The sequence below is a fragment of a genome, unplaced genomic scaffold (genome assembly GCF_019419815.1).
Source record: "Pyrus x bretschneideri cultivar Hongxiangsu unplaced genomic scaffold, Pyrus_bretschneideri_v1 Contig22, whole genome shotgun sequence".
Lineage (NCBI taxonomy): Eukaryota > Viridiplantae > Streptophyta > Magnoliopsida > Rosales > Rosaceae > Pyrus > Pyrus x bretschneideri.
Genome location: NW_025999524.1, coordinates 4190774 through 4329273, shown reverse-complemented (window position 1 = coordinate 4329273; position 138500 = coordinate 4190774). Strand labels below are relative to the sequence as shown.

Sequence of the window (138500 nt, the reverse complement as noted above, 5' to 3'; positions counted from 1 at the left end):
TCATGGATCGATATCAAATTGGCTAAAACTTAAAATAAGAAGTATTATAATTTTGTATGAAACGTCTTACAAATGATGTGATCATGTCTCTTGCAAACCATAACAAACTTTAAAAGCTCAATCACTAGATTATTTCTTTTGTTAAGAGTCTACATGATAAAAATCCAAATTAAGGGACGAGCGAGTCAATGAAACAATGATGCCAATGTAATAATGCCAACGGAACAATGTTACATTGTTGTAAACCTACCACGCATCAAAATGTGTTTTAACTCGTTCTTGCATCGTATGATTCGTTTGAGACACCTTATTCGTTAAACAAGTGACTGTCACGACTATGCAAAACTGTCATCGGATTAATTATGCATGGCTGTTTTAGTCAATCCATAAGAATCCAATTAAAAATAAATAACATAGTTGACTAGGTAACTCATTTAATGGAACATGTGAAACCCTCAGACTCATGCGAGCTACTGCACGCGCATCAGCGGCAGATCGTGCGAGTACGGGAGACCGTCTGATTTACTAGACAAGAATCACTCCTTTGGTACGGATCTCGGAGCGCGCCCAAATAACTCTACCCACGTCCCCACGTTTGCGCTCCTCCTTCATCCGGGAATGATACTCTGCGGCAGCACACAAATACCATTCCATGAACCCCCATCGCACTCCCTCTATCCCTATATCCCCGGGTATGATATCTATCAGGCGATATAAAACGACATGAAATCCTAGCGTTACACGGCTTTATACGTTACACACTGTCACACTGCCCGCTTGCAGTGAAAGGTCAAGGGGCATCCGTCATTTTATCGGTAAATTGCATTGAAACTCCTCTACTTCCCAATAATTACACCAACGTCCCGCCAACCCTCATTAAACTTATTTTACTAATTACTACTAGTACCCAAGAGATTTCACTTGTCTCCCTCACTCACTCTCTCTGCTCTCACTTGCAGAGAAACAATGGCAGCCATGGCCGCCGTGGCCACTCTTCTCCTCACGAGCTTCTTCTTCGCTGCTCTCCACGTCTCTTCAAATCCAGATACCGAACCTCTCTTATCATTCAAAGCCACGTCGGACGCATCCAACAAGCTCACCACCTGGAACTCCACCTCCGGTGACCCGTGCACCTGGACCGGCGTCTCATGCACAAACAACCGAGTCTCCCGACTCGTCCTCGAGAACCTCGACCTCCGCGGCTCGTTCGAGCCACTCACCGCGCTAACTCAGCTACGAGTTCTGAGCCTCAAGGGTAACCGCCTCTCCGGCCCCATTCCGGACCTTTCCAACTTCACCGCCCTCAAACTCTTATTCCTCTCCTACAACGAACTCTCCGGCGACTTTCCCTCCTCCGCAACCTCTCTCTTCCGTCTCTACCGTCTCGATCTGTCCTTCAACAACTTATCCGGCGAGATTCCCGCAACGGTCAACCATTTGACCCATCTTCTCACTCTCCGGCTCGAGGCGAACCGTTTCTCCGGTTCACTGTCGGGTCTGAGCCTGCCGAATCTGCAGGACCTCAATGTGTCTGCGAACCGTCTGACCGGCGAAATACCCAAGTCCTTTTCGATTTTCCCCGTAACCGCTTTTGCTGAAAATCCGGGTCTATGCGGGTCACCGGTGCAGAGCTGCAAGGGTACATCAAACGACCCGACCCGGCCTGGATCTGACGGAGCCATTGCGTCTCCTGTAGTGCCCGCTGCTAACCCAACCGTCGTAGCGTCGTCGCCGAGTTCGTTGCCCGCGAAATCAGCGCCGAACAAATCGGGAAATTCTCACCGTGTTGGTGGCGCGAAAATGAGTCCGGAGGCTCTAATCGCCATCATAGTCGGCGACGCTTTGGTTCTCGTGCTGGTTTCGCTGCTCCTGTACTGCTACTTCTGGCGGAATTTCAGCACCAAAATGCGGCAGGGCAAGGGCGGCTCGAAGCTTCTAGAAACTGAGAAGATCGTGTACTCGTCGAGCCCCTACTCCTCCGCCCAACCCGGGTACGAGCGGGGTCGGATGGTGTTCTTCGAAGGAGTGAAGCGTTTCGAGCTCGAGGACTTGCTCAGGGCCTCGGCCGAGATGCTGGGGAAAGGCGGGTTCGGGACGGCGTACAAGGCGGTTCTGGACGATGGCAATGTGGTGGCGGTTAAGAGGCTCAAGGATGCTCAGATTGGCGGGAAGACTCAGTTCGAGCAGCACATGGCGGTGCTGGGGCGGCTCAGCCATCCCAACATTGTGAGCTTGAGGGCTTATTACTTCGCTAGGGAGGAGAAATTGTTGGTATACGATTACATGCCCAATGGCAGCCTGTTCTGGGTTCTCCACGGTAAATTTTCTCACTTTTCCTGCTTAATTTCTGTTTGGTTGCCAAGAATTGAAAAAAAAAAAAAAATTCTAAGACTTTTTAGTGTAAATATATAATTTTTCATTAAAATTCCTTACAATTTTCTGCGTTTTTTATTTTCAATTTTTCACTATTTCGGATTTTCAATCATCCCACGGATGAGTGGGGTTGCGTACCGTGTACGTCAAACGGGGTCAAATGGTAGGGGCTTTTTTGTAATTTTGGGTCTGTTCTGTCTTTCCCTTTACTTTTGTCTTTGTTTCTTGCTCCTTTTCCTTCTTTTCTGCCTGAATATGACCAAAAAGCGCCCAACTACGCAGCATTTCACGCCTTTACATGTTTGTCCTAATTGTAATTATCGTGAACTTATGAGGGCTAATTTGAACAGGAAACCGTGGACCCGGTCGGACTCCGCTGGACTGGACAACGAGGCTGAAAATCGCAGCCGGCGCGGCTCGAGGCTTGGCTTTCATTCACAGCTCGTGCAGTCCGCTTAAGCTCACCCACGGTAACATCAAGTCCACCAACATCCTCTTAGACAAGACCGGTAACGCCCGCGTCTCCGACTTCGGACTCTCCGTCTTCGTGCCTCCTCCGCCCGCCACGTCGACCGCTCCTCGATCCTGCGGCTACCGCGCTCCCGAGACGTTGGACGGCCGGAAGTTGACGCAGAAATCAGACGTGTACGCTTTCGGTGTTCTCCTGCTGGAGCTGCTCACAGGGAAGTGTCCCTCCGTAGTGGATAATGGCGGGTCCGGGGGAGGATACGGTGGGCTTGTGGACCTGCCCAGGTGGGTCCAGTCTGTGGTCAGGGAAGAATGGACGGCGGAGGTGTTTGATTTGGAGCTGATGAGGTACAAGGATATTGAGGAGGAGATGGTGGGGCTTTTGCAGATTGCGATGGCTTGCACTGCGGCTTCGCCTGATCAACGTCCTAAGATGAGCCAGGTGGTGAAAATGATAGACGAGATTCGGGGCGTGGCTGGTTCGCCGAGTCACGAGGCGGGCTTTGAATCCATGTCCGAGTCGCCGTCGTTGTCGGAGGACACTTACGGAGCAAGTCAGTGACCGCACCGCCAACCATTTTTAACGGTCTTGTGTTGTAAATCTACGGATTTTGTTTTCTTGGCTTCGGTTCTCTTGCCTGCTTATTTAATCTCTCATTTTCGCTTGTGCTAGTTTATTTACATGGATATCAACGATTTTATTGAACTTAAATGGGATTTCGTTTAGTTAAATCGATTTAGGATTAATATTAACAAAAAGGAAATGTAACATTCTGAATCTATGTGCTGAAGTACATGATAATCTGCGATGCAAGTCTCAGCCGGTTATCCAAAGTATTAGGCATGAACTTTCTGGCGAACAAGACAAACATCCGTGCTCCTCCCGTTGTATTCACATTTCCGGCCATAACCACTCCTCGGGCCACTCATAAGAGCCGCCATCACATTTGGGCTCTTGTACTCCATCGGATGTGGGCCGCTCTTGCATTTAATAAACCAAGTACATAGGCATGACTAGCTAGTTACTTCTCCGTTCTTTAGTCGGCACATGGTACCAAAGTGACATTCGTTTAGGTCAACACGTACCGAGCATCTTGCTCGGGCCTGGGGTATGAGGAAACCAACGCCCAAGCGCTCGGTCTGATAACTTTTATGTCCCTTCGTAGACTTATGCTCTTGCTGATGACCAACACGTGGCTTAGGGCTGATATTTGACAAGGCTTGCCCCTGAGACTTCATGCTATAAAGTTGCCAGTTTTGCCAACTTGTCTTAAACGGTCAGAAAGTACTTCGTAAGAAGATGCTCGGCCTACTTGGTGATAGTCAAACCAGACCATCGCGTGGTGGCTTATGTTGTAATTTGCTAATTGATCTTGTACCATGAAAGTAACGATTTAATTTCTAGACTGCAAACAAAAAAGAAATAATATTGTGGTCCTATATGTTGTAATTTGCTAATTTGAAGTTTGTTCTTTACTTTTCTTTTTCTCTGAAGCAGTAAGAGTACAATAGCCATGAATATCTATGTGTTGAAGTGTATGATCTCCCCTGCAAACTTGAGAAGGTTATCCAAAGCAGTTGGCGGGAATTTCCTGGCGAATAAGAAACAAACATCCGTACTCCTCCCATTGTATTCGCATTTCCGACCAAAACCATTCCTCAGGTCACTCAAAAGCTCCGCCGTCACATTTTCGCTCTTGTACTCCGTCGGGTGTGGGCCACCCCTTTCCCAGTCAACCCAGGTCAACGTCCTATTTGCGTTCTTTGCTCCAAATTTCATGTGTACAAACGTTGGCAAATAATGTTCATCTGCAAAACAGTAGTCTTTGCATTTCATGAACACTGGGAAGTATTTTCGGTCTGATACGAATTCAAGGGCGAGGTCTCGATCAGCTTGGAACCACTGCGACCCTTTTCGCCATTGATCGATTGTGATTCCCGGGTAGTCACTGAGTTCATACCGGCCGCGTCCCACTCCACTGGGATCGTCATAGACCTCGACGAAAGTTTGGGTGGAGTTCATGAGGTAGGAGTAGACAGTGGAGAAGTTGTAGAGGGGAATGCATGCTTCTGAGAGCAGAACAAAACGCTGGTTTGAGATGTCGAGAAGAGCATTCGCCAGGAGGCGGCGCTCTGCCTCGATCAAGCTCACCTTCCCCCATTCTACTTCCTGCAAATGGTACATGTTGTAGAACAGAAAATAGTAAGAAGAATTGGCTCCACCCATGTTTTGACATCTTATTATATGATTCATAGATTTCTGATTGTATGACGTTTAACTAAATTAATGATCTGACATGTAACCAATTGCACGGTTTTAGTCTTAGTGCGGCTAGTGTGGCTTATACGTAATCCAAAATGGGATCCCACATCTGTCTCACAAACAATTTAACGAGCATAGATGGTAATACAATTTTAAAAATTTGTGTGAAATATTGAAAGTTGGCGACTCCTTATGAAATTTAACATCAAACGCAGAGGGTGTAAAGGTAGGTAGTCAAAAATTAATTTACTTCTATGGTTTTATAGCCTGTGTGGTGAAACTTGAGTTACAATTTCAGTTCTGAAAAAAAAAAAATCAAAGAAATATAGCATTTACTTAGTGCAGACAATAGGGGAATAAAAACTGACCTGACTCGGAATTCTCCGGCCACGAAAAACTGGAGTTTCGGTGTACGATGAGTGATTGTAGGACGGACTTGAGTGCACATAAATTGAGTACAAACCTTGATGCCCTGCAAAGAACTTCTCCCAGAATGGTGCCAAAACAACAGGCCCCCTTGTCAAGAACATGAAAGCAACTTTTGGAACTAGATGGAATGGATATTCTGGAATCCGCGGAGTCATGGAAGCTCTCCACAGCAGTTCCGAATTGTTCATGTCGTGAAACGCCTTCGGCGGCTTCAGATAGTCCTTCAACCCTGTGCGGGGAGGACTTGACGAAGCGGATGCGTTGGTCGCAACAATGGATATTGTTGGGGAAGTTGCATGTGGCATTAGGGTTTTTGAAATATTGGATGGAGGAGGAGGTGACATGGGTGAGAAGGGGAACTGTGCGAATTGTAGACTGCCAAATGAAAAGTCCTTGAGATTGCTATGTACAACTCCGAGGGTTAATCCGAAAACGAAGAGCAGGATATGTGAGAGGAGATAGTGGTGGTGGCGTTGGAGATTGAAGGATTTTGGAAAAAAGCTTGGAGAGTTTGGATCTTGAGCCTTCATGTTTACAAAGAGATTAATTATAAACTAGTTATAATTAACCTCTGTTAATCATAAAAAATAAGACGATTAGCTGACAAAAGTTGGGATTAAGAAATCAAAGCAATCTGAAACATAAACATATCACATGCTATGAAGATTTGGCCTTGAAATTATCTGCTTTGAGGACTTTGTTGTTCACCATGGCAATTGGCAGGGAACTTTTCTGCAATGAAATAGTAAATACAATATCTTATGTTACTTTTGTATATAAGGTAAATAATGTAATGCTTTTTCTTGTTATATCAATTTTAAGGATTTGTTTTTACTATTTGAGATTAATGCACTAGAAAATAGGGAAAATAAAAGAAACGGAGATTTATTACCTTGGCTAAAATAGTTTGTATAAAATAAAATAAAAAATGGATTTCAAAAGATTTTATTAGCTTAGTCATTCCAATTCCAATATTGTTCAATGCCTAATTGTGGCCAAATTTTTTGGTTACATTCTTGTTTGATTTTATTTTTGAACATAACAGGAAAGTTTTTTTTGCTTTTTCTTCATTTGGAAGATAAATACGATTGCTTGAGCTTCAAATAAAAATGACTTAAGGGCATAAGATGATTTAAGTCCATATATTCCATTATTCCGATGACATGTTTTGATTAGGATAGATGTGATTATCCCCATCAGCCTATTTTTCTTAATTGCATGATGAACGCAAAAAGTTCACATCAGCAATAACAGTATAAAAAGACGAGTCTTAGTATTTTCTAACCGAAATACCAATTTCTATATAGCATGACGTGGATTGATATCAACAACTTAAAAAAATTGGGACTCTCCACCTACTATCTGTCACCTCATTTTTTTGTATAATATTTTATAGGGGTGTGCTATCCACACACCCCTTTTTACTTATCACATATCCCTTGTTAATTTATGTTCATTGATCTTTTTCAATTCATCCGATCTGATGGTTGAAAACTAAAAAAGTGTGAGAGAAGTAAAAAAATGTGTGTGGATATCACACCCCTATTTTATAATGTTGGCTGGGACTCTCCACCTACTTTGTGTCACCTCGTTTTTTTATATAATATTTTATAATGTTAACTCGGTAATTAACGTGAAACTGTGAGGTGACGGAGAGTCATGAAAAATCCCACTTTTAGAAATGATTCACGACTATAAACTCAAGACCTTCTGTTCAATTTCAGTCCACAATTCCATCAAATATGCGCAAGACGCCGAAGCCTTTGAAATTGGGGTTCTTGGAGCAGTTTAACCCACCAACAACACTTTGCTTTCAAAATAAACAAAAATAAAAGTAGCTTACCAGAAATGTAAGAATGAAGTGATTTGGATTATAAACAGAAACAGGACCATTTTTATTTTCTACTCTACACTAAATCAATCTAATAATGAATATAAATTTGACAACAACTATGATCTTAGTCATCATAGATGAAAATAGTTTCAAATATTCGTATGTCAAATCATTCTATCTGTTGAATCCCATGAGCTTCGGCGCAAACTTCAATAGTCTCTCCAGCGTTTCAGGCCCAAACTTTCTAGCAAACAAGTAACAAACGTTGGATACTCTTCCATTGTATATACAAGAAGTCCCATTCCTCAAACTATTCAAAACATCAACCGTCACATCTGTTCTAGTAAACTTGGCAGGGTGTGGGCCGCCCCTCGACCAGTCAACCCAGGTCAAACTCCTATTCGAATTCTTCTTCCCAAATTTCATGTTCACAAATGTTGGTAAGTAATGCTCGTCTGCGTAGCATGATCCCTTGCAGTAACTTTGGAACACCGGGAAGTATTTTCTATCCGAGACAACTTCAATGGCAAGGCTTCTGTCCATTTCAAACCATTGCGACCCTTTTCGCCATTGATTCAACCAGACTTGTGGATACATATTAAAACTGTACCTGCCACGCCCGACCGAGCTTGGATCATCATAGACTTGCACAAAAGTTTCGTTGGAGCGGATGACGTAATTGTAGACAGCGGAGAAGTTGTGGAGGGGAATGCATGACTCTGAGAGCAGAACGAACCGTTCGTTTGAGATGTCGAGAAGAGCATTCGCCAACAGGCGGCGCTCGGCCTCAATCATGTTCACATTTCCCCATTCTACTTCCTGCATTACATTTAGAATGTATAAAAATTAGTAAGAAGAACAATCTCGCCATTAAATGAACAATCTGCCGGAAAAGGAAAATCATCGAGCGCTGTTACGTGCGCTTAGCAATGCCGTTTTGTTAATCTACTAGGCTGAATTAATGTGCCTAATTAAACAAATGGTCCATGTCATGCTCTTTGGATTAAGACATTTCGAAATCAAGTACGAATTAACCCATTACGGAAAGGTTTTCTACACATTAGGATGGTAATTGATCAAATCGGGTGATTAATTAAGAGAACTACGATGATTTGAAGGCATGAGCTCCTAGACCAAATATGTGCATTCAAGTAGGTGGATTGTCTAAAACAGAGCAGGCGCTCTGTCAAGCATTTAATCTTATTTTGCCAACAAGGTTTGTAGTTTAAACATTTTAGTCAATCAACTTCACACAATCATGTCATTGTTTAATGGAATCTTAATCTTTCATTCAAAACTAATGTTCCCTCCAAATCTCACCTTTGCGTCATCTAATTATTTAGAGAATTGTTATTAGCACTCCAAAATTGTAATCAGATCACGGGATGCAGGATAGCTAACAAATAAATTTATGCAGGAAAAGTAACTGACCTGGCTAGGAATTCTTCTGCCATGAAAAACTGGAGTTTCCGGGTGCGATCCATTGTAAGATGGATTCGAGTGCACGTAAATCGAGTACAATCCTTGATGTCCCTTGAAGAACTTCTCCCACAACGGGGCCAAAAGAACAGGACCCTTTACCAAGAACAAGAAAGCAACCTTGGGAACACGGGGAAACGGATACTCGGAAATCCGAGGACTCATCGAAGCTCTCCACAGCAACTCCACATCGTCCATGTCGTGGAAAACCTCCGGCGGCTTTAGATACTCCTTCAATCCTATACGAGGAGGACGAAAACTCTCGTTCGGTTGGACTGCTTTTACGTTCGGCATTAGGTTGTGCGGATTGGATGCAGATGTTGAGGTCGAGAAGGAGAATTGTGCTAATTGCAGACTGAAGGAAAAGTCTTTCATGTAGAAGCTGAGCACCATTCCGAGGGTCAGACCGCCGCCGAAGAGGAGGAAGTAGAAGAGGAGATTGAGAAGGTTGAGCTGGAAATTGAAGAGCTTTGAGAAGAAGTTTAAAGGGTTTTGATTTAGTACCTTCATTCTAACAAACAAAAATATTTACAAGAAAATATGATCAATGCTACTGTTATGGCTTCAGAGAGTTGATCGAGAAGAAAAAGTCCAACCAAACTTATGGGAAGAAATCTGACCAATACCAAGTTAGATTGTAGGCTTCGAAATCCAGGAAAACTCCGGGACTTTGAAATATATATATATATATATATATATATAACACTATCTTTTCTGGGATATTAACCGAAGAATCTGAATCGAAGTCTGAAACCAAAAGCAAATCACTTTGAACAAATCCAGAAAGAAGAAGGTTTTCGTGCCAGGAATTGAAGTACAAAGCAGACGGGATGAAGAAGGGAGAAGTTAGAGAGAGAGAGAGAGGAGAGATCGGACTCCGTCTGGGTTAAATTTATGGGTTGGGGAAGGCTGGTAACCTATAAGGTCATATGAACTCATGACTTTGAAGCTTCTAGACCATGGCGACGAAGTAGGGGGTGCAGCTCTCCCATCTCAATCCGTCTAACAAATTTGGAATTTGAGTTTCAAGTAAACTCTCATTTTTTTATTATTGGAATTTATTTATTATTTTTGTTGGACAGAAACCTTTTATTTTATTAATCGTAATTAAGGTAAAAAAAGTACAATAATACTAGAAAAATCTATTTTTTTAGACTAAATTTTGTAAAATTAACATGGCTGTTGAAAATTATAGTATTTTCAACAACCATGTTAAGTTTAAATACTAATATTACAGTCTAGTAATATTTCTCTTCACTTATAAGTTTTAGGTTCGATTCTTGTCAAAAGTAAAGTTGAAGATCATTATTATAACAAGTTTATTGTAAAGTTTAACAAGTTTAGTAATATTCTCCATTGTTAAATATTATTGTTTGTTGAAAATTAAAATTTATTTAATTATTAATTAATGAATTTCGTTTACCTGGACCCAATTTATTTTAGTATTATAACTAGAATATTTAAGAAACCTAATCAGAATTGGTCAACAAGAAAAACCCAAAAGGAAAGTGAAAGACGGGAAGAGAGAAAAACAGTTATTTTGTGTAAATTAAATATATTATATATAATTTAAAACAAATTATATATAAGGGAGCCGTCGTTTTACTGACGGTAACAGTAAAGAATTATGAAACGATGGAGGCGTTATTTTTGGGATTAATTGGACTTTGAATTACAATATTAAAAGCCGCCAATTAATAATTTTAATAAAAAGTATTAAGTAACAATAATAATAGTCCGCGTGAGAAACGCATCCTCTAGTTTCTCGACACGTTTTCGGTCGACCATTTAAACGCCCCCAGACTTTTGGCAACCATAAAGCTCCAGATGGCATGGCCGGCGGTGTTTTTCCATTCCCATGCTATCTTTGACAATTTCAATCTCTCGAATTATTATTCTCTTTTCAGGAAAGAATTACCCGAAAATTCTATTATGCTAGAGTTAGGGTTTAAAATATCAATATAAGCCAAAATATTGATGGATATATCTCTGTATCTTGATATGAATTGTTTTCGACATGGAAATTTGTAATGCGATGTATATACTAACTTATACAAATTTAGTCAAATTACTAATTAGTAAACAAAAATCTCACAAAAAAGTTCAAAATCTACTTTGGATTCCTACAAAATTTCTATAGTGAATTAGAAATTTTGTCAATATTCATTAATTTCCTTATATCTCGCTGATGCAGGGTAAAGTTTTCATTTTACCCCTTTTCATATGGATCCTTGATTTTTCCGATATTTCAATGGAAATATCAACCATTTGTGGATGTGTTGAACACTGACTACAATATAGAACACTTATTAGATGAATCAGGATTCAAATATATCTGATAACTAAAGATCTCATGACTAAATTTTTTTATGTATGCTATATATCGGTGCACACTAAAAAGTCCAAAAAAATACTAATATATATATTAGAAAACATTATAAAAAGTTTCTCAGTTATTGTTGCACTGATTTTCGACGGTGAATTATATTCATTATCCAGAATGGAATTGCTAAGGAGATTCGCTCAAAAGAGGGACACTCTGAACTCTCCACCATTCATGTTTTTGGCATAATTTCCATGTCAATATTATAAAATATTGAGAAAATTAGAATCCCCTATGGTTTTTCTATATCATTTAGATTAAATATCTGTGCCTTTTTAAATTTGATTAAAATGCTTTGACCAATAGCCACCTCAAACTAAATGACATGTCATTATTATATATTTTTTTAAATTAAAATGCTTTTTGAATTTATCCTTTTATCTGCGTAATGCACTTTTCCTTATTTAGTGGAGATATTAGTAATTAAACTATATTTTCTCTTCTTCTAGATATATTTTTTCGATCATAGTTTTTTTTTTTTGGTTATGCAAGCATTTAATATTATTTGTTTTTCCAAATGTTTTTTTTTTCAAATAGTTGGTGATCAATATAAAAGCTCTGTGTAATTTTTTCAAATTTTTTTTTTGTTGTTTTTTTAAGTATAGTTGTTGACAAATTATTAGTAGGTACAATACATTACGTATATATTATCTGGAGGTACGTTTGAATTTACAAAAATCATTAATTGGTACATTTATTTGCAATTTTGGTCCGTTTGATTTGATATATATTGGTAATATCGGTACATTATTTTTATTTTGGTACGTTTTATTTTGTACATATTGTGTATTGGTACGTTTATATTATTCTCAATCCTATTTTCTCTTAACGTACTAAAAGAAAAACTTATTTTAGTACGTTTGATTTTGTGGGATTTAAAAATATTTTAAACTATTTTGGAAAGAAAATATCTTAAATCGTAGATAATTATTGCTAAATTGTAGCATTATTGTGAAAATAAATTGAATCTAACCATTTTCCTTTTTTTTTTTTACAATTATCTCTAACAGAGGAGAGTGTAATCAAAATGCTAGATTATAGGAAATTTGTTACAATACAATGTGCATATAGCACCAAAATTATGACAAAAAAAAGTTTAATCAAATCACTAAAAAGCAGGGATGTTTGATCTATAAAATTCAAAACCGATGCGCCTATATCAAAAGATCTCATCCCTAAAATATTATTAAAAAAATATAAAATGATAAAAAATCCATAAAGAATCATACTTTAAAAGAATCTCCTTTCACTTTCTCTATCCAGAACTCAATTTTGTATATGATGTGAGTACTTTGTTTTGTTTGGTTTTAACCAAATTATAAGGGATTTAGATGCGGATCCCATCAATTTTTCTACCCTATCTTTTGCTCCTTTTGAGATAGATAACAAGTGATGAGAGTGAGAAAACTGTGGATGATCCGTGCAACTAAATGAGCATCTGACAACAAGGCGCTTTGTCCCTGTTTTATTTTCTACACCAAAAAGAAGGGAATCCGGTTTCTTTACCATTCCAGTTTTCATACACTCTCATTTTTTCGTATAAAAAATGATAAAAGTGTAGGAACCGGGGGCAGAGAAGCCGAATCCAAAAGAAGGTGCGAGGGTGTCGGGCTAGTAAAGCATTGGTCTCAACATTCCACAATGGACTGCTTACATGTCTCGCCATCGTCAAATCATCGTTCGTATTTTCTTTTTGGTCGCAATTATTGTCGAGGAAATGACAGAGAGCCTTTTCTTCGTTTCATGTTTTTTTCATAATATTTTATAACATTGAAAAGAAAATTATACCAAGAAAATATAATGTGGTGAAGAATTTCATTTTTAAGAAAATCTTCTTAATATTTCTCTTATCGTTTGTATACATGACTTTGTAAACCAGATAGTATACATACATTTTTTTTTTCAATTTATTTGAGTAGGAATTAAGACATTTTTAATTAAGTGAAGACAAAATGTTACATGACTAAACCTGTCATGTGGATTGACTTATGAATCAATAAGAAAAAAAGCGAAGTGACTTGTTAATAAGAAAAATAAACAAGAAAAACAGAAAACAAATTTAGGACTAGTTTGAAATTGCTTTTAAAGTGACTAAAAACATTTTTTATTTAAATATTTTTAGAACCAATCTTTAGTAAAAATGTAAGTAAATCCTATAAAAACACTTGAAGTGCTTCTTGCAAGAAGCAACTGGTTCTTGCATGAAGCGCTTGAAGTGCTTTTGAAATAATTTTTTTTCTTCTAAAAACGGTCTCAATCATTTTAAAAATACTTTCAAACCAACCGTTACAAAAGCCTTCCCTATAATGGAATGGATGGAACGAGAATACTAACGTGCATATATTTTCTTCATGGCAAAGAAAATTAATTTACCCAACAACTTGGTCGTGGTGGTGTACTCCAATTTCAGTTGGAAGGTAAAATTTGGTGTCCGTGGTCCTAAAGCAAAAACAAACAAAAGTAGAAGGACGAAGTCCTTGTCCATTCAGGTGGCTTATTAATCCATGGATGACAACTGTTTGCCAAACAACCAAGCTGTTGAATGCAAGGGCAAGAGGAATGTGGGGAAGGCGGAGGCTCTTCTGCCAGTCTACGCACCTGTCTTTACTCCAATTGGCAATTTTTTTTGCGAAAGTAATCAACGAAGGTGCACAACAACAATATCCAATAGAAATTTATCTTTGTTTGTTGAGACGACATTGTTTGACTGTTTTATTTACATGTACAATTTAACTTTACTAGATAAGCAAATATACTTGTATAATCACAAAAAATGATATACGTACATATCATACTATGATTTATCTACAAAAAAAAAAAAAAGACTTATAACTTGTAGAAAGCCACCTATTTCTGCTAAGGAAAAAAAGAATAATGGTTTTTAATTATGGTCTCAATCATTTTTATATGACAAGGGGATGAAGCTAAAAGGTTAGCAAATATATTTAGAGAGAGAGAATCACCATAGGTGGTCCAGTGGTTAGGGACAAATTTCATGTTTGTATTTTATACGGCACTCTTGGGTTTGATTCTTGTTGTTGGTGAATCACACAATAGTGGACAAGAGAGGGTAAAATCCCAATGTGAGTCTTTCTAACTCCTAAAATGATGGACTACTGTGCTGAAGCCAGCTTGTCACTTTTTTAAGGAATGAAAAAAAAATACATTTAGGGAGAGAGGAGTGTAAGAAATTTCTGCCGTCACATGCATTACACATGTTCTATGATATATTTTTAGTACTATATTATTGAGTCAAATCGTCCAGGAGAAACACGGAATTACAATTTCAATGTCTGCAAGCAAAGATTATCATACTTGTTTAGCTTGCAAGTTTCCTTGACATCCATACACCAACCAACATACTTCATACAAATGATTATATATATATATATTATATTCTAGTTAGTGTTCTTTTATTTTAATTTTAAAATGCAATTTTCTAAACTATTTTAACTTATGAGTTTAAAAAGAAATTCAAACTCAAGTGCAGAGTGATAAATATGCTGCTTTGGCCAACTGTCAACTGGTCTAACACACCTCTGCAATCTTAGTTGTTAAATCCAAACAGACGTGGAGCGATTCTGAGCAATAGGTCCAGTGTACTTGGATGAAACTTTCTTGCAAAGAGGTGGCAAATGGAACTCACGCCACCATTGTAAGTACAATTAAATCCATCTCTTAACCAATTGAGAAACTTTTCTGTCACATCTTTCCTCACAAACGTTGCAGGGTGCGAGCCACCTCTTGACCAATCAACCCAAGTAATGCTCCTATTGGAGTTCATGCCAGCACCAACTTTAGTCACAAGAGTTGCCATGTAGTGCTCGTCCGTGTAGCAAGGAGGCAGGCAAAGGTCCTTAAATTTAGGGTAGTATGTCACGTCCGAAACTACCTTCACCGCAAGCTTCCGGTGAACTTCAAACCACTGCGAGCCCTTCCGCAAGTCTGACAATGTCACGGTTGGAAACATTTGCGGGTTGTAACGCCCGCGACCAATGTGTCTTGGATCATCGAATGAGCTAACGAAAGTTTGGTTGGAGTTGATGAGGTACTTGTAGATTGTAGTGAAGCTGAAGAGGGGCATGCATGATTCAGAGAGCAAAACGAACCTCTCGTTTGAGAAATCGAGTAAGGCATTGGCTAATAGGCGCCTCTCTGCATCAACCATTGTTGCCTTTCCCCACTCAACTATCTGCAGAGTACAGTTTCATGAAGAAATTAATGAATTGCATGCCAAATCCCACTAATTACTGTTTAATTTCCATCGTTAATGTGTCAAAATTTTAAAGAGACGGGCCAAAAATCTACTGCTAATCAAACCGAAAATGTCCCCAAATTACATATTATAACGAATCATTATATATTGTTTTTCATTTGGTCAATTTTCCGACGTAAAAGTTGATGCATTCTTCAACATAAAGTTCTGACCTTGCTTGGTATCCTGCGCTTGTAAAACACCGAGGACTCCGGTGGCTCGATCTTAAAGTCTGGTCTTGAATGGAGATAAACAGAGTAGAAGCCTTGATGTCCTCTGAAAAATCTTTCCCAAAGTGGCGCCTATGGCAATCGTCCCTTTGTTAGGAACATAAACGCCACCTTTTGTGTTCGGTTGTATGGGTGCTTCATGACTTGTGGCACCATCGAAGCTCGCCAGAAGAGCTCCTCGTCACTCATGGAATGCCATAGATCCTTGGGAGCTAAGTAATCTTTCAATGTCGACCCTCCTGGACTTGAAATACTAATGGGCAGTAAGCCAGAAGACAAAGAAAAGTTGCACTGGCAATGATGTGTGTAGGAAGGCCGAGGTGAGAGTGGGGTGAATGTGTTGAGCTGAGGGACGATCTGATCTGAGCTTAGGAATTTCTTCGTGTGATCGTTAACAAAGATTCCGAAAAAGATAATGAATAAAATCATGGACATAGAGAGGATGATAGTGATTTTGACATGAAAATGGCCTGCGGAAAGCTCTTTGACAACTACTGTGAGCCTCCCTTGCTTCATAACTCTATGTTTTTTGGGTCTGATTCTGAGCGTGTGAAAAGTGAAAACTCAAAACAAGAAGCTAGATATATATGTAGGAGAGAGACTTGCGCTCCTAGTCCGCCAATTTAGCATCCTGAACAAATAACGCGATTCCATGTGTATTCATTTGGAATGTCACGGTAGTCGGTATAGGTAAATTTCTTGCGTTAAATAGGTCATCCATGTGAAATGTGTGTAAAGGGGAGTGTGCTGAGTGATACCGAGTGAGAAAAGGTCGGTGCCTGAGAAATGGGTAGGCCTAAAAGGCTAAAACGTTTGATTGGAGAGGGGAAGAGCACATGAGAAACACCATCACAGCCCTTAAAAACGTTGTGACGGAGTACGGGGACATCAGTAGAGAGCACAGGGCAGAGTTCATCAATATCATGTGTCAAAGGTTTCAGAAATATAGGTATTTTATACGTACATCAAAAGCGACGTATACACCGACGAATTGAAAGAATAGTGTTTCAGTTTCGTCCTTTAGGATAACTGGGGAGCGTTTTTACTTTTTTTTTTTTGCTTTGAACGCAAGATTGAGTTAAGAATCGTTTTCAAGGGAATTGGCAATTGACCAAAGCACCTGAAAAGGAGCCTCAAGGAAACACTTGCATGGGACGAACTTATACGCCCTGTGTTCATCTCAATCATCGAGTGGCCATGATGAGAGAGACAGAGAGGGGTATAAGCCCGTCCTACCAACCAAGGTTTTTCTCTGGGGTCAATCTGACTTCGATGAACGAATGTCACTGGTATCAAACAATGAAAGCGTTGTACAATTTTGACATTAACAAACAAGTACAGCGCGTTCCTGGGGACTTATCCTAGAAATAGATTTTAAAACAGTCTTATCTGGGACTAAGCCTGTTTTTAAACATGTACAACACAACAGCAAAGCTAGCCACCGCCCCGGCAACAAGAACCTGAGATTTCCTTGGCCTCGAACAATTTAACCTGACAACACTACTTAAATATGCCCCAATCCATCGAGAGAAGAAGTGCAGCCTACAAGTTTTTTGAAACCTCTGAATCGAGAATTCCTGCACGAAGTAATGCAGCAAGCTTTTATATGCCCCATGTGCGTTAATAATCAACACCGGAAATACTGTTTAACTCTTCGGTGCTAAAACTGATAAGGGTGCAACGATCAAATAACAAAAAAGATCATCTTTCTGTAAGTAACATATGAGACCTGAAAAACGGATATGACATAATTCAATTCATAAACATTTTAAGATTCTTTGTCTGGGCTCTGTATATATCAAGGATTCAATTAAGCTGCAAATAATCAAATATCATTTCGGGCCAAACATGCAAGTTTAGTTATCTAACCTAAAGGTAGTTTGTAATAGGGCCAAAGAGAGAGCAGCTTCCTCACTTGGGCTCATAATTTACCCACCTTGGCAGAGAATTCAGCCAAACTGCTATGGAAAGTTTCTAAAGAGAATCCCTGCACACCTTAAAGGGAATTGTTTGAATTTGAATTTAACATGAATATACTTCAAGAACAATGCGTCTGAGGTTCACCCAAATCAACAACCAACGTGCATGCCAAAGTTGCATTGATGTTGGACCAAGTTAAAGATTACGTCATGAAATCAGGAAAATGTTACCTTTGGTAACTTATCTTGCTGGGCAAGATGATCCACATGAAGCCTCACATTAGATGCAGCAGGAATCCAAAATCCTACGATCAACCTCCTGAATATACAGTGGCAACTATGTCGAACAATGTTTCTGCTCCATTTTCTATCGCTTTCAAGACAGAACTTTCTCTAGCTCTGCGGTTCCTGAAAGGTAATACTCCTCTGTCTGAATACATCTAATATAGTGACATAATAATACCATTCTGAATTCTAGTTTTTTGGCCAAGAACAGTGATGATGATTTTACCAACATACAAAACGGGGGGAAAGGGAGAGAGAGTTTCATACTTGAGATATCCACAAAGCAAGTGCTTTGGCCACAGGTTAACTCTCCCATGCATGGGGACCAAGGCATGTGGGGAAAGCTCCATGAATTTGTAAGTTGATTCAAAGTAATCCTGCATTCGAAATTAAAAAAAAAAAAAAAAATGTTTATATGTATTTAATTATGACAACGGGAATAAGCTAAACCACCATAACATGTGGCATATACCATCAACCTCTGCTTCTAGAGAAAATTAACTTAAGTAATATACCATAGATAGAAACTTACAGTCATATTTCCCCCAGCAGTAACATCCAGTATAGCACTACCTTGACTGAAACAAACCAAAGTTTTTTTTCAGCAAAGCAGTCACAACAGGTAAAAATGTCTGACTTATAATAAAACCTAATTTCGAGAACCAAAACTGATTACAAAAAAAAAAAAAAAAAAAAAAAGAATGGAAACTTTGAAGGAAAAGATGATAATTCTAATCCCTCAGATTCACAGGCAAGCTAGAAACATAAACCAACTGAGAAATGCAAACAAGAAGGCACATATATTTTCTATTGCTGGTGTAAGTGTATAGCACAAAGTTTGCGACATGTTTTCACAAGCAAGGGGCTGATCAAATCATAGGTTAGGGGTCTCATAAGTTCATAACAAAGCAGAATTCTCTTCTATCTTACCCCACGCAATGATCACCGACAATCAATGTGTGAGTACTGGCATGAAGCAGTGCCATATGCCCATCTGTATGCCCCTGAATTAAAGTCAATAAAATATTATTTTCAAACTGCATAGTAGATTAACATCAGAGTTGTATCAAATAGAAGGACTAAATCAGTAAAACTCTATATCATTGGTCATAAATATGAAACCAAAACCTTCAGTATGCTTTTTTTCCCTAAAGAAAGCATAAAGCATTGGTGCTAATGTTACTGCAAGGATATCAGGATTACCAAACAGTTAATAACTCATTAGAATAATGGAAAAATAATAGGCTTAAAAATATCTGAGAACAAGTGGCTTTTACTGGTTAAACTCAGAGATTGAACTTCTGAGAGAGAAAAAAAGGGATGTAGTGAGGTTCATCACACTATTGCAGTGCCTTTCATCAATGATTTTGTTTTGAATAAGAAAGTCAAGTGAGAAGTACCGGAGAAAAAAGGGCAATCAATCGCTGACCACCAATGCAAATCTCTTCAGTTCCAGAAATTGCAGTGAACCCAAGAGACCAGTCATCTGTCATCATATAATACTATAAAATTAGGAAGTAAATTTTATAAGAAGACCTTAAGAAGAGCAGAACAAACAACCCAAAATAATAAAATAGTAAACTAGAAGGTAATAGCAACTCATATCCCTAATTTCATAAGAAGGATCCATCTTCCATCTTACTAAATGATTATCAGTCATTCTACGTTTTTAATTTAAAAACTTTACTGATGTACAATCCAAAATTGTAAAAGAGGACAGACACTAGGATATCAAGCGTTTTGAAATAAAGGTCTTTCCTCTTCATCTAAAGTTAGTTTCAAAATGACCTCATCTAGAAATCACAGTAAACTGCGGTACAATCACAAAATTGAGCTAAGATCCTTATTTCTAGACTTCTTAGTCACTGGAAAGACAAGATGCTAAGATAACAACCTTTTCCAATGCGTCGCATGGTATTTACATGTGCTAATAAAGTAGCATCAGGATTGCAACACTGAATAACTGAAAGACCTGGAAACATCAATAAGATCAAAAGTCTACATGTCAATTTAATTTAACCAAACGCAAAAGTTAAATAAACATGATATTATATTTTTTCTAGTTTTACAAAAGCTTACCATCCACATGATCCTGATGGTGATGCGTAACAAAGACAACTAACTTTCTTGGCAATGAAGTTACAATTTGTGCAAGCTGAATGTATAAAGTATAAAATATGTTACCAAGACCTACAAAAAATAGCTAAAACTAAACCATACTACAGAGGCAGCAGAGCAAACCAACATGTCATACCTCTTCATGGAATTCAGACCGGCACCCAGGATCCACTATCAATGCATCTCCACAAGCAATAAAATCATTCTTCCCAGATTCATTTGAAGCATTTTTGGGTGCAAAAACAACCAGGTTTGTTGTATAAAAAGGTTTTGCTGTCCTGCTTCCCATAGGTACAAGCACAACACCAGGAGGGTACTCCTGCAATCACAACAATCTTTACTCCGCGGGAACACAATAATACAATGCGTGTAATGGAAATAAAGAAGGGGTTTAATAAGACCGAAAACACTACGGCAAACCTGGTAAGGTAAGGTGGACGGAATGTTCATCTTTCTTGATTGCTCAGATTCATTTAGAAGACCTGCAACTATCAATGGCCCCACACGAACACTGCTTGGTTTCACTTCAACAAGCCAGCTTAGACAACTCGGGACAGACATCCATTTACACGATTCTGCATATGTACATTTAACATAAGCTGCATATATCGCACCAAAATATCATATCCATTATCATTTTATAATTCATACAAAATACATTTACTTAGTAAATTAAACAAAGTTCGAAAAGGGAAAACAAAGAACTGCTAAAGTGACAGTGATATGAGCAAACCTTGTAAATTTTGCTCCGGTGCTACCAATTTTCCCCTAATGAACACCGAGTTAATGGGCGGACCGGGTCCAAACTGACCTTCCTCCACGTACTTGGACAACCTCCAATCTCCACCGTCAGCTGCCTTAAACCCTACTTGTTCCAGAACCTACTAAATCAATACTCATCAGTACATAAACCCTAAACCCAAAATTTACAATTCGACGATTGAAACCACTAGATACCTGGTTGAGAGCAGAATCGAAATCGAATTTTTCCAAATCGATCTTCCCCGACAACGATTCTGCGCCTGCCACTGCAATCGAGGGCTTCGATTGTCCTTCTAGAAGGTTCAATTGGGAGGAGGGCAAGTCCCAGAGATCGGAATCGACGTACGAGTCGTACTCTTCGTCGTCGAACTTCGGCGGTCGCGTCTGTTTCACGAGGAGGAATTCGGCGTCGTTTTGAGGATTCTCGAGAATCACAGCGAGCTTCCGGTGCGCTGCCATTGCTAAGATTTGGAAGAATGAGACGGAAAGGTTGATGAAGAGAAGAGTGCGAGGGTTAGGGTTTTCAATTCGCAGAGTGGTTGTACCAAACGGCGGCACAACTGTAACGGAAATTGAATGCGGGAACAGTGACGTTGATGTGACCGTTCATGGCGGTTTTAGTCGTTGAAGTAGGGATGGGATTGTCTGCCCTCATCTCCTTCTTATCCTTTCCTATTTGAAGGTAAATCATATTAATTTTTATATTAATTTTTTTATAAAAATAATAAGATAAAAAGTTATATGAATATAAAATATTGACGTGATTTAACCGTGATTACTTAAGGAAGAGAAGATAAGAAGAGGATGATGAGTGAAGGGCAGACCAACCCCATCTGTTGAAGTAGCCGCACGTTGGTGTTTTTTTTTTTTGTTTCAACTGAATTTAGCTAAGCCCACTTTTAGATTGGGCTGCTTCTCGGTGCTTGACACGCCCCACTTCGCATGGGGCTTTCATAAACAGGCCTCCTCACTCCTCACTGTCCTCACCCATTTGAGATTGTTTATATAATCAACTAGCAATTATACGCATGCAATGTATGTGCTTATTAAAATTTTGAAAAGAAAATTCACCAAGAAAGAAAATATAAAATGATTGCTAAAACTTTTTGGCGACAACTTTCAAATAATTTTTTTGTCGCTAAAGAGGTTATTCATATTTTTAACGACTTTTTTTGGATAACTATTACATCACTAAAAGTTTATTTTAATTAGAAGAAAAACATGGAAGAGAAAATAGTGGCCACTTATATGGTTACCTAATGCGATGCTTTGAAAAAAAAAATAACATTATTTTGTGTCCATAACTTTTATTTTTCTTTGGTTGTGTTGACAGAGTTAATTTGGTCTTTTCACCATTTTTGAGTGACAAATAGCGTTTTGTTAATAGGTAGTTTAGATAAGAACTAATGCTTATAAGCATTTTTATTGCCAGTGTAACTAAATTTTATACTATTTAAGTTTACGGTGGTTTTCTAAATAGGTCGTTAAATTTTAATTTTCTCACAACACGATGTAATGTTTTGAAATCATATCAATTTATCTCTTATGACTATTTAACCTTCTTATCATATGTTAAATTGATGACACAACATAAGAGTTATTTGCAAGTTGAAGTGGAAGTCACACATGCGCCACATGGACCAAAAGTAGTCCTCATGAAGATTTGGCTTGTCCTTAATCTATGCGTCATATATATCCCCAAAACGACAATCAATTGCATAGTTTGGTCATAATAGTGCAAGAATGGGACTGAGTTAATAGAATTTGCAGAAATGTCAGATGTGTTCATATTTTGATGGCGTACGTGGTCTGTATCCAAATCCAAGGAGTGGGTTAATAGATAAACACTCATGATTTGTGTTGATGGTGGGAAAGGAAAGGTGGTCAAAGATTACGAACCAAACAATTTAATCAAAAGTTAACCTAACCATATATAGTGCGACCAAATATATCTGAAACCAATAAGCTTTTTCCATGCATACTGCACTACATATATATATCATTGAGTATGAGTGGTGCAGGAGCTAGCAGGGGGTTTCCAGGGGAGATGGGAGAGCACTTTGCACACGACAGACACACGAAAGTCGAAAGACACAGATGATAAGGTTCAAAGCTTCTCCCACTAACCCTAAAATTGACTCATGACTGTGTATTTAATTTACTAAAAAGGCAGGTGTACGTGGATGCCATTGGAGGGTAATGCAGATATGCAGATGGTGGACCCAGTACTACTGAAGAAAGATATCAACACTCTCTGAGGTTTCCTAGCCACTGTTGGGTAATCTGCATATAAATACGCTCACTTATAATTTACATGGCCACCTGGACGTTAATTAAGAAAGATACATGCTTAATTTTGGTTAGAAAAATTTTAAAACAAAAAAAATGAGAAAGGAAGGTGCTTTTATCTTAAAAAGAAGAAGATATAGTTTAGTAGTAATGGTGGGTTATCCACAAAGTGATTTGAATTTACAAATGAAGAGTGTGTGCCAAACATAAGCACTACACGCTCTTCCCAAATTATTTAATCCTCCACTCATCCACTTGTGCGTGGGAGTGGCATCAACCGTGTTCAGATTTGTCCTTAATTAATTATATGTTTAATCTGATTTGTATGCTTAATCTCAATTGTATGCGTACTTACGAGTTCGATATGAATTGAATTTGACATGAAGATCTTTGGATATACTATGGATATATGTATAGCTGAATAGCTGCATGATCAACGTAGAATATACTTTGAAATTTTTTGCAGTATCAGAAATGTATATACACACATGTACTCTTATTGACCTACGTACTTACGTTATTTGGGTTGTTCTATTGCGCCGAAATTCCTTTACTTATTAGTTACTGGGTGTTGTTGATCGTTGATCATCCTAGTACGAAGTATAAAATCGTCATGAATTTTACCTATACATAACAGTTGAAAGAGAACAAAGAAAAAACTAGCTAGTAAACTGATGGCTAATTATGTACGTAATTAAAAGAAGTCTAAGCATTTCTTTGCCCCAGATTGGTTGAATTTCTGAATGGAAATAGATTATCTCCTAAGCATATGCTCAAGATCCTATTGACCCACACACAAGGATCGTTGGATGAAAATTCAACGGCTACAATTATTATAACTTTAAAAGAATCCTCATATTTGTATCCGTTGAATTTTCATTCAACAGTCCTTGTACGTGGGAGTAGGATCTGAGCAGATGCTCAGGAGAGAATCCATTTCCTTTCTGAATAATCCAATTTACTGACCAATTGATATGGGCCAATGAAATCAGCACAGCTGTCCCTTTAATTCTTCATTAAACTTTGCTATATTAAGAACCAAACATACCAGTCAGCCTTTATCTTGTTTGCCAGACATATGCTATCGTGCTATCCGACCACGTCATCTCCCTCACCAAAATACTACCAGCTTTCCATCCCACTACCTATCCCAAGCTATCATCCTCTCCCACCACCCCCCCAAGCCTATCCCACCCATATTCAGCCCACCCAACCCTCCTTCAATCTGAAATTTTTTCCAAATTTGGTTTAATTTTCCGTTTGAAATCCCACCCATATACCAGCCTTCCATCCCATTATCCCAAGCCACCATCCTCTCCCACCCCTGCAGCGAGATTGCCCCGACGAAAGCTGGGAGGATTTCAAATTGGGGTTTCTCGGTTAAGGACTCGATGTCGGCTTAGCGAGTGAGCTTGAAGCTTGCATATGATGCCGGAGCCGACGAGGCCACGGGATTGGGTTGATGGAGGTTGGAGGAGGATAGGACTTGTCCAGACCTGCCATGGCAGGGGTAATGGGAGGAAGAGGGTTGTTTGCTTCTTAACATAACAAAAGTTTAATAAAGAATTAAAGGGACAGCTGTGTTGATTTTATTGGCCAATGTCATTTGGTTAGTAAATTAGATAACCCTCAGTGAGTAACCAAATATTATTCTTCTTAAATTTGCCTTCACCAACTACTTATAGTTTATTCATGCTAAAAGTCCTGATAAAAACATTATGAAATAGGCAAAGGGGAATTAATTATTTTATTTATAAGGGAAAATTAATTTGTTATATGCATTGGCTGATAAATGTATTTTATGTGGAACTAGTGAAGGCTCCTAATCAATTATCGAAGGTTGAAAAGGGGTATGACTGATAACCACTGATTCAAAGCCACAAGTACATCTTTGACATTTAGAGGCTCATGATGGTAAATGGTTGTAAGAAGGGAAATAATTTGTTATATGCTTAAGCTTAATATTGATAGTTGTAAGAAGGGAAATAATAACTTTATTTGAGCAGGTGGTGTTTTAAGAGATCATGATGGTAAATGGATTTATGTATTACCAATTTGGGCACATGTAAGATTCTTATTGATGAGCTGTGGGGACTTAATTTGTTTGGGCTTACAATTGGCACGAAGATTACGGATTCGTAAACTATTAGTAGAATCAGACTTTGCACTCACAGTTCATTTGGTGTTGCAAGCTGCTGGCGACAATCATCATTTAGGTCCTCTTGTTTTGGGCATGGCATGTCGAGAGTTGCTTTCAAGATCTTGGCAATGCGATGTTCGACATATCTATGGAGAAAAGAATTTTGTGGTGAACAGTTTAGCAAACTATAATCTTGATTTAGATTTAGGCAATTTTTTACTTTGACAATCCTCCTTGTTCAGGTTAGTTTTGTTCATGATGAATCGACTTGAAATGTCCCGATCTAGATTTATTACTGATTAATTTTGTTTGGACTCTTACTTTTAACCCCATTTTGTCAAAAAAAAAAAAAAATTGTGAGTCTCACTCATCCATGTCAAATACAAGGTTTGAAACAATAATAAGATTAAGATAATTACTAATATTCCACGGACCATGCATGACTAGCTGTAATACAATGTCCCTGTCCTCAACAACCATGCAACCACAGATCATCCTGCGCTGCGTGATATTATAATATATGACCTTGGAATAAATACCTTCGTATAAACTATAAACTATAAAATAGTTGTCTGTACAGATAGAGAGACTTGATTAGACTACGTTATTTATGCATATACCGAGACATTTCTAACTAACAATTATTATTACAATCTCACACGTCGGCATATCCCGGTGCAAAGAGTCAGAACTCAGAGTGAATACGGCGGTACATCAAATTGCTACGTGCAAATTAATAGCCCGTAGTACCAAATATGCTGTCAACTTACAAGTCATAAGATTCTGCATTATCTAGTCACTGACCAGTTATTGCATGCCAACGACAGGTCCTCCTGCATATGCTTCCTTCTTACTTTAGCTCTCTTTGTCGATCTACGAAGTGTTACGAGTAGGCATACCAATATTACCATATCAAGCCCCTAAAATTAACTAATTTCATGTAATAATGATGAGCAACTTATATAGAACGAGTTTATCGTTATGATGAATTCTTAATTTGAGAAATAATGTTATGATAATAAAAAATTACTCATGACACTTTGTTATTGAACTAAAATGCTCTGATAAACCGTGAACTCAATTCATGTAAATCCTTATCACATTAATCTCACCACGAGTAATATGCTAGCCTATCACGTTAAAGTTTCCAAAAGGGGGAAAAAAAAGAAAGAAATAGAATGGTTTGTTTTCTTATTTTCTACAACTTTAGTTACTGTTCATACGTGAACATGCACGTCGTAGTCGGTCGGTGGCATAATGCATCGTAGCCACCAGTTCTGTTCCGGTAGTAGGTTAATTTGGAATCTCCAAAGCCATGGGAGAAGAATATCTGAACGTACACGGAACTTGTAACAACACGGGCTTGTCACGTGCCACCCAAACATACATTGGCACGTCCTCCATTTCCGCCTTAAATATCTTAATTTCAATTAATACTGAATTTTTTTGTAATAAAATCTCACAGATATTGAATTATGTAAATAATCTCTACTAATTAATAAAATATTCATTGTCAACCAAAATTTCATGAAATTACCAGTTTAACCTTATAATATTTAAAATAGAACATAATAAGAAATATGAGGTAGAAATGTAATTTCACATAACCAAATTTTGCTGTTTTTTTCTTCAAAGTCTCATCTACATGTAATCCTAACATATCTCTAATATAAAAAAATATATAAAAACTTCTCACTCCACGTTCTCTATCACTCCTTCCTCCCTCGTTTTATTTCAAAAACAAAAACAAAAAATTTTCTCACACATTTGATGTGTGCCCATATGCTAGTAATTAATAAGTTAAAGATAATACCAATATTATTAAAAATGAACCTTTAACCTGTCTCTCATAAGATCCACCTTGGCTCCCTGATTTTATCCATCACTGAGTGGATGCTTACGTGGTCAAAACGACAAACCATGTACACGTGATGGTGCTACCTGTCTGATATTATCCATCACTGAGTGGATGCTTACGTGGTCAAAACGACAGTCCATGTACACAGTCCAAAACCACCGTGGTGGTGGCTTACTCACGCGTGGAGGGCACGTGTAATATATAATTATTTCTCCTCCCGACAACTATGGTACTCGTCATCATTCTCCTCAAACTTGTATATTTACGACAACAACCCTAAAATATAACCTGAGTCTCATTGATGTCCCCTACCTATAAAACACGGTGGCCAGTTCGCGACGTGGACAACTATAAAATGTCCCTCCCTTATCTATTTGCAAAGCGTTGAACGTTCTCGTGCTGTCGCCCGTTCCGTCCTGCTCGCACAATCAGAACCACCATAAACGAGCGCGCGTGTATGTCTGCATTTTGGCGAGCCGACCGGATTCCCCAAATCCAGCAGCACAGGAAACCCTAGGGTTTATGGAAATCTGAATCCGCAATCACGTTCCCAAATTTACGACGTGTCGGTTTCTATAAATGGCGGCACCATTTCCTGCTGGTGGAGGTGGAGTTGTGGCGGTAATGGCTGGACCCTTAGCCCCGCTCGATCCTTCTCCGTCCAAGACTTGCCTGAAGAGCTCGGCGCACAAGTCGCCGATCCTCATCTTCTTGCTGTTTCACAAGGCTATTCGCTCCGAGCTCGATGGCCTCCACCGAGCCGCCATGGCCTTCGCCAGCTCCGCCGCTGGAATTCAGCCCTTGCTGGAGCGCTACCACTTCCTCCGCGCTATTTATAAGCACCATTGCAATGCCGAGGACGAGGTGTGTTTGTGGTTTGACTCTGGCCTGTGAGACTGTATGCTTGTAGTATTCCAGTTGTTTCAGATTTCAATTTTGTAGAGAATTTGGTGATTAGTGTTAGTATTATTGGTTTAATTACTCATCATCTATGCGTTATGTAACTATTTAATTACATTTTATGCTAGTGATGGTTATACTTGCTCAATTTTGAGGTTGTAGATTATGCGCAAACTGTTTAGGTAGTAAAAATTGATGGATTTGGGCTTTTCAGGTCATATTTCCAGCTCTCGATATACGGGTGAAGAATGTGGCTCGAACGTATTCTCTTGAACACGAGGGAGAGAGCGTTCTTTTCGATCAATTGTTTGAGCTGCTAAACTCCGATAAACAAAATGAGGAGAGCTACCGGAGAGAGTTGGCTTCTTGTACTGGAGCCATCCAAACATCAATCAGCCAGCATATGTCCAAGGAAGAGGAACAGGTATTTGTTTCATCCCCTCGTTAACTTTACATGATTTTCGCCATTGTTCAACAAATGCTGAGTTTTATTGGATTTGGCAGGTCTTCCCTTTGCTTATTGAGAAGTTTTCATTTGAGGAGCAAGCTTCCTTGGTGTGGCAGTTTCTGTGTAGTATTCCTGTTAACATGATGGCAGAATTTCTTCCATGGCTCTCTTCCTCCATATCATCCGACGAACATCAGGATATGCGCAAGTACTTGAGCAAAGTAATACCAGAAGAGAAGCTTCTGCAGCAGGTGAGGGTTGCTTTTCACGGCATATCATTTCAAGTTGTTTATTAGAGAAAGAAATATATGTTTTGCTGACCTTAATTTTTATGATGCGAAGGTTGTATTTGCCTGGATGGAAGGGGAAAATGTTTCTCAGGGCAAAGGTAATTCCAAGGGGCAATTTCAAGATTCTGTAAATAAGGGGAAGTGCGTGTGCGAATCTTCCAGCACTTGTAAAAGGAAACGTGCGGACGTACAATCTGATAATTCCAGCACCATTGTTTTGAATCCGATAGATGAAATACTTTTTTGGCACAATGCTATAAAAAGAGAGTTAAGTGACATAGCTGAGGCCGTTAGGAGGATACAACTTTCTAAAGATTTTTCTGATTTGTCTGCATTCAACAAGAGGTTGCAGTTCATTGCAGAAGTTTGTATTTTCCATAGGTATGGTTTTTGGCCTTGTCTGTTCCTTTGATATTCTTCTTGTTGCGAAATGACATACTCCTAATGCATTGAATTCTTTGCTTCGACATCTTATATTATGACCAAGGACAGCTAGTAGTGGGTCATCAGTCAGTCTGCATAATGGATTAGCTTGAACTGCGTTTTGCCACCTTTTGTGCATATTTTAATCAAATTGTCTTAATTACTAAAATGTTCAGTTCCATGAGTTATGCAAGGTTATGATTTTTGAGACGATAACTTTGTTGTTGTGTATAGTTTAGTATCTTGTAATCTTAAGTTTCAATAGATCATATGTTCTGTGCCATCATGGGTTATATGCAGTTTATTTATTTTTGGGTTCATAACTGTGAACGAACACTAGACATCAGTGCTGTATAAAGACTTGTATGAATCAAATGCTGTATTTACTTGGTATCTTATGATTGCCTACGTATTATGAGATGAGTTTCTCTTGACTTCACTGCAGCATTGCTGAGGACAAAGTTATATTCCCTTCTCTAGATGCAGAACTCAATTTTGCTCACGAGCACGCAGAAGAAGAAATTCAATTTGACAAGCTTAGGTGCCTCATGGAAAGCATCCAGAGGGCAGGAGCTAACTCATCCACTTCTGAATTTTATATGAAGTTATGCTCTCATGCTGATCAGATAATAGATGGCATACTGAAGCACTTCCAGAATGAGGAACTTCAGGTGCGTGCTGTTTCCACTTCCAATATGACAATGAGCTGACCTGCCTAAGAGAGGGAGAGAATAGCTAACCTATTTTTCACATTCCTAAGATCATAGTCAAATAAGTAGAGAGCAAGTTATAGGAAAGTAACTTTCCTATTTGTTTTGTGAATTCGTTTAAAGGAAAGTTGTGGGCACCATGGAAATCAGTTCTCCCACCTGACATAATTTTTTTTCTGCAATTTTTATAGGTTTTGTGAGAGAGGAAGGGAAACATTCTAAAATTATCTCTGATAAGTTGATAATAAGTTCCCTGCATCTTTCTTGTTGTCCAGACTAGAGTATTTGAAAGCTTCAAGGATTTTATCCTGAAAACCAAACATACAAGAAAAGTAATTTTCTTTTCCGTTCTTATATCTGGAAAGCTAGATGCTACAGGTATTTTGTTAGACAAATGCATGAATATGATAATTTAGTTTCCAATTCTAGACATCGGTTTTACATTTGTTGAAACAGTTTATTTGAGAGTGTTGTGACTGTGAGCAGTGTCTAGGGTGCCTTAACAATGTTGTTATTCTGATTCAGCGTTTATTCTGTTCAAGCATCTTTTTTGCTGCTCAAATGTCATCTTATGAGTATAATGCATTTTAGGTCCTTCCACTTGCTCGTAAGCATTTTAGCCCCAAAAGACAGCGGGTTCTTATGTATCAAAGCTTATGCATGATGCCCTTGAAGTTGATTGAGTGTGTCTTGCCATGGTTGGTAGGATCACTTACTGAAAAGGAAGCAAGTTCCTTTCTTCAAAATCTTCGAATAGCAGGTTCCTCCTGAGTTATCAAATTATTACTATTGTTATTTTTATTCCAGCAAATGTTGTGTTCTCCATGCTATTTGCATAATCTTGCATACCTGTTCTAACTACCAAAGTTATCGTAATGCAGCTCCAGCATCAGATTCAGCACTGGTTACTCTTTTTTCTGGCTGGGCATGCAAAGGTCGTTCTGCAAACATTTGTTTGTCTTCAAGTGCAATCAGTTGTCCTCCAAGGACATTGAGTGAAACCGAAGAAGACATTAGCTATAAATCACTATGTGTGTGCACCTCTATGTATTCTGCTAGGGAAAGGCCTTTGTGCAATCAAATAGATGGAGCAGATGACAATCTAAGGCCAGTCAAGAGCGTAAACTCAGTATCAGAAACTTTTGCTTGCCAGCCTATAGAAAGTATAAATACCCTTCAAAGTTCTTGCAGTAACAAGACATGCTGTGTCCCGGGGTTGGGAGTAAATGACTGTAGCTTAGGAGTGGGTTCTCTTACTCCGGCAAAATCTCTGCGTGCCTTATCTTTTAATCCTTCTACTCTTCCGCTTAACTCCAGTCTTTTTAACTGGGAAACAGATACCAGCTCTACTGACGCTAGTAGTACAGCACGACCTATTGATAACATATTTAAGTTCCATAAAGCTATACGTAAGGACTTGGAGTATTTGGATGTTGAATCTGGAAAGCTTAATGGTTGTAATGATGCTTTTATTAGGCATTTTACCGGTAGGTTTCGTTTGTTATGGGGTCTATATAGAGCTCATAGTAATGCAGAGGACGATATTGTATTTCCAGCATTAGAAGCCAAAGAGACTCTTCATAATGTTAGCCATGCTTACACTCTAGATCACAAGCAGGAAGAGAAACTGTTTGAGGATATTTCTTCTGTTCTTTCTGAGCTTTCACAACTTAATGAATTAATGAGTACTAGAAATGTGTCTAATGATTCAACTCGAAGTAGCTTGGATTCTTTCGAGAGTGATGATACGCTGAGAAAGTACAATGGACTAGCCACGAAACTTCAGGGCATGTGCAAATCCATAAGAGTGACATTGGATCACCATGTTTTCCGTGAAGAACTTGAACTGTGGCCATTGTTTGATAAACATTTTTCTGTGGAAGAACAAGATAAAATTGTTGGTAGAATAATTGGTACTACAGGAGCAGAGGTTCTTCAATCAATGTTGCCGTGGGTAACTGATGCTCTTACTCAGCAAGAGCAAAATAAATTGATGGAAACATGGAAGCAAGCAACCAAAAATACTATGTTCAGTGAGTGGCTTAATGAATGGTGGGATGGAACTCCAGCTGCATCTTCCCATACAGAAACACCAGAAAGTTGCACATCTTTAGGTCTGTATGATACTTTTCTTGCTGCTGTCTAGTTATAAATTGTCCAGAATCTACTTTTATGGTTATTTGAAAGAAATTGCTGAGGTATGATTTTGATAAATGCGTAGTCATTACTTCTTGAAATCTATAAGATTCAATTGTGTAGTAGATATTACATTTATGTAAAAACTTTCTCATGCTCTTCAAATCTACTGTTTCAGGTGCAGAGGCCTCTGAAAGCTTCGAACATACTGATGACACATTTAAACCTGGATGGAAAGATATATTTAGGATGAATCAGAATGAGCTTGAATCAGAAGTAAGAAAAGTTTCTCGGGATTCAACTCTTGATCCAAGAAGAAAAGCATATCTGCTTCAAAATCTAATGACCAGGTACGTTCATGTTTTAATTATTTCACGAACACTTATGTTCAGCCTTGTAAATCCATGCTGCATTTCACTTGTCCTGATCAAGTAATGGGTCATGATAGTCGATGGATAGCTTCTCAGCAGAAGTCCCCTCAAGCATCTGCAGTCGAAGGTTCAAATGGTGAAGATTTGGTTGGATGTTCACCGTCATTTCGTGATTCAGAGAAACAAGTGTTTGGATGTGAGCATTATAAAAGAAATTGCAAACTCCGTGCTGCTTGCTGTGGCAAGTTATTTACATGTAGGTTCTGCCATGATAACGTGAGCGACCATTCAATGGATCGGTAACTATATACTCTTCATTTCTTTATCTTCTATTGGAAATTTTGTTAGTGAATGGACATTTCTCATTCGTGTTTATTTTGACTAATTTGCAGGAAGGCTACATCTGAAATGATGTGCATGCGCTGCTTGAAAATTCAGCCTGTTGGACCAGTCTGCACAACACCTTCCTGTAATGGATTCTCGATGGCACAGTACTATTGTAGTGTTTGCAAGTTTTTTGATGATGAAAGGTGCATACTTCGGTCAGAACTTTTCCTCCAAATGAAACTAGGTTATGTTAACTTGGATTCTCAAGATTCATCATTTTTAGATGGGTAGTGCTATTCACACACCCCATTTTACCTCTCACACACCCTTGTTAAATTTTTGTCCATTGATCTTCTTCAATTCATTCTATCCGACGGCCAGAAATTGACAAGGGTGTGTGAGAGGTAAAAATGGGTGTGTAGATAGCACCACCCTTTCATACATAAACTGATGGAATGCTAACTTTGCTGGTGGGGAAGTCTGGGTTGGAGTCAAACATAGACGTATACTATACACCTTTATCATTTAGTGCTCTAGGTGTTGCTTCTTATTTATGAATCTAGAATTTTGATTGCAAATTTGGGTTTCTCACCTCATCTTTTTCGGTTATATCAGGACTGTTTATCATTGTCCTTCCTGCAATTTATGTCGTGTTGGGAAGGGACTTGGCATCGACTTCTTTCATTGCATGACGTGCAATTGTTGCCTGGGGATGAAGTTACTGGATCACAAATGCAGGGAAAAAGGTCTTGAAATAAACTGTCCCATCTGCTGCGACTTTTTGTTTACCTCAAGTGCAACTGTGAGAGCTCTTCCTTGTGGCCATTACATGCATTCAGCTTGCTTCCAGGTTTTTTTTTTTCCTTCTCTTGTTCCTCTTGAGCTTCTTTCCTTCGGTTCCTACTCCCGTTTTACTCCAAATTTATCTCTAGTTAAAGGACCAATGTTCGAGGAAAGATCAATATGTAATTGTGTTCCCTAATCCATCATGTCAGGCATACACTTGCAGTCACTACATCTGCCCAATCTGTAGCAAATCTATGGGAGATATGGCGGTAATGATATAACTTTTTGTTTGAATGACGGGAACTCCCCTTTGCAAGCCCGTAATCTATAAAGATTTTGACTGCCTTGCAGGTTTATTTTGGCATGCTTGATGCACTACTGGCTTCCGAGGAACTCCCAGAAGAATACAGGGATCGCTGTCAGGTAACTTATCCGACGCTTTTCTCCCGTTTGTTGTGTTGTCCCCTTATCATCTTCATTGTCCCAAGGAAAGCGATTGATTTTTGGTATCCTGCTCCAGGACATACTGTGCAACGACTGTGATAAGAAGGGGACCGCGCCGTTCCACTGGCTGTACCATAAGTGCAGGACTTGTGGATCCTATAACACCAAGATTATCAGGGTAGACTCCAACTCCCACTGCTTAACATCACACAACTGATGGATGGCTTATGGACTTGCTGTTTTCCAACGAGTGTGTAAATACATTTTCCTGGAGAATAACTTACATGAAACGGGACGTCAAAGCAGTTGCATGCCATTACAACCCACACAGTGGCTTTGTAAATTATGTGCACCACTATAGCTATTTCAATTTAATTTTGGCCATCGTTAATGTTCACATAAAAAGGGAAAATGGAAAGCATTTAGACTGGATGGACCTTGCAAATGAGTTAAACTACACCTCTACAGTTTGCTTAGCGTGGGCGGCCGGCCGAACCGATTAAATAGTGTGACGCTTCTATCCTTCTCCAATATTTAAGTTGCCATTGTGAAAAAACCCTTTAATTCTTAAGAAAACTTTTTCTTAATGAAAAGTTCAAAAAAAATTTAGTTTTAATGAAAAATGACAAATAAAGGTATGGTAAATAATACAAAAAAATGTGAAGATGTGATTTTTCGTTAAAAATAAACCGTAACAGTAGTATTTCGTTAAAGTTAACAAAACACCTTGCCTAATACAAAATCTGGAAGAACAAAATAATAGGGGCAATTAAAAGGAATAATCATTTTTTATATTTATTTAATATGTGATTGTAATATTGTTTGCTATGCATCTATTAAAGATGGTGTCTCCTACTAACCCGAGAACTTAGGCATGCTTAAATATGATCTCTGCATGAGGTGATAATAAATTTCTCATTTGATTATTCATACAACCAATTACTTTATATGGTTGAGTCTAGTTGCTCTCTATTTTTTTGTATATCTTTGAAATTGAATAAATAATTGTTTTAGATATTAAATAGACAAAAATACCCTAAAAAAAAAGTAGAAAAAAAAAATGATCAGGTGATGTTTGTGTAAATTACTAAAACCAAAAAAAACACAAAAAAAAGAGTAGAAGGGGAAATTTGCGAAGGGAAGACAAGGCAAGTGTGCTGGCTTTGGGTCTTCTCCGGCTCCCTCAAGCTCTCCCTCTCTCTCACACGCGAAAATGGTACAAAACCCTAATTTATCTTTTTCTTTCTCTCTTTCTTTCAGCTATTAGGCCTCGTTTGGATTAGATCAATTTTTTGTTCCAATCCCTTGACCTGTTCGCCATACAAATTCTCATCCCTTCTTCATTTCCCGAGATCAGAAAAAGAGAGAGCGATCCAATACGACCAAAAGTTGCAATTTTACTATTGTTTTTCAATTCGATTCTTCCATGATTAGACCAACTCGGCTGCTTCGAAGGAGATTGCTCTAATTTCCAGATTGTAAGGTATAATTTTCTTCAGAGAGAGAAGAGAGGAGGGAGAGAGAGAGATGGAGACGAATTCGAAATTGGAAGGGACGTCGGCGCCGGCGATACGGCGGGACCCCTATGAGGTGCTGTGCATTTCGAGGGATTCGACTGATCAGGAGATTAAAACCGCTTACAGAAAGCTTGCTCTCAAGTAAGTTCAATTCCCTTTATTTGTTTAATTCAAATGTTCGGTTTTATTCATGTTATTGTAGGTTTAGTGTTTGATTTCAGCTGAGTGAGGAATTAGGATATTGTTACTACGATCAAGGTTATAGGCTCAAGCTTTCGAACATGTGCCAAAAATGTGGTTTAGTGTGTGGAATTTGAATTGTTTGTGGTGGTTGTGTATTGCGTTTTGTTGAAGGCGATTGATTTGATTTTGTAAGTCTTTATTCTAGTCTTGTTAAGCCATTTTGCTTGGAGTTGATCTTCACCATTCGAGCTGTGTTAATAATTTGTTTATCATAGAGAAATGATTGTGCCATAGAAAGTGGGAATTGAGCTGCCTTACTGTGTTTTGAATCCTTCTGCGGGATCTGTCAGTATCTACTGGTTAAAATTGGAACTAGAATTATTTAGAAACATATACGTTATGCAGAAAGAATCAGATGTCCGTGCTGTGATATGCAGAAAGAATCAGATGTCCATGCTGTGTTTGCTGTGTGGTGCCCCATGCATGCATGTGTCTATGTCAATGCCTCAAAGACGATGAACAATCTTGAATGCCAAGTGAATTTTAGCATCAGCAGATGTAATTATTGCTTGATGCCCAAAAGCTCCTTCCCTCACTCTCCCTCACTAATCAATCTTACATTTTTTTTCCCTTGATAGATGTAAAACGACCCCAATTCATGAATGTAACCATGATTCTACGCAATGTTTTCTTGTTTTTCCTGTTTCACATAGTTTTATTGCATTTGATCATTATAATGTGATGAAAGTACACGTGACCGTTCATTCAGCGTGATGTTAATAACTAGAGTGCTATTCTGAGACATATTTCAAGTACAATCTTGTTTTGAACCAAATTATGAAAAGGTATCATCCAGACAAGAATACCAACAATCCTGAAGCTTCAGAACATTTCAAGGAGGTTGCATTTTCGTATAGCATCTTGTCGGATCCAGAGAAGAGGAGGCAGTACGACAGTGCAGGGTTTGAGGTGCTTTTTGAATTTAGCTCACTATTCTATTCCATCCCATCCCTCTCCCCAAACCCACAATAAACATATATACTGCTGAGTAGATTCTTGATTTCATTTGTTTGGGTCTATTGTGTAATTTTAAGGAATGCATCAGTCAATACTTCTATTCAGATTTGACTTTTGTAAATTACATTCATTTCTCTACATGGAGTTTGAAATTTAATTGTTTATGTTGTTTCAGGCTCTTGATGCTGATGCCATGGACATGGAAATTGACTTGTCAAACCTGGGACTGTCAATACAATGTTTGCTGCTTTATTCAGGTAATATATTGTTAGATATTTGTGTGGGTTTTGGATCATTGTCTTTTGATAATCATTTTATTCGTTATAGCAAGTTGGGTGTCCCTATCAAGACGACAATTTCCGCCAATGTACTTGAAGAAGCTCTTAATGGTACAGTTACAGTCAGACCTCTCCCAATTGGAGCTTCAGTTAGTGGAAAGGTGCTGTTTTGTTCGTATCACTATGAAACAGTAGTGGATTTGGTGCATCTTTTACATGTTTTGTGATTTGCTGCAGGTGGAAAAACAGTGTGCTCACTTTTTTGGTGTAACAATCAGTGAGGAACAAGCCGAATCAGGGATTGTAGTTAGAGTTACCTCAACTGCACAAAGCAAATTTAAGGTGCATACACACACACACACACACACATATATCCAATCGATATACTGATACATATATCCTTTTCTGCATCCTGTTGATGACGATGTACCATGAAGCATCTATTCAATGTAACTGCTTTGTTGATAATACTAGGACCCTTACTTATATTTCAATCAAACCGTTGTGATGTGCAGTTACTTTATTTCGAGCAAGATGTCCATGGTGGTTATGGTTTAGCCTTACAGGTACTTCATATTATTCTCCGATGCTTCACCTCATTTCTTTTTTATAATCATGTTTGAAATCCATTGGAGTAAATTGCCTGAAATCATTTGAGATTTAAACATAAATGGTTGGCTTCTACTTGTCTGCTTTAGCGTGCCGACAATACACATGCACACACAACTTGAACGGATCTAGTGGTCACCGAACCTCTTTTGAACCTGTTATGAAAAGTAATTTTAACCGGTCATGATCTTGTCATGAAGATCTCCCCATGTTTGACTGAAGTGACGTATGTTCAAGTAAGCCCTTTTAAGAAAACTTACTAGAAAAGGGAAACTTTAGGGTGTTTCTAAGATAGATAATGTCTATATAGGTGTTGCGCTGCATTATTCTACAATGCATTTTATCCAGACCAGTCCACTGATTAACGTCTTATTTATAAGCTATTTTAAGTTTTTATTTGTGTTCTAATTTGCTTTGTAGCAAGTCACAATTCAATGTTGCAGCATTGTTCCTTTTCTTTTCATGACTGGATTAGGTATCAATTACTATGTGTTTGTTTTGTCAATACCAGCTATGTTCTAATTTGTGGGACTTGCACGTGGATATAGGAAATATGATTGTTATTGCTTCTATGTACAGGAAGATAGTGAGAAGACAGGCAAAATAACGTCTGCAGGGATGTATTTTCTGCATTTTCAAGTATACAGAATGGATTCGACTTTGAATGCGGTAGGACACTGATTTTTCTTTTCTTAAAGTTTGTTTCCTGCTGTTTCTGGATGGGCCTGAGAAGTGGCGATTTAATAGATTTCTATTTATGGCTCAAAATGATGTATGGTTTTAATGGTGTAGTTGGCTATGGCAAAGGACCCTGAAGCTGCTTTCTTTAAGAGGTTGGAAGGTCTTCAACCTTGTGAGGTTTCAGAACTAAAAGCTGGCACTCATATATTCGCTGTTTATGGTCTGAACTTTGATTTGGTCCCTTGTTCTTTTGCTTTTTGGGGTTAACTCTGTCATAAATCGTTGGTCATCCTGTTGTTTAACCTCCACTGATATTTCTTCAGGAGACAATTTTTTTAAGACTGCTACCTATACAATTGAGGCACTTTGTGTAAGGTCATACGAGGATACGACGGAGAAGCTTAAAGAGATTGAGGCTCAGATTTTAAGAAAGAGAAATGAACTTCGTCAATTTGAGACAGAGTACAGGAAGGTATTGGTCTGGATTTTCTTTGCTGTGGCTTGTAATAGGAATTGATCATGTTTAATGTTTATATTTACAAGTTTTCTGTAATGTTATGTAGGCATTGCAACGCTTTCAAGAAGTGACCAACAGATACACCCAAGAAAAGCAATCTGTAAGTTTTGTGCATAGTTCTCATCATTTGTAAATTATAACACACTGCTAAGCATGGATGCATTCATAAACATACTCGTTACTGCATGAAATTCTTAGTACGTGTGAACAACTTTTTTGCTTCTTTTCTTTACCGAGTCTAGATTCTAGGCCAGGTTTTGGGTTTCAGTTAAAAGAAAAAACCATCAATGAAGTTTGATGGTAGTGTCTAAGCAGCCTCTCAGACATCAATTTGAGCAAAGCATTACTTTCGGAAAAATGTGTAGCAGCCTTCCTCTCATCACCACAATCCATCGAATACTTTCAGACTCCGTAATCTGATGTGGGTGGCTAGTAAAGTTCACTCTCCCAGCCAGTCTGGTTTTCCCAATCCTCGCCAGCTGGTCTGGTTTTAATGGAATTTGAGGGACTTAGTCTCTAAGTTTAAAGTTCACCCCTCTATGTTTTAATCAATGGAAGACTTTGTTGCTATCACTATCCCTTTCTTTCTTCCGTATTTGTTTTCTGATTGGATCTTATAATTCTACTTAAATCAGGTAGATGAGCTGCTGAAACAGAGAGACCATATCCATTCTTCCTTCACTATCACCAGGACAAACAGTATCATCGTGGGTGGTGGTAGTGGTACGGCTAACGGCAGCTCTAGCAAAAATCCTGGCGAGGATTCAAAGGCGGAGAGCCCAGTGGAAGATGGAGGCTCTGACGGGAAGGATAAGTCGGGTAAAAAGAAATGGTTCAATCTTAACCTCAAAGGATCAGATAAAAAACTTGGTTGAGAATCCGTCTGTCTGGAATATTTTTTATTATTTGAGATGTTTCAATATCCATTCGTGTCAAATGCTCGCGCAGTTCTGTTGCGTAGGGGCTCGTCTTGTATCGCCTTTTCTTTGAAATTTTTCTCTTATAGGTTGCCCAATTGTTGTTCTTGGTGTTATCATATGTTGTAGTTTTGCTTCTGTAAAACGTGCCAGTTAGAAAATGCATCTGTATAAATTATTAAATTTCATAATCCTCAAGTCTCTCATGAATTATCCATGTTTATGCACCATTTCATTTCAAACACGTTCAAGTTATGATTCCTCAAATTTTCAGTTTTGCGCCTCATACGGTATTATTCAGTGTCACTCTCACACCATCACGTGATATTAGTACCAATTCACTTATTTTATACACGTTATCTATTTATTAATATTTTATCTTAAGTCATCACATATTAACTCTCAGTTTAATCATAACATATTTTGTGTACGAACAAATACAATCATAAAATTAGATTTTCCAACATAAATTTCCGTTGATTCAGTTGGTAAGGGTGTGTTCATGGTTAACCTCTAATCCAAGTTCAATCCATGCTATCAATAGTTTTCTTTGGTATGCAGTTTGTATATTCTTACGTAAATTCATATCGGTGACGGCTGGCAATTAAGTATCACACGTAAGCCCTTTCAACCTGAGATTGTTGGTATGTCGTAGTACTGATGGTAAGAGTAATCAATCTCTCCTTAAACTTTATAGTATCAATGTAAAGTTAGACTTTCGTCAACATAACCATATGATGATGGCCGAAAGTTTTTCCAATGCATATATTACAAGCCCATTGAGATTTGGATCACAGCGTTGACGATGTAGTGGTCCGAATGGGCTATATGAGTTGTGACTTGTGAGTAGGAATTTGGTCCCACTTTTAGAATACCCACGATGGAGGAGAAAAAATTAATAAAAATTGCATTTCATAAGTTGTTTTCTATAAAAAAATGTAAACAGCAGAGATTATTTATGCTCATGCATGGCCCATGAGAGGGTATTTAGTTACGTTATTTGTAAGACATTTCTTACGTAAGTACAAAATTATCTGTAAATTTTATTTTAGTTTTATTCGACCTCACGTTGGTCTATCAAGTGTAAAAATCCACCTAATCAAGCATCCTACAGAAATTTCTCTTAATAACACTTCATAGTATACAATTGCTTCAATCAATCAACAAATTGATTGGTTTAAACAACCACTGGCTGCACTAGTGGAGCCACGCTGGGGTCATTGAGCTCACATGACCCCAATAACCCAATGTTTTCCCTCTTGTTTTTTTGTCTTGATCCCTACCAGTTTAGGAAAGAAATGGTTTGTAGGTTAGCTTTTTGTTTCTCAACAATCTCCTCTCTGCTGCTGCTGCTTCAATTTTCTTCTTTCTTTCCTCTATCTTCTTCTTAATTCAGATTTCATCTGTCCCTTACAATGTGCGTAACTCAAATTCTTATTAATTGACAAAAAAAAACTCGTGTTCTTATTTCCACTTCTGTCCTTGACTGCATATTTTCTGGATGTATTGACTTCTTGATTCGTGGTTTATTGCCATGTGTGGTGCTTGATGTTTTCTTTTACTTTTTGTTAGCGCTTTACATATAAACAAAAGATACGATATTACTACGTGGACAAACTATAAACAAAAATATGCTTAATTTTACACTTACTTATCATGACCCCATTGTTATGTAATCCTGACTCCGCCACTGACTGGCTGAGCCAGTTAAAGCTTAGGAAGGTCCAACAAATGTAATTTGCTCATAGATGAGGGTCCAACACTTAATTTTATACTTTCATTCTTTGCCTCTTAATCAAATAAAAGATATTTAATTTCAAGTCTTCATACTCATATCTAATTACTTTTATTCAAATTCACACCAAGGTGTGTAAGCATAATTGTTTTTTATCATTGTTGTAAAGCATCATCTGCCATAATGTAATTAACTAAATCATAACGATATCAAGGTTGGAAAGTTTGGAATATTTTGTATGCTAAATAAGTTGATACTTATGGTCATTCCTTAAGTAATTTTCATGTATAAGCTTAATTTATCCTAATTTTATAGTAATTTAAAACTGATCATTTTTAACAAAATTTATGACTTCGCCATCGTAAACAACCATGGAAAACGTTAACCTTTCCTTAAAATAAGGGACCACTAAGAATAGTAAACAGAGTCTTAGGTTATCTGCGCGTGGACTATTTTGGATTGGCCAAAAACCAGTCACCTCAGGGAAACCTAATTAGCAAGCCAAGGATTCTTTCCAACTCAATAATTAATCAAGCCAAAAGTTTGTCTTGACCGATGTTTTCAAGTCTACGGTTCAGAACTTTAGACAGATGCATCCACTTGGATCTTGTTTTTAATGAAAGCCATGAGAGTCGGACAAATTCCTGCAGAATTCATGGGATAGTTTATGCGAGTGTTCTTGGTTTAATTTAATTAAGCGGATCATGTATAGAATGTAGATTAGTAAATGCTTAAACCCATTTTCTAAGACCAAGCCCCACATGTGTATAAAAACTATGGGATCCTTTTATGTACATAAATATGTATATAAATACATATATATCTTGTGCTAGATTCGATCCCCATGTTCAGGAACAGTAGGTTCTGAATAGTTGCCACCTTGTTTTATAACTTCATGTGGTGGTTTTTTTTTCTTTTTTCTTTTTTGGTAAACAACTTCATGTGGTGGTTTTCACCCAGGTTTGGAGAACACACTTGTTTAGGGGTGTTTCAACCACATTGTTCGGAGAGCACTTCTTACAAAAATATAAAATTTTTATGTGTTTTCATTTCACTCGATCTCGCGTACACTTTCGTACTAAATGTGAGAACCGTCTACTACTAAGTATCTCAAATTAGTTCACAATAAAAAAAAAAAAAAAAAGATTGAGGAAAATACAGTGGTCACTGAGTCAACATGGATAGACTTGGTAGAACCCTAAGGTCATCTACAGTCAAGGGCTATAGGTCACATTTAGCCCTAAAATTGACAAAATCAGTCTCCAACCAAAGGACTAAAGATAATCGAGTTAGAAGAATCAGTTTAAGTTTGTCTCTAAAAAGTAGTAAAATATGAAGGAGAATAGAATATAACCTTGCATGGTTGGAGATAGAAAAATTTGACCCTAAAATCATGTTTAAAGTATTAATTTTGAGAAAGCTAAAATATAACTAAGGACTACGTTTAGCCGTCCTGGAGATGGCCTAATGGCATTGAACTTGTGGCACAGGGCAGGGAGCAGTGATTCAGCAGAATTTAATGGAGAATTTTCAAATGTGATTTTTGTCATGTCGTGTGCAGGTGTCTCCCAGCTACATATGTTGTTTGGGTTATATGTTGTTTGGGTGTGTTTTTCGTGTAGCCGTCTAGGTGTCTCTATTTCTCACATTTTTTAACAAACATACCACATCGATTTTGTCTCATTGATTGACTAAAGTCCTTCTCCAAATCAATTCAGGGACTTCAAATAATGGATTTTTAAAACCAAAAAGTTTGATGGACTTCATGTAGCGATGCTCTTAATTATTTGTATATATAAAACATTCTAGACTGAAATAACCTAGGGTTTAGCTCTAATTAAGTTGGATTAATTAATAATGGTATGTATTAGTTGAATAATAGAGAGAGAGAAAGAGTGCCACTTCAAAATTCACATGACTTAAAGCTAACTCCACCCAACCTTCACCATTATTTTATTAAGAAAAAGAAGTAGGTAGTGTCACTTGGAAGAGGCTCATTGAGTAACCCATATTGTTTGGAATTTCCCTTGAAAATTCCCTAGACATATCCATAAAAGGGATTTCCAACTTGAAAACTAAGTCACACACATTGGGGTTATCTTTTTATCCTTTTTGGATCCTTCCAAAAGTAATGGTTGCAGAAAAGAAACAAAAATAAAGGTGATTAGAAAGTTAATGGGGTTTTAACATGATATGGGATCATGTCTTAAATACTAATCTCTCTTGTTTAATTAATACAATCGATGTTGTCTTGTCATTGGTTTAAGCACAACTAGGTGGGCCATGCTCGAGATTTAGGCAATCTTAAAACGATAATATTGGCATCATTTCAATCAACAACAAAACAAAAAAGCATGATTAAGGCCCTAAAATATGTTTTATATTTAGATGGTGGAAACCATTACAACATCAGGAACAAGAAACCCATTGTTAAGTAGACAGTTGTTAATTAATCAACATTAGTGATTGGACAATCCTCTCACCACCCCGACTACTAATTAACTTAAACACGTCTTATTTGACAGACCTTGTAGGTCCAATGTCACAAAACTTGGAAATTGAGGTGGTCCCAACGTGCCCTAATGTGCGCGGGCCCTGCCAGAGTTTGATCAACCAAGTAGAAGCTGCTGCTTCACATGCCTAACCCTCCATCAGTGGAGAAACCCTTGTGCCTATGTCACCCGTCCTACAACATGCATTACATTACATTATATTTTAGCTTCCAGTTAAGCCATTGCTCGATCTCCCCTCTTGTGCGGCATGTTTGATCGGTGTTTCGACTTGTATGTCCAAATGCTTTTTTTTTTTTTTTTCTTTTTCAATGAACATAAAAACTCCAAACCATGCATTGAAAGAGAAAAGTGCAGAACGTTAGAAAATGGGCTTTTTTTATATATATAAATTGTAACTTTTATTCAATTACTAGCGGTATGGTAATATTCATTTCTATAACAAAATGAAAGTTTCGGATTCAATTTTCATAAAGAGAGTCTAGCGATATGAAATGAACTCTTCAACTTTATGGTACAGACATGCATGTAAATGAGAAGGTCGCCTTGGGACGTACAAGGTGAGCCCCATTTCTTGAGAACCCCAGCTAGTTGGCCTGGTTTTGCTAACCCTCCCCTCAAGTGTGACTTGAGACTCAAAGTGACTGATAGATGAGTGAGAACGACCCAAAGGGATCATTGGATCCAATTAATAAAGCAAAAAAGGTGTTAGGTTTAATTAGTAGAAATGCATCATTTCAAACTAATTAATGCAGAGATATTCCCCATCCCAAGTCCTAAATCAATGTGCAGTAGTAATTTAGAACAATAATTCACAACCCTCAGGTGAGAGGATTTTAGAGATTCATAAATCGTGTTCGTTCATTGTACATTGTAAGGTCAGTTTTCATCAAGTGTTATTTATCTTCAATTTTAAATGAAAAAATTTAAAATAATTTATAACTGTAAAATGTATAATGAACGAATATGATTTATGAATTCCAAAAATCCAAATAGGATTCTCACTCTCCCTCCTCCTTATCAATATACTCGAAACTCTTCTATGTTTCATGTTCGAGACTTCAGCATTATGGACCCACATAAAACTATACAGGAATGGCCCATCACAAGTCTCAACTATCATCTCCTACCTGCTTTGTACAAATTGGCGTGCTCCTTTGATGAAGGAATCATCTCTCCTCTTAACAAACGAAATGAGTCGCTTGTGGGATCATTATTCAAATTAATCAATAACTCTATTCTTTTTCCCACTCTTTAGTTAGTAGAAAATTAAATAATTGAAAAACGTTATTCGATTAATGAAAACGCTATCTAGTTATTAATTGTAATCAAACAAATAGAAAGAACGTTATAATAGTCGTGATGATAATTAAATTGTTTGAAATTTTTTTTACATGAATAATTCGTAAAAAACGATAATCAGTTAAGGTAGTTCAGTTCATTTGATGTGATTGAAGCCCTCCCTATAAACAAAATGAAGTCTAGATATTTGGGTAGAGGGTGAACAAGTTAAATACCCATGAGATCAAACATGCATGATGGAGTGATTGACTTTCGTTTACCTAAACATAGCATATCTAGGTCATATTTAAGCTTTGTAATGGCGCCTGTTGTTTTGTGGTATATAATATTAGTAATCATGATTGATTATCCAGACCACAAAACAAAAACAAAAAACACATGATTAATTGTGAAATCTAACGGTCGAAAAAGAATGCAAGCTCTCACTCGAAAGGTGGTCCAGATGATGATGGGGTATATGGGATCGAGGGGATTTTTCTTGTATGGGAAAATTTGACTAAGGAAATAGGAAAGAGGAGAAAGAGGAGACAAGGTGGGTCAGGTTTGGAGTTGTGATGAAGACTTATTAGGGTTAGGGTTTATAATTAAGCAACTTTATGCTCTCGAAGTGGGAGATTACGAAAGCCAACTTCTTGTCTGTCTTTATAATTTTCTCTCGTAGTTAGTAACTTAGTAAGATTCGCAGAGATCTCTCGCAAAGAAAAAGTAAATCACATTCATTGATTATTCATTTGATTAATTATACTTATACGGACTTCAACGTCAATCACGCAAACATCCTAAACTACTATTGATCATCAACACGTAATGGTGGGGTCCGTGGGGCCCAAATATAAGTTGCAAACACACCCCGAACCCAACTCTCCAACCCTAGCTTGAGTTATAAGAGCTTCCCATGTTGACTTTATTCACGATACTGCCATCATTACCGTCACTAGGGTTTAGATATGGAAGATAAGTAGACGGTGACACGTGGGCCATGCGAAGTGGAGTAGAGGCAAACCGACGGTAGGAGATCTCAGTTTGAATCCATCTCTTGACGTGGGACCCATCACGAGTGCCAAAAACCATGAAAGATTTGGATTTTGCATATTTGCATGCATAAAGTTTTGACTTTGGAGGGAAAGGAAAGGGTCATTGGTGGGTGCTGTCGGCTCCTGAGATTGAGCACCCCGGAGCCATCAAACGGGACCATGAGGCGATGGTAAATTTGGAAACTCAAGTTTCATTGTTGAGAGAGAGAGAGAGAGAGAGAGAGAGAGAGAAAGAGTGGATGTTACAAGTTTTGGGATTTTAAATTTTCTAAGCTTCTAGCAGTTGAAGGAGCAGTTGGAGTCAGGGGAAAGGAAGGAGATTCTCTCTCCTCTTTTTTTCTTTCCTTTTCCTTCTTTTCTTATTTAAACGGTTATGGTTAAGTCATGTCAATATCTTATGTTAATTTTTTTATAATAAAAAAACATAAAATAAGAGAATATGAGAGAATAAAATAAAAAAAAAAGAGGAAAGAGAATCCTAATTCCCAAAATAGAGAAATGGACTTCATGTTGCTTCATCGAGTTTCGTCCCCCACACAGTACGAGATTCCAAAGTACCCAAGTTTTTAAAATGTGAAAAACTTAGTTTGCACGTACTCAAAAACCTAATCAGAAAAGTAGTATTACAGTTTTTTTAGCTTCAAAGACTATTATGCAATGAAGATGTCATAAGACTGTATCTCGAGTTCATCATGCATTATAACGTATTAAAATTAAAATCTACAATAATGTGCAATCAATTTGAGATATTATTATAGTAAAATTCATGTTATAGTTAGGTAAAATTCACTTACCCTATAGCAAGGAGTATATAAGACTATAAATAACAGTGTGCAATTGATTTGATAAATATATAGGACTATAAGAGCTCGTTTGAAGGGTTTTTAAAATGACTGAAAGCACTAATGATGAAAATATTTTTTAAATAAATTGTTAATAAAAATACAAGTTAATCCTGAAAAAACACTTAAAGTGTTTCATGGAAGAAGCCTCAGTTATGTGTTTTTTGCATGAAACACTTTAAATGTTTTTAGAACTCCAAACATTTCCGCTAAAAGCGCGTTTAGTCATTTAAAAACACTTTCAAACGAACACTAAATAAGAAGAGTGTACTTGTCATGGAGTGTAAGACGTGTTGCCCAACAAAGATTTTTTAGTATAAGGCATGAGAGGTTCTCCAATCCGAGAGATTTTTCAGTGTGACGTGGTATACGGAGTAGTACATCATGTGTCATTATACAAATAGTGAGATATGTATGTTAAAAAGTTAATAACTTAAAAAATAAAATTTTCTACCACTACTATTAAAACATGTGATGTACACTTGTGTTTCTATAACAATTAAAAATTTCTCCTCCAATCTCCGGGCAAAGTTTCTTAATTTTGATGAAACATTATTTTCTTTAGATAGGGATTGGTCATCTTCCCCAAAGTTCCCATCATCACTGACTGAAAGGAAAACTAGTCGTACTGGCCCATGCACTAAGTTAAATTACATGCATCCAGACTTTTCTAACCCTATTTTTTTTCCCATGTGGCTGATAATCCTCTAAGTGAGCGGCTCATATGAAATATGATGGTCCTGGTCCAATTCATAGAAAATGAAATTACAAGTTAATCACATAGCTTGTTTGGCTTAAAATATAATAACCACAAATAATAATAAGAAATTAAGATGGTCGTTGATTAAGCACTTCCTGGTTGAAACGGTAGTGGACAAACTCAATCATGTAGATTTACTTTAAATTAATTTGTATATAAATACATATACACCAAACGCCGTACCATGCTAGCCATCACATGCATCATTGTCTCCTCAAGTCACAAATGACAGAACTCAAACATTCGTCTTTAGCAATTTGTAACCAGTAATGTTGTTTAGAAATACAAAATAAATCGTGTTACTACCAGATTCTTTAATGCATATAAATTCGTATATAACTAACTCTGTGAAAATATGTTTCGACGACGTGATCAGTAATGTACATCTAAATAGCGGTATTGAATTATAATTTTGAATTTGAAATCCCATCATGTCAAGCAAAGGGCATTCTTGCACCTTGACATGTATTGAAAGAAAGAAACAGAAGTGAAAGAATTGAAAAGAAGTAGATTAAGTGGCAAGACAAGTGCAATCCTTGGGCCCTAGAGTGTCCTTGGGTCGTGTTCCTATCATTAAATCTTTACATCTTTACATCTTTACATTACATAACTCTCACTTTCTTCCCCTTGGGATGTCCGCAACCTGCAACCGTCTCTCTCCCACCGTCTACCACCTATATACACACATACATATATTATACATATACGATTCCAATCAACTAAATTACATCATTAAAGGGTTAAAATCCTTAGAGGAGGGTGGTCGGCTCAGTCACATCTACGCTTTGAAGTTCTGAGGTTGATTTTCGAAAAATAAAATGTGAAAATTAATTCTGAAAATCGAATAATTAAGATTATTTTAAAAATTGAACCATGGTGAGTTGGACTACAAAAATCAAACACCTCTAAAAATTGGTACCAACACTTTAAAATAATTGTTTTTAATTATTTTTTTTATGGAATTGAAGACCCTCTTTTTGTTATCCTGTGTATAAATACCCCAACACATGCAACAACTCCCCTGCATCCTCCATTTCCCTTTCCTTCTCTCTCTCTCTCTCTCTCTCTCTCTCTCTCTCATCACTTCATTTCTCTATCTTAAAAGCAAGCATGGCCGAGGCTGCAGAGCTTCACTATGAACCCAAACCAACCAACAACACAACTACACGCTTAAAACTCTTCGGTTTCAATGTCCAAGAAGACGACGTGGAATCATCAGCCGTACTCGACTCCACCAAGACCGCCACAACCCCTTCCGGCTCACCTGAATCCGCCCCCTTCTCCACCTCCGGCGACCGTAAATATGAGTGCCAGTACTGCTGCCGTGAATTCGCCAACTCCCAAGCCCTCGGTGGCCACCAGAACGCCCACAAGAAAGAGCGCCAGCAGCTCAAGCGAGCTCAGCTCCAAGCCAGCAGAAACGCCACCGTCTCCTACGCCCGAAATCCCATCATCACCGCCTTCGCTCCGCCGCCTCACCTCCTCTCTCCGGCCGGATCCGTGATGGTTCCGGCGGCGTCTCCGGCAAACCCGTCGTGGGTTTACGTCCAGCGCGCGACCACCCCGTTCCATGTATCGCACGGGTGCGTGTTTCCCGCGGGGAGCAATCACGGGAGGGCTGCAGGGAGTTATTCCTACGGTGGCGGTGTAGGGGATTCCGCATTGACTTCAATGGGGCCGGCTCATCATCAGGTACTACAACAGGGCCGGGCCCACGGGAGAGCGGATGGGCCGTCGTTGAGTAGGTTCACGAAAGGGGATGTTGGGCCCAGTTTCGACGATGCATTGGGCTTGGACTTGCATCTCAGCCTTTAACTCAGAAAAATAAATGGTTTTTGTAATATGAACTCAACTGGGAAAAAATGTGCATTTTGCTAGTGGAGATCTTTGTACATTTCAAATTTTATTTATTTGTTTATTTTAAGAACGTAATTTAACGGGCATATACAATGCTCACTAAGCCTCATTTCTACTATTTTTCCTCTTTTTTTTTCTCTTTCTTTTGCCACTAGGTTCACGATAAGTAGGTAGAATACAATACAAGTTCGTATTTGGATCATTCGGTTTCGTCTAGTTCTTGGTCTACTGGGATTTCTCTTTCAGAAAGCGGAAATCCCACTTAAGAGTTGGAATGATGAAAGTGGGACGTTGAGACTTTCTGCATCTTGAGTCGTCGACATAGAGTTTAATGCTATAAAGGAAAACTTTTTGAAAGGATCCAAAGGAAATGAAAAAGGAATGTGAAAGTACATGTAAATGGGGAAGTACTTGCAAAATCCAAATGATAATGCTCACTTTAGAAATTTATCTGATTCCTGAGAATCTGGACATCTGTGATAATCTGGACTTTTGAAGCAACAAATTAAGTTGAGAAAATCTTCACATTCTAAGGCTACTTTAGAACGTTCATTTTGTTAATTAATTAATTGATATATAAAGTGAAAGATGTGTATGCCATTGCCAACCATCTGGTGTTGACTACTCAAGTAGTCATGGTAGAGATTAAAGTATAGTGAGTTTCATTAAAATAGATTTTGACACTAATTATATTCAAATTTTACCATTTAATTAATAAGAATTTATCTCACACGCTTGTCTAATAAATTTTTTTGGAGCTTTGGTTCTTAAACTAGAACCGTGACTTGGTTCCTGAACTTGTTAGGCGACCTCTGTTAGAACTTCCATCCAAAATAAAAGATTTAAGGGACAAAAAATCAGTGGAAGTTGTAACGGAGTTAGCCAAAATGATCATTGTTCCATATTATAACAAGTTCAAGGGACCAATACTCACAAATGTTTAGCTCAAGGACCAAAACTCTAATTGAGCTAAAATTTAAAGACCATTGCTCCAATTATCTCTTCTCCACTATATATGGTCCCTCCTCTCTTTTTTATCTCATACATGAAAGCATGGGTTGACAATTATATGCTTCTGCATAGATAAACGAAAGATGTTCTTCAGGGCTGCAGTATATGATTCCAATTAAAAGACACCAAAAACATTAAACATTATTACTTTATATTATTATGTACTTAAGAATTCGCTGACAACATGATCAACTTAATTAGGCAGATAATTGCATCAGCTAACTGAGTAAATATTCTTAGTTTTTAGTATATTTTACCTAATGACTACACAATTTAATTAACTCAAATTATTAATTAAATATATCATTTCAGGAGTTTCTAATCACAAAAGACTCCCAACTAACCCATTGATGGTTTGTTGGTGCCTTCTTTTCACCTCTCTTCCTCTTGACTAGTAGGTGGTGGTGATGGAAATGTGGGACCAATCACATGCAGACCAATCTCCCACAACTGATAGAAAAGTAGTGGTTTGATTGGATAAGCTGAAATAACACTAGGGTTTAAGTTAAACACTACAATCTTTCAGTGTTCCCTGTAATTATTAAGCGATTAGTTTATTAATCAAGCTAGCAGCTAAGGTCTAATGGAGGTTAATTAATTGGTTGCTGATATCCAACCAGAAAAAAGCAGCACAGATAGAGTGATCAGTGTTGCTGTTGTATTAAGAAACATAAAAAAATAAAAATAGAGTTATAGAGAGAAGTGGTTCGATTTAAATTTAATTACAAGCTGAGCAAGTTGGGAGAGTTTCTTGTGGGTAAAACAAACTAAAGCTTACGTGTTAGCACGAAAACAAGATAATGCATGCCAAGCAAGCATCTTATATATACGCATCATTGGTTTTTTCTAGGGTTTCTTCCCACAAATCTTAAGTTGCTCGGTCAAAAGGTAGGTGGCACTACCAAAAATGGTACCCTTTCGTGGTGTTAATTCAAGTCTTGAACTAACACAACGTCGGTGCTTTTTGCACCCAATAATATGAACTATGGGCACCCAAGAAGTCAGCTTGCCGACATCTTAATTAAATTTGAAAGGAAATATGGCATTCCTACATTTCTGTTAATTACAATTTGGTATGGGTGCAATTTTTTTTTTTAATATTTTTATCGAGTTATGTTTAAATATATTTAAATATATCATTAAACTGTGATTTACATGAATGAAGAATGACTCATTTTTAAAAATGAGTCATGTAGTGTTCATTTCATATTAGCTAGGGTGGGAACTAGCTAGAGTTAGACTTCTACAAGGAAACAAGAGAAATTATAAGTTATACATGAAGTACTAGAGTAGAGATGGAGGATTAGATGCTTTTAGGGTTTTCCTTTATATTGTTTGTTTGTTTTTGGCATGAAATATTTGATGATTTGAGGAGTAAAGAAAGGAGCTAAGATAGGGTGTGCAAGCAAGCATTTATAATCATAGATAATTTGAAAAACTTCTGCACTTGAAAAAGTTCATTCTTCTTTAGAGCTTTTTGACAATAAGAGAACATTAACCAAAAGAGTAGTTGGTGAGGCATATAGCAAAGAAAATCAAACTCACTCCCGCAGCTTTGCCTTTAGCAATATATTAATCTCCAGATTGGACCCCAACTTTAGCTTCATTAGTGGCATGAAACTTGATTTAGACGTCCACTTCACCTTACAAATCTCTCTCTCTCTCTCTCTCTCTCTCGATCAATCCCTGGCCAGTCTAGAGAGACACTCCACTTAAACTTGATCATCTGAGTATAATTTATTTTAAACCCTAATTAAACCAAGTGATTATTAAAGTTTATTAAGTATCGTATAAGTACCTAGTCACCATGATCCAATCAAGTGATGGCATAGTTAAATAATGCACGCCTCTAAATGTGACAAATCAAGCATGCTAATTAGCTTCCCCGAAAGTAATTAAGGCCGGGACCATGGAAATAGGGTTCTCGATGACACACATTGTTATGCCTTGGTTGGTTCCATCTAATTGGAGAGAAAAGTACAAGATAATTAAGCAGCCTTTTTCTTGTACGAGTACAGTTCAACCACAGGTCATGAACTCATGAGTGACCTCCAAATGCAACGATATATACATGGCTTGCGTTGGAAAATGACCTTAAACATGAATCAATCATGTATCATTTATGCGTGGGTCTTGCACTGATTCCATTAAGTTAATAAGATTTTACAAATGAAGTGGAGGGTTTTGGAATTCAATTGGTAACATATGTTAGTTGCCCCATGTTAGGTTCTCTAATTATGCACTGTACTATGATACATACATACATACATATATATATATATATATATATAGTACTGATTAATATAGAAATAGTTGGAAGCTAATGAAACCAGATGGAATTCTGGTAGTTTAATTTAAATATATCTTGAGAGAGTTGAACAGATGCATGCATGCCTGTTGTTTTGTGATAGGTTATCCAAACCTTTTCTTGTACAGACAAAAAAGGGCATGCATGTTAAATTTCATCCGTGGTAATTAATAATCAAATAATTTTTCGGTGTACTGTACTTAGTACACTGTTACGCGATGTCACTTTTACGCTCAAATTATAACACATAAATTTCTTTTTATTAATATACTCTAGAAGTGAGACATTCTATAATCACTATTGTCCAATCCTTATTAAAACACATAAAATGATACATCAATATAAACTGTTTTCTCGATACTCATAAACATTTCTTGTGAATAATCTATTATTCGATTATAAATATTTCAATATATATACTTGTCCATGTACGGATGTTCCGACGACAAACCAATTTTGATTAAATAAGCTTAATGGCTAGCTAGAGAAAGTTGTGCCGACCTTTATTAACATATATGAACAAGTGCAGTACTGTCCAAAAGAGCAGATTTGATTTGATATATGCAAGTATCCGTGTCAAGTTGTCAACTGGGTTACACATGAGATGTGAACTGTATGAATTACAAGACTTCCTAAATCCAAATGTACACAGAGATGATATATGAGCTTTGTAGGGCGCCATACATTTGAAATGATCTCCTTGTCGGGAGCTAACAGTAAATATAAATTCAAGGGAGCATATAATATCTGCCAATCTCTGTGCTGATTTGATAGTAAAGATTATAAGGTAGAAATTAAAGAACAAAAAAAGTGTTTCATCCTTTCCATATCGTATGGTAGCTTATTAGCTTTAGCTTTCATTTCATGCCTTTGTATAGAGGTAAGAGGTTCAATCTGAACATGAAAAAGGACGAACAGATTTCCAATATACAATACTTTTAAGTCCTGTGTTTGCCTTTATACAATCATGCATGTGCACTATTGTGTATGCTTCACAACTAGCTTCAATACAACCATGTTTAAAGTACTTCAAAATTGCCACAACATTGCTCTGGTCCCTACTTAGGGTTTCACATCTAGTAATCTACCTCACAAGAAAAACTTGTGTACATATTGCTCAGATTATGTCACTTGTGTACGGATATTTCTCCAATTGTGTCATTTGTATGACACTTCTCACTAACATGAAATCTCTATATTTTGATCTCATCTGATCATCCCACGCGATCATAATCAGTATAAAAGTTTATCTACTCAAACAATCGTACTGAATATCTTCTATTAGCGCTAGCCCACTAACCCTAAAAACAATCAATGAGGAACTACATAAAGGATAAATTTCAGCATATACTAACTTCTCTCGGTATTAAAACAACTATGGTTGGAATCATAATATCCTGCAACTTGCATCGATTATGAGTTTTTCATGTCGTATAGCTTTTTTAGAAGATGTTAATTTTCTTCAGGATTACTCATTCCATCGTAGACTTTTGATACGGAATATTTAGCCTGCAGACTTGACCTCAAGCAATGCAATTTACAAATATATAGTAGCATTCAAAACAATTGAAGTATAAATGATGATAGTGAATTGAGCCAAACTTTTCAACGTAAGGTTTATACTTTCAATCTTTGGGGCCCCATAAATCAAGAGGATTGTCCCAATGTAACCCAAGTACTCTCTTCCGGATCCTAGAAACAGGTCTCAAAGATCTTTTTTTCCTCTTGGAATATACAAGAGCGAAACAATCAACCTATTGATATTAGAAGAAATTTTTAGTTCAAGTTGTTTGTTGTTGACTGAATTGGATTAACGAAGCTTGAGCTCATGAGGGATCGAAGCTGGAGGTTGTTCCAATAACATTTATTTATTGGATAATGTTAGGGAAACTAAATTTGTAGATAAAATATTGTAAACTAAATGACAGAGAAGTTGATGATTGAATTATTACTTAAGCATTGATAAACGTGCTCATTCCTATTGGTAACACATCATTTAGTTTGCAAATTTTGTCTACAAATTTCTCCTTAGTATTACCTTCATTTATTTTGTTCAGAGCTCGACCTTACTTCATTGAACTGCTCAAATTCCGTGTCACATGGGGAAAAAATCGGTGTTTATTGTTGAGACCAAACAATGTCACTGGGTGTAGCATATATTAGAAAGCTAGGTTACAAACACTTAAATTAAAACTGTAATCAAGAAGCATATATGGGGAAACAACCTGTTGGGTTTGGACGTACGTAATTAGTTTTAAGCAGTTTTACACCTCATGATTCGTAAGCTTTAAGTGAGATTCATAAATAGATGGTGAGTACCATATTATTATGGTATCTGATTTATCCTAAACTCACGCCACTTAGTGTAAATGTTTCATTGTCTTAAAAAAATGTAAACCCTAATACACATAAAAGGTGCGTGGGAATGGGAACCACCATCAACACATATATAGTGTCCTCTTGTGAAAAGATATATTACATGGACCAGGTTCATTAGCACTGTGGCATTCGTGTTAAGTAACGCAATGTTAGTCTTTCTTCACAAGCATGGCATAGTGTTATAGAACCGAAACGTCATAGTGATTACTCATATGAAAGTTGATGTCCTTGTGAAAACAGCTTGACATGAATGAGCATGATATATTATTAGTAATTGGTAGCAGGACAGACCGAAAATAATTCAGCCAAGAACCACAACTATCGGTCGTACTCGTACTAGCACAATACAACAGTTGATGATGAACTTTGTCTGGCAATGTTACTATCACAGCGAGCTACCTAGGCCTCTGTAAATTGTAATATGTATCTATGAAGCTGCATGCATGGCTTTCAGAACAAGGACAACATCTCCATTATTAAAATTGCGGCTTTTGAAACAAATGATGGGAATTCAAGTCCCCAAAGAAAAAAAAAAAGGGAAGGGCATTGCTTTTGGCTCCTAGCCTGCGACTGCGAGGAAGGAAGTAGGAACTACTACTTTAACAGTGGAAACGAACGATTTGTGTTTCTTGTTTGCACGTTCGTACTCCTCTATCTGAAAGCTGGCCACTTTGACTTTGAATGTGTATATGATGTGTATGTGGTCCTTCCACTTCCACTCCTTAATCGTCCATTCACAATTGCTTTGTAGAATTCAAAACTATTACAATATTTAGGAGATGAGAGAAGGAGTTTCGAACACATGACGCATGGGGACAATCACAACATCCACGTCAAAGGGCATCCAAGCCATACTTTATGTCAAAGGGTCTAAGCCTGTCTCAATCTCAACTGATAGTAACAATTAGTGTCACAATCTTGGGCATTTTTTTTCTCAAGTGGCTCCTCTTATTTCTCGAATAGCACTTTGTAAAGCTTCCTTTTGTACTTCCGACGATATTAGTGTTTAGCTTGTAAATTATAATCTTTACTCTTGTGATTATGGGTACAAAAGATTTGAAGCCTGTGATTTGATCAACTTAATTAACATCACTCACATAACTTGATTTTTGAGACATCAATTCAGTGTTATGGATTCTTCTCCTTCACTTTTATATTCTAACTTCGATGCTATAAGTATTGATTATACAAAATGTAATATGCATCATGAAACGAAGAGAAATAGTTAGGACTACTCAGTGTACGGGAATGAATGGTCAGAATTGAATTGAGGAAATACTATTTTTGCTTACTCGCCTATCTAATTGATATAAAGTCAAACCATCCAATAGTTATGTTTCTTTGTTTCTCATGGAAGGTAGTTGGGATCAACCGGCCCACACCACAAGGAGGGCTCTCAAAGGCTTGACAACCAAACTCCAATCTTGGACCAAGCCCAAGATACACCTATGTTAAGTTCGCACCTTCCACCATTAATCTAAAGCCTACATACTCTCGAGGAAAGTAAAGTACATTGAGGATCCTAATGCACTTTATGCCATTCGTGGATCTACTAAAGTTCAAAGGCCCAGAAGACCAGGCTCCATTGCCACCTAGTAAATTAGTATTAATCAACAAGCCCTCTAACCCGGCCTAGTAAATTAGTATTAGTCACATTTCTCATGAGAAGAATTTTGTGGCTGACAAACTGTCTAACTCGAGTTTATCGCGGACGCTGCTCAGACTTCTTATTGTAGTTTCTTTTTGTTAAGCGTTTAGCCCAGTTGTCAACCCAAAAAAAAAAAAAGAAAAAAAAAAAAAAGCGAAATACCATTTCGGACTTGTGTACTGGAACAACTAGTCTACGAAACAGAATAACGAAAAAAAAAGGTTTCGCAGAATCAATCGTGTAGACCTTGTCTAGCGCAAGGGAAATTTATGAACAAAATGCACCAAATAAATACAAAATAAACCATATGCTTCCGTAAATTGTATAATGCAGCAGAACCTGTATCATATGGTGTTAACTGGCAAGACTAAAGACAGTATTTCCTGCTTCCTTGATGTTTAAAGGACAGCAGGACCCAAAAAATATCAAAAAGGAAAAAGAAATAGGTTACAAAAACAAACTTCAAGACTCCGGGGGCCTTGGCCCCTCTGATCCCCAAAGTATTACAATATTAATCATGTATGAATCAAAACTAATAAGCGATTTCCCGACCTGAAAAGATTAACCACTCACGCTAACAGGTCAAGGCCGGTAGATGGTTGTACACCATTCATGCAGACGCAGGCTGTTCCTTTGCTTTGACGGGTAATGCCTTGTGTTCTTCTTCACTTGGCAGCTGTTTTTGTTCTTCCTTTTGTTCAACCGGCAATACCTTATGTTCCTCCTCAGTCGGCAGCTCTTTTTGCTCTTCCTCGATGGGCTCTTCTCGTACACAAGGTCTCCAGATTGTCTCCTTGCCCACATCCATTAGTGCAATGCCTTTTCTAGTCAAATCAGCTCTGATCTGATCGCTCATTGCAAAATCTTTGTTTTCCCTTGCTTGTTTTCTCTCTTCAATCTTCTTCAGTACATCGCTTTCCATCATCCCTGCTCTCTCCAATGCTTTCACTTTCAATTGCTGCAAAACCTGTACAATGCAGTATCCCTTTGTAGTTGATAACTTCAATCCATGATTTCAAATTTCAAGGAAACAAAAAAGAGGACATATCACCTCCGAGTATGTATGGGGCGATTTTAAACCCAAAACGTCCAGAACATCATCAGTAACTGCTTTCTTTACATCCGTTAGTGACTGGACCATTGATAACTGTTTTTGCTTTTGCTGCTTCTTCTATAAAAGTAAACACACTTTTGTTATCACAACACAGCCATATACACATATAAAGGTGGGAGAGAGCACAGAAAAAGAAAAGGCGAGGCATGGTGGAACTGAATCTAAATGTTTACCTTGAGTCCATTCAAAGAACTGTTTATAAACTTCAACGCATCTTGGAAAGCACCAGTCAATATCTGTGCAGTGTTCAAGTCATCGCACATTTTGGACTCAAACTCATTGTTTAGCTTACTGATGCATTCTTGGGCAGTCGGAGTAATTTTAACTGTTCTGCCATTTTGATCTGCGCCTTCCTTCAGACCCTCTTCTCGAAATGGAGCTAAAGCATCTTCACAATCTTGCAAGGTCTACCATGACAAAACATCAAGCTATAAGATTCCAGATACAGAAACATAAAATCCATTTGTACTGTGATCCAAAATGCATGTTTAACTTGTCTTATTAACTTCTGTTTCCGTAAATTTGAGACACAGGCAAGTACCTTAAAATAGTCACAATGCAACTTATGTCGGGAAAACAAAGCAAAGAACACTACATAAAAAGGGTAAACCCATGGCAACCCAAACTCTATAAAATTCTGTTCAATCTTGATCAGTATTTTACTTGTATTGTGCTAAATTAACCGAAAGTCCAGAATTCTGGAACCAGCTACATCACAAAGATTAATATTTAATGCCAACAGCCATCATTCCAGAAGACATTGGCCAAACAGAAATTTGCAGGGGTAATCCAACAAGATAATAATTACCATTTAACCCAACCAGGAAAAATTGCCAACAGAAAGTTTAGCGCAACGTCCACTAAAATTACACATCAGGATACAGTAAAAGATATCAGTGGAAAACAATATTCCAGAAAAGGAAAGGTCTCAGAACAGTTAGGAGCTAAGCAGGTGCATGCATGCCCATTGACTAGCTAAGGACTGAGAGACAAACTTCCAAATGAAAATTATTCAGATCCAGATAAAACACATACCTGATATATGTAATAAATAGCATCTGATGAACTTTCCAGCTGGGCAATTGTGTAGTTGAGAGGAGACCTATAGTGAGCGCTTATCAAGAAGTGTCTCAAAGCCAATGGATGGTACTTTTCTGTAATCTAATAGAGAATGAAATTATATATTAAATGGTAGTATAAACTGAAAATATATAGAAGCTCCAAGAAGCATTAAAAGGAAAAGTTACCGCAATTTACCTCCCTAATAGTGAAAAAGTTGTTCAGGGATTTTGACATTTTCTCGTTGTTATTGGTAACATGTCCATTATGCATCCAGTAACTCACACTGCTCTCTTGGCATGCAGCACAGCTCTGGGCAATCTCATTCTCATGATGTGGAAAAATCAAGTCAATGCCTCCACCATGAATATCAAACTTGAATGTCAGATAATGTGCACTCATTGCACTGCATTCAATGTGCCATCCAGGTCTACCAAGTCCCCAAGGGCTTTCCCAACTTGGCTCACCAGGCTTTGCAGACTGCAGATTTATTTTGAAGTTTCATTAATTTAAAAATACAAACAAAAAACTGCAAAAACGAGGTAAATGGTTGAGGATCCCAGACCTTCCACAATGCAAAGTCTGCAGGATTACGCTTTCTTGAATCAACAGCAACTCGTTCACCAGCCCGATTGTGTTCCAATTTTTGTCCAGATAACTGGCCATAATTTGGAAATTTATCAACAGCAAAGAATACATCTCCGCCAACTTGGTATGCGTATTCTTTGTTAATAATCTGCATGATATAACAATCATTAGAGAGAAACTGCGGGCCCGTAAAAATAAAATAAACAAAAAACCATCACAGAAACATAATATATAAGCATTAGAGCAAGCAGAAAACCTGTGTTATCAAATCCTTGATATGTTCTATGTGGTCAGAAACATATGGCTGATGGGTGGGAAGAAGGCACTGGAGATCACCCATGTCCTTGAGATATTCTTTGCAAAAACGACTACTTAAACTAAATGGGTCTTCACCATTCTTATTTGCTCGTATTATTATCTGAAACGTCCAAACATTAGCAATCTCTACATGGCATTAAGTACACAACGAAAATGAAAAGAACAAGAAGAATCAGAAGATTCAAAATAGAAAATTATAAAGAGTCAGAAGATCCAAAATTCTTTCAAGCATATAAAACACCCATCTGTCTCAGATATTCAAATGCCAAACAACATTAAAGCATTAGCCAGCTGCCAGATAACTGATTTCGGACATAAGAAAAAAGACCTCGATATGAGGCCAGTGATTTAGTCATAAAAAGGTAAGCAGATTTATAGCACTAAACAAGCCAAATGAAAAGTTTTAGCTAGAAAGAGATAACAAGTATAAGATAACCGAAACATTAATGTTCTGTTTGGATGAGGGATTTCCAAATACCAAGGGATTAGTCCTAAATTAGTTAGAAATACACTAAAGGAAACATTAGGTAGAGTGATCGAAAATGCACCACAGGAGCATCACAAAGTCACTAAACAGAAAATGACTCCTTTCAAGTAGTGATTTACAAGTCCCACTACGTACATTGCATCTAGTCATTTACAAATCACCCTAAGTTCATTGCAGCTAGTCATTCCTGACTAACGTAGCCTAATTCTCTTGGTACTCGGTAATCCCTGTCCAATCACAACATAAATATTGGTGTCTACTCCTAAAAAGCAGGAATGTACAAGGGTATTGCTAAAACTACAAACAAACCAAAGCAGAGTGCACGCGAATGAAGGGAAAGGAAGAAATGCAATACAAAATCATCTCATGATATGGCTCAAAATTCTCACCTTGTCATCAACATCAGTGAAATTACGGACGTAGGTAACCTCGTAACCCAAATGCTTTAAGTATCTGCAGAATTCCAATTCAATTTCACACATGATTTGTTGCCACAAACTAATCCTCGGTTATGATTTATGCCAAACAGATTTTGCAGCGTTTGACAGTGATTAAACCAACTAGCTTTATTAAATAATTCTAACAGAAAACAGGAAAATCAAAAGCACATGCACAAAATCAAACACATCAAATTCTACACTAATCAAAAGCACAATTAATTGCATAATTAATAACTTAAACATGGCGAACCTGAAGAGGACATCGAAATTGACGGCGGCGCGACCGTGGCCGAGATGGCTGAGGTCGTAGGCGGTGATTCCACAGACGTACATCCTGACCTTGCCGGGTTCTATCGGCCTGAAGATCTCCTTCTGGCGGGTCAGCGAGTTGTAAACCATGAACTCCTTGCCGGCGGCCATTCTCGGATTTCTCAACCCTTTGCCGGCCGCTCAATGCTCTATGTAAATGTCTGCAATCGAATTGGGTAAAAACCCTAACCCTATATCAAGTTCCCCTTTTTTACCCAAATCGATTCGCAGTGCGTAAACTTAAAGCACAAGGTTTTGCTTTTATTCTCCTTTTTTCCTCCTTTCTTACAAAAAGGTCAAAAGGTTACTGTAAAACAGTAGCCGGAAAACACTGTTATTTTTACCCTCATTAAATGAGGCAGGTCAAATTGTCTCCGGTCCGGTTTTTTTCTAGGGCCCGAGAGTACCCAATTCCCTTAGTGGTGGGGACGTACGCAATTTTATGTAGCAAATTTAGGGTCTGTTTGGTATCTTATTTGAAATTTTTATCATTTTTCAAAATATTTCTTAACAACATTTCTTGAATTTTTTTTTTTTTAAGACTCAAAAACTTAATTGGTTTGCGATTTAAGACGAAGAAATCTAAAAAGAAGGGGTCGAGAGGGAGAAAAAGGAGAGAGGATAAAAAAAGTAAGAGATGATTGAAGGAAAGAGAAAAAAGAGAGAGGATTGGACGAGATAGAGAGAAAGAACCGAGAGAATGAAGAGAGCAAATTGAACGAGGGACGAAAAAGGTAAAAAAAAAAAGGAGAGAAGAGGAAAAGAAAGAGATAGATTTGGAGTGAGAGCGGAGGAGGGAGAGAAAAGAAATGAGTGAGTGTAAGTGTAAAAACTCTAAATATTCACTTTTTATATTTTTAGAGAATAGATTATATTTTTGAGTTAAACTTAAGTTCAATTTTTTAAAATAGTCCTATCAAACAAGTTTTTAAGGCCTAAAACTTGAAAATTGTTTTGAGTTAAAAAAGTTAAATTCAAGTAGAATATCAAACAGAACCTTACATTTTTATTATTTTTATTTAAAACCGTATCTAATATTATTTTGTAAATAAAAAAAGAAGAAGATCAGTTTACGAATTTGTAAATATTTTTGGTTTTTTAATAACGAATATGTGTGTTTTATATTCATTGTTAAAAATGGTTGATCATAAAATAATTATCAATTTACAGAATATGTTAATTGGGCGTAAATCTCTGACCAGGACTTGTGTGGTCCATAAGAAAAATATAACGCTTTCCAATATGATCAAGGCCCATATGATGTGACCAAAACCCAAATTGGAACAAGGCCTGGCCCATGATATTCACAGGGTAAAATGGTAATATGCCGAGGTGATCAATAAACGCGACACAAATGACGTCGGAAATTTGGATTGTACAAGCAACCTATTCATTGATCCTGACATTAAGAATGCCGGAGACAAAGCTCTTTCTTTTCCAGATTATGATGATACTGTCAAGGAAATACCATTCACTTGTATGGAACTTTGGGACCTTCAAACAAGGCCCAATATAACATGCATAAAGTTTTGATTCCGATAACTCCGAAATGTTCTGTCCAAAAAAGTTACTGTATCGGAATCGGAACTTTATGGTAGCATGTGAAACCTCTAAGTTGGTCTATTGTCACGGTCATGTTTCTATATATTAAACAGACAGATGGCAGACACTAACTACCATGTTTAGGGATTTGTTAAGATTAATCAATATCTTAAGAAAATGTGCACTAATGATGATGGCGGATTTTTCAAACTTTTTGTATGTTTAGGGATTTGTCATGTATATATGAATGCTTCTATTAAACAGCCCAGCTTCATTGAAGTTCTTCTATCTTCCCTGTAGGCAAAGACACGGTACTATGTGGTCCATTTACTTCACTTCCTGCCAGCTTAATTCTGCTATGGACCACCATTCTAATTATCAAAAGGCGACAACGCATTGGTACAACATAGGTGCAGATACATCGACTAGAACATATCAAAATCAATTTATGGTAGAATTTCGCTTGTATAAAATAAATGATATTAAATATGAGATTTAATAATTTGAAAGTTTAATCAACAAAACAACGTTCCTATGCCCCAAAAATACTAATTGCCACACATGTCACGAAAAAAAAGGAGTAATATCATTCAAAAATCAACAAATATGCAAAAATTTGGACTAAAAATTTGATTAACTTAAAACGATTCCTGCCTCTGCATTCTCATTTCTTCGTAGAACCTCTCAATAAACATCTGCGCCCGCAAATCAATGGAAGCTTCTTCTTCGTGATCTCCCCAATCCAACGGCTCATATAAAGCCATTGCATTGTCATCTCCGGCAGTCTGCAGAGCTTCCAACGTGAAATCTCCTTCAACTCTCAAGCTATTGCCCCAGCATTTGCAGAGAAAGTACATCGAGTACACGTCTCGAAGGCTTCCGTTCTTCATGAGCTGCCTCCTTCTGTGGTAATGAATGAGGGGAGTGTTGGAGGGAGAGAACTGGTATTCTCTTACAAACCCAGAGTTGTAATTCTTCAGAAGCTTCATCTTCTTTGAATATTGTAACTTCCTAATAAATGAGTTTTCAAATGATAGTTTTCTCACTTTGGCAAGGATGATAAAGATGTTCAGGAGTTTCGAGAGCTTCTGAAAAACGGGCATTCGCCTTCTCGACATTTTTTTGTGGAAACTTCAACAAATGAGTGAGACTTACATGAAACGAGTACACTAATGAAGTCGGAAATGAATCACTCTCTCTTTTAGTTGCAGAAAGTTTGAGTTGGGGTTTGTGGAGGAGGGAGAGAGCATTTAAGGATGCAAAAAAGTGGAAGGAAGTGAAAGGAATATAATTGGTGGTTGGAAGCCAAGCTGTAAAAAGCGGGTATGATGGTCGGTTGCTTCTTCTTGTTTGTTTTAGGGTTTAATATAAAGGAATAAGCAAACTAGCCGTTGGACTTTGGGACCCCGAGTGGGTTTCCTTCCAAGTTTAATTGGAGCTTTTAAAACCGATCGATCTCACGTTTAAAAGGCTACTTTTTGATGGTTTCATATGTATTTTGATGTTTACCATGTGACTGGAGGGCAGATGAGGAGCTTTTCGAATTATGTGATGTCGCGGCTTCGAGTTTTAGGGCAGTTCAAAAAAGGGTTTATTTTATTTTATTTTATTTTATATGTAAAATATCTTGTCTTGAGAGAATGTTTACTTATTTAGATTCGAGAAAGTGAAAGAGATAGAAGATTTGAGGACGGAATCAGGTTCATTAGTTGATATGATTCATGATTTTTCAAGTATTAGATTAACAATTATAACTTGAAATTACAAGTTAGTAAACACAAAAGAAGTTAGGAACTGAAATTTTTTAATACAAAAAAAGTATTGAAGAATTCTAATATTTATTATCGGTAAGTAATATTTAACAAAAGTCGAGTTTAAAAGTGGAATTTTGTATACGTAGTGAGAATCCCAATTCACAAATTATATAAAACCTCCATAAAGTTTAAAAATCTTTTTTTATCTAATGAAGGAAGAGGTTCCAAGTTATTGCCATGCAATTGATAAAAAAATATAACTACATGGATAATGCTTGTGTTTTTCCGTGGGAGAACATACTTGTCCTCCTGCTTATGACTAATGTATTTTTAACATATGAACATCACAATAGAAATTGTACATTCTCTTATCAACATCTAAATATCATATATGCACAAAATCATTTAATTTGAAGATCATTTAGCCATTCATACATGTCAAACCAATCAACGACTTTGATAACAAATAAAATCTTCATGATGAACCGTCTATTTGTTTAAAACATATGAATGACTAAAAAATCTCCAAATTGAATAATTTTTTGCATTATGAACTTTAGATGATGACAAAGAAAATCGACAATCCGATTATAATATTTGTATGACGAAGATATGCTAATCATCATATTCGACACTCAGATTTTGGAGGCCCTATGTGAAACATAAATGGAAGCCTTCGATTTATGGCCCTATTCGATGGCCCCGCCTATACTCTCCTAGGATTGGCCGTATTAATCATAAGTTGAAGGATAAAGTAGGTTTCATTACGAAGAAATACAAGCATTATCCTTATTATATATCGTCACTTATGAATCCATGTATGATAAATTGATGGTAAAAATTGAACTTCATAAATTCTATAGCACTTCTTGAAAATTGTTATTGTTATACTCATGTTTACAATAACACAAAGTTAGTTTACCTTGTTTTGAATTCAAGCATGCAAATATACATACCGTTTGGAGTTGGGCATGCAGATGTCAAGGGTTTCTTTCTCCTTACACATTCCTTAATTTTCTGTCACTTTCAATTTATTTGCAGTTTAAAAATGCTTTAACGGTTTTGGTGGGGTATATTGGTCCGACCCGACTTGATTTGTAATGAGGAAGGTAGATTGATGTTAGCAATCAAAACAAGGATCATACTTCTTCAGAGAAAGTCTTTATTTTCTAGTTTTGTTCATTCTCTTAAACTCATGCATACATTGTATTTGAAAAACTTATTTGATTTAAAAACCGTTTAATTATTCATATAAATAAATAAAAATTGGCAATTATGAGAATGCTACTTATTACCATAATCGTCGGTTTGTTTGGCATGTATAAATAGTTAAATGATCTCTAAATCAAATGAATATATGTAAAATTATCTTTACATGATGATGAAAAAATGAACAATACCAATTATGAAGTTTGTACATGAATTAATGACCTATTAGAAAAGAAGTGAGGAAAATATTATCCTTAAAATAATGAGATAGACAATTTTACAATCCACACGAATTGTATTAATTTTTTAATACATACTGTTTGTACCGTATTTCATTAATATCGAAATTATCGAGTACCGGTCAACTTTATATCTTTAAGGACCTATTGAAGGATTTGTGTTGAAGCACTCGTGCCGAAGCACAAGAGTTTCCAGGCCAATCACGACACGACACGTGTCAACATCAAAATAAAGTTCATAGAGTCCCACATTGACTTAGGATGAAAGCCGGATTCTCTCCTCAACTATAAAAGAAGATCATTCTCCTATAATTAATCCTTAATGATATTATTCCCTTTAACCCTTTATTAGAACTTATTAATGATGATTATGCTTGAACATTTTGTACTGTGTAAACTCTACATGATTAATGAGAACTCATTTACCTTTGTGGACCCAATTTAGGGTGAACTACATATATCTTGTGTTTGTTACCCTATCTATATCTCTTTACATATTATCCTCGCTAGGTGACATGAGCAACCTCGCGAAGGTTACAACCTTGACACTTTACATTGTTCCAAATTCAACTTGATTGTGTGCATCAACACATACGATATTATCAACAGGATGGGTGGAGGAGTTAGCTAAACTTCACGTCATAATAATTTAGTTCAAATTTCCCTTTGACAAAAATCGAATCTTCAACGTCTTACTTGCAACTGGCTTGTCATAGTAGCCGTTGGCCTATGCACATCTAAGGTATAATTCTTCTACATGGATATCTTTTTTATTTTTTATTCCTCAAATATTTATTAATTTCATACAATTTTCTCTACGATTTACATCAACATTTCCTTTTATTTTTGGATTCAAGGTTTCTACCCACATTTTCAATTTTAGATGAATATCTAATTAGTAAAAATTAAATAATTTTTTTTTGTTAAGAATAATTAGAAAGAAATAAAAAAATTTAACTGACATGGTTCAATCATATCCGACAACGTAGAGCAATAAAGTAATTCAAATTAATTTCGTTGAGAATAATTAGAAAGAAAGAACAAAATTTGACCAGAGCGGTCCGGCCGTATCCAACAATATATAGTAATACAGTAAATAATTCACCATAACTAGTTTTTCTTATCCACAGGTTGGTTTTTGTTATTTCACTCATTTCTATAAACACTTAAAACTATGAGATTCGATAATTATTGTCAAGCTTAAAATTGCGAGATTCGATTATTATTGTCAAGGTTCGAACACTACACAATTACATTTACACATGTTTGAATTGTTGTGATGAAAAATATGTCACGCTTTACAAGAATGAATTTTGCCACCAAAAGGAAAAATATTAAATGAAAATAATCTTCATTTTTGAGAATTAAAAGAAAATAATTTTAAATCAACGGCTGGGAGAAGAGATCAAGGAGGTAAACTTCAAATCGGAGGGTGCATAAGGGCAAAGCCTCACTCAAAAACGACGCATCACCCGGGAAACCTCAGCGGTGCGGAAAATGCACCAAGGGCGCACGTTAGCAGTGGCCCAAAGAGGAAAAGGAAAAAGAAAAAAAAAAAATCCATAGTATATATAATCCGAACGTTAAAACGTTCTCTCTCGGAGTCTCTCAATTCGCTCTCGCCGCGCACTCGTAAACTTACGTTTCCCGGCGATTTGCGAGAGAAAAACAAAACAATAACAACAACAATCCCAATAGAAAAACTCTCCGTTTTTCCCAGAAAATTCCGAGATTTTCCGAGAAAATCAGAGGAGGCGCGAGAAACAGAGAGAGAGAGAGAGCTGTGATCTGAGAGTGGCTCTCTTTGGTCTGAGTTTCCGATAAATGGTGTATATAGGCGGGTCGGAGGAGGAGGAGAGAGTGGAGGCGAAGTCCATGGCGATGGGTTCCGAGAGGACGAAGCCTCTGCACAATTTCAACTTGCCGTGGGATTTGAAGTGGGGGAACCAGAGGCACCTGCGGTGCCAGAAGGAGAGCTCCGACGCCGGCGGGAGTGGCGGGGAAGGGTCTGGGGTTAATCGGCGATCGTCGGTTCAGAGGATTGAGAGCTCGCCGGCGGTGATGACTCGGCGGAGGGATTTGGAGTTCGAGAAGCGCAAGTTTCGGCCCTCGAGGCCGAGGATCGAGAACGACGACGCGGAGGAAGGGATCGATGCGTTTAGGCAGAAGCTCATGTTTGATCTCAAGACGGCGGCGGATAAGATGAAAGACGCGATTTTGAGAGAGGAGGAGGTGGCAGTGGCGGGGGCGGCTGCTGATACTCACGTGGCGGCGGAAGAGGAGGATGTTGAGATGGCGGAGGTTGGGGAATCGGAACCTCCGGTGGCGCCGGAGCCGCCGGAGGCGAGGCCATGGAATCTGAGGACGAGAAGGGCGGCTTGCAAGTCTCCAATCGGCGGCGGCGGTGGTGCTAAAGGGGTGAGAATCGAGGAGAAGAAGGCGAGTTACTCGCCGTTGAGGAGTGAGGGTAACAATGGCGTGAAGTCGCCAAGGCTAGTCAGAGGGGCTTCGGTCGGTTCGGGTTCGGGTCCGGAGAAGAATAAGGAGGAGGAGAGGCCCAAGTTTTCATTGACGCTCAACAAGAAGGAGATCGAGGAAGATTTCATGAAGATGCTCGGCCACCGCCCTCCCCGTCGCCCAAAGAGGCGGCCAAGAAATGTTCAGAAGCAATTGGAAGTAAGTCAAATTCCCAAATTCATAAATCGTGACCCTCCTTTTAGTTTCTTCCCTCTCCGCCTCTCTGTTTGTTTATCAAATTAACTGGCGGCGGTTGTTGTTCACGGCGGTTGTTCTTGCTGCAGGGTTTGTTTCCCGGTACGTGGTTGACGGAGGTCTCGGCGGAGACGTACAAGGTTCCTGAGGTCCCTGAAAATACAAAGGTGATTGCTTTCTTCTGACTTCTCTCTCATAACCTCAAAAGTCTTCGTCTTCAAACGTTTCATTGATTTGAATGTTTGATCAACACTGAGTCACTGAAGAAACTGGGGTCTCTAAATTATGGAATTCTCCCCAATTTGGCCGATTAATTTTCTTGGGGTTTTCAAATTCATGAGTTATGAAGATTATGGAATTCAAAGTTCCCGCTTTTCTTTCTTTCGCACATTTTCAAATCACAAGTTTGTTTAGTTCTGAACTGTTTGCTCATTCTTTTTGGCAGACGTAGGGATCCGGGCAATGCCGCTTATGTGGAGTGTTTCAAGGCTCTGTTTGTTTCCTGACTGCTGCTGCTGCTGCTTGCAAAGCTGATTGGTGGGTATGCCCACACACACACACATTGGAGTTTTGATGAAAAGCATCAAATCCCCTGTTACTGCTGAATGTTCAGTTGCTTTGGAACACTAATTTTGTTTGTTAATTATAATTCATCTTCCTTTGTTTTTTCTGAATAAAATGTAAATAAGGCAAATCTGGCCGATGCGGTTATATGGAAAATAACATTTGTGCTCTGAGCTAGGTTTTTCCTTTTCAGTGACTGTCTAATATAATATCAGTTGCATTTGGTATCAGTGTTCCCAATGTTCATCTTTGTTTTCGTTTTCCTTTTGGGTGCATTCTTGGCCTCATACTGCTTGACAATTTTGAATCTTTTACTTGTTCTGTTCATTTACATCATCTTTGAAACAAGAGATTGAAAGAGAAGAGTGGCTAGGGAATTAATTGTTTGTATGGAAGCGGATTTGTAAATTTCCTTCTTTTCGGCACATTGTAAAGTATTTAATAAAACATGTTCTTTGGAATGTAATTGAACTTCCGAGCTAAATGCAAATCCAACGATGACTTGTTTTGAGTCTCGGTTTCATGGAAGTAGTGTAGCTTCAACGCGGTTGGCTGGACTGGAAACACTTGGTTGCTCTTACTTCTTGCTTGCGTTTTGGTTTCTGGTGTGAGTTTCTTGCTTGGAGCCTTGGCACATTACTGCTCACCACAGGCCACAATTCACAAGTCACAAAATTGCCTGCTCTGCGCTGCTTAACTACCCGTATCTTAACATCTTTGTTTCGCTTAATTAGTAGTATTAATCTTCACTGTTCTGCAATCTTTTCATTTCTTTCCTTGCTGACTGCCATCACACTATAAAATTCTGCAACATTATTCGTAATACTTCCTTGGTCATTGTTTATCGGTAATCGGATTTTCGAGATTTTATGAAATTTTTAGCAATATAATGCTCGTCATTTGCATCCTATCCTTCTGGTATGAGATGGATAATCTTTGTTTTCTTGTTTTGTTTATTGCCTATAGGAAGGCATGCTACTGTTTAAAGTCAATCCTTCACGGATTCCATCATACTCTTAAAACAGTTTGGAGTTCTGTACGTTGGTGATCCTTTGATCAACGTCTCGTAATCAATGAATACTAAACGTCGCGTAATCAATGATCTTAGAATTCGTTGTTGCATTATATCAATGACACGAGATTTCACGGTGATATTTGGTGCGTGGACAAGTCTCTCTCTTGCTATCTGGTCTCTGCAGGACCTTTTCCCATCCTGGGATTGGCCTACCCATAGCCTACTTGTTTGTTTGACTTGCACTTTGACTCGTGGGTTTTGTTCCGGGAACTGGATGACCTGTCATTCTTTTGGTAGAAACCAAGGTCTAACTCCAAGGCTGTTGTTCGACCGGGCAACTTGTCCTTGCCGTGATTACGCGTTCGCCTATGGTTGTTGTCTTTGGGGGATCAGGATCCTCGCCGGATCCTTTTGTGGGAATTCCGGAGATCAAGCAATTATGTTCGTTCATCGTACATTATGCGATAATTTTTTGTTAGGTACTATTTATATTCAATTTTAAATTTTAAATTTTAAATAATTTATGATCGCACAATATACGATGAACGAACATGATTACTTGATTCCCGGAATCTCCACAAAAGGGATCCCGCGAGGATCCTGATCCGTCTTTGGGTTCTCGGTTCCAAATTTCCTGTCGTTCAATTGTTGAGGCCCAACCCAGTTGTACCTCCATTTAAGGGGCCTTTTTGCAGCCCATGATGGCAGCGGAATGTGGCAATCGAGCGTGCTCATGCTCCTCAGACCGCCACATTGTTGCCTTGATTATGTATCGTGCACGAAAGCAGCCAAATTATCTAATTCCGTAACGGAATAATCCAATTTCAGGAATTTAATTAAGGGGGAGGTGTTAATCCAATTTCCTTTTCTTAGTTTTTCTCGTTCCGAAGTTATCCAATATCTTATTGCCTCATTACTGATAAGTAAACGAGCTCCGTTTTTTGATTTGGACTGTGTCTTTGTTATTGTTTGAGCTTGAACTTCCTCCCTCCTCCTTGTTGCCGCGACTTTTTCTTGTTGCCAGTGTTTGTAGCTGTTTTAGTTAATGAAGTTACTATTTGCCAGAAAAACAACGAGCCATCGCCCAAAATCTTCAGACATTATACAGAGAAACAAATCATTTTGACACAATATTCTAATCTAAACTACTCTAACCTATGTGGAATGAGAATTTGAATTTGAACGAAGGGAGACAAACACACTGCACTATCCGACTGACCCAACCCACATATGTGAGAGAGAAACTTTTGAGCCAGCTTCATGGGACCAAAGTGTAAATTATCAAATTAAAAGTTTAAGCCCCCTTGGCCTCTATGATTGATTCTTAACATTCCCTTGAAGCACACTGTTTTTGTCCTAATCCCACAATATAAAATAAAAAAAATGAAGCAATCTTATGCAAATCAATTATTTCTAAACTCTAAATATACAGAAAACCAAAAGAATTGTTTTATCAAATTTCAAAAGAAGAAAAAGAGAGTCAAATTTACTTATTTAGTAATCTGAAAAGGAATCAAAAAGCAGAAAAGAAAGAAGGGGATGTGCGAGTTGTTCGTATGTCTCCTAACCCAGTAACATGATAAGCATCCACATTTACTGGGACAGCCATCATTCCTGGATTTTATTGTCCACAGTCTAAGAACCAGGTAATTTGGACGGTTCAAATTGAATCCATGATCCCATTATCTTATTCTGCTCTCTTACCTCACACAAATAAGCTTCGATCTCTCTTTCACACAAACCAAAGACCTGAATTTCCTGGTCTTTAGGCTTCAAAGAGGATCCAAATTCCATTAACACTTTTTCCAATCTACTTTTCACCCTTCCAACAATCAAATTTACCCATAACCTTAAAAAATTCCTCACATTTTTTACCGCTAAAATTTTCTTCATTTTACAGAGTATGCACATGCTAGCTAATAATACAAGATTGCAGACAGCAATTTCATATGTACTTGGAAGATTTAACTCGTAGTCATTTCTTCTTCTTTCTAAATTTACCACTACAGAAGAGAGAACCGAACCCGAAAAAACTCACAGTAACTTTGGAAATGTATGGCGGTGGGAGGTTCAGGACAGGGTTGTTTCTAACCCCATTGCCGTAAGATCCACTCCTTCTCAACGCAGGCTTTTGATTCATGTTTTTGTAAGGATAATATGTACTCGAGCACATGGACGCAGACGACGATCTTCTACTCGAAACCGACGTCTGTTTCCGCAAATGCTGCTGCTTCTGATGAATTGTTGTTGTTCTTTCCTTTGCAGGCAATGCTTGCTTTTGATTTGGGTTTGGAGCCGACCCTGTTGAGTTGCTTCTCGAAAGAAACTGCAGCGGGCGGATTAGGTTCTTGCCGCGGGCAGCGTCGCAGTTGAGGCTGCTGCTCCGCCGGAACTGCCAGAATGGCTTTGCTGTTGGAGGGTTGTCGGTTTCATCTGCATCGGCGTTGGTGTCTAGAAATTCTTTCAACCTCTTCTTCTTCTTCTCCTCTGTTTTTAGCCTCTCTGTATTTAGAGGTGTTGAGTGATGAGCAAGGGCTCGAGGAGCCGCCCTCTCACGAGCCTGGCGAGGAACGTCAGGCTGGTGGGTGTCTTCGGCAGCGTTGAGATTTCTCTTGATTTGGACAGGGAGGATCTTCCCGTTGGAGAAAAGCTCGTCCGCTGAAGACAACTCCAGCTTGAGATTGTTTACAATGCAGAAGTCGAAATCGGAAGTGGAATCCAAGAGAGAAGAGTCTAACCGTTGCCCTTGGTTCGAGTCATGATTCGTCTTGTCCAGATCATGGGAGAATGAAATTCTTGGACTGAATCCGGGGCTCGAAATCTCCGAGCATACCTCAATGGCCATGGTTGCTCCAAAACAACTAACAAAATGTTAACGAATTCAAACAGAAGTGCCTGAAACAAGGCTTTACAATCCAGCAGAGAGCCGAGAATGGCACTGAATGTCAGCAGAGTCGGAGTCAAAAAAAGCGAAAATTCAGAAGGAATTTGAATTGTGGGAATGAGAAGTCGGAAGCAGCAGCTTTAGCTTTCCCATTTTGTCTGTGCTTCGAGCATATCTGAGACATTCCAGCAGCACTGGGAGGATATCAGAACAATTTGTGCAGATTGCAGAAGTGGTTATATTGCCTTTGCCCCAAAGTTATCAGAACAAAAAGAGAAAGATAAAGAGAAGGAAATCAAACTGGTTGAATTTAAGCACCGAAAGGCTAGATAAGAAGACCCTTATGGGGGTTTCCAATGAAACTTTTACTTTTGGGGGAGAGGAATAACAGAGTGAAAGTGAGGCACTAGGGATTTAGTCCCAAAAAGCTATATAATTGTCTGTTCGTTTGTACACATTGTAACTGAACAAATAGGAATTTGTAGATTTGGGAAAGACGATCGTGTTTATCTTAAAAATTACTAAGTCTACATGGTGCGCAAGCCAAATAACGAATGAGCTAATTACGTCATTCTGATGGATACAAGTATGTCAACTTGCAACCGAGCTCAGTCGGCGAGTAAAATTCATGTGTTGGTGGTGTCAATGCGTTGTTGACTTCTACACTCAAGCAACCACGGTCGAGGAAGGAACACGTCTTGACCTTGAGTTCTAAAACCTGAAGACTAGTTTGCTTAAATCACTTCGAAGTTCAGGATCTTGTGTACCATGTTTGGCTACCTCTACTATATTCATGAGAGTATAAATGCACTAAATCGGTATTAGACTGTAAGGGAACATGCTCAAAAGAGATAAGCGCCTTGATAGTGAATGTTGTTCGACTATCAAAATGTTGAATCCTAAAGTGTACCTGGAAATAACCAATCATAGAACACTTCACTCGGCTAGGAAGCTGAATGTCATGACCTCGTTCAACGAAAAAAATCAAAGACTCCTCGCTGACTGAGACTTGGATAGATAATTAGCCGAACTTGAAGCAGTGTGGTTAATTCAAACTAAAAATATATCTTGGTTGCCTGATTCTATAGCTCCGATGCTGTTAATTCAAACTGAAAATGTCAACTGCTGTCAACACAGTTTGTAAAATGTTGACTAAATAACTTAATAGCTTTTATTATGACATTTGTATGATTAAAATGCGCCAATCACAACCAAGCTGATAGGAAGGTGCGCCTATGAATGAATGGACGGAAGTGCACAGATAAAGAAAATAAAATTTTGGCAGGAGCCATCTGATTAGATTGTCCATTAGGAGCCTGCTATTCGGCTTCATTTCTGAACTCAATCAGTAATAATCCATGTGAATATTTATCTAGTACTATTATGTATATTCTGTAGATTATAAAAACCCAAAATTCTGATATCTCTGCATGAAACGGAACAAAAATTGCATGGGAAAGCAACTGGTTTTTGGGGTGGATCTAGTTGATTAATCTTAATATATATTTTTTATGTTCAGACAGAAGGTACATTCAGATCTAAACGGTTGCCATTTGGATTAGAAATCCAATTCAACAAGTTCCAAATTCAAAACTAAAAGACGACTCCAAGCCAACAAGGTTTCTTAATCTGTTAGAGTCTATCATAGCATGCATCTTTACTCTTATTTTACAAAAAGATTATTTTTACGATTTGAACCTATGACTTTTCGATCACAAAAAAAACAAATTTTCTGTTGTGCCAATACTCGCCCTCTTCCAGATCCATAACTATGAAAAATAATTTAGAGAAGTAAAGCAAAGGTGTGGGATTTGTTGCCTAATTGGTTGGCAGAATATTGATGATTTGATGAGGCAACAATAATGTGTCACGCGAGGTAGGGTCAATTTGGGAGTTAGCCCCATAATGTTGTTTTGTATAGGCATTATTTGTTCTGCTCAAGCTAGGTGCAACCTTATCCAACAGGATCCTCTGCAGATTTTTTTGGTGAGGATCCTGCGGATATGTGAATTGTATCCGTTTATCGTATATCGTGCGATCAGTTTTTGTCAAGTATTGTTTATGTTTATTTTTTAAATAAAAATATTTAAAATGATTTCTGACCGTACAATATACGATGAATGAACACGGTTTACGAATCTCCGGGATCCTCACAAAAAGGATCTGGACTCCAACCTTATTAGGGCAATGACACAATGAAGTTGTACCAAATCTAAACCTAAAGCTAGGAGAATGATGGGTGATTGAGGCTCATAAGTCAACTATAAACAAATCCTTAAAGCAAAAGTATGTGATCATGTTAGGATGTGAGAGTATTCAACGCAAAAATATGTTGAGAGACTCAGTTGTTTTAGTACGTATGTTAAACTCTATTATTGGATGACGCTTTTTGCGCTTAACATTTTATAGTTTGAATTTGATATGTAGGAACATATGGGACCGTTGGACCTAATCACATAAATATTATGTTAGAATGTTAGCGTCTAACATGAAATTAGTTGGCAAAGTATGAAGAGGCTTAAAATCTTTTAAGCACTTGTATTAGACTTCAATCCTTCCATCGCTCTCAACATAAAGCCAACAAGAATTATACATGAATTAGCACTAGATTAAAGTGGGATCCATGATGAGCACCCACACAAAAGAGACTTCCATAGTGTTGGTTTATTGGGATAGAGCTCACATGGGGTAAAACTAAAGTTACATCTGATCAAAATAAAGATGATCTCATTATTTATCATGCGGTTACGCACGACTAATGCGATCACAACTTGTAATCATAGAATGAATGTGCAAGTACAAACTATGCACAAACACAAATTGACACAACTATTAGTGATTCACTACTAATGTGTTACACACTTATTCGCGTCCAATGACAATTTGGACACATGCGCTAGTACCACTATTGACCTAAATGATAAGGATTCCTCCAAGAAATCACTAGTACTTCCCGATCTTTAGGTTAATAGTGAAGGGAAAATTAAAGTAATGGTCTTTGAACCATGGTCCACTTGGAGTTTTGGTTCATGAGCTAAAAGTTAGTGTGAAACACTAATAATTTTTGTTAGAACATTCATCCAAAATAAAGAATTTAAAGACGATCATTGCTCTACATTATTATAAGTTCAGAAATCAATATTCACGAAATTGTAATTAAGGACCAAAACTTCAATTGAACTAGCATTAAACTCAAATTATTCAGAGTAGCATGATATAGGCCCACGTACCATGATGTCAGTCCCCCTTAATTTGCTGGGTTTGTACATTCCTCGTCCCACCTCCCCACATGGACAATGTTTTTGGTCAACCCACGTGGTCAGTGTTTGGGAATCTATTCAAGCATATCCCAGAAAGTGGTAGTTAAGTAAAACGGAGCTAGATTCCGACCCACCAAACGTTGTCGTTTACGCATTAAAAATATATAAACCCTTAATTACCCAACATAAATATCTGCAACTGAACCACACGTAAAATACCCAAACAGCCCCTCAGACGCGACGCGGCTTTTACCAAAAAAAAGTCACAGCAGAAAAATTGAATTGAAAAGTCGTCAGATCTAGACCCGGATCCGACCCGCCAGCGGAACGACGCTGACGGTTGACTATCGGTTACCCTGCAGATTTCCACAAACGACACGACCTCAAATTCCCTCCAGAACGTCTTTTTATTCCCTGCAATTTGGGCCGATTCGGTGCATCATATATAGGACCGAAATGAGAAAATGGAGCCGCCGTGGGACAAGAACATGAAGAAGAAGCGCAAGCGGATCCGCCGCCCCGTCAGGCTGAGATGCTCCGTCAAGAATTACGATTGGGGTATTTTCGGCCGCAATTCCAAGGTCGCCAGGCTTTTCGCGCTCAATTCCGGGTCCGACATCGACTCGGGCAGACCGTACGCCGAGTTCTGGATCGGGACTCATGAATCTGGTCCGTCCTATGCGGATTCCGGGTCGGAGCCCTTGAGTCTCAAGGCCTGGATCTCGCAGGATCCCGGTGTGCTTGGCGACAAGGTGGTTGACAAGTGGGGTGCTGATCTTCCGTTCTTGTTTAAGGTATGGTTTCTGTTTGTTGTTTGGTTGCTGAGAAAATGCTGAATATAGAAAAGAAAATTGAATAGCAAATGATAGTGTGTGTGTGTGTGTTGTGTTTGCATTTTGTTCTTGTTATCTGGTAATACATTGTGAATCTGAGATTTAGAACTTTGCCCTGCAAAATGCTAGTGATTTCCTCGGCAAGATTATGGAGTTTTGGGATTGTTGTGGATTGTAGGTGCTTTCGGTTGGGAAGGCGTTGTCGATACAGGCTCATCCGGATAAAGAACTGGCTAGGGTGTTGCACAAGTTACACCCAAATGTTTATAGAGATGACAATCACAAGCCTGAAATGGCATTGGCATTGACGGAGTTCGAGGCACTTTGTGGGTTTATCAGTGTCAAGGTAAAATACGTAACATCATTCGATGCCATTTAGTTCTTGTGCTTGTAGTGAATTTGATCTTTCTAATAGTGTAGCTACGATTAGATGGTGTTTTGTATCAATTTCTCGTAAAATTGTCGATAATAGTTGCGATGGATCAGATCCGTAGTAATTAACAAGGAAGCATAAACTTTACTGTTGCTTTTAGCTTTAGCACTCAGTTCCACCGGAAGTTGTCTTGCGGTAAAGAAGCAAAGGAATGTAGTTGAAAACAATAAGTAAAGAAGCAGTTGAAATCAAGTTTTTAACTTTCTCAAGTGAACCTGAAATGCATTTCACCTTTTACCCTCAACTTATAAAGATTTTATAAAACGTATTCATATGAACCATGTGATGGTAAGAGAGGATACATAAGCAAATTAAGAAGTAAACCAATGTTTAGGACATAAAGGAACATGAAATAAGAAATAACTTATAAACTAATTGCATTCTTTTATAGTTATCAAACGATTTCCCTTATTCCATTTTATTCATTTGTTTTTAATTGCATGTCTTATATATTCCAGGAGCTCAAGGACATGCTTAATAGTGTTCCGGAGATTGCAGAATTGGTTGTAGTTGCAGATGCAGAGCGAATTCTACTTGGTAGTGAGCATCATGAGAATGGGAAAGCAAAAACAGATATAGAGTCCATCTTCACTCGACTTATGTTACTAAGTAAAGATACAATTGCTGACATGATTTCTAGACTGAAAAGACGTCTTAATTTAGAGAAAAAGGTAAATTCAAGTTGTGTTAGCTGCAAATGTTGCCATTAAATATTTGCTTTCTTCTAATCGAATTGAAGGATATAACCCACAGTAACTAAAATCAGAGTTAGATGTGCTACTATCAGTATATACCCAATTTGAAAGTAACGTTGGTTCCACCATTATCCATCATGTTTATGCATCACTAGGTTTTCTTCAATTACAATATTCTCTCTTTCATTGAACCAGAAAAGGCTTTTGACGGTTAAAGAACAACTGGTACTCAGATTGGAGAGTCAATACCCAGATGACGTTGGTGCAATAGCAGCGTTTTTTCTTAACTATGTGAAGCTGAACCGTGGTGAAGCAATTAGTCTTGGGCCGAATGAACCTCATGCATATATTTCTGGTGAATGCATAGAGTGTATGGCAACTTCTGACAATGTTGTCCGTGCCGGCCTTACTTCAAAACCACTGGATGTTCAAACACTTCTTTCTATGCTCAAATACAGACAGGTAATCAGAAATTTTGATTCTCGATTATCCAGATTGTCTCATTCCGTTTCTATAGAGATCTGTCACTGTTGTCCAATAGAACATTAGGTTTACGCATTTGCCTTGACTTTTTAATTGTATCATACATAGATGCTTGGCTGGATGCCATCACGTCTTTTGGAGGAGATGAGCGTCCTAAATTCTTGTTTGCTTTTGCTTCACAACTGCTTTTTCTCTTGCTCGTATGATTGCTGAATGTTGTATGACTGAGCCTTGGGGATTTCATATGTTTATTTTATTTTATTAGTATGAGCTGCATCTAATCTGTCTACGTTGTTTTGCAGGGTTCTCCAGAAATTATGCAAGGCGTTTCTTTGAATCCATACACAACAAGGTATCTCCCACCTTTTGAAGAATTTGAAGTCGACTGCTGTAACATTCCTCGCTCTGCATCGGTGGTTTTTCCTTCAGTCCTAGGACCATCTCTTTTCATGTTTACAGCCGGGAAGGGACATTTTGATGCAAGTCTGCCTGAGGATGATATAGTGGTGGAGGGTGATGATTTAGTTGAAGAGGGTGAGGTTTTCTTTGTGCCTGCCAACACGAAGATTAGCATTACCGCCAAATCAACAGAACTACAATTGTATAGGGTGGGAGTGAACAGCAGATTTTTTGGGGATTCGTAGTCCGCAGGTACTTCGAATTCTTCCTTCTTTATCCGAAAGAAGAAAAATACGAACTAGATTTTATACAGCCACATCCTGATGTAATATTTGCTCCTTAATTCTTTACATTAATTTTATTTATCCTTTCCAATTCTTATAAATTCTATAACTCGGCCGTTCTTTTGCCATTTGACTCTTTCTGTGGAGTTTGGGCTTAGTTTGCTTGCTGAAACCAGATTTTGATACCAATTGCCTCTAACAACTGACTCATAAATGAATAAATCACGTCAAGATACATTTCGGTAGTAGAAAACAATTGGGATCTAACTTTTTTTATTACAATTTTCACAACCAAGTTAAATGAATTCACCGTTCTTAGTTTGGTCAATGTGATTTAAGTGGTGGCTGATGGTTTGGCAAAGCTGAGTTTTCCTTTGAACCTGAGTTGTATTATGTTGGATGATCCTCCTCCTTTAATTTTTGGTCTACTTCTAGATGGTATTTCGGGTTTGTTAGGACTCGAGTTGTTTGTGTAAGCCCATTGGCTGATGTCTTTCTTTATTTAGTGGGTCTGCTTGGGCTTTGGGCCCCTCTGTAGCTAAAAAAAAAAAAAAAAAAAGAACTATCTCAAAATTAAATCTCCAGAAGAAAAGGAAAAGCAGAACTTCGAGCTGCTTGAAGCTCAAGTTGGACATGGAAAAATCAAGTAATGGCTGATGATATTTTCTAGGAAAAAAAACAAAAAGGATGTGAAGATGGACACTTTACCAGAATGACGGAAAGTAATTATACATATACATCGTTGTGCATGTTCAATTTCCACCAACTTTCCTTCTCTTAACAGCTAATTGTTTAACTCACCGACGCTATCATTTCACTTAATAAATCTGTTTTACTAACGGGTCGGGTTGCTTGAAGCCCAAGTTTATCAGGTGGGTTAAATGGGTTTATGACAATCCAATTCCAAGCAAAGCTTAAGCCCACAGAAACGCGAAAACCACAGGTTCTCTCCCGGCCAGAGTCCCTCCGCCGCAATCCGATTCCCTCTCCGCTATCTCGTCTGCTTGGCGCCCTCCCCTGACTAAACCCTAGAAAGTCACGCGCAGGCTCGCTCCGTAATCCTTAAAAGCTCCTTTCCCGTTTCAGAGATGCCCGGCAAGGACGAGGGCGGCTCCTCCTCCGAGAAGGAGAAGAACCTCGATCTCTTCCTGAAGGTCGGATTGGACGAGCGAACGGCCAAAAACACCATCGCCAACAACAAAGTCACCGCCAATCTCACCGCCGTCATTCACGAGGTACTCCCTCGTTGATTTTTCTTCTTTTCATTTTGTGTATCTACCGATTCAATTGCATGCAATATTGCAATTTAGAACCCCGCGGATTTATGTTTTGGCTATTTATTTTTTTGAATAATTTCAGGCGGCGGTTGCTGAAGGATGCAGTCGAACAGTTGGTAATCTCCTCTACACGGTCAGTAGTTTAACTTTAAGCCATGTGTTAACATTCTTGATTAAGCTATTAATCCAGTAAATTTTAGTGTCATTTGTAGCCTTGTAGAATTTACTTTAGCTCCGTCTGTCTCGAAACGGGTCATAGTTCCATAAGGGTGCTTTTGGATGACGGACTTTGAAGTTGCATGGAGCTTTGTTTGAATAAATATCAATGACAGTGAATAAATGTTAATGATTTTATATGCACTTGGTGTTGTATCATCTATGGCAGGTTGCCACGAAGCACCCAGCAAATGCCATTGTGCATCGCCCAAAATTGGCGCAATACATTGTATCGTCAAAGGTTGGTGCCCATACCTTCTTAATGTTTTGATTTTAAAGTACATACTGTTTTATAATTCTTGCAGTTGATTATTGAATTACTTTTTCTTTGAACTCATTACACGGTTTTTATGTTACAGATTAAAACCCCTGCCCAGTTAGAAGCAGCTTTTTCATTTCTTGCAACGAGGGGGCCAGAGAATTTTGATATTCATAAATTTGAAGAAGCTTGTGGTGTTGGTAAGATAAATTGGGACATACATTGAACATGCTTTGAAATTGTTACTTTAATGTTTCTGTCTGGAATTTAATGAAAGTTCTTAGTGATTCCATTTATCTGTTCTGCTAGTTGCATTTCACTTAGATTGTCTCAATTTGAATTAATTGTATCATGTTAGTTAATAGTAACCTCTTTTCTTTCTACAATTATAGACATTTAACCTTTGTGTTTGGCAAGCAGGTGTTGAAGTTTCCGAAGAAGAAATAAAACAAACTGTTAATGAGGTTTTTGAGGAGAATAAGACTGCAATTTTGGAGCAGCGGTATAGAACAAATGGTTAGTTTTTACTTTTTCTTCCTCCCAGGCATTTCTAGTTACACACAAGGGAAACAGATGATACACATAGAGACATCCAGAATACTGTAGATTGGTTGATTGCTATTATTTCTTCTGGCTCTTTGATGGTTCTTCAAGCCTCATAAGTACTTTTGGTTTTGAGAAATTGGACATGTCGCACACATGTTCTTGCACAATTATCTTTCCTCTTTCAGGGAGAGAGGTAGGGTTACCCAATATGATCCTTTGTACGGTCCTGTGTATGTGAATACAACAAATATTTAGTCAAGGGAGGAGGTTCCTGTGTGATTGTCATTGTATGCTTGCTTCTCACCCATTAATTTGTTGGGTTGTATCTCTCCTGTCGGATCCTCAGTTGCTCCGAATTGTGTGGTGTCCGCGCAACTGTGTTCTTGTTAAATTTTGACTATAACCCCCAATTCATAATAAAAGTTTTCGTATCTCCTTTTATGTGTTGCATTAGCATGTTGTGTTTGAAACTACTGAACTTCACATTCTGTTGTTTCATCTAGTGGGTGATTTGTTTGCACACGTTAGGAAGAGGCATCCGTGGGCTGATCCAAAAATTGTAAAGGTGATCTTATTTTACTTCGCTTTGTATTTATTGTTAGATTTTTCTTTCTTGGGTTTTTTTAATAGAAAAACGGAAAAAGTAAGTGATAGGCAGACATTTTTGCACTAAAATATTTCTGATTGCCATATCTTTTTCTGTGACAGCAATTTATTGATGCAAAATTGCGTGAATTACTTGGTGAAAGGACAGCAGCAGATGATGAGAAGGTTCCAAAAAAGAAGAAAGAGAAGCCTGCTAAAGTAGAGGTTAGTATTTTTCCCATGTTTCTGCATTTTTCCTGAAACCTATTAAGAGGTGACTGATGACCTCTCTACACTGTGAATCCTTCCCCTCCCTTTCCATTTGTGTAGGAAAAAGTTGTTGCTGTTTCTACTCCAGAACAGGCATCTGAAGAAGTTCTTAATCCATACTCGATATTCCCTCAGCCATCAGATAATTATAAGGTATGCACTTCCATTTTTATTTGTTCTTCTTCCCGTAATACAATATACCTCCAACTGTTTGTACAAGGTAATATTTAGAGTCAAGACAAAATACTGAAAAAACAAAAAGTGTTTTCATTTATGCTTGACATTTTGTTACCCTGTTGTCATTTTTCAGGTTCATACTTCTGTTTTCTTTAGTGATGGTTCTATTTTGAGATGTTCCAATACAAGGGAATTGCTTGAGAAACACTTAAACAAGACTGGAGGGAAAGTTTTGACCCGCTTTCCTCCTGAACCGAATGGGTATCTACATATAGGTCATGCCAAGGTAAATATATTTGTGTTCTAGGATAGATTCAGTGTTTGCTTTGTCTGTAATTGTTCCTCATAATTATCGTAATTATTGATTAGGCAATGTTTATTGACTTTGGCCTGGCAAAAGAGAGGGATGGAGGCTGCTACCTACGGTGAGTGTCACTCCTTGTCAGCTTTTATAGTACAATTTACTTTTCATTTCCCATTAAGGAGGGAAAAACAAAACAGACATGAAAACATATCATTGATTATTTTGTTATGGTTGGTGATGCCAAAATTTGTTTGATCACATATGATGTACATGTACTTTTTGTATTATTTACTGAAGATAATCTTACCTGAATTTCTTGTTTGCAATATCTGGAACTAAGAGAATGTGTTACAATGTTACAATATTTCTGATTTGCCAGGATAACATATTTGAACTACTGTCTGTCGCATAAGTTTATAATCTTCCTTCAAATTTCGTAAATGTTCTTTAACTTGAAAGGGAAAGAACTTTTTATCTGTACTTTTTTAAAATTTGATTCCTACTTTATCACTTTTAGGTTTGACGATACAAACCCAGAAGCTGAAAAGAAAGAATATATTGATCATATACAGGAAATCGTGAAGTGGATGGGTTGGGAGCCCTACAAGGTAAAAAAGTTGATTGGGACGTCTTCTTGACAGTGTTTTTTGTCTTTGTGCCAGCTGACACCTGCTTGATTTCTGCAGATTACTTACACCAGTGATTACTTTCAAGATCTGTACGATTTAGCAGTGGAACTCATACGAAGAGGTCACGCTTATGTTGATCATCAGGTTTTGTTCAAACTTAATTGGAAAATTGTTTTGTACACTGGGATAATTTAGTTTTCTACATGCATACAATCCTCTCTGGTAGTGTGGTACTATCAATTGTTGACTTCTGCTTTGTGTTCATGACATTGTTTTTATTTACAAATCAACATTGGTTTCAGACAGCGGATGAGATAAAGGAGTACAGGGAGAAAAAAATGAACAGCCCTTGGCGGGACAGGCCAATTGCAGAGTCATTAAAACTTTTTGAGGATATGAGACGAGGCCTAATTGAAGAAGGCAAAGCAACCCTTAGAATGAAGCAAGACATGCAGAGTGATAATTATAACATGTATGACCTTATTGCATATCGTATCAAGGCAAGTGTGGACCTTAAATAATTCTTCTGATTACTCAAGTTTATGGGCATCCTAATAGTTACATTGTGAATTTCTTATTGCAGTTTACACCCCATCCGCATGCTGGAGACAAGTGGTGTATCTATCCAAGTTATGATTATGCTCACTGCATTGTTGATTCTCTTGAGGATATCACACATTCGGTATGCTTTCTAGCTTTGAGTGATATTCTTTCATAATAATAGTTGTGGCATGATTCATGTATCATGATCGTAAAATCATGCCAAGTTTATCATAATTCATAGGGGCATGTCTCTCCCTCCCTCCCTCTGTGTTTTCACACTATTATGCAAATGTTGATGGCTGAGTCATCCTGTATTTTTTTATTTGGTTAGTCATCCTGTATTTGAATATGGCAGCTTTGCACACTTGAATTTGAGACTCGCCGTGCTTCGTACTACTGGTTATTAAATGCCCTCGGACTTTATCAGCCATATGTATGGGAATACTCACGACTGAATGTCAGTAACACTGTCATGTCAAAGCGTAAGGTGAGTCAACTACTGAACATACTTTTGTTAAGAGTTATAATGTTCGATAACTACTGAACTTACTTCTGTTAAAGAGTTATAATGTTTGATTTATAATTGTTATGCATGAGGCTTTTCCACACTTCACAACCACCATTTATGTTCCAGTTAAATCGACTAGTGACACAGAACTGGGTTGATGGTTGGGATGACCCACGTCTTATGACACTGGCTGGTCTACGGCGTAGGGGTGTTACTTCAACAGCAATAAATGCTTTTGTTAGAGGAATTGGAATCACCAGAAGGTATGAATATGTGTGTGTGTGTGTGTGTGTGTGTGTGTGTGTGTATGCTTGCTTTTTGTGCTCTCAGTATATTGTGCTTCTTCATTGTCATTTATGACCTTGTGATTCTTTCTGCGACAGTGATTGTAGTATGATACATTTAAGTCGCCTTGAGTATCACATAAGAGAGGAGCTAAATAAAACAGCTCCTCGCACGATAGCTGTACTACATCCCCTCAAGGTGTGTATCTTACTGCCATTGGTTTTCTGGTGGTATTTTTCTTCCAACTGTGTATGACTCATCATTTTTTATTTAAGGTGGTTATTACAAACCTGGAAGCTGGCACTACAATGGATCTAGAAGCAAGGAAATGGCCTGATGCTCAAGCAGATGATGCATCTGCTTTCTACAAGGTAACCTGATTTTGCTGATTTCTATTATGCATGTGGGGTAATGCTGAGATATGAGATTGTGACTATTTTTCGTGGCTGTTTTAACGTTCATTGCTCTTGAATTCTGTTAGTCTGATGTTATCTGGTTCCACGTGATCAGACAAATAATTATAGTATTAGAGTACTTATGCATGGATTTTTCATGCGTTGGTTATTTCTGAAATGATGAATTAATTTAATACAAACAGAGAATCACTTTGTTTTGGCTTTTTTGTTAAGAATTCTGCATATTGTTTTTATTAAACGTTGCTCCAAGCTTTAGGTACTTCAATTGTCACTGAATTTTTTAATTTCCTTCACATCAGGTTCCCTTTTCCAATACTGTTTATATTGACCGGTCTGATTTTCGGCTTAAAGATTCAAAGGATTACTTTGGGCTTGCTCCTGGTAAATCTGCCCTACTCAGGTACATACGGATTACATGTTTTCAGTTTCCTTTCCACTTCAGCATATTTGGGGCCCAGGGTTACAATATCTATCTTCATGTTTGCAGATATGCATTCCCTATTAAGTGCACGGATGTCATATTAACTGATGATAATGAAACTGTTCTTGAGATACAAGCCGAGTATGATCCGACAAAGAAGACAAAGCCAAAGGTTTATGGTTCATCTTTTCGCTTGTGATTGTTATTTGATGCTTGGAAACTATGCTTTGGTGTTTCATAGTCATATTTTTTACTGGTCAATTTGTATATTCCACAGGGGGTGCTTCACTGGGTTTCTGAACCTTCCCCAGGGGTTGATCCGCTCAAGGTGGAAATCAGATTGTTTGACCGACTGTTCCTTTCAGAGGTTGGCCATCATTACTCTCTCTCTCTCCTCCTTCCTCTTCCTCCCTCTCTCTCCTTCCTTCTCTTTCTCTAAATCTTTTGGAAATTTGTTTGTCTGTCAGAATCCTGCTGAGCTCGAAGACTGGCTTGCTGATTTGAACCCACAATCCAAGGTGGTAATACCCAATGCATATGCTGTGCCCTCACTTGGAAGTGCTGTTGTTGGGGACACATTCCAGTTTGAAAGGCTCGGTATGTTTCCAAGTCTTCTTCTACTTGAAAAAGGTTCTTAAGAATACAAAACCATCTTGATTCCAAAACTTGCATGTCAAAAAAAGGTTACCGTCAACTTCATGTTCGTTGATTTCTCCAGGATTGATTTCAAAGTCTTGATTGTTTCCTTGACCATTAATTAAACCCAATCTTGTTCTAGTTAATTATGTTTTTGAGGCAAGAAGTATTCTTTTAAGTGTCTTGACAACAGTGTATATTGAAGTTGTCTGAGGAGACACTATCTTTCTGTAATGCAGGATATTTTGTAGTTGACAAGGATTCAACTCCTGAGAAGCTCGTGTTCAATCGTACTGTCACGCTGCGAGATAGCTATCGCAAGGGCGGGAATTAGGTTACACCTTAGCGGGACACGAAACTGAAAATTTCGGAATTCAGTAAGTTGATACGAATTAAAAACTCACTCTCTTCGCTGTACTGAAGTTATGTGCCAGCTAGCTTTTTACATTTGAAACTACCAAATGGACCGAAACCTAGATTAGTGTATGATCCTTCTGTCAAAAAAAAAGAAAAATGAAAATTAGGGAGACCGTATTATGCCTCTGCCTGGTTTTTATGTTTGGTGTTAAATTGAACAACTTGTAAGATTCAATGTATCTTGAAGTAAAGATGATAAGGTAGAGGCGAATGATTTTAAATTTGGGGGATTATAAGTCGTTTATAAAATCATTTTGTTGATTTCTTTCTTCGACAAATCTTGAATGTATTGATGGCTCGTTTCCTAATGTGTAATTAGAATGAGTGGAATTAAATTGAGGATTTAGAATATGTGGAATCATAATTAGATTCTCGTTAGAGCTGTTTATTAAAATTTTCAGGAATCAGAATAGGAATAGTATTGAACCATATAAGTTATTTACTAATTCACATGAATCGGAATGAAAACCAATGTGATTGCTAAAGTGTCTCTACTCTAGTAATCTATTTTAGATGCTAATTTCAATTAACTTTGTGAGAAAAACTTTAATTTTTTTAATTTTTTAATTTTCTTTTGCTGAGAGAACAAAATTTGGTGTTGGGTTATTACAAAGGGCAATTTTGAAATTTTAAGAAATAAGTGGATGCATAATGGGGAGGAAAAGTTCATTCTAATATCCCCAATTTTTGGAGAAATTTTTTTATTGTGATGAGAATACAGATGGTATATCACGTGTTTTTATGTAAGTGGTGGGAAATTTTATTTTTAAGTTATTAATTTTTTAACACATGTGTAACCATTTGTATAATAATACATGGTGTACTACCTTGTATGCCGATCACACTGAAAAATTTCTCTAATTTTTGAGTTGAATTTCAAAATTTGTGCGTCTCGCTAATTTTTTAATTCTCCAATATTTGAACAGTGAAGTATTCAGTTATTAGAATTCAGTCCTGCTTTTGAGTGTCAAATCAGATTCGTTGGATTGCCATGAGAGTCAAATCCGATTCATTGGATTGGATTACTGCGACGTGAGAAAGGAGTAATAAAAGAGGTAAAGAAATCATATTGGCCTGCAGTCGCCAGTGTTGACACGAAGAACGAAAATAAAAAGCCAATCAGCTGCCTCCTCAGCTCTTACTGCTGTCCTTTGAAAGATGGATCCAAAGCGTGAGAGTTCAGTCTCTTCACGCTTACTCGTGAAAGCGAAAGACTGATTTGATTGAGATTTTGGACGGATGGTAAAGCGTTGGTATTATTCTGATTTCCCATCATTTTCTAAATTTCTAAGGTTCCAAAGCCCAACCCTCACATGAAAACTTAGCTCACCATTTTCCATTTGGCTCTCACACATCTCTCTCTCTCTCTCTCTCTCTCTCTCTGATGCCCCACCATTTCCATTGATAACCCACCCCAACCCTAGTACTGGGCATCACTTTAATTCATCCACATTTCACACAAGTTTACAACAAAAAGCACCCACGAATTAGATACTCTCTCTAATTCACATACGCACCATAAATTTATGTAGATCGATATTTTAGTCTAGCAGCTACATCAATCAATACTTTAGTTTAACAACTAGGTTGATTTAGATTCATCGATGATTTAGTCTGACAGCTAGATTGATCAATACCTTAGTATAACAGCTACATCGATCGATACATTATTCTAACATATAGATATACATGTGTGTGTTAGTTAGTCAGAGTATTATGTATGCTCCATTCTTCGAATATCACAAGCACAGTTGGATTTGTTAAAAAAGAAAAGTATTCTTGTTATAGATATTATATCATTGACCACGTGGTGACATAGAAATCATATGGTTGACCGTTGGAAAAATAAGAACGATGTAAAATCATTAGGGTTCGATATCATTTCATCACCATGTAATCTATTCTATGACGTGGCTTCTAGCTCCTTTCAACAAAATAGCTGCTTCTTCAATTCAACTCTTTTTTTCTCGGTAAACTTCTTCAATGCTTCGATTCCTTCGAATCAGAACATTTTAGTCATTGACACATTGTCAATTGTCATGTCGGATGACAACGTTTTCCAACTATGAGAACAAGGTCAAATGTACAGAAGTGAATTCGGTCAGTTGGTTAGAGAATACTATTTTCAATGGTCGCTCACCTAAGTTTGAATCTCTCTTTCTTAAAGTCACAATTAATTTTAAATATAGGGTATATCTCGTCTTGTCAAACAAAAAGAATAAGGTTCAAACAGCATCAAATTACATTACTCGTAGAAAATACAGTTTGTGAACAGCCAAGCCATACATCCCATAACCCCTTAACATCTTCAACTCAGAATAATCCCCTGAAAATCTTCTAACTTTCAAGGTTGTCACGGCCCATCAATGTTCCATATATTGTCAGTCAGATTGTCCAACATCCAATCATCTCCCCCCATCTGGCAATCAAACAGTGAATTGCCAAGATTGCCCATTGCCGAAACAGGGTCCAGGCTGAGACCCTCCACGTCATAGCTACTGCTGTCCACATAGTAACTGCCATCTGGACTTAAGCTGCTGTAGCCAAGTCGGTAAGATGCGGGGGGTAAACTCGTGGACGGTTCTGCCATTTGAGGCACATGTGGACTAAAAGAATCCGCCGAAAGGATATTACTTGGGAGGGTGGCAAGATTGGAATTTCCACTAATGTGATAATTGTCCAACATGTTTGTCGCATTGCTAGGTGGAGAGGTTGAGAGTGGCACGGAAGGAGCTGCGTGATTTGGTGACAGACAAGGATATGCGGAGTTCTGAGAAGTGCTCAAGGTTGAAGAGCAAGAAGAAGAAGATTGCTCCATTTTTTGCAGCAGAGTCGGCACCCAGAAACCCCGAACTGCATCGAGAAATTGCTCGCTGTTCGACTCGATGTTCAGTTGGCGCGCCTGTTTTTGCACCCTTGTTCTCCAATAGTTCTTTATCTCGTTGTCTGTTCTTCCCGGCAAATGCTGCGCAATTTTAGACCACCTGAAAACCGTACAAACATGTTATCGGTACATTTTAGACATTACAGACGCGTGACATAAAGAAGGGATATTTGGCATGGAGAATTCCTGACATTACAAACACCAACTTACTTAAGAATTAAGGTTGTGACATACCTGTTACCCCACTTGGCGTGGAGTTCAAGGATCACGAGTTGTTCTTGCGGAGTAAGGTTCCCGCGCTTAATGTCGGGTTTTAAGTAATTTAGCCATCTCAATCTGCAGCTTTTTCCCGTCCTCTTCAATCCTAAAGGAAAACATAGTTGAATGCTTGAGAACCAAGCAATGAAATGGACTCATTGACAAATGGTTGTCATCATGAGGCTAGCTGCTATTTACCTGCAAGTTTTGCTAAAGAATTCCAATGGCCTTCGCCGTGGTTCATGATGTAATGTATAAGCAGATTGTCTTCCTCAAGAGTCCATGGCCCTCTTCTGAACTCATTTTCTTCATTAGGGGTTGTAGGAGCAGCCATAGCTGCTCTCTTGCTTGAGAGAGAGAGAGAGAGAGAGAGAGAGAGAGAGAGTGAGTGAGTTGTTTTGTTTTGTTTTGTTTTGAGGAAAGAGAGGGATGAAAGTGAAACAAAAGGAACGCAAATTAAGATTTTATAGAGCAGAACAGAACAAAGTTTCAAATAATTACAAACCTAGAAAAGTAAAACCCTAAAAGGAGAGTGTCCGCATGCATTTTTGGCTTCTAAACTGTCCAAATGGAATCTTATGAGATGAAATTTGGTTGTATAGTCCATGGATTAGCCTTCTGAGGTGTCAAAGCAAAGCTACAGCTTCTAGCTATATGGGTCACAACAAAGTAAACTTTTCTTAGTCATCCTTGGTCAAGTTCAAACCACATAATTATACAACTCGAGTGATATTGTGCGGGATCTGAGTAGCCGGTCGATTAACACAATACAACTGCTCGACCGTCATTCACATCCCGTAATATAAGTCATGCACTAGAGAGTTTATGATAAACTTACGTATGGTTAATACATAATGATTTCATAAATAGTTGGATAGATTTGAATTAGGTCTGAACTAAAGAAAGAGAAGATGGACGAGGTTCTTGAAAGTGAGACGTAGTAGGGTTTCTTTTCTTCAAGGGATAGCTATTTTCGTTTCGTTTCTATTTGTTGTCCATCTGGATTCGATCCCTCCTTATACAAGAAACGTGATTGACTGGACAAAATATATTTTACGCAGATGCATACAAACGTGGAAAATGGCGTATTCTAAGTTGGGCTCCATCGAACCATGTTTCAAAGTATTCAACTTTATAAAGATATTGACGGTGTGTGTGGTTGGAATATAATGATGCCCCTTCCAAGCACAAAAAATCATTTTGTTCTTTTCAGCGTGGTACTACATGTTTTCTTCCAAAACCAGGTCATTACGTGTATACTCGCTTGATTCGTAATTATCGTATTTTGATTGTACAAATATTGCAACTGAAATCACTCATTTTTTTCCGTTATCGTTTAAAGAGCAATTTTGTAAAAACTCAATTGAATTAGAGATTGTTAAATAACTCATATGTCTCGAATAAATTACAATTTTGATAAAAATTAACAGTTTCGTGATGAACCAATCACATATTTGATACATATAGATGACTGAATTGAATCATCTCAAATTTGACTATTTTTACAAAGATGATTTGTAAATAATTAGTGAGAAAATGAGTCGCTTTAATTATAACATTTCACACTGAAAATATGTTCAAGTGTAAGCACAAGTATTGTCCCAATAATAAAAGAATAATACCTGGGTGCACACCATGGTACCTCTCATTGTCTACTTAGTTGCTACAATTTTCATTGTAAATGTGTCATAAACAAAACCATTCAATCTATTATCATAGCCTAAATATTATCCATACAAAAACAACGATAAAATTGAAAGTCGTTTAATCATCATGATAATCTTAATTGTTCTTAAAATCGTTCATTTGTTTCGTACATATTATTGACCTTTTAATAAACAGTTTTGAAAGTAGCTAGATTGTAGGAAAGGTGGTACTAAGGAGAAAGAAAGAAAGTGACATGGCGAGGTCTCGTGGGAGAGGTGGCCAAAGGAGAGGACTCAGGGGAGAGGGGGGGACCCCGTTCGGGGCGGGGAGGGGAGGAGGGGGGGGGGTGGTTTTGCTTAAAGTTTTGAACAGATTCAAAGGCCAGGTATATATGATGTCATATGTCATAACATGAGAGAATCAATTATTTGAGGATAATATTTTTCCAAATGTAGTCGAAATGATTCTATGATGGGAGGGAGATGCTCTTGTCATCCTACCTGTTTTGGGAACATGAGAAGAAAAAGCTTAGAGAAAAGGACCACTGAACTATTCAGCATCATGTGAGACTTGATCTTGATATATATCGAAAATGCACGCGTGCTTTCTTGGTCACCTCTGGTGGTGTGGGGTGGGGGTACCCTAGCCATGAGCTGTGAATCCAAATGATCCATGATTATTGACGTTAAACCACTTTATTGTTTAGATAAAAGAGAGATGGATTGCTCAAACTCAAAGCAATCCATCCACAATCAAACAATCCAGCATCCCTGCAGTTTTGTACAAATTTTTTTTAGTGCTACTGGTAGTAACATCACTCATCTTGCGTTGTATTCTATTTCGTTAGTCCTAGGGAATTTGTTCGGTGACTGGAAGTTGTAATCTTCCTATTAATGATTGTGACAACTTTTACAGGATACGTATTACCTTGGGGTCAGATGAGATTTTGGGGAGCTACAGTAATTACAAGCTTAGCTAGCGCCATACCTGTAGTAGGGGATACCATAGTTACTTGGCTTTGGGGCTGTTTCTCCGTGAACAATGCCACCTTAAATCGTTTTTATAGTCTTCATTAAGTTTCCGACGTGTGACTATGTATTATTTGATATCTACTCGTTTTGAGATTCCATGAAGAAGTTAGGACGAAGGAGCCTTATAATTGAAAGCACTGAAATTGCACTTGGGATGTGTGGGTTGAGAGTGACAACTGACGCAGAGCACAAATAAAGGTTGCAGATGGGGTGGAGCGTACACCTATGAGTCTATGATTTATTTGTAAAGGCTAAGTTCAATGAAAGGACCCAGAAAATTGGACATATATGTTTGAGAAATGGTGAGAAACTCTCTCAAAAACGTGATTCTCTATGAACTCTGTTACTTTATGCTTTTGGCACAATGTGGTTTATAATATTGGTACGGAAATTGACGTAAACTACAAGGTGGAAGAGAATCCATGAAGAATTCCGCTTTTCAAAGAGTTCTCTTAGCATTACCTAGCAAATAAAAGAGTGGCAAATTATTGTTTTGACTCGAGGCTCGAGTAGCTTGAAGTGTTATAGTTCACAGGGATGAAGATTTTGATGAGGTGTATGATGCTCATTCTTCTCTGGATGATCATGTAGCTAGCTAGCACTTTTAGAACAAATCCCTCACCTATGCAACTAGAATGGAATATGATCATCAATTCAATTTTACTCTCATCATTTCTTACTTAGGTTAACCCTGCATGGAAATTAGCCCTTCATAACTTCCAAACAACTGTCAAATTGAGGACATGTTTACTTACAAGAAACGAAAGAACGAAAGGATAGGAGAACCTAACAATAGGAAAAATAAGATTAATTAGCCGCCTTAGCCCCGTAGTTAATATGATGATTTTTCTCATTCTTGATTTATTTTGTAGGTTTCTAATTACAGATTTCAGTGAAAAATTCACTTTGAATTCAATCCCATATTTGTTAATAAAGTAGAAACTCAAGAAATGAAAAGGTGTGGATGGTAGTATTGCCGTGTCGTGTGTGTTGTTAATTTTGTGAATTTCCTTGTCGTTAGAATTCCGGAACTTGTTGGCCGGCCTGCCGTTTGGACTGAGTTAACATCTGGGCCTGTTGCCATTTCCAACCTTGCAGAGGAATGCGTTGTGTGTCGTTTGAGCCCTTCCTTAGAAGGTCCAAGCCCAGTTGGTATTACCAGGGACAAAAACATATAATTTCAAATGCTAAATGTTTTTATCTGCTTATAAACTACTTCTCCCTAATGAATTTGAGTTAGTTTGGATGTACTTTTAAAATGATTTAAAGCGTCTTTAGTAAAAATACTAGTAAATCTTGAAAAAACACTTCAAGTGCTTCCTGAAAGAAACACATAATTAGTGCTTCCTGAAAGAAACACATCGTAGAAAGCACTTAAAGTGCTTTTGGAACCCAAAAATATTTTATCTAAAATCGTTTTCAATCATTTTAAAAGCACATCTAAACGAGCCTTTTATTATAATGCAAGCGATTTTCGACAATAAGGAACCGAACAAAAATCCTCAAGTGTAGTGATAAATATTCTAAACCACTTACAAGCATTTTTTTTTTCTTTTTTTAATATGGAAAGGTACTATATACATTAGGATGTCAATAAAATATGTACAAGAAAATTAATAATAAAAGAAGGGAACCCTTGAAAAATACCTTGCCGAGACTTTCAATTCAGAATCAAGTAAAAAAGAGGCCGCCATTACAGAATAAAAAATAAAAAAGATGCAATCACTTTAGAACCATCCTCAATCAAGATGTCTGCTGCCATGTCCGATAGTATCTCAAACCAAGCCACTTAATGTTGTTCTCCAAGTCCTGCTCTTACAAGCCTATGTGCTGCCTGATTTGCTTCTCATCTAGCATGACTAAGTTTGGATTGGGAAAAAGCTTGGAAGGATGAGCGAAAATCATTACTTTGTCGATGCATCCTTCAAATTCTATTTCGCAACTCCTCTACAAACATGACGACCCTTCTTGCAGCAATCAACTCTGCTACTTACAAGTCTCTCAGTCACAACAGTTACAACAAGGTGTCCAGAAATTTTTGTTAGACCATTATGTCATTTTCAGTGAAATAAATTTCATATAACTTTTAATTTATGACTTCTCATTCCGTAGTCATGTGACCTTCGCCTATCACTTTCCTCCATGATCATGTAGGAGGATATGGACATTAATTATGAACTTAAAAAAAAATAAAAATAAAAATAAAAAATAAAATAAAATAAAATCTCCATTAATTTTGACCAAATGTGAACACCAAACGACTGCCTGCCTAACAATTTGGGTTACGACGCGTTTCTTAAGAGCAAATGTTTTGTTTAGTAATTGCACGAGAAAAGACTAGAAGTTTACGTATATATGCAATATTACTTAACTGGTTTGTTCTTTTCAATAAAATAAAATTCTGACTCACTTGAACTCAGATATAAGAAGACGGACACATCATTCTGATCAATTAACCTAATCCACATTTGCAACAATACAATAAAATGAGATTTGTATTGGTATGGAAATTCGCCTAAACAAGTTAAGGTCGGTAATAGGCCATTTGTGATGTACCTTCAAACGAGGATGTTGACAGTCTCATTTCATTCTTATATGGTAAAGTTATCATTCAATTTCTAAACCCTAAACCCTCTTCTGTTTCCACCATTAAAGAAATAAAGTTTGGCACAGAATATGTGCATCCGAATTCAAAATCAAAGATTAGCTACAATGCAAAATACAAATTGAATCAAGAATCAAAGGCTTATTAGGTGAAGATTGACTTTTAAATGATACTTAATTGTAGTCTAATTAGTATGCTATTCTAGCTAGGGTTTGTGTGAATTTTGATGAAAGTTTATATATTTGATCTTAAGAAAAAAGATTAGAAGGGATAAGAATATGTAGATCGACAAAAGTAGGAGAGTACAATCAATTACACAACCCTCTCCATACTTTAAGCCATACCTAACAACTACTAGGTAAGGTAGCAGCTACAACCATGCTTAATCTTCCGATAGTTTGATATTCAAAACGAGCAAAATGCCAATTAACTTGAGATGCAAGGCATGCATGTATATATGCATGGCATATTATTATAAGTTGGGATTTTGAGGGGGATGGGGGGTTGTCAATGAATCGGTATGGGTTATCAACGTGGATTTGGAATATCGAGTAGAGAAATGAAGTTCTCCAGATTTGGAAAGTTTGGAGTCAACATTTTTATGGACTCTTTAGATTGTGAGCACTCCAATTAAGGCCAGTGTTTATATTTGGTTTTACAACCTTTTATTGAATGGAGTTGAAATGGAAACCTATATACGCGATTTGTGGTAACGTCATCATTATCCATAAAGAGAAGATGTATGTTCCCATCAAGGACAAAAATTGAAAACAAACAAATTAAGATAATCACACCAAATCAAATACCAATTTTACATAATTCAACACTAAACTGGTTATATAGCCCCACGCCTCCGATGCCCCACACACTATGACAATGAACCAGCTTTCTTTACACTCAAGTTCGAATCTCCTTTCTGTAAATTAAATTAAGTTTAGAATTTCTCTTGCTAAAAACAATTAGTGTATGAAGAGAGAGGTAGGAAGACAAAGTCAACTTATAACTGAAATGAAAATCTGTACTATAGCCAATATGCTTTTGGACTTAAGTTTCTATAAACTCGATTAGTCTGTCTCTAAAAGCATGCAAAACCGCAAGTTTCTGTGTAGACAAACGACTCGAAGTTTGGAAGATGGAACTCATAGACGATCTTTGCGATTTGGAGACTAGTCTTGGCACCAATCATCATGAAATCATGGCTCTCTCGGCTAATGACACCTCCTTTACTACCGATCATCATCATCAGCCCCAACCTGACCAGCTCCCTATCAACTTCACTCATCATATTCAAAGCTTTTCCCATAATTCTGATGATTTCTTAGTTGCTCATTCCACAGCTCATCTGATGACTGGAGATTTTCGCCAAGAAACAGGAAAAGGAAAGGTACGTACTTAATATTGTATATATTAGTAGATAGTTGCTCGCTGAAGAGCTAGTTTATATATGTTGTCTGGTTAATTACCTTGATGTGATAGATCATGTGTATGCTTAATTTTTGGCTAGACTGACTTTATATTGATCATGTGTTTTCTCTCGATATTGAAATGCGCACGCGATTGGGGATTCTTGGCAGTCGTTAGGAGGAAGGAAGAGAAAGATAAACAATAGTGACAAAGATGGGGAGAAACTAAAAGAAGTGATTCATGTGAGAGCTAAGAGAGGCCAAGCTACTGATAGCCACAGTTTGGCAGAAAGGGTACAAATATTTCAGTTCTTTTAAATTGGACATGTTACCAGTATCTGGTTTAGAAGTACTAATTCTCTTGTTAATTTTCAAGGGCAGATTTTGAAGCAAATTTATCTTAATTCTCTTGCGCCTTAATTAAATAGCGATAACAAATTAAATCCATAATACTCTGATAACGACACAGTTAATACATATAGAGGAAAGATTATCGGTGTTGGTCTTGCGCATTTGTTTAACATTCATGGTATTACTAGGTAAGAAGAGAGAAAATAAATGATAGGCTGAGATGCCTGCAAAATCTGGTTCCAGGGTGCTACAAGGTACATAATTTGATTTACTTGCCGCTTTGAATAAACTACGATAGAGTTCATGAGTTATTATTTTTTAAACATAATTGATAATGTTTTTTATGGATGAATTAATTTGCAGACAATGGGAATGGCAGTAATGCTGGATGTGGTTATCAGCTACGTTCAGTCACTGCAGAAACAAATTGAGGTGAGTCATATCATAAATAATTAACCAAAAGTTCAAAACATATCATGGAGATTTCTTGTAATGTCACAATTATGGATCAATCGTCGTATATATCCAAATAGAATACTAATAATTAAAGTGCTTTTTGTTTGGTGGCTTCCTAGTTTCTGTCAATGAAACTTTCTGCAGCAAGTGCGTATTATGATTTCAATTCACCAGGTGTGGATGCTGCGGACGCAATGCAACAGCAGCAGGTATAAATTTAGAAGATTACAGAAATACACACACAGACACACATTAAATTATGAATTTGTATATCCATTATTTCTTCCCGTCTCAGTCATCTCAACGATGTTTTTCCCACTCCTTTTTCTCCTCATGCACACCATGTTTATTTATGACTTTTCATTCAAGAAAAAAAAAATCAACGGTAAAAAATAAATTGAAATGTACAGAAATCATTTTCCTATTAAATATTTAAGGTTGTTAATGAACTTTTAAAAGATGAAAGTGATTAAGCGAGCAACGTGGGATGTTGCAGGGGACAAATACTGCATATCACGAGGTACAAGAGATGGCATTAAGATCAGAGATTCAGAAGGGTATGGAGGACTTCCTCACCTCAACAACGCAGCATGGCCTATTTGAGAACTGAGAGTATAAGTTCAATCTTCTTCAGATCTCATGCTGCTAAACCCTACATGTACATGTAGAGACAATGAAACACAGGACGATCAATACCATCTTCTCCAGCTTCCATGGATCCCATATTACAATAAAATACTGCTGTTTTCATGCTTTTATATATATATATATATATATATATATATCTAGTTGCATATATATATATTTGTGTAGGGTGCAAAACGAATCTTGTACTATTGTATAATAACTAAACTGCAGTAATATTAATTTACAGATGATATTGTACTGTACTTGTATCATCAATATCACCCATTACTGATCAGCATTATTCTCTTCAAAATTATGTCAATTGTAACACATATTGACCGATAATATTGCTGATCGAGACTCACTTGTATCAAAGAGTGGTCATTGTATAGTCAATAAATGTGGTGCAAATAGTAACACTCAAATTATGTTAATGACCGCAATGAGCTAGTGGATAACTATAAAATTATGGGCTTGAGATGTTCCTTTTTTTCGTATCTCTTTGTATAAATCAACGAAAATAATGGTATTAAGTATAGTGACGACCAAAAACCTTGAATTGGGACTTGCATATGATTTTTGGTTTTGTGACCATCTACTCTACATTGTATAATCCAGACTGATCAAAAAGGTTGAGATAGATCAAAGTGGTGGTTCGTCGGCAACGGACAGGCTCAGGTAAGATTTAGATCCAACCTCAAGATTCTCAACTATTTGACCCAAATTCTCCACAAGAAGTATATAGCCCAATGGGCCTTAATATATTCTCATTTCCAGCCCAAAAGAAAATCCTTTACCATGTGTTGTGTGTTTACTGCTTGGGTTTGAACGCCGATAATTCAAACAAAAACTCCCCAACGCAACCACCGTCTCTGTCTCTTTCTCTGCTCCGAGGCCTGCCCAGCACTTTTGACCGTGCGGAGCTGCAGAGATGTTGCAGTTGCAGGGCCTGCGGGCGTTTTCAGTTGCCGAACCCACCCACTTGGCCTCCCCCTCCTACTCACGTGTCATCCGGACGTCGCTCCGCCTCCGCCGTCAGTCAGCTTCCTTCCCGACGAGGCGGCCACGTCTCCGATCACTCCCCAACGTCAGGAGCTGCGCCGCTCTCGCATTCGATTTCAAAGGTGGCAAAGGGTACTTTCTTAAAACGTTCAATTTCTTTGTTTAATTTGGCGGCATTCTCTATGTTATGAATTCGAATCGTCATACCATTGCAATTCTTACACGAAACATCACGGTTTTGTTGATTGTCAGATGAGAATAGTATAATGTACCTAAATCTCTCACTTTGTTCGTTGAATTTTAGATTTTTGATGTTGCGTTGGATAACCATTTCGATATTATTTTATTTCCCGATACAAACGATATTGGGGAGGGGATTTGAACTCGGAATGCTCTTAACCGACTTGAGCTATGATCCTCTTACTTTCGTTATTAATTTTTGGTTTTTTTTTCAAGAACAGGAAATGGATATCAAACGAGCCTTAATTTGTTGCTGAAAGGATTTATTTTTTAATTAAAGCCTTGGCCTTTTTGGACTTTGCAGAATGAGTGAGTTTCTTGATGTTGAGCTCAAGGTCCGGGATTATGAACTTGATCAATATGGTGTCGTTAACAATGCTGTTTATGCATGTTTGCGCGACGAAAACTTGCGCGACGCAGCTAAATGCGTCGCGCAAAGTATGTTTGCGTGACGTTAAACACAAAACGTCGCGCAAATGGTGTTTGCGCGACTGCACTTTGCACGACGAAGATTGGCGTCGCGCAAAACAGTATTGCGCGACGTAAATGCCCTTACGTCGCGCAAAACAGTATTGCGCGACGCCAATCTTCGTCGCGCAAAGTGCAGTCGCGCAAACGCCATTTGCGCGACGTTTTGTACGTCCCGCAAGATTTTGGCGCTAAAGAAAGTAAGTTTTACCGCTTTTTCTGTTGACTTTGCGTGACGCAGGGCTGCGTGAGTCGCGCAAAACAGCTTTGCGCGACGCACGTGCACTTACGTCGCGCAAAACATCTTTGCGTGACGTATGTGGCGTCGCGCAAAACAGCTTTGCGCGACGTATGTGCACGTGCGTCGCGCAAAGCTGTTTTGCGCGACTCACGCAGCCCTGCGTCACGCAAAGTCAACAGAAAAAGCGGTAAAAATACTTTCCCCGAGTATAAATACTTTAAATTAACGATCGAATTAGTTCATTATATTCATATAGGGTCAAGGAGTGTAGCTGTAAAAAATCATCAAAATCGGAGTTAAAACTACCGTTAAATCGTTATTTTTCATTTATAACCGTCGAAAAGTTTTGTCGCGTTACTTGATCTCTAAATGTTTTTTTTTTCCTATTTTTGGCGTATGCGATCTCGAAGCATATACAAACAAGTTTGACGGATGGATCGTTGAAACTAGTTCCGTACAATGTGTTTCCCTTTAAAATGGTAGATTTACTAACACTTAGAGTTTATTAATACTTTTATTAACTATAACATAAGATTTTGTGGTATCCACTTGTGTAAATACTTTAAATTGATGATCGAATTAGTTCATTGTATTCATATAGGGTCAAGGAGTGTAGCTGTAAAAAATCATCAAAATCAGAGTTAAAACTACCGTTAAATCGTTATTTTTCATTTATAACCGTCGAAAAGTTTTGTCGCGTTACTTGATCTCTAAATGTTTTTTTTTCCTATTTTTAGCGTATGCGATCTCGAAGCATATACAAACAAGTTTGACGGATGGATCGTTGAAACTAGTTTCGTACAATGTGTTTCCCATCAAAATGGTAGATTTACTAACACTTAGAGTTTATTAATACTTTCATTAACTATAACATAAGATTTTGTGGTATCCACTTGTGTAAATACTTTAAATTGATGATCGAATTAGTTCATTGTATTCATATAGGGTCAAGGAGTGTAGCTGTAAAAAATCATCAAAATCGGAGTTAAAACTACCGTTAAATCGTTATTTTTCATTTATAACCGTCGAAAAGTTTTGTCGCGTTACTTGATCTCTAAATGTTTTTTTTTTCCTATTTTTGGCGTATGCGATCTCGAAGCATATACAAACAAGTTTGACGGATGGATCGTTGAAACTAGTTTCGTACAATGTGTTTCCCTTTAAAATGGTAGATTTACTAACACTTAGAGTTTATTAATACTTTCATTAACTATAACATAAGATTTTGTGGTATCCACTTGTGTAAATACTTTAAATTGATGATCGAATTAGTTCATTGTATTCATATAGGGTCAAGGAGTGTAGCTGTAAAAAATCATCAAAATCGGAGTTAAAACTACCGTTAAATCGTTATTTTTCATTTATAACCGTCGAAAAGTTTTGTCGCGTTACTTGATCTCTAAATGTTTTTTTTTTCCTATTTTTGGCGTATGCGATCTCGAAGCATATACAAACAAGTTTGACGGATGGATCGTTGAAACTAGTTCCGTACAATGTGTTTCCCTTTAAAATGGTAGATTTACTAACACTTAGAGTTTATTAATACTTTTATTAACTATAACATAAGATTTTGTGGTATCCACTTGTGTAAATACTTTAAATTGATGATCAAATTAGTTCATTGTATTCATATAGGGTCAAGGAGTGTAGCTGTAAAAAATCATCAAAATCAGAGTTAAAACTACCGTTAAATCGTTATTTTTCATTTATAACCGTCGAAAAGTTTTGTCGCGTTACTTGATCTCTAAATGTTTTTTTTTTCCTATTTTTGGCGTATGCGATCTCGAAGCATATACAAACAAGTTTGACGGATGGATCGTTGAAACTAGTTTCGTACAATGTGTTTCCCTTTAAAATGGTAGATTTACTAACACTTAGAGTTTATTAATACTTTCATTAACTATAACATAAGATTTTGTGGTATCCACTTGTGTAAATACTTTAAATTGATGATCGAATTAGTTCATTGTATTCATATAGGGTCAAGGAGTGTAGCTGTAAAAAATCATCAAAATCAGAGTTAAAACTACCGTTAAATCGTTATTTTTCATTTATAACCGTCGAAAAGTTTTGTCGCGTTACTTGATCTCTAAATGTTTTTTTTTCCTATTTTTGGCGTATGCGATCTCGAAGCATATACAAACAAGTTTGACGGATGGATCGTTGAAACTAGTTCCGTACAATGTGTTTCCCTTTAAAATGGTAGATTTACTAACACTTTGAGTTTATTAATACTTTTATTAACTATAACATAAGATTTTGCGCGACGCCACATACGTCACGCAAAGTCAACGACTTTTTTTTTAGTTTGGGTGGTAGAAACTGCAAACTAGTTGCAGCAGCTACCTCCCTCCCCCATCTTTGTTCTAAACGTTCTCCAATTCTCTCTGTTCCTTAATCTATTTGTATCCGGTAAGCAATTTGATTTTGTATATGCAACTTTGAATTGACCTGTTCATTTTGGATTCACTTCATTTGGATCAGGTGTATATGTCCACATAGGCTAAATTATTCAGAGTTCTATGTATTTACTTATGTTTGTTCACAAATGGTTACTTGGGAGGCAACCCAATACAGTGAATAAAGCTTGTTCATTGATTTCCGAGTGATTACAAAAAAAAATAAAAATAAAAAATAAAAAAAATAAAAAAAATAAAAAATGGCAGAAAGATGGAGCCTTCACAAGGGTTGTGTACGTGAGGCCCTACTACGTGGCAACACTCTCGGAGCAGGAGGCATCGGAGCAGGAGGCATCGGAGCAGGAGGCATCGGAGCAGGAGCCATCGGAGCGGGAGGCATATGAGCGGGAGGCACCGAAGATAGATCATTCAAGGCCCCAAACCTTGGTGGAACGCTGGATGACCCAGGAAAGAGGTGCCTCTGGAAGAAAGCTGCAAGCCTTTGACGGTCATCAAGCTCATCAAGCTTCCTCTTCATGCCTGTAGAATAATTGTTGGCAAGCACGTGCAAACTTCGGTTCTCGTACTTCAGCTGTTTGATCTCCTGCTTAAGACTCTCCACCTCCGCCATCAAGGATTCAACCTGACGGGAGCGAGCAAGAAGGCGTTGGCCCATGTTGGACACAGAGCCAGCGCACTGAACGCTAAGAGCCAAGGACTCTTGAACGGCCAACTCATCGGACCGTCCAGAAAGCAGCTGACTATCTTTGGGAGTGAGGAGGTTCCGAGCCACTATCGTAGCCGTTATTGGATCCGTCATCACAGAGTCCTCATCTGTAAGAGGGCCATGAAAAGATAAGAAAGACGGGCACCATACCTTACCCTGATGAGGCGCAATCGGATCATTGCTCAGACTCAAATCTAAGCAAATGTTCAATGGGTTAGATGAGCTAGCCATTTTTCAAGAAGTTAAAAGATAAGGGGTGGACGGAGTAGATTTTCAAAGGGCCGGAGATAAGGTGTGTAAGTTGGCGGTGATCGATAGCTCTATAAAAAGCCAAGGCAACGCGTCCACCGGCTTTTCAGAAAACGCGTTCAACACGTGGAGGCCATCATCGCAACTACACGTCTTTATCTGCTTTATCTGCTTTTCAGAAAACGCGTGCAGCTTTATCGAAGAGGCGTCTTCAAATATCGAAGAGGCGTCTTCAAAGATCGAAGAGTCGTCACTATTCCAAAAAGCCGGATTTGCGGGATCAAAACGTTTGTCGTCACTATTCCCTATATATGTCAACTTTCATATTTTATGGCAAGGCAAACCTGAAGAAAATGCCCAACTCTTTCTCACCTCTGAGGGCGCACTCCCAGCAAATCCTTTCGAAACATTCAATTCTTTCTTCTTCCCCAAAGATGATACCATATGCCTGGAGTACAGATGACCCAGGAGGAAGCAGCACAACAAATAGATGTGCTGATTCATTCACCGCTTTTTCGAAAGCAAAGGTATCTCATATCATCAAGGGCGAAAGCAAAGGTATCTCATATCATGCTCTTTCCCTGTCCTTTTCTTTGTCCTTGTTCTTACTCGCATGGCAAAGTGAAAGAAGCAATCAGCCGACACTTGGAGTCAGTCTTCCGATCTGGAACCAACTGCCTGGAATCCCTTCCCTGATTGCTTACCTAGCGTTGCTCTCGAGTAGTCATCTTCAACGGTTGATACACTTCCAGAGAAGGGACCACTTCTGCAAAGGGGAGCAAGTAAGGCAAGTGAAAATGATACATTGAAGCATGTGGAGACAAGCTACAACTGCATATGCTGAGTTATCCTCTAACCCTCTTCAATACGAATTGGAGAGATTGAACAAAGAAACAGAAAAAAAAAGAGGAAGCTCAGACCTTCGGGGGAGACCAAAAGAATCCTGCTGCTCAGTTCAAGAGTAGCACAAAGGAAAATCAACGAGTGGAGGAGACCAAAAAGAATCCTCCAGCCCAGTTCAAGAGTAGCACAAAGGAAAATCAACGAGTGGAGGAGACCAAAAAGAATCCTCCAGCCCAGTTCAAGAGTAAGCCTGTGGAAAATCAACGAGTGGAGGAGACCAAAAAGAATCCTCCAGCCCAGTTCAAGAGTAAGCCTGTGGAATCACCAAGATCAACCCATGCATTCAACAAAGGAAGACCGAGAAAGCACTCCATTTAGAATCAATTAGAAAAGAATTTTACAAAATGTGAATCAAACTTCCTTCGGTGTAAAGTGAATCAAACTTTAAATACATACAAACTTTAAATATAACTATTTTTCTTTTTCTTCTTGATCTTTTTTTTTTCTTTTTTTTCAGTAACTGTAGTGGTCGTGCAATGTCGGTTCACTTAAGCTTTCACACTTTGTAAAACAAATATCAAAAATAAAGAAAATACCCTAAGCAAACAAAATAGGAAAGAGAAACAAGAAAATAAAATAAAATAAAACAGAAAACAAGAAAGAAAAGAAAAGGAAAAAGAAAACAAGAAAGAAAATAATATAGTTAAGTGAAAAATAAAAAAAACTCAATGCAACGATAAATTTGAAGCATATATTTAATTAAACATGGACTATTAGGTAAGAGTTGTCCTTTTTTAAATTTAAAGTTTTTATTTTTGTTTTTAGATGAGCATGAACAAACAAGCAGGGTACAACTACAATTAATCAACTACATGCATATGCATGCATGTCTTTCTGATACATGCATGATGCATGTCCAACAACACGTTAATTTGTTTTGACAATGATACCAATTAATAGTCCTATTTAAAATGGTAATGAGTTACAAATCTATGCTTTAATTGATTACCATATATAAAATGAGAGAGTGATGTGAACCTTTAATTGATTACCATATATAAAATGAGAGAGTGATGTGAACCTTTAATTGATTACCATATATAAAATTAGTTTTTTTGGGACCTTCTGGGAATGGATCCATCGACTGATTAGCTCTAGCCTGGTGATCATGTTTAAAATAATGTTTGAAATAATGATTAGCTCCACCCTTTAATTATAATCATTGTTCTTACAAAACTTGCGGATCTGGTTGACTCACAGTCACAGTGTATCTGCTTCGACCTCACCAAAACTTGAGAATTGCTCTCTCTCTCTCTCTCTCTCTCTCTCTCTCTCTCTCTCTCCTTCCACGCTCGCTCCGGCCTTCATTGTTGCTTTCATCTGGTATGCAAAAACTTTCCCTTTTTCTACTTTGTTCATCTGATTGCTCTGCAGCCAAAAGAGCATGATTTTTCTTTTCTAGCCCAGCACCAACTCTACATATTGGAGGTAAGCTAGGTTGAGAGTTCTTGATTGAACATTGTTTTTAACGCGTATTCTGAGTGATCAGTTTCACATATTGGAGGTAAGCTAGGTTGAGAGTTCTTAGATATAAAACTTATAGTTAAAACTTATACTCTATGTCTATTCCGGCTTTTCTTTTTTTCCAGCTCTAATGTACTGATATGTAACACACACACCCCCCTTTATAGATGCTGATAGACTAATCCGTGCACTATCGTACTGATTTTACCCCAATTAAGCAGTTCTTTAGTACGTACAATAATGTGGGTTTTTGCAATTAGGCCCAAGAATCACATGAACCTGTCGCGGCTCCAAGATCAAGATTGAGTATGACCCGCGACATCGTGGAGCGGCTACCTCACAGCAGCATAACAGCATCGCTAGTAGTTGTGGTGTTGTTATTAAACAAAATTGTCCCATGCAGTGGGAGTCTTGGGCAGAAATTCCCGAGGAGACGAAGAAACTAGTGCGAGAAAACTTGTCGGTTAGTATATTAATTTTTAGCCTTTATCATTTTTTTAATTTTGTTTACAAATATTAAAAACCAAAATATATTATCTTAATATTATTAAATTTCTTACTATTATTTTATTATTTTTCATATTCGTAGGTCAATTTTGATCTTGACGACATATCCCTTGAGGTCATGGCCTACTTAGAGGATACCTTAGCAAATCGGTACAAACATTGGAAGAACTATCTTCACACGCATTTTAAGCGATGGGATGATCCGGAGTTTGCTCGCCTACATGGTTGCCCAACCGAGCTGCAGGACCGGCCGGAGGATTGGGAGTGGCTCTGCAAACATTTTACGGACCCAAAATTTGTGGTATGTACATAATATTTTAATAATAATTTATTATTGTTTTAGTTATTTTTTAAGCTTCCTTTATTAATTTATTTTAAATAATCGCACTAACATGTATATTGTGTGTTTAACAGAAGAAATCTATTGCTGGCAAGATAGCTCGGGACTCAAAGACACTTCTCCACCATTCTGGTTCGAAGCCCTTTTCGTATAGGGTTGAGGCACGACGTCAGGTAAAAGTATATTAATTTTGAAATTTTATACAATTTATTTATTATTATTTATTAATAAAATTTTCTTAATGTTTGTTTCTTCAGGAGGGTTCTAAGTTCCCAGAGATCGACATGTTCGAGGACGTTTACGTTCGACCTGGTGATGAGATAGCTAAGCAGCTTCATGTAAGTATATGTAATTGTTATTATTCTTATATGTATGAATCGTTCAAATATTATTTATATTATGTTATTAAACATTATATGTTTTTTCCTTTATTATTACAGGATGCTATGGTGGAACAGCGCACTACTGTTCTCCAAGAAGCAACATCACAACTTTCCCCGGAGACCTTGATCGAGGACGCCACGATACCCGAGGATGCAGGTTTTCAGATCCTGACTAATGTCATGGATCAAAACTTCGGTCGTCGTCCTAGCAAAGTTGTTCGGGGTATGGGAAAAGCGCGAGTTCGTGAGACGGGTGCCTCTTCTTCCAGATCAAACACAGGAGAGGTCAGTGCATTGAAGGAGGAAGTGACAACCCTAAAGGGTCAACTTGCGGTCCAGAGTGAGCAAATGAGGGCCCGGGACAAGCAGATGAGGGCCCAGGGCGAGCAGGTGAAGGCCTATGCCGGACACATGAGAGACCTTGTACGAGCCATACAGATGTCCGGCCTCCAAATCTCACTACCAGTACCTGATCTTCCTACACCTTCGACTTCTGAGCCACTTTGCCCTACCGATACCTAGTAGCTTGATGTATCATGCAAACCTAAAAGACTACTTGTAGTTTTTTCTTATTTTTTTGTTTGGACATTTTGTATGTATATTTTCATATATTTATAACTAAATACTTTTCGTTGGTTAATTAATTATCGTTTAGAGTTTAATTAAGATATTTATTAAAAATTAAAAAAATATTTTTTTTGACCAAAAAAAAAAAAAAAAAAAAGAGGTTTGCGCGACGTAGGTAGAATCTTCGTCGCGCCAACCTCTTTGCGCGACACAAGACTCTACGTCGCGCAAAGTGGCTTTGCGCGACGCACGACCCTACGTCGCGCAAAGTGGCTTAGCGCGACGTAGGACCTTACGTCGCTCCAACCTCTTCGCGCGACGCACGACCTTATGTCGCGCAAAGCCACTTCGCGCGACGTAGGGTCGTGCGTCGCGCAAAGCCACTTCGCGCGACGCACGACTTACGTCGCGCAAATCCACTTCGCGCGACGTAAGGTCGTGCGTCGCGCGAAGAGGTTGGCGCGACGTAGGTAGAATCTTCGTCGCACGAAGTGTTTGCGCGACGTAGGGGATGCGTCGCGCAAAGAGACTTTGCGCAACGTAGTAATACGTCGCGCGAAGCCTCTTTGCGCGACGTAGGGGGAATCTTCGTCGCGCAAACCCCTTCTGTCACTGCCTTGCCGCGACGGTTAGTGCGCGACGAAGGTGCGTTGAGCTAAGTTTTACGCGACGATTTTTTGACTTTGCGCGACGCATCCCCTACGTCGCGCAAAGTGTTTTTTGTACTAGTGTACAAGAGATGGCATTAAGATCAGAGATTCAGAAGGGTATGGAGGACTTCCTCACCTCAACAACGCAGCATGGCCTATTTGAGAACTGAGAGTATAAGTTCAATCTTCTTCAGATCTCATGCTGCTAAACCCTACATGTACATGTAGAGACAATGAAACACAGGACGATCAATACCATCTTCTCCAGCTTCCATGGATCCCATATTACAATAAAATACTGCTGTTTTCATGCTTTTATATATATATATATATATATATATATCTAGTTGCATATATGTATATTTGTGTAGGGTGCAAAACGAATCTTGTACTATTGTATAATAACTAAACTGCAGTAATATTAATTTACAGATGATATTGTACTGTACTTGTATCATCAATATCACCCATTACTGATCAGCATTATTCTCTTCAAAATTATGTCAATTGTAACACATATTGACCGATAATATTGCTGATCGAGACTCACTTGTATCAAAGAGTGGTCATTGTATAGTCAATAAATGTGGTGCAAATAGTAACACTCAAATTATGTTAATGACTGCAATGAGCTAGTGGATAACTATAAAATTATGGGCTTGAGATGTTCCTTTTTTTCGTATCTCTTTGTATAAATCAACGAAAATAATGGTATTAAGTATAGTGACGACCAAAAACCTTGAATTGGGACTTGCATATGATTTTTGGTTTTGTGACCATCTACTCTACATTGTATAATCCAGACTGATCAAAAAGGTTGAGATAGATCAAAGTGGTGGTTCGTCGGCAACGGACAGGCTCAGGTAAGATTTAGATCCAACCTCAAGATTCTCAACTATTTGACCCAAATTCTCCACAAGAAGTATATAGCCCAATGGGCCTTAATATATTCTCATTTCCAGCCCAAAAGAAAATCCTTTACCATGTGTTGTGTGTTTACTGCTTGGGTTTGAACGCCGATAATTCAAACAAAAACTCCCCAACGCAACCACCGTCTCTGTCTCTTTCTCTGCTCCGAGGCCTGCCCAGCACTTTTGACCGTGCGGAGCTGCAGAGATGTTGCAGTTGCAGGGCCTGCGGGCGTTTTCAGTTGCCGAACCCACCCACTTGGCCTCCCCCTCCTACTCACGTGTCATCCGGACGTCGCTCCGCCTCCGCCGTCAGTCAGCTTCCTTCCCGACGAGGCGGCCACGTCTCCGATCACTCCCCAACGTCAGGAGCTGCGCCGCTCTCGCATTCGATTTCAAAGGTGGCAAAGGGTACTTTCTTAAAACGTTCAATTTCTTTGTTTAATTTGGCGGCATTCTCTATGTTATGAATTCGAATCGTCATACCATTGCAATTCTTACACGAAACATCACGGTTTTGTTGATTGTCAGATGAGAATAGTATAATGTACCTAAATCTCTCACTTTGTTCGTTGAATTTTAGATTTTTGATGTTGCGTTGGATAACCATTTCGATATTATTTTATTTCCCGATACAAACGATATTGGGGAGGGGATTTGAACTCGGAATGCTCTTAACCGACTTGAGCTATGATCCTCTTACTTTCGTTATTAATTTTTGGTTTTTTTTTCAAGAACAGGAAATGGATATCAAACGAGCCTTAATTTGTTGCTGAAAGGATTTATTTTTTAATTAAAGCCTTGGCCTTTTTGGACTTTGCAGAATGAGTGAGTTTCTTGATGTTGAGCTCAAGGTCCGGGATTATGAACTTGATCAATATGGTGTCGTTAACAATGCTGTTTATGCAGGTTATTGCCAACATGGTGAGTTAAACGTTTCTGTAATTTGAAAGGCCTTTGATTTTTAACCACAATTTATGATTGGATCTAGCTGATTACACCTTTTTTACATGAGCTGTTGATTTCCAATTTTTCCCTCTTCCATATGTCACCGGGGGATTCTTCCAGTCGAATTTGTGCTCTTAAAGGTTGTCTTTACGGCAGAAATGTGTTTCATGGGGAATGATTCTGTGGTTTATACATAATTGAAACTTGTAAATGAATCTGAATTAAAAGATCACGCCTTTTTTCAATCGTTGCAACTCTATTAAACAAGCTGAGCTGTTGTGCTTCAATATTTTGATCAGGTCGTCATGAACTTCTGGAAAGGGTCGGCATCAGTGCTGATGGAGTTGCCCGCACCGGTGGCGCATTAGCATTGTCGGATTTGTCACTCAAATTCCTTGCACCTCTCAGAGTATGTCTCGATATTTACGTTTGAATCTCTTAAGATATTTTTCCTACTGCAATGTACATGTTTGTAGTTGTGATTGAGAATTTGGCCTTGTCACTAACAAGGTCTGTGCAACTAGAGTGGAGATAAGTTTGTCATAAAGGTCAGGCTCGCTGGCTCCTCAGCTGCTCGCCTATACTTTGATCACTTCATTTTCAAGCTGCCAAATCAAGAGGTTTGTTATTTGCCAGTCCTAAGATTTTTTACATCAAATCAAGGATTTGTCTCAACTCTCAACACATTGTGATCTTCTGATAATATTTTCTGAACAGCCTATCTTGGAAGCAAAGGCCACAGCAGTATGGCTTGACAAAAACTATCGTCCTATCCGCATTCCACCAGAGGTGAAATCTAAACTTGTTCAATTTCTTCGCCACGAGGAGTCGAACTGATTTTCCTGCAACATGAAGTTTGTTGGATAGACGCCATTACAAAGGCTCATGTTGGATACGCATCTTGTTTCCGGGAAATGAAGCAAAAGAAGATTTCAGACACAATTACACTTCAAGAAAGTATGTTCTTAGTGTTAAAGATGTAACTACATTACTTGCATGTTATAGTATTAATTGGACAAGTTTGGTCTTCAATCTGTAGGATGATCGAAGAAAATGAGAAGCTCTAAATTATGTTGTTGAACTCATGGTTGGTTACTTTACACCGTTTGTCACAACAATAATGATTGTCACAGACCCTGTTTATTTACAGCTTTTGGATTGAATAAATCAATGGAACATCGAGAGACAATTTAAACAAGAGTTTGTAGAAGAAGAAAAAAGTGCGTGCAGAAATTTATTTTTCTTGTCACAGTTTGAATGAGATCTTGACGGGCTCGACATAAATTGTAACAAACACCATACAGGCATTGGACCATTATGACTATGAACTGTGAGTACAGGCTCTGAGCCCGTTCAGTGACTGGGACTGGACAAGATTGGAAATGAGTCCGAGCCAGACTGGATCGAGACACCACGTTTGTGCTTTGTAGTTTCGACTCTAAGGACTTGGTAGGAGTAGGAATACAGGAGAGACCAAGTCCTCCCATTATCTTCTATCCCGGATTTAAATGGACCACAAAGGCATGCACAGACAAACGTGATTTGTCTTGTCTGTAAAGAAAGAGAGTGATAGACACCGATAGATAGAGAGAGGATGGAGGACCAGGGAGAATATGGAGAAGAAGGTGATGGTGGCGATCCATGTGAGCAAGTTTAGCCAATACGCCTTCAATTGGGCGCTCAAAATTGTACGCCACACCATCGTCAGTTCGCAGCTAGTCGTTCACTGCACAGCCCATTGACTTCTCTTCGGCTTAGGCTGCCAGTTTCAGAGCTGGCCGTAGGGTCTCTAAATCCAAATCACCCTACCTAGTTCGCTATTTGACAAATCAACTGTTGCAGTTATCGGAGTGTAAGTTTGTAACTGTATGCTTGATCAGCTGTCGTTTCCTTATTTTTGTATGCGCTTTGTGCAGCTGCCGAGTTGATAACATTTTGCTAGAAAACCACCACAAGGTGACATTAGCTTCGTTGGAGAAAGCTAAAGAAATTTTTGCCAAACATGGGGTACAAATGCAATCCGCACCAAGTATTATCCTTATCAAAATCTACCCATGTGGGGTTGGACTAGGTGTTTGACTGGCAGTTTTGACCTGAGAAAACCCTCCATCTGTTTCTTCAACTACCATGTTTTTACAAATATCCCGAAATATCTGATAAATAGAGATACAACCCCCTCTCGTTTTGTCAACAAAAACCAGAAGGGAAAAAAATGGGAGAAGAAGCAATTGCGAGAGGAGAAGAAAGAATGGGAGAAGCGATTGCAAGAGGAGCTGAGAAGAGGGTGATGGTGGCCATTGACGAGAGCGAGTGCAGTCATTACGCGCTCATGTGGGCTCTCGACAACCTCAAAGATTCCATAACCAAGTCGCCCTTGATCATCTTCACGGCTCAGACGCCCTCCGCCGGCAACGTCATCTTCTCGGCGTCGCTCGGCAGTGCTCGCATGTACTATCCTATGTCTTCCAGTTAAGTTGTTCAGTCTCTTCATCGTGTTTTTCTTTTGCTCCTTTATTTTCAAGGTGCATAATGCCGTACACATGTGGAGAGGAGATTTCTGTGAAATCTTCTGACAAATTGTTTGTTGTTACCTGTTCGTGTTATGGAATAAAGGTCAGGAGTTTGTTAACTCATCCCAGGAAAATCACAGAAAGTTTGCGTTGGGGCTGTTGGAGAAAGCTAAAGAGATCTGTGCTAATCATGGGGTAGGGCCAAAGTTCTTCGTTCTTCAATCACAAAACTTTATGTGTGCGTATATATACACTTGTATTTGTTTGTATATAGTATATACTATTCGTATAAGTACTTCTTTTGAGACTGCTTTTGGTAGATTCACTACTTATATGTGTTTTTACTAGCAGCGCGTTTTGCAGAAGCAGTTCAGATTTTTACTAAAAATTTCAATACTTACTAGAGCATTACTTAGAAGTGCACTTTTCAAAAAGTGCTTGTATGACCCAAAAACACTTTTATGTTTACCAAACCTTGTCAAAGGTAATTTTGGTTATCAGTAAGCAGTTTTAGCTCTACCAAAAATGGCGCTCTGATGTTCTTTGGGATACTATACTATACTATACCACTGTGAAACATTTGATTTAAGTTTACCATTTTTTTCTTCTCATAGGTAAATGCAGAGACAGTCACAGAAGTAGGAGATCCGAAAGCAGCCATATGTGACGCTGTCCAAAAACACAACATCAATCTGCTAATTCTAGGCGAGCGTGGGCTCGGAAAAATCAAAAGGTTAGTATCATTTCATCTAATTTTCTATTTTTGTGTCTATTTGCCTGCATCTCGTTTACGGGTCTGACGATTTTGATGTGCCGAGCTAGGGCAATTCTTGGTAGTGTCAGCAACTACTGTGTTCAGAACGCCAAGTGCCCTGTCCTCGTCGTGAAGAAATCACAAGCTGAAGGTGAAGTTGCTTGACTGTGTTTTCATTTGGATGCTACTGGTATCGATTGAGACGATGTAAGAAAACTTGGTGTTAACTTATGACAGTTAATATGAACCTTGCGATGTGAAAAAACTTTCTGTAGTTAAAAAGAAAGCAGTACGATATATGAAGGTTTATATTTGTGAAACAAAGATAATTCTAGAACAATACCTAAATATAACTACAAGTACAATATCTTTAAACTTGGAGGCATATATGCTTCTGGAAATCTTATTAACTTTAAGCAGAACAAGTGTTCTGTCACCCGAAGATTCGGTTGAGGGTAGCTGCTAAACGGACACCACCTTGAGCTAACCGCTTATGGACTATTGGTAGCCGGGAGAGGAAGTATTCATCTGCAAATTAACAATGTTTAACTTATTCCATTCATTTTTTTCTCCTCAATTTATCGACCAAACAGCATACTACCATTGAATTCAAAACATTCATGCTTACCTTCTAGCACTGAACCTTCATCTGCACCCTTGTATGCCCAAGCACAAGCCGCTTTGATACCTTCAGACGCATATCTGCAAATAAGTACCCCCAGTAATTAGGTTAGTGAATCGTCTAGGCCGAGCCTTGCTGATCTTATCAGCAAGCAGAACAGACTTAACACAACCAGAAGGCTCGAAAACATAAAGTTTGGCCAATTTATAACAAAAGCGAAGGATACATACACGTTGGGGCATGCTTTCTTGTTTAGGCCGCAGGTCTCCCAACCCTTAACTTGATCTGACCATTCAGTCTGTTTTCAAAGACATATAATAAGCATCAAAGAACAAAGGTTAGGATTCAGACATTTCAGAAAATATTCTACCACAGTTAGTCTAAGATACCGTAATGTTCTGTTTAATTGCGTCAACTAGTTCTTCGACATTGGAATCGTAAAACCTCTCTTCCGCGGTCTCAATTATGTTGTCATCCCAAATCTGTATGTGAATTTTGAAAATTTAGTTAAATTAAGTAGTAGTGTGTCGAACAATTGAACTGGAAGATGAGACTTACATGGTGAAGATTTTGCTTCCTCGTATACCAGTGAACGTCAATTGTGTTGCCTCCCTTGTCCGAAGCAAAACCAACATGCAGAGGCTGTGTAACACGCGTAAGATCATGATCGTGAGTTAGGGTAACATAACATCATGCGTGTTTGGTTATACAGATTGCGCCATACCTGATGGATGTCTCCTATGAAATGGGAAAGAAATAGAAACGCCTGCGTGAGGTTATCTAATTATCACAGAATAAAACATAGTTAAAAACAGAACTCGGTCACATAATCGTATAGTCCGCGACGAAAAGGGACTCTAATATATCATCGATAATGTATTGATATCATAGTCCCCAGTAAGACATATATATCAAAAAAATACAGATACATTTTTAACGACATTGATACATTATCAATCAATTGCGCGTCATGCAATGAGAATTCTACGTAATAGTAATTTTCAAAAGGTATAGTATTTACATTTAGGTTGAGACGACTGGCTATTGTAGGTCAGAAGCTGAGTGGTGTAATTGTTAATTGCCCCTGCAACACAACGCCCCTTCTCTCCATCCTCATCTTTGCAGTCCCCTGGAGATTAATCGTTAGTAATTCCATGATTAATTATAATTAATACATATATATATGCACTAATCACGTTTAAGGGAACATACTACTGTACTGGTAACTGCAAACTTCAGGAGTGTTAATGTAGTGAAGGGCAGATGACCAGGGAAAAATAAACTTGACACGATCCGCCCATATGCACAGGCTGCTCCAGTCATTCTCTGCATAGTCTGGAAGCAGTTGCTTCACCGCATCCGCCGCCGCCTTGCTCAGCCTAGACTGTCATCACATCACCCAAAAAAAAACGCCCGAATTTTGACTAAAAATTTAACCGAGACGCAAAATATGGTATATCTTTATTACTCTAGCCAACTTGGTTAAGCCGAGGTATGAGAAAAATATGACGTTGGATAAGAACCTGAGCAATTCTGCAGACTGTGACATGCCCATCATTGCTCCAGCCATGAATCACAGGAAAAAGGAGCAGCGAGCACAAGGCAATAACAATCAGGATCCTGCCACACTCCATCGCTTCCCCTTCGTCCGAAGAAACAAAACTGCTGAAAAATGCAGCTAATATATGACGGATTTTCTCTGGTTTTGTAGTTAGTAATGAGAACACAAATTGGAAAGGAATTTAAATTTGAATTATGCGGATGTCATTTTACATATAAACTAACTTTTGTTTTTGGCAGGGATGGATATCGGATTTCACCAAATTGAATCATGTGGATGATATTTTACAAGCACGACAATGGTGGCTCTGTCATCTGTGTGTGCACTCACTAATCGCCTGCAGTAATTATGGGAGATTTTGATGGTGTATGTATATATATCTTGGTTATTTAAGCAAGAAATCCTGGTTTTTGTGTTTAAATATCTAATAATTTTAATTTCTTGATTGCGTGCTTGAAAAGGAAGGCAACTTTTAAAAAGAGAGATCATTTGAAACGTGAAATGGTGGTAGTGGGAACGTAAGGGTACGTGCCCTAGAAAGTCAAGCCAACAGAATGAATAAAAGTATCTCGTAGACCTAATGCTATTCATACTATATTTTTGTATCACATTTCTATACCATTTTAGGTGGTATCTTATGTGGATAACTACATCATTTGAAAAATTTACAAAACCCAAGGAAATGAATAAGAAAAACTCATCGTATACCACAATCATCATTTAATTAACTAGTTTTTCTTAATTATTAGTTTATTAAATAATGAACTAAATTTAAAAATCTGATTAATTCAAATGATATGGCTGTCCACATCAAATGTCATCGAAGGTGATATGAAAATGTGGTACAAAAATATGGTATGAATAGCATTACTCATCCCATAATTCCTGGTTCTTTCCAACTGCCGGATCATTTTCCTGGTGATTTTGAGAATCTCATGATCGTAACCGTTCATCGTATATCGTGCAGTAAAAAATTATTTAAAATTTAAAATTAAATATAAATAGTACCTAACGAAAATTGATTGCATGATATACGATCACAAAATCCTCAGGAAAATAATCCAGCGATGATCCTTATCCCTTGCCAATTAGGCTGTTTACTTTACCTAATTATAACTTACATTTTTCTCGCCATGTGCTCTCTCACTCTTTATATTAAAAGCTCATTTGAAAATGTTTTAAAATAACTGAAAACGTTTTTTGTGAAAATATTTTTGAAACCAATTTTTAGTAAAAATGCAAGTGAATTCTGAAAAGCACTTAAAGTACTTCTTACAAGAAGCATATAAATGGTGCTTATTGCAGGAAGTACTTTAAGTATTTTTGAAACATACAATATTTTCTCTAAAAAGCATTTTCTGTCATTTTAAAAAAAAAAATTAAACGAATCCTAAGTGTTGAATTCACGCGTCTCTCACTTTGACTTGGCATCAACGTTGATGCAGTTCTGCACGGGTGATGCATGCATTAGCATTTTTAGATTTGTTCCTCAAATTCAGTGGAGCTCTCAGAATATGTCTCAATATTTACATTTTGATCTCCTAAGTTTTCCTCCTATGTACGTACGTACTGTATGCATTCTTCAAATTGTTAATTACATGACCCCTCGTATGCAACCAGAGAGGAGACAAGTTTTTCATAAAGGCTAGGGTAATTGCTCCTCAGGCGTTCAAGCTGCCCAAATCAAGCTGTTTGTTGTTCAACAGCAATTGACTTATAGCTCAACTAGCTAAGAATATTTTATCTTTGCATCGCTGCATCGAAATTATTCTAATACTATAATAATTTTTAGAGACGTGACCGTGAAAGATCATTCATATAACATTCATGTACCTAAAGTAGTAAGTCTCATGAGAAAACATAACCCTAGAAAAAGGCTACAATAATTCTTAGAAAAACAAAGATCGCATATTTTACAATTAATCTTATATTTTCCTGCCTCCACCCATAATTTTCATTTTTCTTGGTAAGCTTTTTTTCATGTGAAAAATATGTTTTACGTCATTCTTTTGAATATTGCTATAGGCCCAGAAACTAAGATGGGCCATCTCAATTTCGGCATGTTCCTAAAAATTTGAATAGACTGTGGGCCTTGAGCCCACGATCAATGTAAAACAAAAAAAATAGGTCATGCTCCAAAAGTTTAATATCTCAAATTTCATCCCCTTTCTTGTGGAGACTGGGGCCAGCACCAATGATTGAATTGAACACGTGCTGAAATTAAATTAATTCAATTCAATTGTTTGAAAGGCAAAGATTAGCTATGCCTCGTGCCTTGGTAGAAATTTCGTGTAACACGTTTCGCACCATTTTCTTCATAATTTTTTGGTCAGTCATGTAAAGAAAAAAATAATACAAAATATAGAATGATAGAATATAAGGAAAACTAATCAAAAGTTTTTAAAAGGTTTAGTTTTAATAAAAATGACAAAATAAATGTGTAAGTGAACAATACAAATAATAACTTTTCAAGGTAAAAATGTTCTTAATGTTAAAAATGAACAGTACCAAAAGTGTTTCATTAAGATTCTTATAATATATGCATTTCTCTCTGCATGCTTTGTACGTAACATAAATATATAACACTTATTGAGTTTGAGATGAGATTTCATTTGATTTCGTTATTTGCTCGTTGGATTGCGCGTGTGGCTATTGAGCCTATTTTAATTTAAAATTTATTTTGTTTTAGATCTACTTATAGATTTTTTAATAAAAAATTTGATAACAAATGAAGAATATTTTAGGTCGCTTAGTACTATTGTCTAGTGGTATTCTTCTTCACTTGAAAATATGCGGTCATAGGTTCGATTATCTTTAAAGGCGAATTTGAACCACATTATTCCTAACCTATTGTGCGGTTTAACCCACTTTCTCAACCTTTAGTTAAATAATATCGTTTTTTCAACAAAAAAAAAAAAAAAAAAGTCAAAATTTTTGGGGTTAATCATTAAATACTCTCTTCCTGTTCGCGTAAAGTTTGTCAGAAGATAATTATTTAGGCCAATGCAATACACGTTATATATTACTTCTGCGTCTCTTAAGTTGGACAAACTTTGAAAATAAAACTTAGAAACTTCAGCAAGTAATTATATTTAATTTACCCAAAAATATTGCATGCGTATCACGTAAATTGGTTTCAGACTTTTTGGATGATTGGGTCTATGGATCTCTCCCGCTTGACGTGACTTCAGTTCGTCTCTCTTTTATTAATTTTTTTGTTGCTATTACTAGTCCAGTTCCCATTACCATAGTGACCCCTTGAAATTTGGTTTGTGTTTACTCGAGCCGATTTTTCATATACTCAGAACATCAATCAGGACATTAACGCTTCATTATTTAAGTTGACTTCTAGTTTGTCTCTATTGTTAGGTACTAGTCGAGTTCTCATTACCATTAGTGATCTTTGAAATTTGATAGTGTTATCGATTTTCATTTACTTAGGATACAAACTAAAGCGTCATTATTTAAGTCGACTTCTAATTGATCTCTATTTTATTATTTTGCTGTTGTTATGAGTAGTCAAGTTCTCATCACCACTGCACTAGTTATCTTTTGAAATTTGGTTTGTGTTTACACGAGATTTTTCAAATACTCATGACACAAGTTGGGACACTAATGCTTCATTATTTAAGTCGACTTCTAGTTAATCTCTCTTTATTCTTTTTTGTTGTTGTTATTACTAGTCGAGTTCCCATCACCATTAGTGATCTTTGGAATTTGGTTTGTGTTTACACGAGAGAGTTTTGATGTACGATCATGACACAACTCGAAATACTAACACGTCATTGTTTAAGTGAAAAAGAATATATATTTTTCTGTGTCCCTCATCTGATATTATTATATGTGATATACCGTTTTGTATTTCAATCACACTGAAAATCTCTTCACACTAACAACTCTACGTGTAAGCTGCAATTAACCAATAATTAAGCTTAATTAATTTCATAGAAGTATCATATTGACCGTGAGTATTTTATGTGTGTTTGGGCATATATAATTACCTAATACCTACGGTTTGCTTGGTAAACGATTGAAATCGAAAAAGAAAGGAGCATGTAAATACATACGATCTTATTAGTAAAAGCCACGCATTCTTCCAAATAGTTTGTTAATTAGGAAGTGTTTTTGGCCAGTAATCCACAATTAGGAAATAATTAGGCGTCTATTGCCTGTAACGTGCTTCTATGATTTTGTCAGTAACCAACATAATCCACTTGTTTCTAATGTGAAGAAACCAGACTCAACCACCTCTCCTGCACTGATTAATTAACTGGACCTCAAATCAAAGCCCTTAATCTTTAGGACATTGTTATTATATTCCAAAAATCTCATCGTACAATCCAAACTTTATATATTATAAAAGAAAAATACACTTATGATGAGTGTAAAATGAAAATTTTGAAATGCGAATAACCGTTCACAATCTTTATATTAAGATAGAGATTAATACAAGATATATGGACTTTTGCACTATACAAGCAACTGCTGCCACATAAAAAACAGAAAATAATAATAATTGTTTTCAATTGGACGGTAGCTGTCGCTGTGTGAGAGCAGAGAAGTGCGCAATGCGCCACCATGCGAAACACAGCTGGGATTGAAATTGTACCAAAACCATAAAGGAGGTGCAGTGGATTAAAAATCTTATAAAACTGGACCACAATTGTCATGGACATTTCTCCATCTTGGTAGGTGACTCACTAGGTCGTGCGAAAAAGGGCACCCACCGGCGAAACCCTTAAAAAATAAACCAGCTGTGCTAATAACAATCATCCTGATTATAAGCGTTCAAGTGCTAATAAGTGAATATCTAATGACAAAAAACAAAAATTTGACCTATACCGTGTCACTGAAAATACAATGAAATGCTTATGATAATAAACAAATAACTAATTTATTTTTTGTTATTATTATTAAGAGGAGTGAGAATTTTGAACTGGAGATGTATGGGTACAACACCAATATTAACATTTTATCTATTAGGATATCGTACCACATTCTAAATAATTTTAAATTGAAAAAAAATGGTAAAGATGATCTTTAAATAAAGATGTAAAATAAAATGTTTGCAGTTAGAATCGCCTAGTGTTTAGAATCTTCCTCTTCAATCTATTACATTCCAAGCTCAAACTTTACCCTTAAATAAAAATAGTAAAATTGTTTTTATTAAAAAATAAATAAAGTGTTTGAAAATTGAAAAGATTTTGTAAATTAAACTCAAATTACGTATTAACACTCTATTAAATTACTAAACGATTAGCGCTTAAACACTGATTTCACAATGATAATCACTGACAAATATATTACCTATTTTTATCGTAGACATAGTGCTTAATGCAGCCACAAATACAATGACATCATAGGAAAAAATGAAAATAAATTAGAATTGCAGGACCAAGGAATTAAGTTTGATCACGTGTCAAGATTCAAGTGGTGGAACGTCTAAGCTCTGACAGCTACAGGTTTTGGACGGGGCCGGCATCACATCCTCCAGCTCGCTGCCAATGAGTCAGCCTCACTCACAACCACGAATGGTTCATTTCGTTTTTTTTTGATAAATTTGTTAGACTAGAGAGTAGATAGAGTTCGCATTTATGTTATGGTACAAGGACAATATTCTTTTTCTCAACTGTGATAGAACGTCCTTGAGATTCAATCTGATTTGATACGATAGGTTTGTTGTGAGACTATTTGTTTTTTTAACACGATGATTTCAACTTCTTTTTCAATTCTTTTTAATTCCTTCACAAATGATAATAAATTTAATTTAATCAAATTATAGATGTGGACATTTGAACTTAAATTCGCTTTGTGACTATAATATGTGAATTTATTTATATATTTATATTCTCTTACTTCTATTAATGTAATTGAATGTATTTTAAAATAGTCTAAACTCTATGGGAGTTTATGGTTGAGACAATTTTGACCTTACATCATGACGTCTTATATTCAATTCTATCACATGCATAAATCGCTTAGTAAGAAAAACAAAATTATAAACACATATTTTTTCTCCTCCAACACATGAAAGTTTTATAATGTCTGCAATTAATGTTTTGTTTGTTCAACCTATGGAAAAAAATACTGGAGGAAAATTGAATTCGTGTACAGAGGTGAAGGTGTGAAGCACATTTGCTCTTGCTAATATTGTTACACCTCCGTCTGCAATATAATCAATTATGTCGTTTAGTATCAAAGCACGTAAAATTCAAAATAACATATGACCAAATTCAATAATTTCCAACCACGTTGTTTTGCAATTGCAAAAGGCCGCTACGCTTTTCTGACGTGGAACGAATATCCCTGAAACTTACAGAGCGAGTCGTTATCTTCCACATCAGTCTTCACACCTAAAACCTTTTTAAATTTCTGGTAATTTCTTATTCAAAATTTCCAATTATCCCTTGGCGTCCTTATAAACCCCAAAGCCCCTCCCTCCTCAAACCTCCTCATCTTCTTCTTTTTTATCTTCCTCTCACCACCGCTCTCCGCCATGGAAATTCCAGTGCTCAATAGAATTACCGATCTTCCTTCCCGCCTGACCTCCCTGCCGGACCCTTCTTTTCTTTCCCAGAGTTTATCGATTCCCGGAATCCAAAACGTCTCTCAAGCTTACAGTTTCTGGAAATGGGGAGCTCTAATCCTCGCAATTCTTGCTTCCTTCGGCACCCTCATCACTAAAATCAACATTTTTGCCATCAGTCTCCGCCGCCTCCGGTTATTGGCCCCGCAGCCGCTTTCCCAGCAGCTCCACGACGGCGATTACTCCGACGTCAGCGATGACGACGATATCTGCTCTGTTTCGTCGGCTTCCTCCGTATCCGATGACGAATCGGAATCCGAAATATCGTACGACGACGAAAGTAGTTCGATTGGGAGAGATGAACATTTCCACGTCAGAGGCTCTGGGTATTACGGCGACGACGGAGAGCAGAATCGTAACTTGGGACTCCGCCTCCGCAGAAGCTTCGGAGGCCATCGATTCTCATGGTCTGACTTCACGGCCGGCAAGAGCGTCGTCAAGCTCTGGGACTCGTCGTCTCCGTCTACGTTTCTGTCTGCTGACTCGGGCGTGTCGGGGCGCGTGTCTCTAGGTGTTTGGGACACGCGCGTCGGAAGTCGGATTCCGGCGATACTCGCTGATTGGGGCCCGCAGCTCGGGAGAATCGTTGGAGTGGCGTCAGGCAGTCGACGAGAAGGTTTACGTCAAGGATGGCGTAACCGGTAAAGTGACGATTGGTGACGTGAGGAAAGTGGCGTCGCCGTTAGGTAATGTAACGGGGGCAGACTTGGATGATACGTGGTGGGACACTGACGCGGTTGTTGTGACGGACGAGCGTTTTGACGAGTCAGCCGTGAGTGGATGTGACTCGGCCGTCACGCGGTGCTGTAGCGCTGTTAGGTCGTATCTGTTGTAAATTACAGTTAAAGGACAACGGAAATCAAATAATGCAAGGTCATTATTTTGTAAATATAGCTTTAATATTATTTACCTGGATTTACCATTTTTTGACTTTTCAATTTGGTTTTCTTAGCTTTTAATCAACACAAAAATGGGAAATTACGAGCTTCTTAGTAGCTTCCTCTCCGCGAAGGCTGCGAAGGCTGCGACAGCGAAGTCGTTAATCTTCTTTGCCAGTTGTTTTGGTTGTTAATTGTTAAACAAATATAAACGATAAATTTAAAACCCGTTGATATTAGTTTTTTATTTAAAATAGAAATCAGGTATTGTCTTCGTTATGGCAGTTCACTTTTATTGGTATTATTTCAACATTCCTCTTTTGTTAACTGAATGTTATTTCAAGTACAACACCAAAAAATAAAATGGAATCCATTAGTGCTTCATATAGAGATAAGAGCGAACCCCTTTTTTTTCTTTGTCAGAAGTGATGAGAACAATATAAGCTAGCTCTCATTGAAACTGAAGGAAAATGATCCTCGTCAGATCCTTTTTTTAGGGATTACGAGAATCCCGTGATCGTGATCGTTCATTGTACATCGTGCGGTCAGAAATCATTTAAATTTTAAAATTAAATATAAATAGTACCTAACGAAAACTGACTGCACGATATACGATGAACGATCACGATCACGGAATCCCCAATAAAAGAATTCGGTGAGAATCCTTTTCCGAAACTAAATATATACAAGTTAGATGTTGAATGTGGCTGGAAAGAAACTCACCAACCAAATACATAGTGTATGTTTGTAATAAAAGAGAAATTTCTCAAGGTGAGACTTTCCACGAACCTCTAATACCTATATTTTTTGCACAATGTTTTATAATATTGGCCCGAAAATTGATATCAAAGTTTGAGATGATACAAAATTTATAAAAAGTCTCACTTTTTAAATCGTACATTAGCATTTCTAAGATGTATTTGGAGATGCCATTGTTTGAAAGTTAAGTTGTGCCTCGTAAAAGTAGGTAGGTGGCAATGCCAATAATAATAATAATAATAGTTCAAAGGTTTGTATGGACAAATAAATAACTTGGTAGTTGCGCCTAATGAAGTTGGAATAATACAACAATTAAACATCACATGTTGTGCTCTCTCTAATCAACATCATATTGTCTGGTTTTCTGGCGCATCAGAATATAATTAGAAAAAGATGCATATATTTTTAAGATATTGTGGTTGAGAAATAAGCTATTCGACTCGGAAGGAAGAAACATAATTCAATCACCCATATATACACACATACATGCGTGTGTGTGCGCGCATATAACTTGGAACTTGGAAGTTTAATTTTCTGATGACATATAGCTCTAGATTTCGCATGCTTGTCTTGTGCTAAAAGAAAGATCGATAAACAGTAAACAAAGTAACTTGTAGAACATAACCAGTTACCTGACTGTTTTCCATACTTTCTTCTCACCAAAACGAAAACGCAACGTTGGTTTTAGAATCCGATCCTCGTACCAGAATATGTTCCCAGTCAGCGTTGTCGGGCCTCTTGCGACTGCGAATCAATGCCTGATTGTGATTGCTGGTTGGACTTGGGGTTAGCCCAATGCAAACCCACGGACCAGAGAAAGTTCTTTCTCAAAACATTTTGGACTTCATGTATGTTTTTGGACCAATATAGATATTTGGTGGTGGGCCTTTGATGATATGAACTCAATGTCGGCGGCTGTTTTGTGCGTTGGTTTATTTGTTTTTTTTTTTTTTTTTTTTTTTAACAAATGAAATTATCTACAATAATGTGTTCAAATTCGTCTTTGTCGAAAATCGAACCTAAAACCTCTCACTTACAAGTGAAGAAAAATACCACTAGACTGTAGTACTAAGTGGCCGTTGGTTTAATTGTTGACAAATGAATTTTGCGCTCGTGTGATTTCAATATTACATATCATTCAATGCTACGAGTGTTTTAGCAATTAGATTTGATTTTTACTACTATTAATATCGTCTAATTTCAATCTCAGTCATTCATTTCTTGTATCAATCTTGTTATGCTAAGGTTCTCATTTTGAAGACATGTGAGGTCCAATCACAAAATTATATTAGTTTAGATCAAATAGCTTCAATATTTGACAACTTAATAAAGCAAAACAAGAAAATGAGTTTTCTAATGGTTCATGGATTTTAAGTTGGTATTGTTTTATAAAGTTGAAGGTAAATTATTTTTTGCTATGCCATTTAATTTTGATGGTAAAAAATGTTAGGATTTTTTGGGGTGCTAATGTTCTCCTTTATTGTTTCTAGTACAAACTAGTTTGTACATACAAGTCCAATGCTGGCTTAGCTAGCTTTAATTTAAGGCCAAATTTTGATTATCTAAAAGTTTCATTTCTTCTCATGGCGTAGATGTGAACAAATATTGTAAACAATACACATTGTAAATCATTTTGTTAGTCCAGATTTCAATGTAAACCATGTGGATCTTAACTAAGAGAATATTCAATTAGCTACTAGGTTAGCTCCCCGTCGTTAAACCAATATTCATCCTTTTCCAGAATACTCATGTCGATGTGGTTAGCGTTCAAGTCAATACTTGAGGCTGTACAGGAAGTTGCACAGAGGGCTTCCTATTTCTAGTGCAGTAGTTGTGCAGAATTATATAATATGTCAATGGATATGTGTCATAAAGTTTGCTAGTGCTACGTACCCAAAACCTAATGAAATTTCAGAAGGCCAATATTATTTGGTTGGTTACCAGCTGCCAGCGGTAACTCACGACCTAAATCCACTTCAGGTTAAATGCACAGGCTCGAAATCCACAAATTCATAAACAAAGACTAACAAAGCAAGAACCTTGATTGAATTATTCTATGAATTAAGCTATGGACAAGCAATATATTTTTTGTGTCTACATAATAAAATGAATTAAAGAAACGGATAAAGAATCAATTAACCAATAAATTAACAGCGGTAGCAAATAATCAACTAGCTCGATTGGATAATCCTCTAGCTGTGCTTATTAGTTGTTCATCATGTAGTCAATATTCTGGGAGTCCTTTGATGAACTTGAACATTGATGGAGACATCGAACCGCCAACGTTCGGAGACGATGAGTAATCGGAGAATCTGTAAAGCGGCCTAGGCGGGCAGAAGAAATCCGCCGAATTATTTGCGGTCGGCGTAAACAATGGAATATCTGCAAAATACGGACTAGGGTTGCTGAACATGGCATTGGGAGAATATCCGGAAGACGATGAGCTCCCCACTTGATGATGAACACTATTAATCATACTATTGTTATCGTAATTCCCACCACCGCAATTAATCTCATCCGTCAGATCTGAACACGACTCGTTCCCATCATGGCTGCGGCTAACGGCAGATTTAGCAATGTCTGGATTGTCGATATGGTCGTCTTGACACGACGAAACTTTCACTTTTGCATGATCTTCATGAGTAGTGTCAGTGTCTAGGGTTTGGCCGTGGACGCCGTCGTGAATATTATCGGAGCGGGAGAGGCCGGTAAGCTTTTGTACCAAAGCCATGAAATCGCGTGCCTGCGTGTGGATGATTTTTGGAGATTGGGTGTAGATGATCACCGGCTGCCGCTTCTGGTGGTGGTGTTGCTCTTCTGATTTATTGGCGGCGCCCATGCGGGAATAGGAATTGGGAGGTTTGTGGATGATATGGGAGCCTCGGTTGATCTTCAACGGGGAGGGGCGGTTTCCGTTGATCATCATCTGGTCCCTCCTAACTGATGAATGTTGTGCTGGACGATTATCATCCCGCTGGAACTTTGCAGGGTTCATGCTCAATGATCTGTTACCTAGTTAACCTAACTAACTGATCTTAATAGTAATTAGCTAACTCCAAAAGGAAAGGATCAGTTAATTAAGAAACTAATTAAGATGTCGAACTAGCAAATTGAGAGAGAGAGAGAGAGAGAGGATGGCATTTGGTTAGACTAGGGAGAGAGAGGTGTGATATATAGAAGGACAGAATATGAAAGAAAGGAAGGAAGCCAACATTTCTGACCGTTGACATTTACCATAGATATATACACAATCAAGGAATTAATTGGGATAAATATTGGGAAACTACTATCCCATTCGTCCATTGCCTTTCGCCATATGTGTTTGAGGTTTGGTTGTCCTCTTGAGAGCATTTGTCGGCTGCCACACGGAACGCCGGCGCAGTTGCCGCTCGGTCAAGCAAAACTCTTTTCTTTATTATTATTATTATTAGGAAAATTATTTCTTTTATAGTGTGGCCCTTCTGCATGCCTAGCTCCTTGGCCGGACACTGTTTCACACTGCACCTAAACCTCCGTCCCAAAAAGATGTCTTCCATATAATAAAGAGAATTTTAACGAAAAGTTCATGGTACTGTTCACTTTAACGAAAAATCACATTTTTACATTAAAAAGTCAATTCTGGTACTATTCACTTTACCCCTTATTTTGTCCTTATCGTTAAAACTCAAAGTTTTCAAGTCATTTTCATTAGTTTTCCTTATAATAAAATAATTTAGAGGTACCATTTTGAATCAATTGTCACATCTACCAAACATATGAGAAATTGTGCATATGTAAATTAGGGTTGCAACCTCTAACCAGGTAGTAAGTATAACATACTTGAATGTTATAAGCATCGCATTCATGTGGGTCAGGCTAGTTAGTTATAGTGCCCTATTTTAGATATTTTTTTTATAAAATAAATTACTTTAAAATATCGTTTTATTAAAGAAATTACAACAAAAAAAGAAGTTATTAGCACTGTTTTATAAGCTGCTTAGGAGTTCGGTTATACAGCCTGCGCAGCTCTTGACACTTGTGTTGAGCTCCCACCTTATTTCCTCAACAGAGAGGCGTGAATTTCGGGAGGTTCCCCATTATTTAGTTCAGTGAATGGAAGGCAATTTAAGGCAAATTAAGTAGGACTTGAGATTTACCAATATATATGCAAAATTACAGACGTATATTTTTTTCTTTGGGTAAGATATATGTTGATGGTGTTTAATTACTGCTTGAACTTTATATATGCACGTGGTGTTTTGATAAGAAGAAGTATCTCCAACTCATTCAATTAAACACAACCAAATTGCAGATAATTAAGTGCACTTAATCAGTTGGACGGTGAGGAAATGATTATTAGTTGGCCTAAAAGTAAATCTTATACGATTTTTTCCCTATAAACTATTCATTGTATTCAAGTAATTGAATTTGAATATTTGACTAATTTTTTTATTCGATTTTTTCCCTATAAACTGCAATGCTATATCATTCTATTGACCTCAATCAATAAAGTCAAATTCATCAAGTTTGTATTGTTCTTTACTAAATTAATTTTTGTACTATGGTCAAAACATAGCATTTGACAAGCAACACAAAAATATTACTTATTTTTATCGTTGTAGAAACTACCCAATCGAAGCAAAAGTTGGCAGTTCAATCCAGCTATCTCTTCAATGCACTGCTGTTTTTTTCAAAGTCAATTAAATGAAAATATATTTCCTCACTTATTGAGCTTCCTGGCTTGTAGAAATTCTCGAGGGAAATTTTTTTAGTAAGCCAGAAAAACAATTTGGCATACATTAAATGTCATAATGCAATTGGTTGAATTTTATTTAAGTTTCTAACTAATTGTATTATGACACTTGATGTATCATACAATGTTCCTAGCATATTAAAAAATCTCTCTTCTTGAAGGACCTTCCCAATCCTACAACCTCCCTTTTGGCATACATGCACATTGATTGATCCGTTCTTTTTTTTTTTTTTTTTTTTTAAAGGAGGATAACTGGTGACAAACCACGGTTATGCACCTCTTTCGGGGCCGGGAAGACTCACAGAGGCATTTCAACCTCCCCTGACCACAAGTCTGACTTCCACACCAACAACGGGTTTCGAACCCAAGACCTTCACTTTTTTATTTAAAGAAAGTCTCGCAATCCACAAATCTGACTTCCACATTGATCGATCTCTAGCTAGCTACACAATCAGCAAACATGTATTTTTTGAAACATGTTTTATAAACATACCGTCTTTTATCATAATGCATTTTTCCATATATTGTCGTTCTTCATCGTGGTCATCGTAATCCATGCATGCATATATATTATTTTTAAATATTCATATGTGGAAGAATAAATATTTTATCGGTTTTACCGTTGTAGTTAAGACATGGTGAATATGATGACTACCCCTTTCGAGTTTCAATTATGCAGATGGGCTGCACAACTTAGCGGCATTCTATTAGATTATGACACGGTCAAACTCGGACCCAATAAAGATTTACCACTCAATTCTTGTAGCGCAGGCTTTAATCACTTTAGCCCGGTCTTTAAATACTGCTGCTGCTGATGGCATTCACAAATATTTTTTTAATTTCTTCAAACAAGTTTATGCCAAATACCGAGTCAACAAATACTTTGGTACCGAAATTATCATTTATAGAAATCGAACATAAAAACTCTTACTTACAATGAAGAAGTATACCATTAAAGTGTAGTTGTAAGAGTGTGGGGACAAAATCCTACATCAGTAAGAGGTTGGCTAGAAGTTGGTTGGATTTACTCGAAGAAAAATTACCCAATCAAGTCTTCCCCAAAATGGTTGGAATAGAATGTTAGGTTTTATTCTCGTTTAATCCTTTGAAAATGAAAAATCATTCTTCTCTATCTTAATATGCCTTGATTTATCCATTTATCAGACATTTCTTGTGATCGCTTAAATATAAAAGGGGTTTAAGGACTGAATAAAGGAAACCATTGAAGATTCAAAAACTGAATCATTCCGTAATCTTCTTTGCCTTTTAGAAGCAAATGTTAATAGACAACAGCCTAGGGCATCCTCAGCAACTCATGAAACACGTTTTTTTTACCATGAGAAAGGACGACTGATTGCAAATTTGTATGTGTTTATCAGGAGCAAGGGTTTCTATGTCTTCAGCGCATCCTTTCATAAATTGCATACATCTTTAGCGTTCAATTTTACTTCAAGTTTGTCAAAGTTCAAGTTGTTCTTCGTTCCTACCTTAAACAATTTTCCTTTTTCTCACATTTTTCCTACGTTTGGTTTTTTATTGGTAATTATTACAGACGAAAAAATAAACAGCATTGCATGTATTTCTTATTGGACAGAAATGGTAATTAAGCATTTCAAAGAAAGATAAATTGACCGGCTACCGGTTTCATTCGATGTAAGAGCTATTATAATCAGACATTTCTATCGAGTATCTGGTAAAATAAGGAACAATACATAACGAGAAAAATAGAATGTTGTTTGTCTTGTGAAATCTGAAGAGTATGATTTTCGTCTATATGTAGCTATGAGCCTATGAAAATGAGCTCGCTGCTCCCCGTGGCCTGCAAGACAGGGGCATAAGTGTCATTCTCCATTCTTTGGCAAAGAAAAGGGCCGTGGCTCTTGTATCAGAGTGGGGCATTAGGCCCATTAATATCTGTCCAATGTCCCGTGCCCGTATTGTACGACAAACTAATTCCTGTGATTCATCACGTAAGACAATATATGTATGTATGCCTGATATATTTAATAAATTTTCCACCAGGCATTTTTAACTGGGACTTATATGTATTAATGCGTCCTATTTTTATTAGAAATATAATATACAAACGTGATATAAAAATATAATTATTCATGTATCGATCGAGTTTTTCCTTCTTCAAAAGAGAAAGTAAGTAAAGTAAAGATTGTCGTTAAAATAGATGAGCTTTCTGGTCTAGGTGGGTTAATGGAGCAGTAAAATGGTGTGAACTCTCATAAAATACTAATAGAATTCACGGTGGCAATTGCAAATTTACAAACCCCACATCCACATGCTTGTCATTGTGCTTGTAAAAGGTCAGAGCAGCATCCAGTAACTCTTCCATGGAGTGCTGCTCAAACAAACAAGACAAAAAATACAAGATTTTTATAAATATTATTGTTTTCAGTATATTAAAAATAGAGGAGTTGTTATTTTATTAGGGTAATTAGTTATAGGATCATGCGCAAAGCAACCGCACGCGCACTGCGTTTTTCTGCCTTTCTTCCCCATTCTCTATATAGTATATATCATCAGAAAGTGGTAGCAGAATTATGCAGTTGCAGTTGCAGAGCGGAGGAGTGAAGGCCTCTCTCTTTCTTCTGCTTCTTCTTGGTTTCTGCAACAAAACCATCTTGCTCCTCTCTACTGATCTAAATACTATACTATTAATTATTGGAACATTAGCTGACTGATCACTCACTTTTCGATGCTTTGTCTTTTCACTCTTTGATCACTCCTCGTTGGATCTCCCGTACACTCTTTTAAGCATTCCCTTTCTTCCGCCATTGATTTATTGTTTCTTTATTTGTGTGTTTTTATTTTTTTATTTTTCAGCAACATCCTCATTGGAACAGCTTCATTACAACCAGCATGTCACCACGTTCAAGTTTCAACCATTGCTAGCTCCTCCAATATGTAAATTTCAACTCAAGTGCCACTATCTGAGCAAACCCACTTCCCAACTTAAATTAAAGGTTGGTTTGGTATTGATGAAATTATTTTAAAAAGTAGCTTTTTAAAGAAGCTAGAGTTAAAATTGTGTTTGGTAAATAAAAAAAAAACTTGATTTTTGTCAAAATCATGAGTCCAAAACAGTAGAAAGCAGAAACAGCTCTACCGTTGTTTTTGAAAACAACATTTTTTTTTGCACAGCACAACAACCCCAAACTATCCCTAATTTGTTTTTTCCATAAACATTAATGAGTTCATTTCTACCTTTACTCAGAAATGTCTTATTGACTAGAACAATTTTCATGCACCTAGAATGCCAATTGTTAGATGTTTTATTTTCCTCACATGACAGATTTTAACTGATGCAAACGCGACTTTGGTAAAGGCAAATGCAAATGCTGACTCATGTTTTTGACAATCCATTTCCCTCCATATATAGCTAGGTCTTGGTGGATCACATTATATATTGTTGTTGTTTTGTAATTTCGATTCTATGCTTGTGAGTTGAGCTTCATTGATCGTTGTTTCTTGAGCAACACAACAAAAACAGACTCAGCAATGCCAATGTGTAATAATAATGCATATACACGCATGCATGTTTTCTTGTGTTAGTTACGAGATGATCAGCTAGCAACTCATAATTCATGGTCCCCCAAGTGTTTTATTAAATTAGTAATTTACTCAGTTTTCCATTTGTACGTGCTATTTCATGCGCAGCGCATTGCACATGCTGCGCCCTAGGCCATTTCACCATATATAACCATCTGCAAATAGTAGTTGCATCGATCTTAACTAAATATTGTTCCAGTTCAGAGAACTTAACCTCTAAAATTGATGATTATTAATTCTCCCCAGAAGCTTTCTACTAATAATTGGTCTCAAAGAATATGAACCTTGTCTCTCTTTAATTCCTCTATATATTTAATTTTTGTTCTGCTTAATATAAAATTTAGTAAATAATAATTAAGTGGTCGCTGATTATTCAAATAATTTAAACTTTTATGTCCACGAAATAATGTCTGCCCCTCGTGTGTTGCACCATTGCTGGCCGACCGTCCCATTATACCATGCCATGACACGCCCTACACTTCACTTGTTAAATCCCCATGCCACTGTCAGCCCTATTTCCATCCTTTATTAAATAAATCCTTCCTCCAAACTACCATATGTGAGCATAATCACATTAGTTAAAATTAGTGTTTTTATGTATTTGAGTTCTATTTTGTGTTTTCATAATTTAAATTACTCTAAAATGAAACAGCGTCTACTCAAAAGATTACACTACAAATATATCGTAATAGTTTTATTATGAGTATAAAGTCGGATATATATATATATATCAAACGAAACTAAAGTAAACATAATTAGAGAATTCTCAAAATAAACATTTTGAAGGCGTAATTGGAATAGCGACTTCCAATTGATTATCTCCTGGAAACCTCACATCATCACATCACATCACATCACATCATATCACATCATATCGAATCATATCACAGAAGCTTCTATAATTGCTTCGGAAGATTCATAGCCTTCTGACATTGTATACGATCGTCGTGTTATTGATCTGTAACCTGACAAGTGTAGGCAAGTCCTTCCCGCAGAGGGGGGGCGGAAAGTTTCAAGGTTTCATGCTTTCTAACAATATTGCAGATAATTTGGAAATTTGAAAAATATTATTCCATTTGAAACTGGTAAACTTAATTGATGTTCCTGTGTTGCTCTTAAATTTGTAACTCTGCTGGCACAAAATTGACTAGTCATGACTTCCATGTCTAGGTACAAATTCCAATTAGATCTTGCAACTACCATTGACCCGAAGTCCTTCTCCAAACCAGATGGCTGCAATTATGTTTTATGCAGCAGAAGCACTTGAAGGAAAAGCACTTTCAAGACTTGCATTGTTGGTTGAGAACTTGAGAATGGAAAGAAACCATCATCCTAGCCTTCCCTTCGTATCCTGTCCTACGGAGAGGATACTATTGTTGAGAAAGTATTAGCAACTCTGAGTTAATATTATTATCTTTCTTATTAAGACTACTTGGGACTTAAAATCACACATTTTCCAAAATTCCCTCACGAATTCACAAGCCACAACCCATGTCCTTACATAGTAGACCGAAAAAAGTGGGTATGATACTTATATACTAAATTTATTTAACATTCACACTTTTATAGTGAGCCGAAAAATTTGAGTATGATACTAATATATTATAGTCATTAGTTTAACAGAGTCCTATATATTAAACGACGTCTCTCGTTGCTTACTAAGAAATATGAAGAAACATAGAAGATGAAGAAGAAACATATTTAAAATTGAAAAAACGTCTAAAATGAGAATAACTAGACAAAAAACTCATCTAACGCAAATCAATATCATATTTTCCGTTGGACTTATGGGCCTTTGTGGGACGTTCGTCAAGAAAAATGCAAGTTTTCGCTAAATTGTTTTTAAAATGGAGTTCTGATTTGTTAATTCGCAACATATCAACTGATGAGCATACAATTATGATAATATATATCATCAAAAAATAGACACAGAAACTTGGAGGAGACTAAGAACGTGTGTAGTGTGTATATCTAGAAATAAGATCACGGACCAATTTTATATGACCACATCTTTCTTTTTTCTTATAATTTATCTCTTCGTTTTGGCATTTGACAAGATCTAACAAAATCTAGTAAAATTGCCCAACCTCCAACTCCCTTGCTAATCTGGCATATGCATAAAAACACACTTTTATTATATTTTCCTCCTTTTTTCGATCGCATAATCAGTTGTAACGTCAACAACTAGAAAATAAATAAATTATGAAACGAATAATAATGCAGGTCAAATACCTGACAGACTATTTATTCCCTCAATTTGTAATATTAAATCTGGGTTACTTCTTGGCAAACTCAAACCGCTAAAGCTTCAGCAATTAAGTATTGGAAAAAGAATTCTTTAGAACTGTGTGTTGCGCGTTATAGGAGAGAAATCTTAACCGCAACGGATGTTTATCTCGTTGTGTTATTTGTTTTTTTCATACAAAATATTAGGTGATGAGAGATATAGGTACAATGTGCAATTTCTTAAACTTAAAAGATTTTGCACTTTAGACTGTAAAACTAGCATAGTTATATTCATATGAACACAAAATTTACAAACTTGCTGAAACGCTATCAACAAAACCAGAAAGGCCAATGTTGTATCGATTCGGTATGCAAGTGACACCAAAACTCTATTAGGATAGGAAGGAACTAAGAAGAGTTTAGTGAATGATTTGCTCGTTGCTAACACGCTAAATTTGTGATTAAAATAGTCCCTACTCAATTACAATTGAGAGAACAAAATTCACACAACTCTTTTGCACACTTGCCAAAATTTTTGTTTCTCTTTCTTTTTTTTTTCCCCTCTCGATTTCCTGTATTTTGTGCTCTTTTGCATTTCCCTCCCAAACACAAAAGTTGTCGCATTCTGGTCCCGAACTCAGCCCTCCGACTTCCGAGTCCATCGGACCACTCCCGCCTTTGGATTTTTCCAATTTTTGTCCGGTGCACACAGGATTTGGGAAGCAGGGGCACAGGGGATTCTTCCTCCAAAATTTGTTAACGAACTAAAAATTTGGAGGAAAAATTAATTAAAAAAAAATAGAAAGAGAAAATAGGATTTGTAATTTTGTATAGCTGGAAAAAGCTGGAAGACCTACTCCTCCAAGAAGCGCTTCACAATCTTCACGCTTGGTCCCACCACCTGCCTCTCCCATATATCCGACCACCTTTCTCCGCCGTCACTATCCGACGATGTCGTCGCAACCACCGCCCTAAACGCGTCCGTTGCGTCTAGTCTCCGTAGGTCCCACCCTCCCCCTCTCAAACGTAGGATCTTCCCTATCTGCCTCTTCGCCAGCTGACACGTGTTGTCCTTGATCGCCCTCACCGCCTCTTCGTATGCTTCTCTCCGCTCCCGATCATCGTCCTCATCCCTTTTACTTTGTGGGTATTTTTTAAAATACCCAGTGAACTCGGGCACTCCAATCGCCTTTCTGAGCCCGGTCGGAACCGCTGCCGGGTCTTGCTTTTCCTGGCAATCCGGGTCGCAAAACTCGGCCAACTCTTCGAACATTCCCGAGTCGAGCATTTCGTCGACTCGCTTCGATAGATACTCCGTCAACACAGCCATCGACACGTCCACCCACAGAAAACAGCAATTGTACCTGAGCTCGGCCGAGAGGGAGGCGTCTGAACCCGGTTCGAAGACATTGCACCCCGGTTCGAAACGGTCCGCGACCATCGCGTGAATGAAGGAGTTTGACCCGCCGACGAGCATCGGCACCTTCCTCCGATTTGTAATGCCGGAAACAACCTGACCGGCAACGGCGCGAAAATCGGCGGGCGTGAAATCTCCGTCTCGGGGGTCGAACTCGCCGAGGAGGTGGTGGGGAACGCCGAGTCGTTCCGGGAGGGGGAGCTTGTTGGTGGTGATGTCGAGGCCGCGGTAGAGTTGTATTTTGTCGGAGTTGACGATTTCGAAGAAGGGGAAGCGGGTGGCGAGGTCGAGAGAGAGGCGGGACTTGCCGGCGCCAGTGGCCCCCATGATGACGAGGAGCTTGTCTTTTCGACGTGGGACCGCGGAAGTGTGGCTGGTGGCCATGTGGGCCCAGCGGCGGGGCCTTTGGGGGAGGAGAAGCGGAGGAGTGGGGTGGTTGTAGAGGTGGTGGAGCTGCGGGAGCAAGTGGAAACGGTGGGAGATATAATTCGTATTGAAATTGAGATTAGAATACTGGAGGGAGTGAGTTGGGAAGGGATAAAGTGTCATAGGAACTAGGAAGGAAGAGAGAAGGACAGGCTGGTAATTTTGGTGAGCTGGGAATATGTGATCAGGTGGCTGCGCACATATACGGACTGTCCAAACGGAAAAGAGAGAGAGAGAGAGAGAGAGGACAGAGAGAGTGTGGGGAGGAGAGGACGGCTAGCTAGCTGGATGATAGTACAGTACAATTGGTATGAGCGGCGGAGGAGGAGGAGAAGAAGTGGTGGTGGTAATGAAATAACAGACCAACACGATACAACAGAGGAGAATGAAGGAAATGGGAATGGGGAAGTGGTGTTTTTGTCCTGGAGCTGTTGGCTAATGCAGGACTACTATATGTATCGTCGTGCTCGAAACCTAGTTTTATGTTCATGCACCGACCTCTGCTCTCTCTCTCTATTTGTTTCTGCCTTTCTGGTTTTTTTTAGGCTCTCCTCTCTCATGCCTCATTTTCTTGTTTATATATATACCCCTAGAAATATTGAAAAATAAATTAAATGGAAAAAGTTGTGTCATGCTGTTAACTAGTTCACCGAACTCTATTTTATGCCCCCTTCTCCTCACTATTACTAGTTCAAAATCACACATCTTATGTATCAAATAATCATAATGTTATATGGCTATGTAGGATTGAAATAGACGTGACAATAAATAATCAAAATGTTACGGAACTCGACAATTAGAATAGATTCATAATTTAATTTAATGTAATAAAAAATACAACATTTACTCTTAGATCGGGATTTTTTTATAATCCGAAAAGCCCTTATACATGGAGCAATGTCTCGTGGAGGTAGAAATCCTATGGTTGTGAACTTACTTTCCCGAAGAAGCAATTATGGTATTTACCTATTAAGCATCGAGTAATCCTGTGCTTCGTAGGACCATCAAGGTCAGACCAATTATGAAGGTAGAGACGTTAAAAAACAAACGGAACTCAAGGGACGAGATAATAGGTGGATGGGTTCGCCAGCCAGTAACTTCATTAAAACATAAAATTATTAATGCAAGCGTTATCTGAAATAATTGGGAGTAGAGTATTTGTAGGTGACTTGTAGTTTAGATGACTCGATCTCTAATGACTTCGTGGGATAACCCTATAGGTCACCAAACTAATCAATAAATAAAAAACACAAACATTATAAGAAGAGGGATGCTATGTCTACTCTCTCAAAGTGGAACTCTATGCTACCTCACAGCTTAACATCAATTTTCATGTCAACATTATAAAATATTATGCCAAAAATATAAGCGATAGACAATCCGTATAAAGTTCCACTTTTGAGAGTGTCTTCTCAACATTCCTCTTATAAGAAGCACCAAACATCCCTCTTCTTTATTGATTCTCTCTTTCGCACACATCAAATTTAATTTCTGCCAAGTTCTACCATGCATGCATCCCATTCAAACCAAAATCCTTTTTCAAACACACAAGTCATGTAATATACTCAAGTTACTAGTATAGGCATGTATATATATATATATATTTATACACTCATATTGTAAAGTCAAATAAAGTTTAAAAAAACACAGATTCAACCATTAAGTTGGAGACAAAATTGGATGATGCATGAATTTGCATATTCAGTCTCTTGCTTAACTCTCATATTTTAATTAAGTCCTTCAATCGTAATCATTAATTTTCTTTATCAGGTGCATCCTCCCAAAACCTCTTTATGCCTTAAAATCCCAGTTATTGGAAGCACAATACGACATTACAGAGAGGCTTTTTCTTTGTATGCCATTCGGGGTTCAAAACCTGCTGGCCAAAATGGTTTCTTATTAAAATTGAGATTCTACTCCTCCCTTTCTAACATATGTGATCAATGACGAAATCTTAATCCTCCATTGGTTAAGTTATTTATACATTTTCATTATATTATTATAATTTTATCGACGTCCTCGTTGGCACTACGGTCTACTAATGTTCTTTTATGCTTATAAGCAGGTTGCCCCAG

General features: G+C 37.7%; 20 protein-coding genes, 1 non-coding gene and 2 pseudogenes across 26 annotated transcripts; 12 read left to right on the top strand and 11 right to left on the bottom strand.

Annotated features, from left to right (window-relative positions):
• The first annotated feature begins 469 nt into the window (after positions 1–469).
• On the top strand, positions 470–3553 carry LOC103949418 (probable leucine-rich repeat receptor-like protein kinase At1g68400). The gene is made up of 2 exons (XM_009360534.3): positions 470–2317; positions 2724–3553. Exons 1-2 carry the CDS (start codon positions 967–969, stop codon positions 3401–3403), a joined length of 2031 nt encoding a protein of 676 aa, XP_009358809.2. The 5' UTR covers positions 470–966; the 3' UTR covers positions 3404–3553.
• A 145-nt stretch (positions 3554–3698) lies between these two features.
• On the bottom strand, positions 3699–6063 carry LOC103949407 (glycosyltransferase BC10-like). The gene is made up of 2 exons (XM_009360523.2): positions 5473–6063; positions 3699–5011 (listed from the first exon to the last, which is right to left on the bottom strand). The coding sequence occupies exons 1-2, from the start codon at positions 6061–6063 to the stop codon at positions 4364–4366; spliced, it is 1239 nt and encodes a 412-aa protein (XP_009358798.2). The 3' UTR covers positions 3699–4363.
• A 1319-nt stretch (positions 6064–7382) lies between these two features.
• Positions 7383–9860, bottom strand: LOC103947833 (glycosyltransferase BC10-like). The gene is made up of 2 exons (XM_009358802.2): positions 8799–9860; positions 7383–8186 (listed from the first exon to the last, which is right to left on the bottom strand). Exons 1-2 carry the CDS (start codon positions 9354–9356, stop codon positions 7542–7544), a joined length of 1203 nt encoding a protein of 400 aa, XP_009357077.2. The 5' UTR covers positions 9357–9860; the 3' UTR covers positions 7383–7541.
• A 4848-nt stretch (positions 9861–14708) lies between these two features.
• On the bottom strand, positions 14709–16841 carry LOC103949398 (annotated as a pseudogene).
• Positions 16842–16982: 141 nt separating this feature from the next.
• On the bottom strand, positions 16983–21278 carry LOC103947818. Its single transcript, XR_007258717.1, has 12 exons — positions 20994–21278; positions 20770–20917; positions 20457–20611; positions 20173–20355; positions 19998–20073; positions 19813–19890; positions 19319–19404; positions 18849–18922; positions 18451–18496; positions 18186–18295; positions 17865–18041; positions 16983–17291 (listed from the first exon to the last, which is right to left on the bottom strand). It is a non-coding gene; the product is annotated as an uncharacterized LOC103947818 (transcript).
• Positions 21279–27421: 6143 nt separating this feature from the next.
• On the top strand, positions 27422–34352 carry LOC103947802 (zinc finger protein BRUTUS). 2 transcript variants are annotated; one of them, XM_009358766.3, is made up of 15 exons: positions 27422–27949; positions 28200–28409; positions 28490–28684; positions 28776–29104; positions 29592–29817; positions 30132–30188; positions 30448–30616; positions 30738–31970; positions 32171–32342; positions 32441–32662; positions 32756–32893; positions 33306–33540; positions 33686–33745; positions 33828–33899; positions 33997–34352. In XM_009358766.3, the coding sequence occupies exons 1-15, from the start codon at positions 27665–27667 to the stop codon at positions 34135–34137; spliced, it is 3744 nt and encodes a 1247-aa protein (XP_009357041.2). In that variant the 5' UTR covers positions 27422–27664; the 3' UTR covers positions 34138–34352. The 2 variants fall into 2 exon arrangements, with proteins under 2 accessions (XP_009357041.2, XP_009357050.2); XM_009358775.3 differs by lacking the exon at positions 30132–30188.
• Positions 34353–35127: 775 nt separating this feature from the next.
• Positions 35128–39830, top strand: LOC103947794 (chaperone protein dnaJ 15). The gene is given in 12 exon segments (XM_009358755.3): positions 35128–35578; positions 36466–36589; positions 36813–36855; positions 36858–36894; positions 36965–37076; positions 37153–37257; positions 37431–37481; positions 38104–38193; positions 38317–38425; positions 38529–38677; positions 38769–38822; positions 39358–39830. Coding segments are annotated over 12 exon segments (1245 nt in total). The 5' UTR covers positions 35128–35447; the 3' UTR covers positions 39598–39830.
• A 9024-nt stretch (positions 39831–48854) lies between these two features.
• LOC103947779 (zinc finger protein GIS3-like) lies at positions 48855–49797 on the top strand. The gene has a single exon (XM_009358737.3). It carries the CDS (start codon positions 48933–48935, stop codon positions 49635–49637), a length of 705 nt encoding a protein of 234 aa, XP_009357012.1. The 5' UTR covers positions 48855–48932; the 3' UTR covers positions 49638–49797.
• A 7520-nt stretch (positions 49798–57317) lies between these two features.
• LOC103947772 (cysteine--tRNA ligase 2, cytoplasmic) lies at positions 57318–61583 on the bottom strand. Its single transcript, XM_009358725.3, has 9 exons — positions 61282–61583; positions 60981–61044; positions 60043–60204; positions 59764–59934; positions 59397–59678; positions 59175–59300; positions 58313–58546; positions 58077–58196; positions 57318–57992 (listed from the first exon to the last, which is right to left on the bottom strand). The coding sequence occupies exons 1-9, from the start codon at positions 61449–61451 to the stop codon at positions 57636–57638; spliced, it is 1686 nt and encodes a 561-aa protein (XP_009357000.2). The 5' UTR covers positions 61452–61583; the 3' UTR covers positions 57318–57635.
• Positions 61584–63520: 1937 nt separating this feature from the next.
• Positions 63521–64000, bottom strand: LOC103949389. Its single transcript, XM_009360504.1, has one exon. The coding sequence runs from the start codon at positions 63998–64000 to the stop codon at positions 63521–63523; it is 480 nt and encodes a 159-aa protein (XP_009358779.1).
• Positions 64001–67666: 3666 nt separating this feature from the next.
• LOC103947762 lies at positions 67667–69590 on the top strand. The gene is made up of 3 exons (XM_009358714.3): positions 67667–68760; positions 68886–68963; positions 69242–69590. The coding sequence occupies exons 1-3, from the start codon at positions 67909–67911 to the stop codon at positions 69245–69247; spliced, it is 936 nt and encodes a 311-aa protein (XP_009356989.2). The 5' UTR covers positions 67667–67908; the 3' UTR covers positions 69248–69590.
• A 2444-nt stretch (positions 69591–72034) lies between these two features.
• On the bottom strand, positions 72035–73676 carry LOC103947754. The gene has a single exon (XM_009358707.3). It carries the CDS (start codon positions 73218–73220, stop codon positions 72351–72353), a length of 870 nt encoding a protein of 289 aa, XP_009356982.2. The 5' UTR covers positions 73221–73676; the 3' UTR covers positions 72035–72350.
• Positions 73677–76825: 3149 nt separating this feature from the next.
• On the top strand, positions 76826–79782 carry LOC103947741 (mannose-6-phosphate isomerase 1). Its single transcript, XM_009358695.3, has 5 exons — positions 76826–77313; positions 77531–77698; positions 78244–78456; positions 78676–78942; positions 79266–79782. The coding sequence occupies exons 1-5, from the start codon at positions 76984–76986 to the stop codon at positions 79605–79607; spliced, it is 1320 nt and encodes a 439-aa protein (XP_009356970.1). The 5' UTR covers positions 76826–76983; the 3' UTR covers positions 79608–79782.
• A 761-nt stretch (positions 79783–80543) lies between these two features.
• Positions 80544–87404, top strand: LOC103947733 (glutamine--tRNA ligase). Its single transcript, XM_009358682.3, has 23 exons — positions 80544–80881; positions 81006–81056; positions 81309–81380; positions 81499–81598; positions 81819–81914; positions 82448–82509; positions 82653–82754; positions 82860–82952; positions 83110–83262; positions 83346–83401; positions 83798–83888; positions 83967–84053; positions 84212–84409; positions 84493–84591; positions 84808–84939; positions 85087–85223; positions 85344–85443; positions 85521–85616; positions 85961–86061; positions 86149–86254; positions 86360–86449; positions 86550–86679; positions 86958–87404. Exons 1-23 carry the CDS (start codon positions 80735–80737, stop codon positions 87050–87052), a joined length of 2394 nt encoding a protein of 797 aa, XP_009356957.2. The 5' UTR covers positions 80544–80734; the 3' UTR covers positions 87053–87404.
• Positions 87405–89354: 1950 nt separating this feature from the next.
• Positions 89355–90723, bottom strand: LOC103947724 (MYB-like transcription factor EOBII). The gene is made up of 3 exons (XM_009358671.3): positions 90476–90723; positions 90254–90383; positions 89355–90119 (listed from the first exon to the last, which is right to left on the bottom strand). Exons 1-3 carry the CDS (start codon positions 90609–90611, stop codon positions 89489–89491), a joined length of 897 nt encoding a protein of 298 aa, XP_009356946.2. The 5' UTR covers positions 90612–90723; the 3' UTR covers positions 89355–89488.
• Positions 90724–96422: 5699 nt separating this feature from the next.
• On the top strand, positions 96423–98658 carry LOC103947714 (annotated as a pseudogene).
• Positions 98659–99211: 553 nt separating this feature from the next.
• Positions 99212–107842, top strand: LOC125477748. The gene is made up of 8 exons (XM_048585168.1): positions 99212–99531; positions 99944–100077; positions 105392–105414; positions 106001–106054; positions 106494–106553; positions 106680–106898; positions 107012–107110; positions 107195–107842. Exons 1-8 carry the CDS (start codon positions 99329–99331, stop codon positions 107840–107842), a joined length of 1440 nt encoding a protein of 479 aa, XP_048441125.1. The 5' UTR covers positions 99212–99328.
• A 1695-nt stretch (positions 107843–109537) lies between these two features.
• On the top strand, positions 109538–111474 carry LOC103947704 (acyl-acyl carrier protein thioesterase TE3, chloroplastic). Of its 3 annotated transcripts, none has more exons than XM_009358645.3 (5): positions 109540–109856; positions 110269–110369; positions 110693–110802; positions 110918–111013; positions 111111–111474. In XM_009358645.3, exons 1-5 carry the CDS (start codon positions 109654–109656, stop codon positions 111228–111230), a joined length of 630 nt encoding a protein of 209 aa, XP_009356920.1. In that variant the 5' UTR covers positions 109540–109653; the 3' UTR covers positions 111231–111474. The 3 variants fall into 3 exon arrangements, with proteins under 3 accessions (XP_048441152.1, XP_009356920.1, XP_048441153.1); XM_048585196.1 differs by having other exon boundaries at positions 109714–109846; XM_048585195.1 differs by lacking the exon at positions 110269–110369 and having other exon boundaries at positions 109538–109846.
• Positions 111475–112517: 1043 nt separating this feature from the next.
• LOC103947671 (universal stress protein YxiE-like) lies at positions 112518–113997 on the top strand. The gene is made up of 4 exons (XM_009358601.3): positions 112518–112861; positions 113007–113098; positions 113518–113636; positions 113726–113997. Exons 1-4 carry the CDS (start codon positions 112606–112608, stop codon positions 113820–113822), a joined length of 564 nt encoding a protein of 187 aa, XP_009356876.1. The 5' UTR covers positions 112518–112605; the 3' UTR covers positions 113823–113997.
• On the bottom strand, positions 113936–116289 carry LOC103947679 (endonuclease 2-like). Of its 2 annotated transcripts, none has more exons than XM_048585194.1 (10): positions 116065–116289; positions 115803–115941; positions 115492–115663; positions 115301–115408; positions 115004–115059; positions 114838–114921; positions 114669–114761; positions 114510–114577; positions 114286–114359; positions 113936–114185 (listed from the first exon to the last, which is right to left on the bottom strand). In XM_048585194.1, the coding sequence occupies exons 2-10, from the start codon at positions 115911–115913 to the stop codon at positions 114091–114093; spliced, it is 861 nt and encodes a 286-aa protein (XP_048441151.1). In that variant the 5' UTR covers positions 115914–115941; positions 116065–116289; the 3' UTR covers positions 113936–114090. The 2 variants fall into 2 exon arrangements, with proteins under 2 accessions (XP_048441151.1, XP_009356902.2); XM_009358627.3 differs by having other exon boundaries at positions 115803–115944; positions 116065–116287.
• Positions 116290–122336: 6047 nt separating this feature from the next.
• Positions 122337–123071, top strand: LOC108867389. The gene has a single exon (XM_048585167.1). The coding sequence runs from the start codon at positions 122337–122339 to the stop codon at positions 123069–123071; it is 735 nt and encodes a 244-aa protein (XP_048441124.1).
• A 3216-nt stretch (positions 123072–126287) lies between these two features.
• Positions 126288–127058, bottom strand: LOC103947663 (VQ motif-containing protein 20-like). Its single transcript, XM_009358594.3, has one exon. It carries the CDS (start codon positions 127056–127058, stop codon positions 126288–126290), a length of 771 nt encoding a protein of 256 aa, XP_009356869.3.
• A 7793-nt stretch (positions 127059–134851) lies between these two features.
• On the bottom strand, positions 134852–137053 carry LOC103947653 (adenylate isopentenyltransferase-like). Of its 2 annotated transcripts, XM_009358585.3 has the most exons (2): positions 135440–137053; positions 134852–135346 (listed from the first exon to the last, which is right to left on the bottom strand). In XM_009358585.3, the coding sequence occupies exons 1-2, from the start codon at positions 136546–136548 to the stop codon at positions 135220–135222; spliced, it is 1236 nt and encodes a 411-aa protein (XP_009356860.1). In that variant the 5' UTR covers positions 136549–137053; the 3' UTR covers positions 134852–135219. The 2 variants fall into 2 exon arrangements, with proteins under 2 accessions (XP_009356860.1, XP_048440772.1); XM_048584815.1 differs by having other exon boundaries at positions 134852–137053.
• Between the last annotated feature and the right edge of the window lie 1447 nt (positions 137054–138500).

Coding starts and splice junctions, on each gene's coding strand:
- LOC103947653 (XM_009358585.3), bottom strand. CDS start 136,548: ATGACACTTTATCCCTTCCCAACTCACTCCCTCCAGTATTCTAATCTC. Junction 135,347..135,439: donor GTGAAGCGCTTCTTGGAGGA/GTAGGTCTTCCA, acceptor CCAAATTTTTAG/TTCGTTAACAAATTTTGGAG.
- LOC103949418 (XM_009360534.3), top strand. CDS start 967: ATGGCAGCCATGGCCGCCGTGGCCACTCTTCTCCTCACGAGCTTCTTC. Junction 2,318..2,723: donor CCTGTTCTGGGTTCTCCACG/GTAAATTTTCTC, acceptor TAATTTGAACAG/GAAACCGTGGACCCGGTCGG.
- LOC103947663 (XM_009358594.3), bottom strand. CDS start 127,058: ATGAACCCTGCAAAGTTCCAGCGGGATGATAATCGTCCAGCACAACAT.
- LOC103947704 (XM_009358645.3), top strand. CDS start 109,654: ATGTTGCAGTTGCAGGGCCTGCGGGCGTTTTCAGTTGCCGAACCCACC. Junction 110,370..110,692: donor TGCAGGTTATTGCCAACATG/GTGAGTTAAACG, acceptor TATTTTGATCAG/GTCGTCATGAACTTCTGGAA. Junction 110,803..110,917: donor AATTCCTTGCACCTCTCAGA/GTATGTCTCGAT, acceptor CTGTGCAACTAG/AGTGGAGATAAGTTTGTCAT.
- LOC103947802 (XM_009358766.3), top strand. CDS start 27,665: ATGGCGGCACCATTTCCTGCTGGTGGAGGTGGAGTTGTGGCGGTAATG. Junction 28,685..28,775: donor AAGAGAAGCTTCTGCAGCAG/GTGAGGGTTGCT, acceptor TATGATGCGAAG/GTTGTATTTGCCTGGATGGA. Junction 30,617..30,737: donor TCAAAATCTTCGAATAGCAG/GTTCCTCCTGAG, acceptor ATCGTAATGCAG/CTCCAGCATCAGATTCAGCA.
- LOC103947779 (XM_009358737.3), top strand. CDS start 48,933: ATGGCCGAGGCTGCAGAGCTTCACTATGAACCCAAACCAACCAACAAC.
- LOC103947833 (XM_009358802.2), bottom strand. CDS start 9,356: ATGAAGGTACTAAATCAAAACCCTTTAAACTTCTTCTCAAAGCTCTTC. Junction 8,187..8,798: donor GCAGAAGAATTCCTAGCCAG/GTCAGTTACTTT, acceptor AATGTAATGCAG/GAAGTAGAATGGGGAAATGT.
- LOC103949407 (XM_009360523.2), bottom strand. CDS start 6,063: ATGAAGGCTCAAGATCCAAACTCTCCAAGCTTTTTTCCAAAATCCTTC. Junction 5,012..5,472: donor GCCGGAGAATTCCGAGTCAG/GTCAGTTTTTAT, acceptor TACCATTTGCAG/GAAGTAGAATGGGGGAAGGT.
- LOC103947762 (XM_009358714.3), top strand. CDS start 67,909: ATGGTGTATATAGGCGGGTCGGAGGAGGAGGAGAGAGTGGAGGCGAAG. Junction 68,761..68,885: donor ATGTTCAGAAGCAATTGGAA/GTAAGTCAAATT, acceptor TTCTTGCTGCAG/GGTTTGTTTCCCGGTACGTG.
- LOC103947671 (XM_009358601.3), top strand. CDS start 112,606: ATGGGAGAAGAAGCAATTGCGAGAGGAGAAGAAAGAATGGGAGAAGCG. Junction 113,099..113,517: donor AGATCTGTGCTAATCATGGG/GTAGGGCCAAAG, acceptor TTCTTCTCATAG/GTAAATGCAGAGACAGTCAC. Junction 113,637..113,725: donor GGGCTCGGAAAAATCAAAAG/GTTAGTATCATT, acceptor GTGCCGAGCTAG/GGCAATTCTTGGTAGTGTCA.
- LOC103947724 (XM_009358671.3), bottom strand. CDS start 90,611: ATGGCTGCTCCTACAACCCCTAATGAAGAAAATGAGTTCAGAAGAGGG. Junction 90,384..90,475: donor TTCTTTAGCAAAACTTGCAG/GTAAATAGCAGC, acceptor GTTTTCCTTTAG/GATTGAAGAGGACGGGAAAA. Junction 90,120..90,253: donor CACGCCAAGTGGGGTAACAG/GTATGTCACAAC, acceptor TACGGTTTTCAG/GTGGTCTAAAATTGCGCAGC.
- LOC103947772 (XM_009358725.3), bottom strand. CDS start 61,451: ATGGCCGCCGGCAAGGAGTTCATGGTTTACAACTCGCTGACCCGCCAG. Junction 61,045..61,281: donor AATTTCGATGTCCTCTTCAG/GTTCGCCATGTT, acceptor GGAATTCTGCAG/ATACTTAAAGCATTTGGGTT. Junction 60,205..60,980: donor TCACTGATGTTGATGACAAG/GTGAGAATTTTG, acceptor TGGACGTTTCAG/ATAATAATACGAGCAAATAA.
- LOC125477748 (XM_048585168.1), top strand. CDS start 99,329: ATGTTGCAGTTGCAGGGCCTGCGGGCGTTTTCAGTTGCCGAACCCACC. Junction 100,078..105,391: donor AGCTAAATGCGTCGCGCAAA/GTATGTTTGCGT, acceptor TTTTGTTTTTAG/ATGAGCATGAACAAACAAGC. Junction 107,111..107,194: donor GGGTTGAGGCACGACGTCAG/GTAAAAGTATAT, acceptor TTGTTTCTTCAG/GAGGGTTCTAAGTTCCCAGA.
- LOC103947754 (XM_009358707.3), bottom strand. CDS start 73,220: ATGGCCATTGAGGTATGCTCGGAGATTTCGAGCCCCGGATTCAGTCCA.
- LOC108867389 (XM_048585167.1), top strand. CDS start 122,337: ATGGAAATTCCAGTGCTCAATAGAATTACCGATCTTCCTTCCCGCCTG.
- LOC103947679 (XM_048585194.1), bottom strand. CDS start 115,913: ATGGAGTGTGGCAGGATCCTGATTGTTATTGCCTTGTGCTCGCTGCTC. Junction 115,060..115,300: donor CCAGTCGTCTCAACCTAAAT/GTAAATACTATA, acceptor TGTGATAATTAG/ATAACCTCACGCAGGCGTTT. Junction 114,186..114,285: donor TGAAGGTTCAGTGCTAGAAG/GTAAGCATGAAT, acceptor GTTAATTTGCAG/ATGAATACTTCCTCTCCCGG.
- LOC103949389 (XM_009360504.1), bottom strand. CDS start 64,000: ATGTCGAGAAGGCGAATGCCCGTTTTTCAGAAGCTCTCGAAACTCCTG.
- LOC103947733 (XM_009358682.3), top strand. CDS start 80,735: ATGCCCGGCAAGGACGAGGGCGGCTCCTCCTCCGAGAAGGAGAAGAAC. Junction 80,882..81,005: donor TCACCGCCGTCATTCACGAG/GTACTCCCTCGT, acceptor GAATAATTTCAG/GCGGCGGTTGCTGAAGGATG. Junction 82,755..82,859: donor AGAAGCCTGCTAAAGTAGAG/GTTAGTATTTTT, acceptor CCATTTGTGTAG/GAAAAAGTTGTTGCTGTTTC.
- LOC103947741 (XM_009358695.3), top strand. CDS start 76,984: ATGGAGCCGCCGTGGGACAAGAACATGAAGAAGAAGCGCAAGCGGATC. Junction 77,699..78,243: donor GTGGGTTTATCAGTGTCAAG/GTAAAATACGTA, acceptor TATATATTCCAG/GAGCTCAAGGACATGCTTAA. Junction 78,943..79,265: donor CTATGCTCAAATACAGACAG/GTAATCAGAAAT, acceptor GTTGTTTTGCAG/GGTTCTCCAGAAATTATGCA.